The sequence below is a fragment of the Podarcis erhardii genome, assembly GCF_964252035.2.
Source record: "Podarcis erhardii genome assembly, chromosome: 5".
NCBI classification, from domain to species: domain Eukaryota; kingdom Metazoa; phylum Chordata; class Lepidosauria; order Squamata; family Lacertidae; genus Podarcis; species Podarcis erhardii.
In genome coordinates this window covers 9876835-10021013 of record NC_138509.1, presented here as the reverse complement: position 1 = coordinate 10021013, position 144179 = coordinate 9876835, and the positions used below count along the sequence as shown (strand labels likewise).

General features: G+C 43.2%; 2 protein-coding genes and 1 long non-coding RNA gene across 4 annotated transcripts; 2 read left to right on the top strand and 1 right to left on the bottom strand.

The window, feature by feature from the left end:
• The first annotated feature begins 13003 nt into the window (after positions 1-13003).
• On the top strand, positions 13004-14634 carry LOC309342041. Its single transcript, XR_014156684.1, has 3 exons — positions 13004-13076; positions 13676-13796; positions 14498-14634. It is a non-coding gene; the product is annotated as an uncharacterized lncRNA (long non-coding RNA).
• Positions 14635-20960: 6326 nt separating this feature from the next.
• On the top strand, positions 20961-28178 carry NKX1-1 (NK1 homeobox 1; the record flags this gene model as incomplete). Its single annotated transcript, XM_081862021.1, has 2 exons — positions 20961-21465; positions 26811-28178. 2 exons carry the CDS (start codon positions 20961-20963, stop codon positions 27638-27640), a joined length of 1335 nt encoding a protein of 444 aa, XP_081718147.1. The 3' UTR covers positions 27641-28178.
• Positions 28179-47041: 18863 nt separating this feature from the next.
• Positions 47042-97797, bottom strand: UVSSA (UV stimulated scaffold protein A). 2 transcript variants are annotated; one of them, XM_081864292.1, is made up of 13 exons: positions 97660-97797; positions 95671-96001; positions 94935-95055; positions 93970-94386; positions 92892-93001; positions 90607-90735; positions 74421-74523; positions 61345-61510; positions 58857-58982; positions 58116-58299; positions 55593-55704; positions 52006-52189; positions 47042-47363 (listed from the first exon to the last, which is right to left on the bottom strand). In XM_081864292.1, exons 1-13 carry the CDS (start codon positions 97755-97757, stop codon positions 47270-47272), a joined length of 2175 nt encoding a protein of 724 aa, XP_081720418.1. In that variant the 5' UTR covers positions 97758-97797; the 3' UTR covers positions 47042-47269. The 2 variants fall into 2 exon arrangements, with proteins under 2 accessions (XP_081720418.1, XP_081720419.1); XM_081864293.1 differs by having other exon boundaries at positions 58857-58984; positions 61350-61510.
• Between the last annotated feature and the right edge of the window lie 46382 nt (positions 97798-144179).

Below are 144179 nucleotides of genomic sequence, written 5' to 3'. Positions count from 1 at the left end.
ACCTTAAAAGGTGTAAAATGCTGCAAGTTTTTAAAACGACCATAAATTCTGAATCCCGTGTAGCTTTGAAAAGACACACACAATCTGTGCATGAGTTGGAGAGGAAACAACACAAATGTCATTTAATTTACATGACAAAGTGCTGCCATTATTTCAGTATGACAGAATGCCACTAAGGGCAATTTCTGAAAATTATTTAAACAATGTAATGAGCTAAATGTCAGCATTAGCTAATTATGTTTATGCTAATTGTTAATTAGTTCTATAATGGAGACAGTCTTAATTAACAATAGTTCCATGTGTATATATGCAGGAAAAGAATGTGTGCGAAGTGGGAGGGGAGGAGGGGGGGCTGCTGCTACAAAAAATGTTGAAAGTAATTTAATTCCTTGTAATCTTAAGTGTTTCATTTTAGGCATCAACATGAAAGTTCTCTACGTACTTTGGGGGGGGGGATTTTTATGTTACCCAATCTTTGTCAGAATTATAAGGCTCCTTTTTATTATTATGTTTGGTTATTATGTTTGATTTGCAAAGCATATTTGTGTGTGTGTGTAGGATCCTGTCAACATTACTGCATCAAAGATTGCTAATACTCCAGATAAGAGAATATGGTTAGTATATATGACAGAAAATGGAAATTTATTTGTTTTGCTTGCAGTTGCATGTTGAGACCTTTCAACATCCCCCTTAAATAAATTCAGACAAGACTCAAATTTTGGTTTGGTTTTTGGAAATATTTAGGCCACAACTTTATTGATTACAGAAAGTGAGTGGTTGCCTAGGCTCTGGTTCGACTAGCTCCCTGCACCGTTGCAGGTAGCACTGACCCAGGGCACCAGCATAGGTCAGCCAAGGGTGAACACCTGGATAAGCGGAAAGCCGGGAACAGGCTATCTCTACCACCCAAATGCCCCCCTGGACTCAGGCACGGGCACAACCCCCTCTCGGGTTGACCAAACCATCGAGTCCCTGAATTCTTTTAACAGAATACCCTTCACATAGGGATGGCAAGAGCGTTCTCCCATCCCTATCACCTGAACCAGAGCCTATCCGCAACCTTCCAAGTTGTGACGATTTGCTACGCGGCAGGCGAAACCCAAATGGCAACAGCCAATCGGCCAAGTGGGGGAAATTCCTGCCGTGCCCCTGTCCAAATGACACACGACAGCATAGCAAGGTCAATCGCAAAATGCCCTAAATATAGGGAGAAGTGGGTGGGTGTTCCGAATGCACGCGCCGAAAGAGGAAGCTCTGGGTCACGTGCATGGGTATAAATAGGTCCCTTGATCCATTTAGCCTGCATCCCATTGGCCTAATTGAACCCTGCATCAAGGGACCTACCAATCGGGTGTTGTGGCTATCCAAACGTACCCACCCACAACACAGGGTTAGGTTGCCAGGTCCCACCGCAACATGTGCCCTCTTTAAGGGAGGACCCGATTACCCAAGCAGACAACCCTCACTTGCAGATATCTGTGTCTGCAAGCTAATGTTGTTCCTCAATCCAGTTTTTGACCTGAAGGACTTCAGTATTTGAGATGAGGTCCCACAAACAGGAACAGCCAGCATGATAGCCATGGGGTGTTCAATGTTATCATTTCCCCTTAACTTTATTTTTCAGTTTCTGAAAATAAATATAACAAACAATCCCCATATGTTGTTGTTTAGTCGTTTAGTCATGTCCGACTCTTCGTGACCCCATGGACCAGAGCATGCCAGGCACTCCTGTCTTCCGCTGCCTCCCGCAGTTTGGTCAAACTCATGTTTGTAGCTTTGAGAACACTGTCCAACCATCTCGTCCTCTGTCGTCCCCTTCTCCTTGTGGCCTCCATCTTTCCCAACATCAGGGTCTTTTCCAGGGAGTCTTCTCTTCTCACAAGGTGGCCAAAGTATTGGAGCCTCAGCTTCACGATCTGTCCTTCCAGTGAGCACTCAGGGCTGATTTCCTTAAGAATGGAGAGGTTTGATCTTCTTGCAGTCCATGGGACTCTCAAGAGTCTCCTCCAGCACCATAATTCAAAAGCATCAGTTCTTCGAACATACAATGTAAATAATACAAGTTTGTAGCTTGACCACAACACATGGAGCAGTTTTTTGGTATTTGCACTGGAATGGTGTGGGAATGTTATTCAACCATTTCCTTGTGATTGTCAGATCATTCAAACAAACAAAGTTTAGCCCCCTATTAAGCTTTGCCTGGCTGGAGAACCAGTTTGGTAGCCTACCTCTGCTCCAGCTGGTGGACGTATGAAGACTGGATCGAATGTGAAAATGGGGTGAAGAAGAAAATGGGAATACAAAGGGAACCGCACACCAGGAGAGTGGCTTAAGAATTAAAGCTTGGTAGATGTAATATGTGGGAGGTGAAAGATCCAGAAAATTATGGCGTGGGCAGGGGAAGTTGGTGGCAGAAAAGGAGGGGGACAGGGAAGAAATGGGGGTGCAAAGGGGGACTGCAGAATAAAAGAGAGAAGCAGCTTCAGAAATGGGTTTGGGAAGGTGAAAAGCATAGCTGTCAACCATCCCTTATTTGGTGGGAAAGTCCCTTATCCCAGCGCCGTGTCCCGCTGCTGTCCCTTATTGATGATGTCCCTTAAATTTCCCGGGTTTCAAAGGAAGCAGCTCCTCTCCCTCCCTCCCTGCCGGCCAGGGAGGAGGGAGGCTCCAACTGTGCTGCTTGGCTGCGTTGCTCACCCAATAAGGAGTCTAAGAACAACTGGGGGGTGGAGCTTGCATGCCTTGTGCCAATCAAACCGGCCGTGTTGCCTGGGGACTCGCCTTTGCTCAGCGCTTCCCAGCGGAGAGGTGACGGTGGTTTTCCTTGCTGCATCCCCTTTGCCGGGTTGCTGCACTGTGGGAACCACCATTTGAGGCTTCGTTTGGCTGCTGGCTGGGCTTTCTGCTTTTGGCCCAGAGGGGCTCAGAAGTTGAACATAGCTGTGCTCTGAAAATCCCTTATTTTGGCTGCTGATCCCTTATTTTCGAGGCTACTGGTCCCTTATTTTCAAATCTGTAAGTTGACAGCTATGGTGAAAAGGGGGCATAGTACTTGAATGAGGTGGGAAGGGGAGTTGCCAAGCAAAGCAAGCAAGGGGGAAAAGCCCTCCCCCCAGTATGTGTGTGTGTGTGTGTGTGTGTGTGTGTGTGTGTGTATATATATATATATATATATATATATATATATATATATATATAAAGACCATGTAGAGAACTAGTATATGATTCTCATCAGTTGTTGGTCTTTCCTTTTCCCTTCTCTTTCATTCCCTCCACAGTTTAGACATGTATGTGTTTTCTGATAAGAACTTGATAAGATCAGAGAGAGAGAGGTTGCCTTGTGTTTTATGGCTCAGGTTGCGATCCTGTGAACGTTTAATGGGAAATAAGCCACACTGAACACAATGAAAGTGTCTTCTGGGTAAATAAAATCCAGCTGGAAGACTCTTTGCTTCAGCTGTCAGCCCTGCTGCCTTTCCTTCCACGGTTGTTATTTCTGTTCATCGATAGAGGTGCTGCTTTCCCCCCATTGTTGCCAATAGCTTTAAAATAAGAATTAAGCTAAAATAACTATTTACCCCCAATAGCTTAATGCCTCCGGCACATGGCTGCAACACACATCCACCCTAAGGTGATTTGGAAAATTTCTTCTCATGCCTTACAAGTGTGGCACATATAAAACTGCCACCAGCTGCTCTCCCTCTTCAGTTCTTTAAGGCTCACCCTGTCTTTGGTGGAAAGATGCTTGACTCCTAGCTTGTGAAAACAAGATGCCTGGTTATGCTGAAGGCTGCTGGTAGCTTTAGGCAACCAGCTTGTTCATTCTGCTCAAAGGACAACCCCTTTCAGCAGGTGGGCTAAGATGCAATGAAGGTTCTGAAACTCCCAACTGGGCTGAAGTTATCTCCTTTTTTTAGTTTGTTTTTTCTCCTAGCACTAGCAATCTGTGGACGACAGGAGATTATTCTGAGGTTGCACCTACAATACAGGATTCCTGCAGGATTCCTGCAGACTTGATACGGGCAAATGTTGTCCCCATCTTCAAAAACAGGAAAAGAAGAAGAAGAAGAGAAGAGTTTGGATTTGATATCCCGCCTTTCACTCCCTTTAAGGAGTCTCAAAGCGGCTAACATTCTCCTTTCCCTTCCTCCCCCACAATAAACACTCTGTGAGGAGAGTGGGGCTGAGAGACTTCAGAGAAGTGTGACTAGCCCAAGGTCACCCAGCAGCTGCATGTGGAGGAGTGGAGATGCGAACACAGTTCCCCAGATTACGAGACTACCGCTCTTAACCACTACACCACACTGGCTCTCAAAAAGAAGACCTAGGTAATTACTGACTGGTGAGCTTGACATCAATACCAGGAAAGGTCTTAGAACAGATAAACAGTCAGTCTGTGAGCATTTTAGAAAAAGAATGCTGCAATTACTAAGGCCCAGCATGGGTTTCTCAAAAACAAACCATGCCAGGTGAATCTCATTTCTTTCTTTGATGGAGTTACAAGCTTGGTGGATCAGGGGGATGCTGTGGACATAGTGTATCTTGATTTCAATAAGGCTTTTGAAAAAGGTCCCCATGATATTCTTTCAGAGAAGCTGGTAAAGTGTGGGGTGGACAGGGTAACTGTTAGGTGGATTTGTAGCTAGCTGACTGACCAAACCCAAAGAGTGCTCATTAATGGTTCCTCAACATTCTTGAAAAAATGACAAGTAGGGTGCTGCAGGGCTCTGTCCTGGGCCCGTTGTTGTTCAACATCTTCATAAATGGTTTGGTTGAAGGTATTGAGGGATTGCCCATCAAATTTGCAGATGACACCAAACTGGGACAGGGTAGCTAATGGATTCAGCTTCTTCTGTGTACTATATGCACATCCTACTTGTAAAAACATTCCACTGGTGCTTAATTTTGAACAGGAAAATCAAATTAAGCAGCAAGTTCCCCTGGGCAAGATCCTGAAATAAATTTGTTGTTGTTTAGTCGTTTAGTTGTGTCCAGCTCTTCGAGACCCCGTGGACCAGAGCACGCCAGGCACTCCTGTCTTCCACTGCCTCCCACAGTTTGGTCAAACTCATGCTGGTAGCTTCGAGAACACTGTCCAACCATCTCGTCCTCTGTCTTCTCCTTGTGCCCTCCATCTTTCCCAACATCAGGGTCTCTTCCAGGGAGTCTTCTCTTCTCATGAGGTGGCCAAAGTATTGGAGCCTCAGCTTCATGATCTGTCCTTCCAGTGAGCACTCAGGGCTGATTTCCTTAAGAATGGATAGGTTTGTTCTTCTTGCAGTCCATGGGACTCTCAAGAGTCCCCTCCAGCACCATAATTCAAAAGCACCAATTCTTCGGCGATCAGCCTTCTTTATGGTCCAGCTTTCACTTCCATACATCACTACTGGGAAAACCATGGCTTTAACTATATGGACCTTTGTTGAAATAAATAGAGATGCACAAAAACAAAGTTGTATTCTGATGCAGCTCCCATTCATTTCAATGGAGCATTCCCCCCCCCCAAATAATATCCTGATGGATTGTACCCGCTACGACTATCTGTGACGACTGAAGACATGCAATATAGCTACTGCATGAACAAATGAACAAACTGCATTCAGGAAATCCTTGTGTGTTGCAGCTTGCCCAGCGCAATATTGATACTCTATTCTTCTTACACTTAAATGTTTATACCTTAACAAATATATTCTCCGCTGAAAAGACTGCCTGATATAATAGCAAGAAATCTGTACTGAACCGAAGCATCAACAGATTACTGGGGTTGCCTGAATTACTGTATGCTATTACAGTATTTTAGGAACCTGTAATACCCACCATTACTTTCCCATGTGAGAGCCCTCAGACTGACTTGCAGTTGCCATTTCTTCTTCTTTGGCAAATAAATATTGCAGTGTATCCAATACAATCAGCAGAGTGTAACCGGAGCATATGAGTTTTAGCACAGATAATTAAAGCCCAGCGTTCTCCTTTGTAACAATTACGAGTACTTGTGGAAACAATGACAAGGTCAACTTGTGAATGAAAGCATCAATCAGAGATTGTGGTGCCTTAATAAAACAATAACCGAACACTTTGGAGAGGGGCGGGCAACAGACAACAAATTGTTCCCTGAGACGTATCTTTTCTTAATGATGTAAATGTGGAGCAATAGCACATTTAGTAGGTTTACCTAATTAAGACCAATTTGGCCCATTTGGCCCACTTTGCGGGACCCTTTACGCTGAGTGATGAGGACCATGGACTTCTCAAGCAGAAGCTTATTTTTCTATCTAAACTTCAAAAGCAGAGGCGTACCTAGGCCCCTTTACATCCTTGGCAAGGAGATATGTTGGCACCTCCAAATCCAGGATAGACCATGGACCAGAAACTGAAAAAGTTTGTACTTTTGTGCTCCACCAGTGACTTCCTCCATGGGCACCAGGGTCAGGTCTGCTATCCTCCTCCTCTGTTGGTCCATCTAGCTGCCTGCCTTCCAGAGTGAAGAGGTGTGATTTTGGCGCTCCACTGAGCCTGTGCCCTTGGCAGGGGCCAACCTAACCAGCTCCTAGGGTTGCCCCTGTTCAGAAGTCTTTCTAGGATCTTTGTGCTCAAGGGAGTGTGAAGGTACGTTGGGTTGACGTCATAAAATAATCTGAAACAGCAGAAAACTAAATGCAAGAAGTTTAATGCCTCTAAGGAGAAGGGTTTTCTTAAAAATGCTGAATAACATACAAATTATCTCATGCACGTCTACTCAGAAGTAGTGTGAGTGTCTGGAAGCGGTTGGAGGATGGATGGCGGCTAACAGATTGAGGTTGAATCCTGACAAGACAGAAGTACTGTTTTTGGGGGACAGGAGGCGGGCAGGTGTGGAGGATTCCCTGGTCCTGAATGGGGTAACTGTGCCCCTGAAGGACCAGGTGCGCAGCCTGGGAGTCATTTTGGACTCACAGCTGTCCATGGAGGCACAGGTCAAATCTGTATCCAGGGCAGCCGTTTACCAGCTCCATCTGGTACGTAGGCTGAGACCCTATCTGCCTGCGGACTGTCTCGCCAGAGTGGTACATGCTCTGGTTATCTCCCGCTTGGACTACTGCAATGCGCTCTACGTGGGGCTACCTTTGAAGGTGACCCGGAAACTACAACTAATACAGAATGCGGCAGCTAGACTGGTGACTGGGAGCGGCCGCCGAGACCATATAACACCGGTCTTGAAAGACCTACATTGGCTCCCAGTACGTTTCCGAGCACAATTCAAAGTGTTGGTGCTGACCTTTAAAGCCCTAAATGGCCTCGGTCCAGTATATCTGAAGGAGCGTCTCCTCCCCCATCGTTCTGCCCGGACACTGAGGTCCAGCTCCGAGGGCCTTCTGGCGGTTCCCTCACTGCGAGAGGCCAAGTTGCAGGGAACCAGGCAGAGGGCCTTCTCGGTGGTGGCGCCCGCCCTGTGGAATGCCCTCCCATCGGATGTCAAGGCGATGGACAACTACCTGACATTCAGAAGACATCTGAAGGCAGCCCTGTTCAGGGAAGTTTTTAATATGTGACATTTTAGTGTATTTTTTATCTCTGTTGGAAGCCGCCCAGAGTGGCTGGGGAAACCCAGCCAGATGGGCGGGGTACAAATAATAAATTATTATTATTATTATTATTATTATTATTATTATTATTATTATTATTATACGCCCCACCAAATTGGCTTACTCTGAGGTAGGGATTTAGCTTCCTTCCTTCCAAGGCATGCTGGGGCAAGCAATGGATTTTGTTCAACAGGGGATGCTGCGCACCTTGCAACTTGTTTTGTAAAACCTGGAGTGGAGCTACTCTAGGCTCTGGAAATGGGACACGAAAAACACTGAGTGGATTCCCATGACATTGCAGTGATTACTGTCTATTGGTACCACAGCCACTAACTGCTTCTGAGTTTTTTCTTGGCACTCTGATAAAAGAATAGCCATGGTTCTGTCAGGGACTGGACTGAGGAGGAATGGTGGAGACCCAGAGAAGAAGACGACAGCATAGATTTAGAACAGTGGTTTGCAGAAGGTCACAGTTCACAGGCTGCAGTGGGGAGAAGCTGGGAAATATTGGGAGAGGAGCAGGAAGAAGAAGCACCACTGGGGAGAGACAGCTAACAGACTCAATGTCTTTAGAAAGCATGCCAGACCCCCCCCCCTTTCTGGGTCCCGGCGGGCATTGAGAGTAGGAGAACAGAAAGCTCAGAGGCCGAAAGCTCAGATCAGCCGATGTGGGGATGACTTATAATAGGAGAGATGGAGGGGGTGGGACTTATTCAGAGCAACGCCATTATCCAATAGGCAACACCCTACGTCCCTCTCTGTGAATATTGAATAAAATACCTTGGTAAGAAAGTCTTGTTTTCCTATTTCTGGCAGTCACCCGTTAGGGAGGGGGATTGCATTCCCTGAAGCCTGACAGGTTCCATGTAACATGTGACTGATAGGCAATGATGGGTTGTATCCAGTGCTCAAAATCACAGATGGGCAAAGTGCTGTATTGCTCATGACCAATTTGCAAGCTTCCTACAGGCATCTGATCAGCCACTGTGAGGACAGGATGATGTGTTGTTGTTGTTGTTGTTGTTGTTGTTGTTGTTGTTGTTGTTGTTGTTTCTATTCGACTTTATATTTTAAAGGGGGGCGAATCTCAAAGCTGTTTACAACACATTAAATAAAACAATCCAGAATAAAGCGAAGTCAGGCTTCAAGGAAAATATTTCAGACCCTTCTCTGACATTTTGCTTTCCCCGTATTTATCGGCCTACTTAATTTATAGAGCTGTCCCATAGCAGAAGTACCAGACAGGCTCAGTTTGTGATGTTATGCTAGCCCTGCTCATTAAAATTAATGGGCCTAAGTTGCTAGTGTTTCTTAATTGTAAAGGGTCTACTCTGAGTAGGATTCACATTGAATACAAGATGTTCTGCAAGAGTCTCTGCCATTTTTTGCATTGAAAGAAATTTACGATGAAATAGAAGCACTTTTAAAAACAGAATATACTGTCAATCCCAATGATGACTCGAATGAGAATCATTTAAGGCAGAGGGGAACTTTTATTATGAAGCTGATGACAAGAAACCTATTTTAGAAGGTGGGGGGATAGTTATACAACACGGACAGCAGGGAGATTCTAAGAAATCAGTTTTGGACTTAAATTCAGCAAGAAAGGCGTGTCCCCCAAAGCAAACTATCTTATCTCTTGAAAGGTGTGGGTAAAGAGGTGAGTCTTAGATATATATATATTTGGGTTCTTACTGGGGGGAGGGCATCCCCTTAGGATAACTGAAAATGCATCTGCCCCCAGCTTCACTTTCAATTTCAGAGACTGGGGAAAAGACAAACACGAAGCGTAAAGCCAAGAACCAAAAGTACAGTGGTACCTCGGTTTAAGTACTTAATTCGTTCTGGAGGTCCATTCTTAACCTGAAACTGTTCTTAACCTGAAGACCACTTTAGCTAATGGGGCCACCGCGCTGCCAGAGCCCGATTTCTGTTCTTATACTGAAGCAAAGTTCTTAACCTGAAGCACTATTTCTGGGTTAACGGAGTATGTAACCTGAAGTGTATGTAACCCGAGGTACCACTGTAGTCTCTTCCCTCAAAGGAATGTAAACAGTGATTTTGTGAGGTCCAACAGAACACCGCACCAGAACAAAGAGATAGAAAGAGAAAGTGACCCAGACTCCTCCTGGCCTGACTATTATAGTCAGCATAACCTTGACAGAAAGGATAACAGAACCAGTTTAAACCAGCTGTACTCAGCTTCCCAGAAGGAATAACCCAAACATCAGAAACCTTCTGCCTGCTTCTTCCACATGGAAAGAAACCTTCCAGAACACTCTTGAATTAAGTAGAATAGGAAAGATCTCTACACATCAGATCAATACTTTCTGTACTGACAGTATTTGCATTCCCACCTACTAACTCTCTCACACTTGTCCTGGGTTTCTTGGAATCTGCTTCATGTGATGATGGCTTCCTTCTGTTTTCAGTCAGGGTTGAGCCCTACGAAACAAGTATCTAAGATTGATAACCCTTGGAGAGGGGGGACTGCCCAGGGCTGCAATTGTGACTAGTTACAATGTTGGGCAGAACCCAGCACACTTAGATGTGTCTGTGGTGGATTTTGGTTTTCATTGTAATTGTTCATTTAGAGATACATTGAATTTGATGGTGCTGTGGTCACGGTTCTGATGGGAAGTTTTGCTTCTACACATGACTCTGGCTAAACCATTTTAAGCTGAGACATTCCTTCATCACCCTAGAATGTTCAGTCCACATTGAGTTCATGAGACATTGCATCCTGACCTGTTCTTAGTGTTTGGTTGACCACATCTACGGATGAATGCTATATATCAATCATTAGTAATAGTTTAATAAGGAGGTTTTCACCTGAGACATTCCTTCATCACCCTAGAATGTTCAGTCCACATTGAGTTCATGAGACATTGCATCCTGACCTGTTCTTAGTGTTTGGTTGACCACATCTACGGATGAATGCTATATATCAATCATTAGTAATAGTTTAATAAGGAGGTTTTCACGCCTGTCCAATTCTGTGTTCCCTTTCCCAACCTTTAATCTATTGATGATTAATGCCTATATGCAACCCTTGCATTGTATTTGTGTTAACCAATCAGTTACAAGCACATATGTCGCAATGCTGTAATATTCAATAAAAGGGACTCCCCGAGACATGCTCGGGAGATGCCTCCCATATGACACTTGTCATTCGTCTGTCATTTATTTCAACCCAACACAGTTCCATATTGGTTCAACTACAATTACACCAGGTCCTGGGCACCATCCCTCTCCTCACTCCCATCTGTTCTAGGACACAGTCATTTGTGGTATATAACACTGGCAATAAGAGAGTGTTCTGTGCACCCCATAAAGTTGGGGCTGAAAGACACCCTCCCAATGCTACTTTCTGGACTCTGTCCCAGAGGTACGATTGGAACTACTGTAACACAATGCGCCCAATTCCCATTCCTTAGAGCTGGTCCAAGAGGATGCTATGGTCAATAATAAGCTCTATGAATGATATTTGAAAACTGCGGTGGATAAGCAAGTTTCCTTACTGGATTCCTCCATCCAGGTATTGCCAGTTTTGACAACATCCATCACATGTTCTGGGGTGACTGAACCCAGTCCATCTTGCTCAACAAATGGTCAGTCTTGTCAAAACTGACAGTGTCAATTATCTGTTTGAGAGTGCACGGGAGAGCATGCATGCTCTTATGTGTAAAGCCGTGCCCTCTTTGCACATTTCCGAGCACAATTCAAAGTGTTGGTGCTGACCTTTAAAGCCCTAAACGGCCTCAAAGACCCACTATATCTGAAGTAGCGTCTCCACCCCCATCGTTCTGCCCAGACACTGAGGTCCAGCTCCGAGGGCCTTCTGGAGGTTCCCTCACTGAGAGAAGCCAAGTTACAGGGAACCAGGCAGAGGGCCTTCTCGGTAGTGGCACCCTCCCTGTGGAACGCCCTCCCACCAGATGTCAAAGAGAACAACAACTACCAGACTTTTAGAAGACATCTGAAGGCAGCCCTGTTGAGGGAAGCTTTTAATGTTTGATGTATTACAGTATTTTAATATTTTTTTGGAAGCTGCCCAGAGTGGCTGGGGAAGCCCAGCCAGATGGGCAGGGTCTAAATAATAAATTGTTGTTGTTGTTGTTGTTGTTGTTGTTGTTGTTGTTGTTGTTATGAATCTGTGGATCCTGATCTTCGTTCTTCTGGGTGCCAGAAGACATGACCCAAAGCACACACAGCGCCCAAAGAAGAAAAACTGTTTGAAACAGGGCTGTGCTGAAACCCATCCTCCAATTTGTCACAACTTTTATTCCCCCTGCAAAGAGGCTTCAGTGTTTCTGTCTCATTCTCAGAGCATTTTAGAATTTCTTCCTTAAAAGGTTTGACTTAAGGTAATAATGAACAGCTGTCAGGCACACATGAGGCTTGCAGGAGAATGCAGTTTAAGATGTTATAGTGTTTTCAGAAAGCACTTGCATCCATGTGGACTGCAGGGTGCTGAAAAGATGATTTGCAGAACGAAAGAAAGGACACTCACAAAGTAAGCTAAGTGCAATTTTTAAAAACCCCATGAGAATCTCAGCATGGTAATTTCATATGCAATTTATTTTGGCATTAATTGCTGGAGAAAATAAAATGAAAGGCTTTTTGGCACAGCACTAATTTAAAATGAAAAGTTAGATCATCACTGCAATGTGAAAAGGTTGAACATGCCGCTATTTTTCTAAAATGGCACCTTTAAATAAATGAAGCCAATGCTTCAATAAAAAGTGGCCATTTCTCCCTTTCCCTTGTTTCATTTCTGTTAACAGCAAAATGCCTTTTTACTGGGTATCTGAAGAAGTGTGCATGCACACGAAAGCTCATACCAAGAACTAACTTAGTTGGTCTTTAAGGTGCTACTGGAAGGAATTTTTTTATTTTGTTTTGACTATGGCAGATCAACACGGCTACCTATCTGTAACAAAATGCCTGTTTCCTGTGCCTTGTTTCATTATTCCCTTCCCTTTTGTTTCATCAAATGAAAATATTATTTATGTGAGAGTTGAACAACATGTTTTATTGTACTATTTTTCTCGTGGTTTTATTGGAAAAGATAGCATGATTTTATGTGTTAAACAGTGGTGGTGACTAATTTCCCTAAACTGAAAAATGAGAGGTTCAAAGTTTAAGTCTTTACACACAGTAGGTTTTGATGGTTTGTATTGGGTGGGAATAGGTGGTTATGGACAAGAAGCAGCTTGTATAAAATTCAAGTTGTCCAGTGCATAATAAAAATGAACTTCTGCCAATTGCCCAAATGTTCTTCCAAAACAAGACCTTTGGCCCTTCAGAGGTTGCTAAACTGGATCAGCTGTAACAAGTGTGGCCAATGGCAAAGGATGATGGGAGTTGTAGTTCAGCAACAACAGGAGTACCAAAGGGCCACCCATTATAAAGTCACAAAGAGTAAAGGACAGGTTCACACAACATAAGCTCTCATGTTGGTGAGGACAAAGGTTTCCAAGATTTCACAAACTCCTTTGCTAGCCATTCATGGTACGTATAACAATGGAAATTAAGAAAATGTGTATCCAGGCTTTAGATTAAAAAAAAAACAAAGTAAGAAAACCATGAAAACTTATGAAAAAATAAATCAAATGTATTAGACAGCATATATTTTGACTGTTTCCTAAATATATATCTATTTATCTATGGATTTTTTTTTAAAGTAGCAAAACTCTAGTTCGCCTGATGGAAAATTTTGATATATTTATTGCCTTGTTTCAAAGTGATGGAGTACATAATGGCAGAATATATATGATAAGTAACCTCCTTTTGGATAGGAATGTCCTCTCTGCTTTCAGAATCTATGTAAAATAATAGCAACGGTTAGCAAACCTAGAGATACACAGGAAGCAGAAGACTTAAATTATACTGATACAGTTTAACGTGAGATTTTCCAAAACTGCAGATAAAATAATTTTGGGGGGTTGTATTTATAGAAAAGTCATGGGTGTATAAGCAAAACACAAATAATTTGGCTGGCATATTTATGAGGTGATTTTAAAACCCCGCACCTAACAACCTTGAAGCAAGCCAGCTGTATTTAGTCCAATCTTTATTAATATGTATTTTAATAAATTCACTGTACAAAGGCTGGAACTGCGGTATCCAAGACAAGAACATAGAAAATTTATTAGAATCTGGTGAAGAGTGGATAAACATCCGGCCAGCCGGGTCCCGTTCAGAGGCTGTCACGTGACGGTGTCTTTCAGGGTGAGCGCGCACAGACACGTGTCCAAAAAAAGAACCTCTGTGGGAATGCGCCCTTCTAGTCTGTTTGTTCTTTAATGGGCTTGTGAAATGCCCATCTTCTTTGCAGTGCAAGAATACTAGACATCTTTAATGTTCAGAAAGGAAAAGGGCCCCCAGCAGGCTTTTGGGGAGCCGGGGGGTGCCCTGACCGTCCAAAATGCTGCTTCTGCCCGGGTCTCTGCCCCTCCTCGTTTTAGTGAGACACCTACCAAGGGATGGGGCGGGGGTTGTTTTGCATTTTTTTTTTAATGTTTTAATGTCTCTTTAAGCAGAATGTTCTCCCGTTGCACAGGAGGACTCTGAGCACTTTTTAGGCAAAAGCAGCCGGAGCTGCGGCGTCCCCGGCGGGCGCAGGGCGCTTCTGGTCCAAGCAGCCGCGCGCTCCGGGTCTGCGCCATCCCATCTCTCCCGCTCTGTCTAGCTGAAGTCGGTTGTCTATTTGTTCCTTCACGGCTCCTCGTCCTTAGATTAGATTTCTCCTTTCTCATTACCAACCTTAATAGACCTTTCAGACCTAATTCCAGCCCCAGATATTATCTGACCCGTATAATTAATTAATTATAGCCCAAATATTATAGATTATTAAAAATAGCATAACTAATAGTGTAATATCTCAAGCTGTCGACTTTAATAGTCAACATTGTCTTGGTCTCTCTTATCAGGCTGGGACACCCGGTGAGAATATTGATTCCTGGTAATTTTAACCATCATCTGCCATCCTGATGGGTAATTGTCAGATTTTCACCCGAGTCAACGCTCATTTGAAATCGTTAAACCGTCGGCAGAGCTCCCGGTTGATCTTAATGTTTCCTTTTTCTCCCCCTTCAATATGTTGCAGCAACCGAGAGGAAAATAAATAGAGGGGGAGAAAAGAGATAGTTGTGGCAGGGATGAGCCATCTGATTCTCCCCTCGCGCTCGCTCTCCGACAAAAGGCGAGCGTTACGAATGGTCCCGGCGGCTAATTTTGGCCTCTTTTGTTTTATTTCGAGATCGGCCCGGTTTTATTTAAAGCAAGAAGAGGGGGAACCTCCCTCTCGCTCCCCGAAGGGAGGCGGCAGCCAGGCAGCGGCTCTCGCCGTCCCCTGCGCGGCCGCCGGCTGCCGGGCAAGCGCGCACGCGAGTCCGCTCGGGGCTCCCGGCTGCGCGGCGCCTCCCCTCGGGCTCAGCCGGTCACTTCGGCGGGCTGGGGGGCTTCTGTTTGCGCGGGCTCCCTTTGAGTTTAGGATCTGGGCCTTGGAGAGGAAGAAACTCCAGCAACGAAGCGGGGCTGGCGCACCTCTAACTGCACAACTCCTGTTTTCGTTTCATTTGGAAAGGCAAAACGCGCAGTTCCGCTACCGAGGCCCTTGGGGGGCTTTGGGTTTCTTCAGATTCGGGGAGGGGGGGTCGTTATGCAGAGTCAGAGCAGACTCCGAGCTGAGCCCCCGAGGACTCCACCGGGCCGAGGCGAGCTGCTGCTCCTTGGGGGAAGGCTGCGCCCCAGCAGGGACAGATTTTGGAGAGGCAGCCTGGCCTTTCTGATGGATCTACCCGGGTCGAGATGAGTTACGAGGGGAGGGGACCCTACAGAAGTCAGGGGGGCAGGAGACGAAATCATTCCGACGGCATCAATGCATGGCAACAACATTTATATTAATAGTCTGTTTCAGCTCCGGGGACTGGAGAGATCAGGTGTGAGGTCCGATCAACAGAGGAGGGGTGACGTTAAGCAGGATTCTGGTTGATTCTGGTACAGGGGTGATCAACCACGTAAGAGGAGCTGAGCCGAGACGTCATGGGAGAAGCAGGCACTAGCAGGGTCCGCGAGGGTGGGCTGGCGGGGAAGAGATCCTTCTGCGCGCGCGCGAGGTTCCCAGGCCCCCATCCCCGAGCGCAGCACCCCTGGATCCTGCAAGCCCAGCTGCCAGTGCGCGCCTCTTTCCCCGGGAAACCAGCGAGAAGGGGGGGGGGGATACCCCCGTTTTAATAGGCCCTCGGAGGATTTCCCGGAGCATTATTTAAACTTCTAATTATGATTCATGCGTGTGATAATATTAATTTAATAATCAAGGAGATGTGCAGGAAGCATTAACCTCAATTAAGCTCATTACTAGCCTAACCTGAAAATCCCCTGAGCTTTTAAATCTTCCAGGATGAAGAGCTGACAATGTATTGATAGAGGGCAAGATCAGCTCCGTAGCCTCCTTCCCTCCCACCTACCCCCCATTCCATTTGTTGGGGAGAATTAATGTCTCTTTGACTGGGGCTTGATTAGCAATTTAAATAATTTTTAACCTTTATCGTGAAAACAATCTCTGCTCGCGTCATTTCAGGAAGTGGCAGAAACCCAAACAACATGGAGCTCATCTCGTTGTGTGCCAAGTTAATATATATATTATGTCCGGAGCGAAGGCCTGTGCCCTAATGCGCGGGGGCAAAAGTGGGGACCAGGAGAATCAGCTCGTTTTGCCACTGCTGAGAGTTTTATAAGAACCTGCAAGCAATTAAAAAGACCTCCAGTAGCCAGACCTCATTCTCTATCTTGAGCCACAAATGAATGAATTTATTAATATGGTCACAGATACAAAGTGTCTGGGACTCAGCGAGGTGGGGACTCCTCCCCTCTCCAGAATGGAAAAGTACCCACGAGAAGTTTAACTCCTTGCACGCGCAGAGGTTTGCCTGTGGTGTCCCGGGACGGTGCTGCTTTTCAAAGGGACTCGATCCTCCCCAAACGGACAAGAGCAAGAAGTCCTTTCCAACCCAGCCTATTTAGAGACTGCCTAGGGGCCGGGCTAGCTTGCGTATTTAGGAAAGGGGGGGGGGAGTGTAGAACCACGAGGCAAGCAGAAACCAAACGGACGCAGCTAAATTTTTTGCTGCCAATTCCCGACGCGTTTCCAACACGAAATTCCTTCCTCGGGGGAAGTGAATCAGCAGCAAAGCCAGTGGAAGAACAATATTCAGGTTTGCGATTAGCCTGCTGTTTTTTCATTCGCTTCGTTCCAGATTCGTTTTCCCCGAGGAAAGACTCTCAGGATTGAAACGTTGTTTAACCGTAAGTCTTGGATCTGGCCCAAGCAATCATGGTTACGTCACTGTGCCTGGAGATTTTCAAAGTGCCCCAAAAATGGTCCTTGCCCCCTAGGAGCTACCAGTCTATTATAACTCAGCACAATGACGCCCGAAAGGGACTGAAAGTCAGGGATAAAGAAAGCAAGGCTGTGTCCTTCTCTCAGCTGCAGATACTTCGAGCAGTTCGACAGTGGAGCGAAGGTTGTGGACTCTCCTTCCTTGCAGTGGCGTAGCGTGGGGGGTGCAGGGGGGCGGCCGCACAGGGCGCAACATCTGGGGGTTAGGGTTAGGGGGCGCAAATCCACGGGTTAGGGGGTGCAAATTACTTGCCTTGCCCCGGGTGCTGACAACCCACGCTACGCCACTGCTTCCTTGGAGGTTTTTGCGCACAGGTTGGATGGCCATATCTCATGGGTGCTTTAGCTGAGATTCCTGCGCTGAAGGGGGTTGGGCTAGATGACCCTCAGGGTCCCACCCAACTCTCCAATTCTATGAGTCTAAGACTTAATTGCAGCACGGGAGTTGTACCAAAGAACTGACAAGCTCAGCTCCGCGTTGCAACCGGGCGCTCCTCCGGTTGAAGCTACCCCGAGTGAGTAGCGAGAATAAAAATGGGGCAGCCCCCGCGTGCCATAGGGTGCAAGCGATGCTCTTTAAGCAAAACCTGGCCGTCGTGCTGTTGGTGTAAAAGCTGCTTGTCTTTCTGCTTTCACCAGTGGAAATGTCTCTGCCTTTTGCAAAGTGTGTGTTGGGGGCGGGGGGGGGGTTCAAGCAGAACTGAAAGCGTCTGGTGGTTCCTCTGGGGCAAAATGACCTGCCTGGCTGTGCTCCTCTTGGCAGTACACAGTCCTCACCATATTGGCGGTCGCTGCGCTCTCGGGAAATGATGGCGGCCTCGAGGAAGAAAGAGAATCGTTTCTTTACGCGGCGCTCCAAATAAGTGCAGCCGAGACAGGACAAAGGGCCAACGCGCGACGGGTGCTCTTGTCTTTTCCCGTCGGAAATGTTACAGGCGTTGAAGGCACGGGTTTAAATTCATTCATTAATTAATTGCCCGGTTTGGGAAGAGACGCCTTCCCTCCTCGCCCGCGTCTCCCATCCTCTGAGCACCTTGGGGTGCAGGGCGCGCAGGACAGACCCGCCCCCCCGGCCGGAGCCTGGCTTCTCGGTACCCCCAGCCCAGAGCCTGGGCGCCTTTCTCCTTCCCCCGCGATGACCTTTCCGTGCTCTCGGCACACGTTTCTGATCAATGCTCGCGGCTCGGAGGAGGGGGGATGAGCACCCCCCCTCCTGCCCAGTTTCCCCCCACCCAGTGTAAATCCATCAAAGTGACCTTCCCAATATAACAAGGGCTGCTAAACTGTTTTACCACCACGATAAATGTCCTTAATTACCCTGAGATCTGCCTGCGCCGCTACAGGGCGATGATGAATGGAGGAAAAGAAAAGGTTCATTTGTTGACTGGACTTGGGAAGATCTAATTAAAAAGGAAGTTTGGCGCTGAAACTCCGGAGCGGGACGCGGAACCGGCAGCGGGGAGGGGGAGGGGGTCGGCGGAAGGGGCATGGAAAGACTTTCGGTCTCCCGTCGCTTGGGCAGCCCTCGGGGCAGAGAACCAAGCGGGCGTCGAGGGCCCGGTGGCCGGCTGGACGCACGGCTGGGCCTCGCTTGAAAAGCCCCGGGGCACCCGCGAGTCCCACGAGCTCGGCCAAGAGCCCCCTCGGTTGGCCGCAGTTTCTTTTCCCCGGAGGTGCCGAGGTGTCTCCTGCCCGTCCACCTGCCTTCCAACGCGGCGCCCCCCGAGGTCATCGCTCATAAGGCAGCTCAGGGACAAGACATGCTGCTGCCTCGCCCAAGAGGCCGAGGGGGGGGGGCAGTTGGGGTTGCCTTCCGGGGCCAGCAGGGCCCAGACGGGCCTGCGGGAAAGGGATGTCCGAGAGGAGCGCCCCCAAGCCAGGGACCCTCTGATCCGGTCCCACCTGCGACCGCCCATACCGGGCAAGCGGGAGGAGAGCAGGAGAGTATTGTCCCTGCTTCGGGCTGCCTCCGAGAAACGGAAAGGAAGAGGTTGTGGCCGCCTGGCTCCTGCCCCGCCTGTGGCCGGGGATGAGGCTGAGACCCGGCCCGAGCGAGAACGGAGATATTATTGCCTGCCACAGCTCGTCGAGGCCCCCAGAATCAGCGCCAACTTTCCCGAGAACAGATAACCGGAGATGGCAGATGGATGGAGATTGCGCAAATGAGCCTCTAATTGACAATCAATTGTGATTAGGAGCAATGGAAGGCCTTCCTTGCGCGCGCCCGGCTCCTTCCTCCTGCCAGGCTGGGGGGGGAGGTGGAGGCAGGAGGCCCGGGAGGCGGCTCCCCGCTTCGAGAAGGTCCCTTTGGGGCCTGTCAGCAAAGACAGAAATCCGGCGTTGGTTCTTCCCCTGGGGGGCTTTGCGTCGGATTAATGCGCAATTAATTGCTGGCCCAAAGTGGCCAAGATGTGTAAGACGGGGTGGACGTAGATCATGCGGGAAGAGTTTCCCCCACGCGTCCTAAATATTACTAAGTCCTAAAGGACCCTTCCTGAGCCGGGGTGGGGGCTCCAAGTAAAAAAGAAGAAAGGCCTCCCTCGGATACCCGGCGAGGAAGGTGTCCAGAAAGAGCCGCGCGGCGCTGGCTCTCCCGCCTGCAGGGACTCCCCTGGGCCCGGCCCACTGATGGGCTAATCATGTCCGAGCCCGACCAAAATTACAGCTGATTGCTTTACCCATTATTCCTTCCAAGTTTTAATTTCTGCTTTCCAAAGGATCATTGCTCGCGGTAATTGCAAAAGACCTGCCCTTGTATGTGTCACTAGACTCAAAGGCAAAAAAGAAAAAAAAAGAAAAGGGGGGGAAACCACCCCCCTAATTTTTCGTTTATTCTGTCTCTAGTCCCGGCCTTTCTTTTGGCAGGTAATTCAAGCCGCCCTGATCTAGACATCCAAAACAAGAACAGAATTAACGCCCTCAAAGAAGCAAATTGCAGAAATTTTCATATAGCAAAGGAAATTGCATTTTCCCCTACCCCCCCCCCCCATGGGCTGAAAAGTCCTGTTCTTTTTATTGTATGTTCCAGATGAAGTGCAAATTATTGGGTGGGGAGTTCTAATCCCGCCGCCCTCCCCACACTGCTCAGCAGGAGGTCTTGGCATCCCCAGGTCTATCTGGCTCCGGCTCTCTGCTCCTGGGCAAATTCCTCTCCCACTAATTCCAGAACAGGGTCAGGAGGGGAACCTGAATGTGGAATTCGAGGGGTTTCCTTGCGCTAAGAGGGCCTCCTCCCTCGTGTGAAAAGGTCCCGAGCTTCCCACGTATCTGTGGTTCTTCTGAACGTCAGTGTGTCCTTGTTCGTGAGTAAGTGCTGCTACTTATGGGCGGATCTGGAGGGCGGCGATGGTAAAGACCCACCGTGAGACTGGGGGCGAGTGACTTTTGCGCGCAATTTGCGCTTCGGGGTGGAAAGCAGCCTCTCCGGTCGCTGAGCCCAAGCGCGGCGTTTCGGTGGATCCCGCAATTATTTCAAAGCGAGCGCCTCTTTCTCCTCCCACCTCGCCAAATAAGGCTATTTAGATGCTTTCCAGATGAGTGGAGGGCGCTGAAACCGAGCTGACAGCGAAGTATATCTCCGGCAGCCCCGCTATCCTTCACCCTCCCGGCCGCCCCCTCTCCACCCTCCTGCGCGCTCCTCTGGGACGAAGGTTGCTGGCCGTTCTGGGCAAGGGATTAATTTGCAGCCAATTACCACCGGGTGCTAAATATGAATGCATAACGAAGCCGCCCCCCTCCTGCTGGAAAGGAGGGTGGGATAAATGTCTAGGCTGCCCCCCAGAGAGGAGGGGCGGGGGTCAGAAGCCGCAGCAGCGCAGGGACCTTTTGGAGCGGAGCGCACAGACGCGCGCACACACTCTCCGCGCGTCGCTTTCCCTGCCAAGTTCCTCCTCCTCCTCCTCCGGAGGGGGTGTTTCCAGGCGAAGTTTGCAGGAGGAAGTCATCCGGAGGGGGAGGGCGGTGGAGGGGGGAGGGCTGCTCTGTGAGGAGTCATGAACGTGAGGCGAGACAAGGCTCAGGTGGGTGACGTCTCTATTCCGGCTGCAGCGGCGGCGGCGGTGGCGGCGGCGGCAGCGAGCCCTCCGGAGTGCCTCTTGGGGGAGCCCGGGTCGTGCAGCTGGCCGAGGGGGGACAGCATGGACGGGCCGGCGGAGCAGCGCCTGACGCCCAGCAGCGACCTGCCGCCGGTCTACTCGTGCCCCGTCAGCAGGGACAGGCAGGGCAGCGAGAACGCCAACAACACGGCCGGGCCCGAAGGGGCGGGCGGCGCCTTGCCCGTGGTGCACAGAACCACCTCCTTCTCGGTGCTGGACATCCTGGACCCCAACAAATTCAACAGCAAGAGCCGCAGGCACTGCGCCGTGCTCTACAAAGCCGCGGCCGGCGGAGAATACACGCTGGTGAGCGAGGAGAAGCTGGACGAGGCGGGCGCGGATGCCAAGGCTCTGGCTGACGACTTCCAGGCAGCCAGGAGAAAGTCCGCGGCCGACCTGCGCAGTAAGTACCACGGGCCGCCCTCGCCGCCTTCCTGGCAACCCCCACCCGCAGCAGCAGCAGCAGCCAGGGAGGACCCCGGTGGGTCCCGTCTAGTCGCCTGCATTGGCCGGCTCGTCCGCCACTTCTGTCTCCTCTGTTGTTGCGGGCCAGCCAAGGGGAGCAGAGGCAGGCACTCAGGAGAGCGAGCAAGCCCCCGAGGCCCTCTGCAGAGAGGAGAAGGGAGGGCTTGGCGGAACTCTTCCCGGTCAGTCGCGCCCAAAGTTTTGTGCCAGGCAATGCCACCAAGTGGGGAACTCGCCCTCCAGGTTCCCATGCTAGGCAGAGGGAGAGGGAGCCTGGGAAAGGAGGAAGAAGATTCTCGGCCTGGAGAATCTCTCTTGCCGGAGAGGAAGGGGCCCGGGCCGGCGCTCCAGCGCTGCAAGATGCCTGCTTTGTGCGCTCCTCAGCTTTAAGGCCAGGGCAGACTCTGTGCGCTGCTTTCTTGGACTCAGGCTGAAGGGAACGGACAAGCCAGGCGGCATCCTGCAACTCCAGGTGGCCGGCTAGGTTCCCAAGAGATGGCACCGTGCAGCCAAGTCCCCTTTTGAGGGGGAGGCAGCCGCGACAACCGCCTGGGCCATTGGAGAGCGGCTGGCGTTAGCGGGAAGCCGGCCAGAGCCCCCCAATTGCTTCAGAACCGCAACCGCCGCGGTTCCTGCGCGGGTTCTGGTCCCCCAGGTTAACCTTTTTCGGGGTAAAATGTGCCTTTAAGGTCCAGGGATGTTCTTTTTTTAAAAAAAATACACACACACACACACACAAGCACAGACCTGGCTTTTTGCTCCCGGCGACAGATTCAATTTTCTCTCTCTCCCACCCTCTTTAGCTTTTTTTAAGGACAAATCAGACTAATTGTGACAAAATGCTGGTTATCTCTGGAAAAACAATTAAATTCCTTCGATTACATTTAAAGTAAAATGTGCTTAGCAGCGTAAAGAGGCTGCATAATGGGGGAAATCGCCCCAGAGTGGCGCGTAGGACTGAGCGGGTCGATATCCTATTATCGAATTGTGCATATCTCTTTCAAGCACCTTGCAAACTCTCGCCTAACATCTAAATTATAGGGTCAAAATTCGGATAATTACTCGATTAAAACCTATTACACTTATTAGGGCTGCCTATCGACCGGGAAGGGCGTTCGACCCGGGCGCCAGATTGCTTTTGCCTCCCCGGGTCCCTCCTAGGCACCCGACGCCCCCTCCCTCGCCCTTGCTCCCCTCCGGTTCCTTGGCTGGGACACCCCTGCGTGGGACCGGGGGGCCCCGGGGTGCTGGAAGAAGCTCCGCTCCGAAGCCGGGCTGGTCTCTGCCGCCAGCAGAGCCGGCCACATCCCCGGGAAGCGCGAGCCGCCGGAGGCCTGCGCAAAGTCAGCAGGCGCGCAACTCCATGCCCCGCGGTTCGCATCCAGTCTCCAAGGCCCCAGTCTACTCTTGAGCCCCGCGCTCCGGGACACTCCGGCTTCCAGCCACTTGGCCAGAGAGCCCAGAGGGGTCCTCGGGTTGATCGGGGCCGCGGGTGTCCCAAACACTCCTGGCCAGGAGGCGCGGAGGCCCAGCTCTCCTACTCCCAGTGCCAGGGCCCGCCTGGACCCCACTCCTGGAGCCAGTTCCTAAGGGCGTGGTGGGGCAGGAGAGGGACTTCGAGGAGTTTGGGGACCTCGATCGGCGAGACTGCTGAGCTCGCACTTTTCTTCTAGGCTAAACTTTGGGGCGCAGTCGGAAAGCCTCCTACCGAAGCGCCCCGAAAGGATACAGTTTTGTGGCAAGAAAAGCCCCCGCGCAAAAAATGCAGCGCTCATCCAGAGGTTTTGCAAAACCAAACCATTTTGCCTAAACTTTCACTGAGCTTTAAATTTCCCGATCGCGCGCCGGAGTTTCTGCACCTTTCCCCGGGGAGGCGACAAGCCAAGCTTTGGAGAGCTCGATTGTCCGACAGCTCCCCACTTCAGAAATGAGGTTGCGGTTTCTTTTGTCCGGCGAGGATCCAGCAACAGTCCGCGTTAAAACAATTTCTCTATAAATTCGTTTACACCGAGCCAAATTTGAGATCCGCTGTACAATTAGTTCTGGTTTAAAGGAGGTCGATATTGCACAGGAGGGAAATCTGTATATTTTACGCCCAAGCCTTGTATCCTGGATTTCATGTTTCCTCCAATAATTTAAGTGCGCGAACTTCCCTGAGAAGTTTGGGGGGTCTTGGCGATTTAAGGCTTTTAAAACCAAACAAACAAACCATCCCCAGGCCACGTTTTACCACCCGGGAGCTGCTCGCTTTCGAAAAGTGAGATTTTCTTCTTCGCTCATTTGCCTCGTCGGCGAAAGCAAAACACTGGGGAGGTCTGGGGGCACCCGCAAGAGCCCGACTCTCGCCCGAGTCCCATTAATTGGCGATTAATATATAACCCCAAACAAATTAAGTGACCGCTAACTGCTTTGTACATTACACAGAATTGGTTTAATTAAGTTTGGATCTGCTCTAGCAATCGATACAAGTATTTGGTCCAATTAAATCCTTCTTCCAGGGGATAACCAAAAAAACAAAAACAAAAAAAGGAATAAGCAAATAACGGACAGACAAAGCTTTGATGGGAAGTGAGCGACGTACTGCTTGCTTCTCCGGCTCCATTCGGATCAAGGGCACTTTCTGATCTTTTTTTTAAAAAAATAAAGAACAACAACCAGCTTTTTAAAAATCAGGCCATAAACTGCATGTGTTCTGCCTGTCTTCAACAAGTCCTTTGCAGTAGGGAATGAGGGGGCCATTATTTCCACGAAATCTGGGTGTTGCGGGATCGAGTGCCGGCCATTCGCCCAGCTCAGTTGGCTGGAGAGAAGCCTTTCTCAGGGCTTCCCCGCGGTCCGCTCCCGGCTTCTCCGGCTTCGATTTGCGCAGGCTGCAAGGCAGCAAGCGAAGGGCACCGATCCTTTGACCAATGAGATCGTGCTTATTATTTTTTTCATCATTAAGCTTTTTTTAAAAAAATAATTATTATTATTATTTAGTTGGAGTTTTGTCCCCCAAGTTGAATCCGCGCGTTCCTGGCAGTACAGTACTTTTAGGAAGCCAAAACAACGTCTTCTTTCCGTCGACTGATAATCTTCTGGGCTGAGGGGAACAGGACCTGAAGTCTATAGTGCAGGGTACCAGCAGCCTAGGAAGTCACCCCAGGCGTCCCATCTCCAAGCCATGCCAGGGAACGCGCGCTTTGGGTACTTAAGGGGGACCCGGAGTTTTGTGGTCTGGCGGTTCAAAGCAGGGGAGTGAAACCTCCCCCTGGGCCTGGGCTCCCCTTCTGGGGGTCCTCTGGGCGCTTCCCAGCGCGACTCGCAGGCCCCCGCTCCCGGACCCCCTGGATGGCTCTGGACGCGCACGATGAGACCCCCAAAACAACAGAGGCGACCATCGCCTGGCGGCCTGCCGCGAAGGAGGAAACTCCTGGTGTCGCCCCCCCCCCCGCCAGCCCCCTCTCTCTCCCCGCCAGCATTATCCTAAATTGCAGCGGCAGAGCATTCAACAAACAGGTCCCGGGGCTCAAAGGCGACGCCACCCACCTTCAGGCCGCGTCCCAAGGCCTCTGCCGCGCTCAAGTTTCGCCTTTCCAAACAGAGACTCCGGCCAGCGGGCCTCCCCGGTTGCCCCTCCGATAGCTTGGACGAGCTGACCTCACACCCGGGCCCGCTTCTGCTTCTTCTTCATCTGCCACTCCCCGAACTTCCAAAGCCGCAAGTTGAGGACAAGGAGTGGGAGTAAGGCGTGCGGAGGGTGGGACTAATAATAATAATAATAATAATAATAATAATAATAATAATAATAATTTTGAAGTAGTTTTATCTTGCCCAAGGTAACCCAAAGTGACTTACAACCAACCAACCGACCATTCCTTGCTTTGCGTAAAGGGGGCATTCACAGTGATTTTTCTGAGGGGGGGCGAAGGAAGTAAAAACTAAAAATAAATAGACAAAGCTAACTTGCATCAGAGAGCAGGTCTTCAGCGGTGAGGCCTGGACAGACCTGGTCTCTGAGAAACTGGTTCTCCAGGTCTGCTGCCCACCTACAGGTGGACATGGCGTCCAGACCACTCTCTGTCCGTTTTCACCACTGACCACCTGAATTATTTCCCTGACTCCATTGACTTCATCCCAGCCTTTATTAATTGCATTGCTCTGACAATCAACTTCACAGCCCACTGCATTTATCTTTAAAACAAAACACAACAAAAGCACACGACCCAAATACCAGGTTAACAACATTGAGCTATACTTTAGGGCTGTCCTAAAGTACTTCAGCAAAATGGGTATAACGACACGAGGTTACTTTGCAGCGCTGGCGAGACCCCTCAATTTCTTAGGCACCCTCCTGTCCCCTGCAATATGGCAGAAACATGGAGGATTTTATGCGCATTGGTATTAACAGAATGAAGAAAATCACATATTTTTTTGGTATGAAATAAGACCCAAGTTAGAAACATTATAAGCTCCCGTCTTGGCTGTTACCTTGGCTGACACGCTTTTATTATGAATAAATTTATCGGTAAACAATACTACCCCAGTCAAAGCTAAACCAAAACTCCAGACCCCCGAATTGTTTTCCTGTGGGGCAGCAATCATTTTTCCCCCCTACCAGGGAAGATCAGCAGAAAAGGTTTTATAAAAGACCAAGAGTCTCGCCTTCTGTTTGTTTCATTGGCTAGCTCTGCTTTTCTAAATCTCGGTCCCTGATACAACTTAATTCTTAAAGCACCGAGAGCAGAGCGGGCAGGGAGGCAAGTTTCTCACGAAACAAATGAGAATGGCTACTAGAAACTTTCTCTTTTAAATGAAAAGTGGGAATCTGGAGTATTAAGGCGGGGGAAAGAGAGACGGCCCCCTCCCCGGTGCGGACACCAATGCCCACCATCAGGATCACGAATAATAGAAAAGTGGCTAAGTAGACGCGCCTCGCTTTTGAACAACACATTTCTGACCCCTAATAGGGCAGAACCGCAGATCCACGTATGTTTGCAGAACTGTAGTCTGAGGAACTTATGGGGGGAGGCATAGGGTGAGCAAACTAGAGCCGAGAGACTTCGGTTGTGCGGGTGGCGAAATGTGCCCAAGACGGAATGGCTGGCAAAGGAATGTCTCCTCCTTTCCCGTTTTCGACGGGCTGCGCCTGGCGTGTTGTCCTGGGGGCGAGGACCCGGCCGGGCTCTGCGCCGGCCACCCCGGGCCCGGCCGGGCTGTATGTGTGCTTTGCGCGTGGAGGGGTGGGGGCGAGGACGGCCGCAGGAGCCCGCCCGGCTCACTCTCTTTCGCTTGTATGTGCAGAGACCGGCGAGCTGTACCGGAGCGAGGAGGCCGAGCTGGATCCGAGCAAGCGGAGGAGCCCCTGCGCGGGCAGCGAAGCCCCCGACGAGGAGGAGGACGAGGAGGAAGAGGACGAGGAGGAAGAGGAGCTGTGCAGCGAGGAGAGCAGCAGCCACAGCGAGGGGGGCGCCCTCGAGGCGGGAGGCGGCGGCAGCCTCGCAGCGGACGACCTCGGGGCTCACCCGCCGCCCCAACAGCCCGGAGGCGCCTCCGGAGGGCAGCCGCCGCAGCCTCAGGCCCAGGCGCAGGGCCAGCAAGCAGCGGCGGCGGCGTCCGCGCCTTCGGGCAAAGCCAAGCGCAAGCGCCCGGGCTCGGATTCCAAGTCCGGAAAGCCCCGCAGGGCGCGGACAGCGTTCACGTACGAGCAGTTGGTGGCTCTGGAGAACAAGTTCAAGGCTACGCGGTACCTGTCGGTGTGCGAGCGACTCAACTTGGCGCTGTCCCTCAGCCTCACCGAGACGCAGGTCAAGATCTGGTTCCAGAACCGGCGCACCAAGTGGAAGAAGCAGAACCCCGGCGCAGACACCAGCGCCCCGACGGGCGGCGGCGGTGGCGTGGGGGGCGGCGGTGGGGGGCTGCCCGGAGCGCTCAGCCCGCTCAGCCATTCGCCCCCCATGGGGGGCCACGGCCTGGCCATGCACGGCCCGCCGGGCGCCTACGGCAGCCACCCGGCCGGCGGGCTGGTGTGCGCAGCCCAGCTGCCCTTCCTGCCCAGCCCCGCCGTCCTCTCGCCCTTCGTGCTGGGCTCGCAAACCTACGGCGCGCCCGCCTTCTACACGCCGCATCTCTGAGGGACCGACGGGGCCCCCGCCGCTGCCACCAGCCCTTGCGGAGCAGGAGACTTGTGCGGGGCCGGGCCAAGGCAGCCTCGCTCCCCGGCCTACGGTCCCCGCGTCCACCCGACGGAGCGAAAAGGATAGGTGCCCTGGCGCCTGGTCTACGGACGATTCTCGCCTGCGGACAGCCGTCGCGTTGCTCTGAGTTGCGGGACAAACTGAGCAGAGGCCCAAGGAGGCCGCCTCGGTCTCTCCATGTAAATAATGCTCGCTGCCCCGTCTTTGCCCGGGTCCCCTTTCTCCTCCTCCACCGCCCCTTGTCCGAGATGCCTCTGCCCCGCAGACTCTCAGGGTGAATCGGGGCGCGGCGTCCCTTCCAGGCGCCGTCGAAGAAATGAGGCGCTCTCCGCCCTCGGGACGCCGCGCTTTTACGCACTTCAGCGTCGCTGTTTTTAAAAAAGGACGAGGAACTGGGAGGAGGGAGTTTAAAAATTGAAAACCAAGGGGGGCTGTCTTACCGGAAATGCGCTTAAAAAAAAAAAACGAGGGAGAAAGAGACAAGCTTTTTTGTAACATCAGTCAACTATGTATATTTCTGGATGTTATACAAATTTTAACTTTATAATTTGTGTATAAAGTGCGCAGGAAACATTGATCCAAAAGGTATAGAAAGCACTTTGCTGGAAATCTAAATCAATAAAGAATTGATTTAGTCGACTTTGTTCTGCCTGAGCGACTGTTTTTAACCTTTTTTAAAAAAAAGAAAGAAAAAGAGAAAAAACACTGCAGTCATCGCCAGAGTTAGTTGGCGCTGACAGAAGAAGCAAATAATCTAGGGCACTCACGATCCAGCCAAAGTTAAGCAGTTCTTAGTCCCCCGCCCCTTGTGATTGCCGGAAGATTTCAAGGCGCGCGCTCCGCTTTCCCATTGCAACTGTGCAGGCCACTTGACCGTACATGGATCCGGCTGCCTTTAATGTTTCTAGTTTTCAAATAAGCCCAAAGCCACCGAGAAGGCTGCCGCGTCTTCCCCAACACCTCCAGCGTTTCTGATTTGGAGAAAAACATATTCCGCATGTAGACTTTTTTCTGTGTGGACGTTATTTCCCATCGTTTATTCCCTGGCCCCTCTCCAATAATTCGTGTGTGCGTGTAAAGGTTCTTCTCTTGGTAGTTTCCAAAGACAGCGAATATAATGTGTTGGGATTAAATAAGTGTAATAAACCGGTCGTGGTTGTATTTTGGCTGTTTTTTTAAAATGTACCAATACTGCCATTATTTGTGTACATAAAATATGTAATCAGTTTCTTAGCCAATATTTGGTTTTTCCCCTCCTTAAAACAAGCTGCGTTTCTGGAGCTTTTTCATTTCCCATTCCTACCCCCACCACGCCAAAAACAAAAACAAAAAAACTCCGCTTTCCCTCTCAGTAGCCGGTGTAATTTAGAAGTCAAACGAGATGATGCATATTATCAATAATAATGATTTGTCATTTAAGCTATTTATTAAAAGCCAGAAATGTTTGGCTTATCTTCCGCAGCTCTGTGGCGCGTCGGGAGGCGTGCAGGACGGAGTTCAACCCAGGTCAGTAGGTTTTGCCTCCAGGCGGAGGGGAGCACTTCGCATTCCCTTCCCGATCCTCACAGTTTGGCAATGTTAGCCTTTGGACTTGCGAGGTGCGGTTGTTTTTGGATTGCAGTGGGGGGGAACTTCTATCGCGGGCTGCATTCCTGCTCCCTCCAGCTGCCAGCGCGTTTTCGACGGCGCGCAAGATTCCGGCTGGCTAGGCGCAAAACCCCGCCGCGTTTTGCAGGGGGCCGGCTAGGCAGCGTTAGTCCTGCTGGCCCCGGGGCCGGAGGGGGCGGGCGAGGGGTCCCCGCTGGCTCCTGGCGTTCAGGTGACAGGGCCTTCCTTTGGAGACGGACGGTCCTTCCTTGGCGCGCGGTGACAGAATTAAACGACTTCTTTCTAATCCCATTAGCCCCTTCCTCTCGTTTGCTTCCTCCGCTGAGCATTTTTGACAGCCTCTTGCTGCCACTGCTGACACTTGAGGAGCGAGGAAGTTATAATTTCTGACAGAGAAATTACAGCTTGGCGCAGACGGCCTCGACGGCTGGGAATGGAAACGGAGCGAGAGGGAGAAGAAGGAGGGGCGCGCAGCGGGCTGGGTCTGCGCTGGGCGCGCTCGGCCGCCAGAGGGAGCAGGAGGAGCGCGTGACGGGGCTAGGGGACCAAGAGGGCTAAGGCAGAAGGAAGGCAAAGTATTCCGCTAATAAAACGCAGAATTCTGCTACTGACATATCCAGACGCCGCTGGCTAGGGAACAAAAAACTATATACGAAGTTGCATCGGCCCCAGGCCGGTCAGCGTGTCCACTGGTTAGGGAGGATGGCAACAGGACTGGATAATGGGAGGAGGAATTCCACCAAGGGCTATGTCGTCAGCGCTGGGTGCGAACTGTTTGTTTGTGACTTTAAAGGTAAAGGTAAAGGGACCCCTGACCATCAAGTCCAGTCGTGACCGACTCTGGGGTTGCAGCGCTCATCTCGCTTTATTGGCCGAGGGAGCCGGCGTACAGCTTCTGGGTCACGTGGCCAGCATGACTAAGCCACTTCTGGCGAACCAGAGCAGCACGGAAATGTCCTTTACCTTCCCACCAGAGCGGTACCTATTTATCTACTTGCACTTTGAAGTGCTTTCGAACTGCTAGGTTGGCAGGAGCAGGGACCGAGCAACGGGAGCTCACCCCCTCGCGGGGATTCGAACCGCCAACCTTCTGATCGGCAAGTCCTAGGCTCTGTGGTTTAACCCACGGCGCCACCCGCGTTTATATTGCCCCAAACAAGCCAAAGCGACCTACAAACAAACGGACGCATCAATGCATTGAAACCAAGGGGGCATGCCTTGAAATTTTATTATTTATTAAATTTCTTAGCCGCTTTATCTTGCCCAAGGCAATAATAATAATAATACCCCTCCCCCTTGCACTGTTCTGGGGTTCTCCCACCCCCCTGCAGACAATTTGGGGGGGGCTTGGGAAAGGAGAGGGGGCGCTGCTGCCCCAGCAGGACCCGTTGAGCAGCTGACAGGACTCCTTAGCTGAATCCCACCCTTTATGTGGCTACTCAGAAGTAAGCCCCCCCCCCCGAGTTCAAGTGTGTGCGCACGCGTATTTGTATCCTCAGCAACTCCTAGGCCCAAACTGACTGCCCCCCTCTCTCCGCCCTCCCCCGACCCATGAGCACTAAAACACATTTCAGCAGAGCCAGTACTTTCCCCTGTAGCAGCTCTGAGAGCCAAGGCAGAAAAGAGGGGCTGGTAAATGTTCTTCATCTGCTCATAATACCAGCACCCAAATGTTTTTATTTATTATGTTTCTATACCACCCTTTATCTGAGGATCCCAAGTCCCATAGAAGAAAGAGCTTTAGAGGGATAGATTTGGGCTGGGTTCTTATGATTTGACTTGCTGCACAGTGTCCCCATCTGCTGCTTGGTCCGGGAAAAGGATTCTACCGGGAATTTAAACCTCCTTTCTGGTGTTACCTTATCTGTGGGCAAGCGCCTGCAACACGTGCAAGCCCCAGAGGATCTGCAACACCGAGGGGATCCCTGCCAGGCTACCACCTCCAATCCTAGATCTGCAGTGGCTCCTTTCCTACTAAGGCTCAGATCTCATCAAGATTAGAGGGTTTTGTTGTTGTTGTTGTTTGTTTTTTGCAGTAATGCTACTTATTGGTTGCTCCTGCTTCTGCCCTTTTATTTTAGGATTTTATTTTAGGAATTTCCTCATTTTATTATTCCCCTGCACTCTTTTGGTTACTCTTGCGACAGATTTCCATGTGAACCAACTACTATTCACTATTGTTGGGGCTGGTGCCTTTCCACCGCAGAACCGGTTTGCCACTTTCCTCTCACCTGTATTAAACCTTCAACCTCGGATAGGTGGAATGGAATCCTTAGGAAGGAAGAGCTACCTTCTTTTTTACTCCCCAAAACTGACAGAACCATATTTATTTTATATTATTTATTTTAATGCTTGTTTTCAATACACACTTTCCCCAAAACCTTCACTTTTCACTGCAGGGGAGATAAAAGTTTGTGGTTATCCTACATTTCCCTGCACCTTTTGCAGAAGTGTGTGTGTGTGTGTGTGTGTGTGTGTGTGTTTTCTCAATGGACCTTTGCAATGCTGTGCAACAGTTATCCGCAGCCACACACCCCTAATAGAAAACATTGCCAGTGCCACAGAAAATGTAGCTGGTGAGTGCCCATCAAAGTGCAACTGTAAAGTGTGGGAATGTTCAGGGAGGCAAGAGAGAATATATTGTTTAATTATATCCTTCCCAACTTGTGTTAACAAGTTCTACAATTTAGCAGAGTAACATTCCCCTTTTTAAACTTGTACAGTGGATAACGTCTTGCCAGGCTTGTTTAAGCCTCTAAAATAAGTTTCCTGGTAATTCCCCTTTATTCCGTCTTAAAAAGATTAGACATGACACCTTGTATAAAAGTATAAAAGAGTTTACTCACACACATTCTGTTCACAGATGGATCCCAGAAGGCAGACTTGGGTTCAAAATATATACACCTGGAATCTATCCCATAAGGAGATAGTTCCTTTTTCCTCTCTTGGCTGGAAGCCTCTCAGACTAAGAAGATGTTGCTTCTTCGAGGAATGGAGTCAGAGAGAGAGTTGGCTGCATCCCCTGTGTTCTTTTGTTACCTGCGTAGGTGAGGTCATGCCCACCTGGGCAGAGGAGGAAACAGGAAGTTCCAACTGGCTGGTCCAGACCCCCCCTTTTACTGTATGTCCACTCTAGGAATGTTGTATTTGACTGCTCTGTGTTTCACATCCCACATAACACACCCTTTCAGCTGTACATCTTAACTTGGTAATCTTAGTGTGTTCAGGGTGTTGATGACTTGTGAGAATCAGCTGATACTTCACCACACCTCAACCAGTGTGATGCGTCAGCAAAGGATGCGGAGCCCCAGCAGAGACTTCAGAGATTTCCTGCTCCCGGCAGACAGCTTCTTCCAGAGTCCCCAGTTAAGGGGAAAACTGCTCTCCCACACAGTTCAAAGTGACGAAGTAACAAAGTGTTTATTGCCTCCAGACACAAGGCAAAAACTAAACATGATATACAGTTCCTCAGGACTTTGAAGCAAAGATACATATGTACAGAGAGATCTGCTAACACTGTCACTCTGCTAGTTAATGCTGCTGTGTAAAACCCACAGCCTCGTCCTCTGACTCTCACAGATTCAGAGTCGGACCCTGACAAGCCAACAGTGCAGCATCAGGACATAGACATGCAACAGGACATAATAAAAGATTATTATACCTGTCTCTACATTCCTGAACCAATGGGGATGTTAATGATTCGGCGAGTCATGCCTTGCTCTGTTGCTATAGTAACCCAGTGGACCTGGTACCCTTATCTCAGAACATCCAGACTTGGGGGAGGTGCTACTCCAGACACGAGACCAAGCACTGTGTAATTCAACCCATTGCTCACATTGCACCAACAAGGGGGACTTGCTCTTGAATAAGTGTGCCTAAAGTTCTAGCCACGGTGTTCTTTTAGTCAGCTGACCTTGAAAATGTGCAGTAGTGATAAAAGGGTAAGTAACAACATTTAGCAAAAGCAGTTACTAATCATGATTCCCCCCCCCCCTGATTTCCAGGTAACCAAAGGGCAACAGACGCCAATCTTTTTGTTAGTTGTGCAAAGAGGGCATTTTAGCAGGTACAACTTTTATTACTCCAGCATGAAAACATGTACCGTATTTTTCGCTCTATAAGATGCACCAGACCACAAGACGCACCTAGTTTTTGGAGAAGGAAAACAAGAAAAAAAAAATTCTGAATCGCAGAAGCCAGAAGGGCAAGAGGGATCGCTGTGCAGTGAAAGCAGCTATCCCTCTTGCTGTTCTGGCTTCTGGGATAGCTGTGCAGCCTGTATTCTCTCCATAAGACGCACACACATTTCCCCTTACTTTTTAGGAGGGAAAAAGTGAGTCTTATGGAGCAAAAAATACGGTACTTGCCCGAAGCCCCTTCATTATCCACATGAGGCCTCCCCCCCCCTTTCTGGATACTATATTAGATTTAGATATATAGTCAATTGATCCCGTTTATGGAGAATTCTGTTGGCTTGCTCAGTATTGACTTCTGCTTCCTGCCAAATCCCCTCCCATGAAGATGTCCACTATTGGATAGTTTGAGTGACAAGAGCCTGGTGCTCCCTGCTATTGATTCATAGCCTATAATCTGAACTATTAAGAAAGTAGCAAAATTCATAGTGTGCAGGGAGAGAAGGCTAATACATGGAGTTTCCTGTGCGTGGTAAGTTAGGCTGCTGGTAAGTTCAAATGAAATAAAAAATAGCTATAACAACAGCCCACATCAGCTAGAACCCATGGTTTGCATGCACCTTAGGTTCTTAAATCCCAAGCATCTTACATTAGCAGCGGGTGCTAAAAACCTGGAGAGCTGTTGCCAGTCAGAATTGGCAATAGCGCAACACAATATATGGCAGCTTCACATCCTTTCTTTTTCTTTTTTAAATTAATTTATATTTTATTAAGTACAAATTAGAAAGCATACATACTTACAACAAAAGAAAATAGAAAGGAAAAAGAAAATACATATAACCAAGGAAAAAAATTAGAGAATACTTTGCCTCTTTTCAAATTTACAGTTATTTATACCTCTATAAAATGTTATTCACAATAAAGGAGTGAAATGAAAGATAAGATATCAGAAAAAATAAAAAAGAACAAAGAAAAAAGAAAGAAGTAAAAGAAAAGGACCATAGGTGAAAATTTTAAAAAGTAGATAAGTATTCACTATACATAGCCGTTTCCCATCCTTATCTACCTTAAAAAGTGTTGTTGTTTTTTAAAAGACTTCCACCATTTGCCTCACACGTTTTTAATAATCCGTTCATCAAATCCTCTGTTCTTCATATTTTCCCTTTGGATTTCCTTAATGTCTCACTTTGTATTTTTTATATTATGCACAAGATTATTCTAAACACAACCAGATTTTTATAGTTGAGTCCTGGATTTGTAAATAATCATTTAAGAACTCCCATTGCTTCATAACCATGGTTTTGGATTTTCTCCTTATTATATCCGTCAGTTTTGCTAGTTCCAGGTACTCGCAAAGTTTCCCCAATCATTCTTCTTTCCAATAGCTAGCAATCAAAATTCTTGCCGCTGTTGTCGCGTATAGAAATAAGTTACTTTTATCTTTTGGCAACTTCACATCCTTACAGAATCCCCCAGAAAACGACCATAGCAACTTTTGAAAAAATGAATTGAGAATAGACAGGCATTTGGAACCCTGGGTTTTGCTACAGGGAACCATATTGTCATACCCCACCCCAGTCTCCAAGCGGTGTGAGATTGCAGGGGTTCCAGGCACTTACCCAAGATTTGATTTCTTTGGAATGTGGGACAGCAGAGACTGTGGTGTCTTTAGGATACATGGTTTATTTACACTGTGTACATTACAACCTGAGCCTAGGATGGAGCGGCTCACAGCATTAACTCCTGAAAAGGTCTTGCTTCTCCCATTGCCATGGCTTTGAATTCCAACATCACTTCCAGCTTCTGCCTGCTTTTGGCTCAGCTCACACACACTCCGCCTTTTGTCTTCAAAGTCTTCTTTCTTCTTTGGCGGTCACTCGTAGCTGAGTAATATTGTTTTCCATTAACGTGGTCTTAACAGTGAGTTCGTAGGTGACTGTGGAAGCTAATTCTGGATCCACACATCATTCCATAGTGGGGACATAGGTTTCCAGGCAGGAGTTGATCACAGTGTGGATTTGCCAAGCGTGTCTTCCTCTTAGCACGTTTCTCCCTTGCGTCCTGAGTTCGAGTGTCTTCAAAGCCCATGACACCTTTGGTAAAGGCTGTTCTCCAACTGGAGCGCTCGCAGGCCAGTGTTTCGCAGTTGTCAGTGTTTATACTACATTTTTAAAGATTTGCCTTGAGACAGTCTTTAAACCTCCTTTGTTGACCACCAGCATTACATTTTCCATTTTTAAGTTTGGAATACAGTGGTACCTCTGGTTACCTTGTTCCGGAGGTCCGTTCTTAACCTGAAACTGTTCTTAACCTGAAGCACCACTTTAGCTAATGGGGCCTCCCGCTGCCGCCGCACCACCGCCGTACGATTTCTGTTCTCATCCTGAAGCAAAGTTCTTAACCCGAGGTACTATTTCTGGGTTAGTGAAGTCTGTAACCTGAAGCATATGTAACCTGAAGCGTATGTAACCCAAGGTACCACTGTAGAGTAGTTGCTTTGGAAGACAATCATCAGGCATCCACACAACATGGCCAGTCCAACGAAGTTGATGTTGAAAAACCATTGCTTCGACACTGGTGCTCTTTGCTTCTTCCAGTACACTGACATTAGTTCACCTGTCTTCCCAAATGATGTGTAAATTTTTTCAGAGACACCCTTGTTGGAATCTTTTGAGGAGTTGGAGATGGCATTTATAAGTACCACCCAGGTGAGGGTGCCAGCCCACCCAATTGCACTTTGGCACAGATCAACTTCTATAGTTATACTAACAACAGTACTTAGGCCATTGTCTCACAAAGAAATTGGGCTGACTAGTTTAATAATGGGATCCTCTTGCTGAATCCAGGAGTCCAGGAATGAGAAGGGACTCGGGTATCGTGCAGACGAACTCCTCAACTCCTCAAGCAAATGATTTCTGTCTTTTGCTTTTCTTTTTATGACAGTTATGGCATCAACAGTTATACTAGCTATTGATGTGTTCAGAAATGAAGTTGCAATACAGGAACAACCAATTACCAAATGTGGTCCTGCAAGAATTTGAGGTGTGTGTGTGTGTGTGTAGATTAGTTCAAACTGGAACCTTGGAATGTGCTTGGAAAATTTTAATATTTCTGTTATATAATATCCCTAGTGGCCCCCAAAATCCATTGTGCAAACGGCATAAAACTAGGCTACAAAACATTTCCAATAATATATATATATATATATATATAGAGAGAGAGAGAGAGAGAGAGAGAGAGAGAGAGAGAGAGAGAGAGAGACTCTGTGGGAATGTTGTGGGTAGCAGGAGAGGATATATTGATTATATACTATCCTTCCTAACTCATACTAGTGGGTTTATTCATACAGCAGAGTACATTCCCCCTTTTACGCAGCAGGAAGCTAGTTGCAGATTCGTTACAATCTCTAAAGTTATATTATTCCCGGTAAGACCCCTTTGATTCCCTCCTAAAAGAATAAAGACACAACAGTCTTGTTCATTAGTAACAATAAAAAGTTTACTCACCATCAGAGCACAGTGTGATCCCTGAAGGCGGGCTTTAGGCTTGAAGTTACAAGTAAGTAGAAGGAGTGGATTTACCCCATGTGGGTATATCCCTGTACTGCTGTCCAAGAGAAGAAAAGGCATCAAGAGAGGGAGATGGCTGTGTGACTGGACCTTCTGTGGGGTCTGAAAGGGTCACGCCCACCTACCTGGTCACATGCAAAGGAAGGATGCTCCAGACCAGGTGTAAATTCAACTGGCTGGACCAACATTCTCCTGCATGTCCACTCTAGGCAAACAGGAAATGTTGTATTTGACTGCTTATGTTACATCCCACAGAGACAACTCCCCACTAGCACACCTGTGCGCGACTGCACACATGCGCGGCGCTGGGAACCCAGAAGCAGGGAGCACCCCCCTGGCTCATGAGGAGACTCTATCAACAGCCCAGAGAAGACATCCTCACTGAGCTCCAGGGAGGGTTTCCTTGCAAGCCAGAGGCACTTTATTTGGCATGGTTCATCTTGGGACAATCTTGAGATGGACAGTAGGAGACACCTAGCCGATGAAATTAATTCTAAACAATTTACCAAATTGCTGTATGTTTGACTGTATTCTTCACTGTTATGTACTGAAGTTCTCACCCTGGGCCAGCAGGGGGATACCGGAGATAGTTCAGGTCCACATATGCAAATAAGGGATTGAAAGTGACGTTCAGTGATTGGATAGTTACAGAAAATGGTTACTGTTGGTTTTTTTGTTTTCGTTTGAGTAAGTCAATGTAGTTGAGGAAGTTTTAGCCATTTCAAGAAAGATAATGGAAAAGAGGACTAGTAAAGAAAGCGAGAGGCTTCTGGGAAATGATACATAATGAATTTAAAAGGATTCCCCAGATGCCTGAAGCTTTTCTTTGGGGGATTATAAGGGCAGAGGTCCTAAAAAAAATGGTTGAATTGTTTATGCATGCCAGAATCATGCCAGCTTATGCAGCCAGAATCCCATATACGCAGAAGTGGAAAGAAGAAGTTCAAACTAAAGAAGAATGGATTTTAAAGTTATCGAACTATGCAGAGATGGAGAAGCTGACAGCAAAAATAAGAGATCCAAAAGATGAACACTTTGTCGAAGAGTGATGATTCTTTTCAGGCTGTTTAAGAAAAAATTACAGTCCAATGAAATTGCGACCAGGATTCGAACTATAGGCAAGGGAAGGAGCATAAATAAATGATTGTTATGTAAGTCACAATATAATAGAAAATAAATGGTAGTGATGGCAGCAGATAAAGGATTACAACAGGAGCGTCACAGACATAAGGATGGAAGTCACAATGGAAGAAATGATTATATTGAAGGTGAATTGAACAATGTTAAACTGTGTGTAAAAAAAACCTAATAAAAATTATTATAAAAAAAGAAATATATGGAAAAGTCGGAGGGAAGGGATGTAGTTTGGGCAGGCTAATCAAACTGCTACCCCGTTTCTCTGCCAGAACCTGGTATCTCCAATCTGGGGACCTTGGTTGGTTGTGTCTGCACTCCTCTCCCTCTCAGACCATATTGCTTTATAGATTTGCCAGTTCAGCTGCTCTAATGTCACAGCCTGCAACATTAGGAAGGCTACACAGGCTACGCTGACTGACAACTTTCACTCCATTGAACAGCTGTGGTATATTTGCGCCAAGGGCTTGCAAGCAGCACCTTCATGGCTGGTGGAGATAGGATGAGCGTTCTTAAAGGCTCTTGGTGAAGAGGGACCAATTTCCCTAGTGGCTAGTGATTATAAGGTAGGATTCACAGTAAATGAGCTTTTTCCCAGCGACAGCAGGTGAAGAAGGGCTGATGACGGCTGATGAACTGATGAGCTCAAGGGGATTAGTAATGAGACCCGGAGACTTTCAGCTTAGTTTTCACTGGTGTGAACATCACTTGTTCCAGCAGCGACTTGAGGTCATTACCAGTTGATAGCTGTTTAGGGAAGTCTCAGAGAGACACTGGTAATACTTTAATCCCTTTATTAAATGACACCGTCAAAATGCAAGGGGAAGACCAAACAGTTAAATATTGAACTAATTATGGAAGCCAGGTGGACTGAAATATTAGTGCAGGGCAGTATATTAAGTCCATTGGGACAAGATGGTTCACACAGCCCAGCAAAGAAATATCTGCACAAGTGAGGAAAAAACCCTCAACCTGATAAAAGTGATGTTAGCAGTTTAAACCCAGATGTCTGGGGCTTTAAGTCAACTGCTGTGAACACTGTAGGGCCTTATCCACACTTAACATTTCCTCCACTCTTTCAAAGCACTTTAAAGCTCTGTTTCCAAGTGCCTCCATTTTAAAAAATTATGATTCCGGAGCTTTCCCTGCAAAAAGGAGCAGGTTTCATGGGGAAAACTCAGGGCAAACACCAGACATGGAGCTTTTAAGTGCAGAACCATGCCTGGGAAGAGGAGGGCAAATAAAGAAAGAACCTATACACGTGATGCTGACACAAAGACTCTGCACATACACTATGCAAAAGAATGAAAGATCATTATCCCTGGCTCCTCTCTCCCCACTTCTCTCTCCGAGGGCCTTCTGGTGGTTCCCTCCCTGCGAGAAGTGAGGTTACAGGGAACGAGGCAGAGGGCCTTCTCAGCAGTGGCACCCTCCCATCAGATGTCAAGGAAATAAATAGCTATCTGACTTTTAGAAGACATCTGAAGGCAGCTCTGTTTAGGGAAGTTTTTAATGTTTGATGTTTTATCGTGTTTTTAATATTCTGTTGGAAGCCGCCCAGAGTGGCTGCAGTATCTATGTATGTATAATAATCCAACCTCCAACCTCACAATGCCTTCCACAAAAGTGTCTCACACTGAATGTAATTGACCTGTAGAAAGGACTCTTACGAATTGAAAACAGAGGTGTTATATGCACTTTTGTTATCCATGAAAATGTTTCAATAACATTTTTTTTTAAAAGAAAGTTAAGTGTGTATAAGCCCTTAGACTGCTGTTGTTGCAGCTAAGCATCAGATGAACAGGAAGAAAACCTGCTCAGAAAGTCATTTATTGCCTGCCATCTTAGAACTATTTTTTCTCCATTAATTTAGATGGCCAATAGCATCCCTCCATGTCTTTGGGTTTAAGTTTGAGTTGTGGGGTGGGTGCAGTCCTACTTGGACAGACGTTTTCAGAGGGCGCTATTTGGGGAATGTTCTTCAGCCCCGTGGAGCCTTCAACGTGGGGTTCCTCAGGATTCAGTTTTAGCCCCTGTGCTGTTAGCATCTACATGAAACCACTGAGTGGAGTTATCCAAAGGTTTGGAGTACGTAGTCAGCAATATGCTGATGACACTCAGCTCTATTTCTCCTTTACATCTGCAGGTGAGGCAGTGGGAGTACTGGAACGTTGTCTTGCCTCAGTGGACTGGATGAGAGCCAATGAACTGAAGCTCAATCCAGATAAGACTGTGAGCGGTACCCTAGACCAGATGGATGGGACGTTGCCTGCTCTTTATGTGGTTACACACCCTCTGAAGGAACGGCTTTGTAGCTTATTTGAGGCTCAGGTGGCTTCAGTGGTGCAGAGTGCCTTCCATCAGCTTTGACTGGTGGCCCAGCCATGACCCTATCTGGAGAAAGCCTAACTTCTGTCATTCATGTTGTGACAAACTTTTAAATTAGATTACTCCAACGCATTAGATATGAGGGTGCCTCTGAAGGCAGCAAAGTTGGCTGGTGCAGAATTCAGTGGCCAGGCTGTTCACCAGGGCAAGTCAGTTTGAACATACATACAAACTGTGGGACAAGGACAGCCGTGACTTTAAGGAAGAATGGGAACTTTTTACAAATTATCTAAAAAGACAACAAAATGAACGAGACTCCTTGGCAGGCTTTCAATAAACATACACAAATTTATTGGTTGATAACATGATAGATAGACAATGTAAGGATATGTATAATTTTATAACATGCAGAGAATAATATGTGCAGAGAAATCAGAGAGAAGGAGCTGAGGGAAGCCCCTGGTGGGAGGGGGAGGGAGGGATGGAAGGGGGGTGGGGAAAAAGGGGGCGGGATAATGTATGTGATTATATGATTTGATAATTTGTTATATTGAAATTCCTTAAGAAAAAATGAAATGTATCCATAAGACAGTTTGAGCATAAAATAACAGCATTTGTACCCCATCCATCTCATTGGGTTGCCCCAATGACTCTAGGCATCTGACACTTATCCTGGCCCAGCTGCACTAGGTAAAGGTAAAGGGACCCCTGACCATTAGGTCCAGTCGTGACCGACTCTGGGGTTGCGGTGCTCATCTCGCTTTATTGGCCGAGGGAGCTGGCGTACAGCTTCCGGGTCATGTGGCCAGCATGACTAAGCCGCTTCTGGCGAACCAGAGCAGCACACGGAAACACCATTTACCTTCCTGCCGGAGCGGTACCTATTTATCTACTTGCACTTTGATGTGCTTTCAAACTGCTAGGTTGGCAGGAGCAGGGACCGAGCAACCCGTCGTGGGGATTCAAACCACCGACCTTTTGATCAGCAAGTCCTAGGCTCTGTGGTTTAACCCACAGCGCCAACCGCACTGCACTGGCTGCCAATTAATTTCCGGGCCCAATTAAAAGTGCTGCTTTTGACCTATAAATAAAGCCTTAAAACAGCTCAGGACCGCAATACCTCAAACGCTGCTTCTCCCCATATGAACCAACACAGACCCTGGCCTGTGATCATAATCTGAAGCTTTTATTCAAGTGCCTCCTCCATGAGAGGTCAGGCTTCTTAAATGTGTTTGTGGGAGGGGGGGCTATAGGTTTTTCTTTGTTTTTATTATGTTATGTATTCCGCGGTTTCATTTTATATTTTTGTGCTACAAACCACCCTTGGATCTTCAGATCAAGAGTGGCATATAAAATAAAGATATAAATAAGCACCTTTTAATCTTGCAGTTCCTTCGAGGATCTCAGGGTAATAAACAAGATCTCTCCTTCCCCCATTTAATCCTCTTAATAGTCTCTGTGAGCCATGTCTGTCTGAGAGAATGCAACCGGCTCAAGGTCACTCACCTGATAAATACTGAAATTACTGAGAATTGCATGTACATGTTACTGTCTTCTCCAACCAGGGGAGCAACGCACTCAAGGCAAAAAGCAGTTTTTGCCCATAGCTCTCTGCTGCCATATTCCAGGATTTGTAACTTACTATGCTATGTCTATTTCCCCAAAGCCTTTGACTGTGTCGAACACAGCAAACTATGGCAAGTTCTTAAAGAAATGGGAGTGCCTGATCACCTCATCTGTCTCCTGAGAAATCTCTATGTGGGACAAGAAGCTACAGTTAGAACTGGATATGGAACAACTGATTGGTTCAAAATTGGGAAAGGAGTACGACAAAGGCTGTATATTGTCTCCCTGCTTATTTAACTTATATGCAGAATGCATCATGCGAAAGGCTGGGCTGGGTGAATCTCATGCCGGAATTAAGATTGCCGGAAGAAATATCAACAACCTCAGATATGCAGATGACACAACATTGATGGCAGAAAGTGAGGAAGAATTAAAGATCCTTTTAATGAGGGTGGAAGAGGAGAGCGCAAAATATGGTTTGAAGCTCAACATAAAAAAAACGAAGATCATGGCCACTGGTCCCATCACCTCCTGGCAAATAGAAGGGGAAGAAATGGAGGCAGTGAGAGATTTTACTTTCTTGGGCTGCATGATCACTGCAGATGGTGACAGCAGCCACAAAATTAAAAGACGCCTGCTTCTTGGGAGAAAAGCAATGACAAACCTAGACAGCATCTTAAAAAGCAAGAGACATCACCTTGCCAACAAAGGTCCATATAGTAAAAGCTATTGTTTTCCCAGTAGTGATATATGGAAGTGAGAGCTGGACCATAAAGAAGGCTGATCGTCGAAGAATTTATGCTTTTGAATTATGGTGCTGGAGGAGACTCTTGAGAGTCCCATGGACTGCAAGAAGATCAAACCTCTCCATTCTTCAGGAAACCAGCCCTGAGTGCTCACTGGAAGGACAGATCCTGAAGCTGAGGCTCCAATACTTTGGCTACCTCATGAGAAGACTCCCTGGAAAAGACCCTGATGTTGGGAAAGATGGAGGGCACAAGGAGAAGGGAACGACAGAGGACGAGATGGTTGGACAGTGTTCTCGAAGCTACTAACATGAGTTTGACCAAACTGCGGGAGGCAGTGGAAGACAGGAGTGCCTGGCGTGCTCTGGTCCTTGGGGTCACAAAGAGTCGGAAACGACTCAACAACTAAACAACAAACATGTCTATTTACTTCTGAAGCTTCCAGCAGATGAAAGCTCCTAAAAAAACCCCATAGTGTGAGACTGATGCTTTCTATATAACATTTAACAGTTTGCAAGGATGTGAGCTCTACAGCAGCATTAGAAATAAAGGAAATGGATGGAGGTTGCATTAGCATCATCACATCCCCATGAATATTGAGACTGGGGCAGGAATGGTTGTTAAAGCAGCAGATGAAGTGGGCACCTAGCATCGTTTGCTGTCTCGAGGCGTTGTTAACTCAAAATTTAAACAATCTTAACAACCCTGGAGTACTCCGATTTTTCAAGCTCACACTGGGAGTGTATTAGTCCTGGGAACTGACTTGCAGCCTTTTAATAAAGCAGTTGCGAAAGAGATACTTCCAGAGGAAAGAGGACCTGCTGTGTTGAAAAGCTGGTCCCGCATCAAGCTCCAGTCTCCGTAGGCAGAGTTGCTCATCTGAATGCCTTCTCCTCCTGCTTACCGTATTTTTTGCTCCATAAGATGCACCTGACCATAAGACACACCTAGTTTTTATAGGAGGAAAACAAGAAAAAAAATATTCTGAACGAAACAGTGGATGTATGCTTTTTGTGGTTCATGCTGTGGCCACAGACATGTGATTTGACAGTGAGTTTGGGGCAGCCCATTGCAAAAATCCTGAGGATCCGTGCTTTGTAAACACGTTTTTGCACCATTGCAGCCCCACGAAACAGTGGAAACGTGATATTTTTGGTGCAGGCTGCAGCCATGGACATGCTATGTAAGCTGATAGTGAATTTGGGGTGACCCACTGCAAAAATCCTGAGGATTCATGTGCTTTTACCTCCCCCCTCCCAGGCAGCCTCCTTTATCTCTAGCGTCCCTTCTCTCTCTCCCCAATCGGCAAACGATCAGTGACTTTGTTTCAACACCCACTTCCCTCTTTCAAAAAAAAAAAAAAAAAAAAAGCATGATCTGCTTTTTGCCCCTGGGCAATTCGGCTCCAGGGACCACACATTTGCTCCATAAGACGCACAGACATTTGCCCTTACTTTTTAGGAAGAAAAAAGTATGTCTTATGGAGCGAAAAATACGGTAAGTGGAGCAGGGGGGGTCCTGAATCACGAAAGAGTTGCATGGAATCCTGCCAAACTGTGCAGGGCTTAACCCCCAACCCCCAACTAACAAGCAGGGGGCGGATCCTGCTCTTATGGTTGAATGCCTATTTCCTGCTGGAAACACAAGATTTAACCCCAGCCTCTTGTGCATCAGAATACAAGTGATGTCAGCTGATGGGCAAGTGGGCGTAGTTTTGGGAAAATGGGTCTTGTGGGGCAACTTGGACTCCCTGTTGGGCCAAGACTAATTCATGAGACTGAAGTTCCCCCCATCCCCACTCCAAGGAAATGCAGCTCTTTCTGAGAAAAAAAAACCTGTTCTATTCCTGATAGATGTGCTTTGCATTTTTAAAAAGTCATTCACCAAGATAATCAAAATTTTCAGCTGTCTTCTGAATTTTCAGCACCTTGCTTCTGAAGACATTCATGAACTGAACACTCAGTATAGAATTATGTGCCACTTCTCAACTTATGCAGCACAGATAGGCAGCCCTACTCCACACTCAGCTGCCCTCAGGCTGGTTAGATAGCTATGTTTTAGCCATTCCCCCTCCTGATCAGCGTCCTGAATAAATCAGCCTTACCCAGAGTGTTGGGGGGCGGGGAGAGAGAAAGGGGACCCACTTTGGAAAATAAAACAGCAAAAAATGCTACCAGAAAAGAGTAAGAAAAAAGTATACACCCACACTACGTAGAATAGAAGCATAACCACCCGACCCCATCCCTCTCACCATTCCCCTCCCTCTTTCTTTTTCCCTTTCTTTCTTTCTTTCTTTTTCTTCTATCTAAACTAATTCATGAACCAAGAACCTGTACATTGACCGCTAATAATGAAACACATGTTGTAGATATTTCCCCACATTTATTATCCTTTTTTTGTGATACACAAATGACATGAGAAAACTTGGTATACTTGTTTGTATAACTTTATTCTTGTTTATAAAACCCAATCATAATTTTTTAAAAAAAACTAAGAAAAAAGTATCCAAAGCAAAATAAACTATTTATAAGTGCAATATCCATAAACATTTTCGCAGTCTTTTTTTTTTGTTACCAGGCCCTCCTTCTCCTACAATAAATACATATTTTGATTTTAAATGTTCATTTTCATTTTATATATTATTTCCTTTATATAAGCTCTTCAACTCTTTTGTCATTACAAGGCCTTTTATTAATATCATTTAAAAGAGAATTTACACAGTATGGTGCTGCCTGCTGTGTTGACCCTACCACTCTCCCTCCTGCGAAGGTGCACTTCAGTGTGCTGTAGTGGTTAAGAGTGGTGGACTTGTAATCTGGGGAACCGGGTTCGCGTCTCCGCTCCTCCACATGCAGCTGCTGGGTGACCTTGGGCTGGTCACACTTCTCTGAAGTCTCTCAGCCCCACTCACCTCACAGAGTGTTTCTTGTGGGGGAGGAAGGGAAAGGAGAATGTTAGCCGCTTTGAGACTCCTTAAAGGGAGTGAAAGGCGGGATATCAAATCCAAACTCTTCTTCTTCTGCACTCGCCCGGCCGTGGGTCAGGTGTGCTTGTGGTGAATGGGAACAAACTCAGCCAATGCATTTTCCGAACTGGCAGTGTAAGTGAGGAGCGAACAGTGAGCTTTCTGCTGAACACAAGCCTTTCACTCTGCTGATTTTCATGCTCAGATCTTGCACCCAGCACCTCAGTAGTCTTGAGCTTTCTTTCAACAGTCTTGCACTAGTGCTCTGCCCTCAGCGGCCACTGTCCTTTCCATGTGCCCATAGATATTTTTTTCTCCTTTTTTTGCAGGTGGAATGGGGGAGGGTTTAACTTCAAAAAACCAAGAATTATTGTTTATTTCAGTGTCCACTCATGCTCTCTCCACTGGGCCCATTTTGCAAGTCTGCAGATCCCCAGGCAGGAATTAACTTTATTGTTGTTGTTGTTGTTGTTTAGTCATTTAGTCGTGTCCGACTCTTCGTAACCCCATGGACCAGAGCACGCCAGGCACTCCTGTCTTCCACTGCCTCCTGCAGTTTGGTCAAACACATGCTGGTAGCTTCAAGAACACTGTCCAACCATCTCGTCCTCTGCCGTCCCCTTCTCCTTGTGCCCTCCATCTTTCCCAACATCAGGGTCTTTTTTATTTTTATTTTTTTTATTATTATTATTATTATTATTATTATTATTATTATTATTATTATTATTATACCACCCTATAAGCGGAGGTCTTAGGGCGGTTCACAGAACATAGTTGTTCCTCTTTAGGAGTTATTAACAAATTTACATGCAAATTATTACAAAGGCTGCCTACAAGAAAAATGAAGAGCTCTGACAACCATCATGAACAAGAGCATTTAAAATGGTACACAAGTAATACATTTCTCGTTCATGTGATGCTAGTCCATAAGGCATGACTCTCCCGTGAAATGAAAATTGTGAGCAAGGCTGACCTCATCCACAAAACCTAGACAATGACTGTGTGATCATGTGCCCCCAAGGGCCAAGGCATACTTTTAAAAGGAAGCTGTTTCAGCAAAACCTTATGCCCCCAGTTACAGCCACAGAGAATGTTTCTGGCAAACCGCTGCAAAGCACTTGTATTCTCAGTTAGTCACAAGTGTGCTGACTACAGAAGAACACCTTCTCACCTAAAGACAACTGGACAATTGCCAAATCACAGGAATGAACTTACACATTCAGATTGACACAAAAGCTGCTCAAGGGGAGTTTGTCCTTTGTCTAGAGTGGTGTTAGAATATCTAGAATATCTAGAGTGGTGTTAGAATATATACAAACCACAAGTCTTCTGTTTAAAATGAGAACAGAACAGTTATCAATATAAGCACAGACAAAATTATGTGTACAATTCATGTTCATTGTAAAATGTATTAGATTATGCAAGTTGATACTAAGTAAACTAGTCCAATAAAATGCTTTCCTCTATAGAGTGGCAGTACTGGCAAAGGTCCTTGCAGTTTTGCCATTCACGGCAACTCAGTTTAGTGCATAGTTAAACTGGTTTGCAAACTTTTCGTGTTTTCTTTGATCCATTTGATTCATCGCTTTCACCACCCGCTTCATGGCTGTTCTGTAAGAAGAAAACAAGACAAGATGAAAAGGAGAGAACGAAACTGAGGTTACGCACAAATGTGAGCAGCATTTATGAACATGTGAGCAAATATAAGGAAGTGGGATGTGATTAATTGCTAATCAAACCTCCACAACGCTGCGCTGATGACGAAGCAGAGCAAATTTATAATCTTAATTAAATTAGCTACAGAAATAAGTTTTAATTTAGCAATGGGCTCATTAAGAGAAATAAACAAAGCAAAGTCCTTCACTGTAATGATCGCACACCACACCTTTTATGGCCACATTCATTTTACACAATTGATTTGGTGAAATTTTAAACACCTAAGTGGGAATATACGGAACATGTACCTCTAGGGGGCAATGTTTATGATTTTCTGCAGTAAGCAGAAAGCATTTTGCACATTAAAAAGGAATTAACCAGAGCAATATAAACAAACAGCAACTATTTGGAAACTATCAAATTAGTTTAATGGGGCCCCTAAACCACAAAGTCTTAACAACAGGCACTGTGCATGCATGCGTCCATTCAATTCATCCCACAAACCTGCAAATAGCTGTTTTTAACAGAACTCAAAGCATCTGCATAAAATCATTTCTGGAAACAAATTTTGTTTCACCCCCCCCCCCGCCCCAAAGCATAAACTGAGTTGCTCAGATCAGAGGGAAGGGCTTTAGCAGCCCTGAGCCCGACTCCGGCCAGGGTACAAATAAAAAATTATTATTTATTATTATTATTATTCTACAGACCACACAAAGGGATCTCAATCCATTTCAATAAACTGAAGCCACTGACTCTTATTTCCATACTTATTCTATATGTGTTAAACTACACAAATTACAGACCGGGTGTGGTCTAGCGGTTAAGAGGGACAAAAATCCCACTCTGTCCTAAAGCTCACTTGATGAACTTGGGCAAATCACACTCTCTCAAATTGACTTCACAAAACTCCTGCCTCCTACATTTCTTGTGTTTTTTCCAAGTATAGGCTCGAGGATAAAAATTACTGTATATATGTCAACCCTTCACCAAGTCAGATTTAGAATTTCTGGAAATCTCTGTTTTTGAGACAGGTGCCTAGTTTTCCTACTTGCCTGAAACAGGATGCCCCTAAAGTTTAGCTTCTCCAATCTGCAAATAAGGGAACTGAGACAAATTTTCTATGAACCTGTATTGTAATATTCCAGCACAACCATCGCCTCCAGTTGCAAGATGACTGGCAGCTGTATGGGCATAGACACCATATGCCCATGTGTGCTGTTCACATGCATATTGGCTGAATTCTCACACCCAACTAACTGATGGTACTAACATCAGCCAGTCAATCTGCAGATGCCCCAAACCTTGCAGACTTCGTTATTCATAGAATCACAGAACTGTAGAGTTTGAAGTGATCCCGAGGGTGATCTAGTCCAATCCCCTGCAATGCAGGAATCTCAACTAAAGCATCACTGATAGATGGCCATCCAGCCTCTGCTTAAAAACCTCCCTGTTAGATACCACCAGCTACTGAGCTTGCCATCACATTTCCTGGAAACTAGGACAACAATGGAGATAGCTTTGGGCATGTTTTTGCTTTTGCTTTAAACCTTTTAAAGTTGTCTAAGGGCAAAGGAGACATGGAGCAAATACAACAGATTAAAAGAGGTGGCCCTTTAAGCGAAACTCCTCTGGCTTGAGGAGTTTACAGGAGGCATTGCTATAAAAGAACGACAACTATGTGGTCATGGTTTTGGAGCGGGAATGATATTTAATTGGCAGGAGAAAAGTGAGTCTTTAGCACGGCACAATGGCCTTGGCACTTTCATGTCATGTAGGTTTTACATTAGCAGCACTAGCTTGTGAGATACTGTAAATGAAATGAGATCCCACTCTGATGATCTGTGTGCAATTTCACTTAACTTTATTGGCAGACTAGAGCCTGGGTTTATCACCTGTACATTTCAAGTAATTTGGGACTGTTATATAAAGCCAAGGTTATCATCTTGTTTAGTGCTGCAAACTATGAAACCTATTAAAACATGACAGATTGAATTCCCACGCCTGGCACTAACACACATTCAAAATCATTAGCACGAAGCACAGTAAACTAAAAACAACTTTTAAAATTTATTTTCTAAAGCTGATGTGAAATTCTGCTTATTAGAACTTTATGGCTTATTGACTCCTCAAAATAAGACCAGATAATACAAGATTGTCATGGACAATGTGTTGTTCTGCGAGGAGAAGAAAAGCAAGGCGAGTTTTCATTACTCATAACAACCATTACATCAAGACAAGGAAAGCAACACCATTTTAAAATAATGAACATCCCTCAAAACTGGCTCATTCGGGCTTTTGAGGTTATATAATATTGTAAACACTAGTATGTTTGTTGCAAACAAAAAGTGTTTTGCTTCTCGATTTAATAGCATTTGTTTTGCTCCACTTGGATTGATCACACTTGCTGTTGTTCTGTCACACGGAGGTTGGCTTCAAACAGTCACTGTGGCACAGCTGGCACATGCACTGGTTGCAACATGCAACTAAGGCAGATCTGTACGTCTGGGAATGAAGCTTTCATGTCACCAGCCCACATTTGTGGTAGTGGCTGGCACAGCTGTGGAATGAGCTGTGGCTACTCAGGCACAGACCCACAGCCACAGGGATGTCATTTCAAGTCACAGACACTGTGGATGTCTGTATTATTTGAAAACAGCCGCTGTTTACATATTGGTGCTACTTTAATGTTTGTTGCGCTGGACTCCTTTTAGGAATAAGAGCGGGATAAATAATAATAATAAGATCCTGAAACATTAGCAATACATTTTGAATGTATGAATAAATTGTGTTAAAACATCAGGTCAGACAAATGATACATTGTGCATCAGAGCTTCGTTGCAGAAAATGCAATGCCAGATTCCTTGAACAAGAGTGAGCTGGAGAAGAGGGAAATCCCATTTGAGAAAATGTCTGGTGTGCACTGCTCATGCAACTAGATTTTTCACACATAACTGACCCAATTCAAAGGGTATAAAAAGTTTCCTAACTTTTTTACTCTGAAGAAAGATGGGTAGAATGCCTTTCCTTACTCCAACTCATGTGCAGAGCACTCGGTTCTTGGCTTTGGCCTGTGAATTCCCAAAATATAGGGAAGAAGCAAGAATGGGAAGAAATGGGAAATGAGCAAAGTCCCAACTAAAGAAGAATGGCAATTCAAACTGATGGAATATGCACAGCTTGCAGACCTATAATATAGAATAAGAGAACAAGAAGAACAGATGTTTAAAGAAGATTGGAAAATGTTTGCTGAATATATGGAGGGAAATATTTGAAAACGTGGGCAGCATTAAGATGAAATTCAACAGTGTAAATAAGTTTTGATAGATGTAATAATGGAATACTGAATGGTTTAGTTTATATAAAATAAGCAGGGATTTATGTTATGCAAAATGAAGCATGGAAAGGGGTCACTGATATTTTAAGGTTGTTTAAATGAATATTCTAAAATATAAAACAGAAAATTTAGTAAAAATTATAGAAAACAAAACAAAAAAGGAGAAAGAATTCTTGTTTAGTGACAGACACAAAGCATATATTTTCTGCACAAACATGCTACAGTTTCAGACTTGTTGCTGCCTATTTCTTGGGACCAGATTTCTAAATGATCAGCACCCAGGCACTAAGCAGGTAGTTGCCCTTGTGTATAGTCAGATTTGTAGAGGGGTTCAACATACTGGCTTGCACAGGATTACAGTTTTGAATTGGGAGCGCTTAGCTATTTCGTAAGCATGGATTCCTGTGATCTAAAGAACAGACTCCTCACACAAAGAATCAATCTATACAACCAGCAAAGCTGTTAGCTGACCAGTTTGGGAATAAGGAAGAGAGGGTGGAATCCAACCCTAACACTTAATAGCTCTGTTGGGTATAAATGAAAATAGAAATATGAGCATGTGCCATATTATTCTTAATATCACTTATGCTCCATCCCATTTTCCTTTAAAAAAGTAGCATGTTTTATGTAATCAACACATGCTATTGTATTTGTTATGTATCATATGCAATCGAATATCAGATGTATGCATAAGCTGCTACTTTCTTCTGTAACATTGTCAAGGAAACCCAGCACTTCCACTGTCTTTTGTAGTAGAAATAATGCTTGATAAAAATGTGTATTAAAAACAGATATCCATTACTTTAAGGCAAACACAATGCACAGAGATATGGAATACAAACAATGTGCAATAAAGTCCAATCACTACTGTTCAAATGATGACAATGATGTTACCAGTAACATACTTAATAGGGACAGCACAAAAACTAGCTGTTCTTATGTAGCAATATTCTATGAATCAACACAGATAATTTTGAAATAAATCTTATTGTTAACAGTTTTAATACTGTGTGTAACTTCATATTTTTGACTCAAGTGACATAATTTCAGATTTCCAGCAACAGCGTTTCTGGTACCAAAACCTATATTTTCCTTGAGCTTGTATATAAAAGGCAGCCTCTAAAGAAGTAAGGCAATGTTCCTGCATTGCAGGGGGTGTGGACTAGGTGACCCTTGGTGTCCCTTCCAATTCTATGATAAAAACAAAACTAAATTAGCAGAGCAACAAACAAGATAGGCATTATAAGCAAAGTAGCCTCTTACTTATCAAAAACTTTCTTTTCCAGGCGGGAGCGAGAAGTGTTTGCCTGCTGCTTCAGGTCTGTAAGGTTTGCATATTTCTTTTTCTTCCCTTTCTTTTTCCCTCCTTTTCCACTGTACCGAGAGGATCCAAGATCAGCCCCAGTGGCTTCTTCAACTTCTCTCATGAACTCTGGGTCTTGCCACTCTAGACAAAGGCAAAAACACCAACAAGCGTTTTATTGCTGAATTTTCAGAATGCCAGAACCGAATTAAAAATGGAGGCCGAGTCAGAAAAAAATCAAACCATTCCACACTGAAGAGATATCATCTAGAGCAGCTTCCCTCAACTTGTTGCCCTCCAGGTGTTTTTGGTGAATGATTTCCATCAGCGCAGCTGGTGTGAGCTGCATCCCAAACATCTGGAGGGCACCAGGTTGGGGAGCGCTGATGAACCTTTGCGTTAAGCGCAAATGGAGCTCTAGAAAAATTCCAAGGCAAGAAGCCTAGAAGGGCAAAATTAAAGCACTCACTTGCAGCAGACGAATGACACAGTTTACTTTTTTTGAAGTAAAGGAATACAAAGCAGAACAATTCAGATACGGGAACTATTAATCCAAGATTAACAAAAACTAAACAGTTTATCTCCCAGTAAATAAGAAGGCAGCACAGACACACAGTTTAGGAACCCTGTGAATGGAGCGATTGTTTAAACACAACAAAAAAACGCTGGCGTTCAGTAGAGATGAAATGAGCATTTGAGTAAAATGAAGGAGCAATTTAAAAGCCTTTGAGAAAAATCGATAGCGTGCCAGGAAGAGCAGCCTTTTTGAGCACTGATGGGCCCCTAAAGCTCTTCATACATTGTTACTGGTTTAGCAGCAGGGAAAAGAAAATTACACAGTTTGCAAGGGGTAGGGCGGAATCAATACTGTAGTTAGTAAAGAGATACTATTTCACATCTGACTGGCCAGGGGCTGCCTTCACTACCTTGTCCTGATACCTGTTTGTTAACAAGTCACTAAGGGTTGGAAAACCAGATATTCTTCAGGGCTGACACAAAAAATAGGCACTTAATTTGCTCCTCTGTGTGAACTATTGTAAAAGGATGAACACTGCAGATTAGCAGGTCAGCCTAATCCCTCATGATTCGTCGTTTCAGGAGAGCCTGAAGCTGCGAGGACACTTGGGCTAGGATGTAATATTTTTAAAGAGTCAAGAAACAGAAATCAAGGCTTCATCACTATTAGACTGCAGCATGAGAATCGCTCAACCTTTTGCTTTCAGTTACCTGGAGGGGAAGATATAAAGGGCACAAGAGGGGCCTCAGAATGCTTCGCCTTTTACTTTGCCTCACGTCCCAGCTCTCTATTTCTAGTACTGCAAACATGGTAGATGCCATTATTTTCAGGGGACCCAGATTGTGAAAAAAGGCGATACGCTTTCTGAACCCTTGAGGCCAGTCTCCATTTGAGGGAGGGTCAGGTGTCTTAACAGGTGAAGCAGAGCCAACTGATTCTATTTTCCTAGACATTCTCCTCCCTTGCAAAGACACCAAGGACCACGTAGAACAATTGCTGCCTTATTCTTGCCAAACCATCCCTTTAATTGGCCCAATTGCACTGGCTGCCAATTAGTTTCAGGGGCCCAATTCCAAGCGTTGGTTTTGACCGATAAAGCCTCAAGGGGCTCATGACCGCAAAACTTCAAGGACTGCCACTCAATCAATCGACGTATGAACTGACCTGGCCCCTGAGATCCATCTTCAGAGGCCCTTCTTTGTGTGCCCTCGCCACAAAGAGGTCCGGAGGGTGGCAATACGATGATGGGCCTTTTTTTGCAGCGGCTCCACATTTGTGAAATTCTCTCCCCAGGGAGGCTTGCCTGGCCCCTTCCTTACACACCTTCAGGAACCAGGCGAAAACATTCCTCTTCAACCGGGCCTTGGGCTGACTAACATCCTATATCCTTCTAAATGTGTTTGTCGGAGGGGTTTGATTTTGTTCTTGCTTTTATAATGCATTTTGGGTTTTTATCTTTACTCTCAGCTTTTCATGTGTGCTAAAACTCAGTCTAAGTTTTTGGTTTTTTTTTAAAGTTAACCACATCAGTTAATAAACATGGATACATATGACATAATTTTATTGCTTTAGCTAAATAAATTGTTTAAACTGTTACTAAGGAAATGGTTGTTTTTTCTCCTTCCAATAAAGTACAGCAGAAAAGTTGTCCAAATATAAACAGTTAACTTATTAAACCTCACAATAATTTCATAATTATCTGTCTATGTATTTCTAATGGTATAAGCAAATCAGTAATTTTTGATATAACTGTAAAAACTGCTCTGAAAATTTATTATTCCAAAAATGAAACTATCATCTGGTTGTAAATATTAAGATTATAGAGCAAGAATGAATCTTTCTGTAAAAAAAAATAAAAAATTATTTAAATCAAGTCTTACTGACTAGTGATTTAAATCCAGTCTTACTGACTAGTGATTTAAATCAATTTGATTTAAATCAAATCCACCCTGCTGGGTAGCGAAGGTTTCCTGCTAGGTTTGGGGGTGTGACCAAGCTCTCTGAAGAGAGCTCTCTTGCGCACCTGGACCAAACAGGATTGATCTCCTGCAATATCACTCAGTGGGAAGAGGGAAGAGAACCTGCTTTGTGCTTGAAGCAGTTTGCAAGTGTTTTTGGAAACAGCTTGTATTTCTCCTTGAAGTGACTGGGTGGCCAGAGGCAGGGGGGTGCTGAGGGAGAAGCGTGAGCTGCTTCAAGCTGTGCTTTTGCTAAGGAGCATGTGTTAAATCCTGCTGGGAACAAGGTGTACAAGCCAATGCAGGATTAAACCCTCTCCTCCCGCCCATCAGCTAACACAGGCATAGGCAAACTCAGCCCTCCAGATGTTTTGGGACTACAACTCCCTTGATCCCTGGCTAACAGGACCAGTGGTCAGGGATGATGGGAATTGTAGTCCCAAAAAAATATCTGGAGGGCCAAGTTTGAGGATGCCTGAGCTAATGTCACTAGCGATGAGAAGTTGGGTGTGGTTTGGGGGAAATGGCCTCATGGGCCAAACTAGACCTTCTGGCAGGCCAAGACTGGCATTTGTGTTGCAAGGCCTCAGGCACAGGGACCTTTTCAGTTGTGCTACTGAGGATCTGATAATTTAGCTTCTTTCTTCTTCCAATTATGACTTTGACTGTAGCTATACTTAGGCTATGAAGTGTAGGAATGTAACATTTCACCCGAAATTAATTTGTTGACGTTTGTGCACTATTATCTGAAAGCAGCAAAATAGTCATTTCCTTTGGAATTTAGAAAATGGCTTATGCTACACAAAATACAGAGCTTTCATTTATGAAAAGCATTTTTGGTACATCCAAAATGCTGTCAAAAAAGGTATTAGTAAAGATGACTTGTCCTTTCTAGCACCAGGAATAATCTATTTTTTCTCTAAATTTCCACCAAGGATAAATTCATGTTTTAATTTATAAATTAATATTGTCTGGCTTCTTCTCCTCACTCCCCATGGTTATAGTCATATTCAAAGGTAACTTTGCACATATTTTAAACTCAATAATCACAGATTTCATTAAACATACAAACCTGGTTGCTTTTCTTTTTTCTCAAACTGCTGCTTTGCTTCTCTCTCTCTGTCTTCTTGATCAATAGGAGTCCCGGAATCATCCCGGGGGATTATTTTTCCGTGAAATGGGCACTTCAGAAAGAAACAATGATATTTGTGCTGTTACACACACATTCTCTCTCTCTATATATATATTTATAACAAGTTAGGCCTGATTAGGAACATTTTTTGTAGCTTATGGATAGAACAGAGAAGCTACAAGTGGGTTTATTTTAGATACATGGCTGTGCTGACTGATTCATATCATTCTGGATATGGGAATATCCCAACAGCAGGTGGTCATGAAATCCAGGGAACTTTACTCTGCTATCACTGGAACCACAGTTCACCTCAGTTCTGAAAACTCCTATTTGTAGTTCCCTGAAATGTTTATTTGAGCCAAGGTTTGGTACAAATTCTCCGCACTCAACATACATGTAATGCACTCCAAGCTTTTTTATCCACCTGCAAATTCCCAATATACAAAAACCACTGAGAAAGTGATAGTGAAATGAAAGATGTTTTTTTAAGTATCTTTAGAAGATAGAGAGGTAGCTTTGAGAGATATGAATTTGTGGATTCACTTAATCACCTTCCTTCCTTCCTTCCTTCCTTCCTTCCTTCCTTCCTTTTTCTTTCTTTCTTTCTTTCTTTCTTTCTTTCTTTCTTTCTTTCTTTCTCTTACTCAAATGTGCATTTTCTTTGTATGGAGTATGTTGCCTGCCTTAACACAAAGTACTTTCTGCTTGAAAATGTAAGAATGGTCTTAGTGGATCAGGCCAAATATCCAACCTACAACCTATAAATGTGTCTGTTCCTTCTGGGGAAAAAATCTGGTCATCCCGACTTGAAAGGCTAGCCTAAAGCATTTGCTCTACAAAGAAAGGCCTTAAATTATTTGTGTTCTTAGTTTTGGGGTGGGGGAAAGGATGTTTAAAATGAGATTATACTGCAATGAACATCAATGTGGAAAATCTGAATACAAACTATTATCACAGTAAATGTGCAATCATGTGCATGCCTACTCAGAAGAAAGTTCAACCAAGTTCAATAGGATTTAGTCCCAGGCAAACAAGTACAGGATTGCAGCTGTAGTCTTTAAGAAGTGATCAGACCCTTCATTGTTTTGCTGCTGCAGAGCATAGCTATCCTCCCAGAATAGTTTTTTATTTTAAAAAACTACAGTGGTGCCCCGCAAGACGAATGCCTCGCAAGACGGAAAACTCGCTAGACGAAAGAGTTTTCCGTTTTGGAGGTGCTTCGCAAAACGAATTTCCTATGGGCTTGCTTCGCAAGACGAAAATGTCTTGCGAGTTCCTGCGGGTTTTTTCCCCTACCCCCCCCTTTTTCTAAGCCGCTAAGCCACTTATCCGCTTATCCGCTAAGCGGATAAGCAGCTAAAAGCCGCTAAACCGCTAATAGCGCTAATCCGCTAAACCGTCAATGGGCTTGCTTCGCAAGACGAAAAAACCACTAGACGAAGAGACTCGCAGAACGGATTCTTTTCGTCTTGCGAGGCACCACTGTACCTTGCTTTTCCTTCTGCAAGAATGCTAAAAGTACCTATTTTAAAAAAACAAAAACCCCACAAAACCTACACTCATCAACAAAATGCAACCCCAAACTCCAAGATTAAAACAACTAATGGAATTCCTTCACTTTTTCAGAGCAGTAGAACTTGAGGTCATTCCCTCTTTTAGGAAAACAGAGAAGCATTTCTTCAAACAGTTCTTTTATGGCTGGATTTAAGTTTAATATACCAAATTGAGGACTTGAAATTCTTCATATTCAAAGTCCATTTTGGCATTTTCAGTGATCTTACACCACAAATCTTATGGTCAGAAATATCCTGAGTAGACATTATACTGGTACTGAATTATTCAGCATCAAACTGTTAAAACGCTGTGCCCAGGCCCCAGTCCTTTCCATTCTGCAAGTCTAATTTTGCTCCATGTTGGTGTGTCAGCAACAAGATTATTTTCCATCATTTAATCATGAAATACAAAGGCAGGCTTTTAGAGAAAGGAGAAAGGAGATCTATTTTTCGCTCTATAAGACGCACCAGACCATAAGACACACCTAGTTTTTGGAGGAGGAAAAGAAGAAAAAAAATATCCCAGAAGCCAGAACAGCAAGAGGGATCACTGCGCAGCGAAAGAAGCAATCCCTCTTGCTGTTCTGGCTTCTGGGATAGCTGCGCAGCCTGCATTCGCCCCCATAAGACGCACACACATTTCCCCTTACTTTTTAGGAGGGAAAAAGTGAGTATTATAGAGCAAAATATATAGTAATTCAATTCCAAGTAATGTAACAGATGTACTATGTGGGGCTCCAAGCAGAACACACAGGACTTCATTTTGGATTACATTCAATTCTTCCCTTCTAGAGTTTCCCTCAAACTGCTGCCTCATATCTCTGGCCAAGCACATTACAGTATTAATATTTTAAAGAAATGGCAAAATAGGATCAAGTGGAATGCTCTAGAGGTGTTATTAAGCACCCACCTTAAATCTATCCTGCCTTTCACAAAGTCCTCCATTAGGCATTGGTGCCCGGCATTTGTGTTTCACTGGCTCAAACTTGCCAGCAAATGTTATACATCTGCTCTTCAGCATCTCTGCAACTTCTTTGTTTTCCACTTCCTCTTCCATTTCGCTGGGTGCCCAGAAGCGATGCTGAGAAGAACATCTAGAAAACAGAACAGTTACGTCAGTGTTTTGTCATGAATATAAACATAAATTCTAGAGAGACATTTTAACACCTTCTCCTGATATATGACATATGCTTTTAAAATATCTAAACACTGCTTGGGCTACATGCCCAAATTCCTAAACAACTCTGATTTTTTAAAATATTGAATATATTTAATTCAGCTGCAAACAAAAAATATATATAATGAAACTACTATCTCAAGAGGATTGCAAGTTATTCACTTCTCCATAAGCAGCTTCATCACATATTTTGTAAGGTCAATTTATCATTTTGTGTTTTTGCATTGTAAATGGCCTTGTGATCTTTGGATGAAGCGTGGCATATAAATTAAATAAAATGAATTCTAGAAATGGATCAGGTTATGTCAGAAACGCTGTCTGTCATCAGACGGCTCATAAAATTTGCAAGTGTGCAGAAAGTTTTTACATTTCAAGGTTACAGTAAAAATGAGCAGATAAGGCTTGATGCGTCACAATTTAAGAGAGGATTTTTTTTTTTTACATATTTTAAAAGAAAACGTGCAGTATATTTACTTAATAATCTTCCCAGAACCTGGTTGCTCTTGGCCCCAGTAGAAAAGATCTAACCCAAACGGTACGACCGGGGCCTTGGCTTTTTCTTCTTCAGACTTATTGTTGGGTGCCGCTGGTTCAGAATTTCTAGATTTGTAGGATAAAATACAAATGATGAAGAGACATCAGTTACTATGCAGAACGACAAGAAACATTCAACAATTGGCATCCACTTCACTTTAAACCTACTTCAACTTTTAGCAGGTCAAAATGCTGTGAAAAGCAAATACTTTACTATGACAAGGAATTAGCAATTCACGAGAAGATGTGCATAACTATTAGATGATTTTCCAAGGTACTTGAACAAGAAAGGCTAAGAGCAATACAACACAAACCAAGCAAGAACCGCGATGCTGATTAAATACTGCCTTTGTCTTTAGAAGTCTAAAACAGTATTATACCACTTTAAGCAGCCATGAGTTCCTCCAAAGAGTTATGGGAACTGTAGTTTGGGCTGGGAGTTGTTCCGAGACTCCTACTCCCCTCATGGAGCTACAATGCCCAGAGTTCCTTGGAAAGAAACTGAGATATGAAAGCTAGCTGAATGGCACCTTAAACCTGGGTTATGGGCACAACAATGGAATGTCAAGGTCTTGTCCAAGTCTTGTCCAAATGAAGAGAACAAAAAGGAACATAACCTTTGGCAAAAAGAAAAGTGGAAGCAGACAGTAAAGGTAAAGGGACCCCTGACATTAGGTCCAGTCGTGGCCGACTCTGGGGTTGCGGCGCTCATCTCCCTTTACTGGCCGAGGGAGCCGGTGTACAGCTTCTGGGTTATGTGACCAGCATGGCTAAGCCGCTTCTGGCGAACCAGAGCAGTGCATGGAAACGCCGTTTACCTTCCCGCTGGAGCAGTACCTATTTATCTACTTGCACTTTGACGTGCTTTCGAACTGCTAGGTTGGCAGGAGCAGGGACCGAGCAATGGGAGCTCACCCCGTCGCGGGATTTGAACCGCTGACCTTCTGATCGGCAAGTCCTAGGCTCTGTGGTTTAACCCACAGAACCACCCACGTCCCTTAGACAGTAAGGGATGCTAAAGAATAATTTGAGGAACAAATTGCTAAAAACATTGAGACCATCAACAATAAGTTCTTTAAATATACAGTGGTACCTCAGGTTAAGTACTTAATTCATTCCGGAGGTCCATACTTAACAGTTAACACATAGTAAAACCATTGAACTTGCTCCAAAAAGAGGCAGTAAAGAATACATTACTGGAAACCAGAGGAGGGGCAGAGTGCTCTCGTGCTCAGCCTTTGCTCAAGGGTTTCCCACAAGCATATGGGTGGACCCTTTGAGAACAGCATGCTGGACTAGGTAGGCCACAGGCCTGATCCAGAAGGCTCTTATGTTTTTATAATACAGCTAAGGGTATGTGTGATGCCGTACAAGGACTGCAAACTTAAACAGAAAGTTGTATGTGCTACTCAGACTGTATGGCATGAGGCCTCGAAGGGGGCGGGAGATTCAACAGCGTATGAATTCCATGCTGGAAATTGCGGCAGAGCTGAGGGGAACTGGGGAGGAACCCAAAGACAAACATGTTGCAGCCCTACTGCTGTGCTGCCTCTATGAATCATGCAATGAGCTAAACGGCCTCGTACCTGAAGGAGCGTCTCCACCCCCATCGTTCTTCCTTGGACACTGAGGTCCAGCTCCAAGGGCCTTCTGGCGGTTCCCTCACTGCGAGAAGCAAAGCTACAGGGAAACAGGCAGAGGGCCTTCTCGGGAGTGGCACCCGCTCTGTGGAACGCCCTCATCAGATGTCAAAGAGATAAACAACTATCTGACATTTAGAAGACATCTGAAGGCAGCCCTGTTCAGGGAAGTTTTTAATGTGTGACATTTTAATGTATTTTTAATCTTTGTTGGAAGCCGCCCAGAGAGGCTGGGGAAACCCAGCCAGATGGGCGGGGTACATATAAATTATTATTATTATTATTATTATTATTATTATTATTATTATTATTATTATTATTATTATTATTATAATACCTGTGAAACCAGACCTGACCCAAGAATATGTCCAAGGCAGGCTGATTGATGACTACAGTCACAGGAGGGAAAACAGGGCAGGCAAGAAGACTGAGAGACTAGAGACAGTTCAGAGGATCCCCTTCCCCTCAAAAAAGGGAGACAGACAGGACTGCCTCCTCTTGCATCAACAGCATCTTCTCCACAGCTTTACCCAAAGTCTCCTCCTCTGCCACGAGGGTGAGCTTGGTTTAGCAGTTCAAACTTGGTCTTGCCCTTTCGGTGGTGGCAATCACTAGCTCCTGGAGGCATCGTGGTTGGTGGGGGCAACCAGGGCAAAAGTCCCAAACACTAAATAAAACCTCTTCTCTGCAGGAGAGAAGCAAGGTTAATGCTCTGTAAGTATTAAGGCCTTTGTTTTGCACGTGAAATGCAAAGGGTAAGATTGCCAACGGAATATTGGTCTCCTTACAATCTGGCACCTGGAAGATGTAATCTAGGCAGTTTATCTTGGATCATTTTCCATGTTGCAGCTGCACAGGTTGGATCAAGTTCCTCATCGTTTCTTTTAGGTTGGTAGGTTTCTGCAGATGCTCTTCCTGTCGCAAAGGGTTTTGAAGGTGATACTGATTCCAACCCTACAAAAGAAAAGCAAAGTTGGGGTAAGCAAACATTTGCTGACACATACTGTATGAAGGAAACCTATGTCTCTGAAAAGTAACAGCTGGTCAGTTTGTACAGCACGTTTCAAAAATGGAATATTGATCTGAGGCAAAATTCTGGTCTTCACCAAAATACTAACTCTAGCTGTATAGGACAAAATTTCGTTTGTACCCATATTTCTTTAGAAAGTCCAAGAAAAAGCACCACTGCCCAATTTAGACTCCACATTAACAAATGTCTCGAACCAAATACTTTTCCCTGTCAACAGCAGAAAAAGTTTTGTACTCTTTCAGAAATACAGCGTCTGATCTAGCATATCTGAGAACTTGTGACACTGTAAGAGGAATGGAAAGAGAATTGGAAGAGGCCAAGCCAGGGGACAGTCCTAACAGAACCCTCTTGTTTTACAGTGATGGGACAACAATTAGTGTTCCAAGACCTGTATTTGCCACTGTGATTGCAGCTCCAATAATAAGGAAGCTAAATGACAGCCCCAAGGAGTCCTGAACTTTGTTTTATGCCAGTTATGGAGCTGGTCTGGCCACCCTTTTATGTTGGCTATTGTTAGTAGATTAAGCATTTTGTGATTTTCTATCCCAGGCATAGGCAAACTCGGCCCTCCAGATGTTCTGGGACTACCACACCCATCATCCCTGACCACTGGTCCTGTTAGCTAGGGATGATGGGAGTTCTAGTCCCTACACATCTGGAGGGCCAAGTTTGCCTATGCCTGTTCTATCAAATCCTTGTTTCACTGCATATAGTGAGACTGCCCATGACAATATCCCTTTTGTTGCTTTGGTAGGAGAGTCCCATGCAAGAAGATCAAACCTATCCATTCTGAAGGAATTCAGCCCTGAGTGCTCACTGGAAGGACAGATCCTGAAGCTGAGGCTCCAATACTTTGGCCACCTCAGGAGAAGAGAAGACTCCCTGGAAAAGACCCTGATGTTGGGAAAGATGGAGGGCACAAGGAGAAGGGGACGACAGAGGATGAGATGGTTGGATAGTGTTCTTGAAGCTACCAACATGAGTCTGACCAAACTGCGGGAGGCAGTGGAAGACAGGAGTGCCTGGCGTGCTCTGGTCCATGGGGTCACGAAGAGTCGGACACGACTAAAAGACTAAACAACAACAAACCAAACTCTCTTCAAAACAATAGGCTCTTCTTTGCTACCTACTATCATTTCCCCGCCCCCCAACTTTTCAACTTCTGCTAAGTTTGAAAGTGTTGTTTACTTTATGCAATGAGATGGGGTGGGAGACCTTGACATGCAACTCTTTTCTCTCCAAGGATGAATCTACAGGTAATACTGACCCACCCACCCCCAACCACCTGCTACTGTTCAGGACACACTACAATCCCACATATGGGATCTACTCATGAGTAGGTCAAGTCACTGGATCTTCTAGAGCTTGGAGCCCCCCTCCCTTTAACTGATGATGGCTTTGGTATCAGAGACCTCAGCTGAAGGGCCAGGTCACCACCCCACAGACACCACGAAGGTCAATTTCAAATGAGAGAAGCCTCTATGGGGAAGAAGTCAAATGGGCTGCAGAAAGACTTTCAAAGACCAGCAAGTTGCATGTAAGTGCAATAATTTTCTCTGTCATGGGCTTTGGCAGACTCATTTTTTGGGGGGGTGGGGGGAGACTAGAGAACTTTTAGCTAATGGAGGGGTAGAGGCTCGGTCAGTTGAAGAGAATCTGTTTCCAGTAAATTAAACCAAATTCATTCTAATAATCAGGCCTCAAATTAATTTTGATTACATAGAGTAAAAACAAATACTCAAAGAAAAATACTCTTTTGGGGTAGAAAGCATGTCTGTACCAGAAACAGAACAAAGCTCGATAGCTAAAGCTAATCCCCCATCCAAACCCCTCCGTTTTCAAATATCCTTTATATTATCACTACTACAATACCTTGGTTCAAATTTATTGCAATACTTGGTTTTAGGAAGATTTTTTTTTTAAAGTCCAATCTCCTGGTGGTGTTTGTTGTTGTTTAAATTGACCAAATGGCACCTATTTGCCTGAAGCAATAAAGTAGACAGCGTTAAAGAGATAAATCAATAGTAGGAAATAGAGAGGCTGGGATTTCAGCTGAAAGTTAGGCTGCTGAATGCTGACATTATTGATTTTAGCTAGTTCAGCTGGCCTTGTAATTAAAATGTAAATTTGAGAAAGAGATTGTGTCCTGACAGAAATGGTGGGATTAAGGGGAGATAAAAGCTCCTCAATGAAAATTCAGAGAAAGTAAAAGAACAGGTTTCATCAGCCATTTGGACTTAGGAGAATCAGAAGTGGGTAGCAGTATATATTTAATTGAAAAGGGGGGGGGGGAATCCCACCGAACTAGAATGTAAATAATATGAACAAAAAGATTTGAAGAACAGGGTTTGCTCCCTTTCCTCCATTCTGTTCTGCGCATAGCCCTTTCTAATCCAAAATACATGTCTATCAACACATGGCACACAAATGACTACTTCAGGCATGCCGAAGGGCAAGTGTGTGCTGAAGAGAATTTTCATTACCTTTTTCCTTTTAACATAAACATGTATGCACATACATTCACACACACTCCTTACCAGAAATGGATTTTCATACTTCCCATGAAGCTAGTTACATTTTTGTTTGGCTCGTGCCCACAGTTGTCATTTTACCATTTATCCTAAACGATTTGGGTGCTGAGTTATGATGACTGTGTAACCAAAACAGGGCTACTGAGGCAAGAAAGGGATATCACTATGGTCAGGGAAGTCCCAATACATTACTACTACTACTACTTTGTTGTTTAGTCGTTTAGTTGTGTCCGACTCTTCGTGACCCCCTGGACCAGAGCACGCCAGGCACTCCTGTCTTCCACTGCCTCCCGCAGTTTGGTCAAACACATGCTGGTAGCTTCAAGAACACTGTACAACCATCTCGTCCTCCATCGTCCCCTTCTCCTTGTGCCCTTCATCTTTCCCAACATCAGGGTCTTTTCCAGGGAGTCTTCTCTTCTCCTGAGGTGGTCAAAGTATTGGAGTCTCAGCTTGAGGATCTGTCCTTCCAGTGAGCACTCAGGGCTGATTTCCTTAAGAATGGATAGGTTTGATCTTCTTGCAGTCCGTGGGACTCTCAAGGGTCTCCTCCAGCACCAGAATTCAAAAGCATCAATTCTTCGGCGATCAGCCTTTTTTATGGTCCAGCTCTCACTTCCATACATCACTACTGGGAAAACCATAGCTTTAACTATACAGACCTTTGTTGGCAAGGTGATGTCTCTGCTTTTTAAGATGCTGTCTAGGTTTGTCATTGCTTTTCTCCCAAGAAGCAGGCATCTTTTAATTTCGTGGCTGCTGCCACCATCTGCAGTGATCATGGAGCCCAAGAAAGTAAAATCTCTCACTGCCTCCATTTCTTCCCCTTCTATTTGCCAGGAGGTGATGGGCCCAGTGGCCATGATCTACTACTACTAATAATAATAATGCTTGCCGAAATAGGGGGAAAATAGGAAGAATAAAACTAAAGGAGGAAACCAGCCACCTGCAACCCCCCCCCACACACAAAATAATCCCTGTATAATGGTGATTGGGTATTCTGTGGCCACAGAATGCTGAGTATCTGGTGAGGGACAGGAGGAACAGAACAGAGTGGACTTTCTCCAAAAAGGCATGGGTGGCCGGCTGACGCTCTCAACAGAAGCACTCCACACTGTAACTGTTCCTTGCAGCTCCTGCAATAGTTTGGCTTAAAATGTTCTGTTGGAGAAATCTTGTTTGTATGTGCATGCATGAACACACCATGTGCTATTATATTCACTGAAATCATCATTCCTAGTGAGGGCAAATGGGGCTCGACCACCTGGGAAGGTGGCCCATCTTGGAGAAGGAAAATTGTGATCCTAAACCTCTGCTATGAGGGAGGCAGGTGGCACTGTGGTCTAAACCACTGAGCCTAGGGCTTGCCGATCAGGTCAGCGGTTCGAATCCCCATGACGGGGTGAGCTCCCATTGCTCGGTCCCTGCTCCTGCCCACCTAGCAGTTCGAAAGCATGTCAAAGTGCAAGTAGATAAATAGGTACCACTCCGACGGGAAGGTTAACGGTGTTTTATGCACTGCTCTGGTTTCGCCAGAAATGGCTTAGTCATGCTGGCCACATGACCCGGAAAAACTGTCTGCGGACAAATGCCGGCTCCCTTGGCCTATAGAGCGAGATGAACGCGCAACCCCGGAGTCGTCCACGACTGGACCTAACGGTCAGGGGTACCTTTACCTTTTTCAACCTCTGCTGTCTTGCATGATATCTTCAGGAGAAGGAAAGGCTAAGGTAAGGGTAGGCAACCTAAGGCCTGTGGGCTGGATGCGGCCCAATCGCCTTCTCAATCCGACCCGTGGACAGTCCAGGAATCAGAGTGTTTTTACATGAGTAGAATGTGTCTTTTTATTTAAAATGCATCTCTGAGTTACTTGTGGGGCCTGCCTGGTGTTTTTACATGAGTAGAATGTGTGCTTTTCTTTAAATTGCATCTCTGGGTTATCTGTGGGGCATAGGAATTAATTCATTTCCCCCCAAAAAATATAGTCCGGCCCACCACATAGACTGAGGGACAGTGGACCTGAAAAAGGTTGCTGACCCTTGGGCTAAGAAGTAAGCCCTACACAAATCCAGAGTGGAGTCCCTAAGAGGGTTGGGTGGCACCTTGTATGCCTCCTTCCAGCAATTCCTGAAGCCAAGCTGGTGCCAAATGTCTTGTTCTGCTTTACTTTGGACCATATCAATGAGGCAGAGGGGGATCTTGTTGTCTTGACAGCTCAGGACCCCCATATACACTGCCCAGGCTTATGGCCTGAGGAGGCCACTTCACTGCTGCTAACACAGTGGTCTGCCTTCACCCCCAGAGGTGCACTCCATTGTCTCTCAAGACAGACGGATGCCAAGAATCATAATCTATTAATAACTGGAAAGTGGCCAGTGTAACACCAATTTTAAAAAGGGATCTGGTGAGCGGCAAGGTCCTGGAAATTACAACCAGGAAGCTTAAAGTTTCTTCTGGGATAATTCGTGGTAAGCCTTCTTAAAGGTAGAATTACCACGCATATAGAAGAACAAGTCTCACTGAAGCAGCACCAGTATGGCTCCTGTCTTACCAACCTATTTGAGGTATTTGTCAAGAAGCAGTTAGATAGAGGTGATCAGGCTGATAAAGTATACTTGGACTTTTAAAAAGCATTTGACAAAATACATTACCATATATTTCATCCGACTCCTGAATAAGCTTAGTAGTAATGGAATAAGAGGAGAGAGTTTCTTGTCTATCAGTGAAGAACCAGGAAACAGAGAGTATGAATAAATAGACGAGTCTCCCATTGGTGGGATGCAGAAAGTTGAGTTCCTCAAGCAGGGCCAGATTTAGGTTTGATGAGGCCCTAAGCTGCTGAAGGTAATGGGGCCCTTTATATGTCCAGCTGTCCTTTGTCAACAACAAATTGTCGCTGTTTTTGTGTGTTGAACATATGCTATATAGTAATTTATGGACCTAATAGGATCTAAAGCCATTTGCACATAACAAAATATGTATTTTATCAAAGTAATTTGCTTTTTTATCTTATATTTTGGAAATGTACATCCAGTTTTTGTTTTCCTTTGAATTTTTTGGGGGGCCCCAAGAGAGTGGGGGCCCTAAGCTATAGCTTGTTTAGCTCCAACACTGCCCTCAAGGATTCATATTGGGACCTGTGCTTTTACATAAATGTTCTAGTTAAAGGTGCCAAGGCACTCAAATTTGCAGCTAATAATGCATTGTTCAGGGTGGTTAAAAGAAAAAGGGGTTATGAGGGGCTCCAAACAGATCCCTCCAAACGGGGTGAATGGGAAGTAACACTCAATACAAGCAAGTGTAAAATGACGTACACTGTGACATAAAATCCTATTGTCACATACCGTATATACACTAATGGCGCCTGAAATAGAAGTAACTGACCAGGAAACAGATGTGGTGATTGTATTGGATAGCTTTGATGAAAATGCCAATCCAGTGTGTGGCAGCTGTAAAAGAGGTGCAGCACTGACATCAGGGTTCTACTCCATACAAACAGTTTTTGGCAACAATTCATGTTTAATGGATAGTGCACTCTGGGCACGCAATTGGTCCACCATGCAGAAATTATTTCTCAAGTAGCACCTGAATGAGTCCCGTCCCCCCTTATACGTGGTTCTCTTGTAATTTCCAGCCTATTTGTTTTAATTACTTTGACAGAAGTTTTATTCTTTATACAATGTCCTTAATCATATGTTCTCCTTTGTATGACTACAAAACCATGTATGTACATCACATTGTTTTGTAGCTATAAAAGGTAAAGGGACCCCTGACCATTAGGTCCGGTCATGGCCGACTCTGGGGTTGCAGTGCTCATCTCGCTTTATTGGCCGAGGGAGCCGGCGTACAGCTTCTGGGTTATGTGGCCAGCATGACTAAGCCGCTTCTGGCGAACCGGAGCAGCGCATGGAAACGCTGTTTACCTTCCCGCCAGAGCGGTACCTATTTATCTACTTGCACTTTGTGCTTTCGAACTGCTAGGATGGCAGGAGCAGGGACTGAGCAATGGGCGCTCACCCCGTCGCAGGGATTCGAACCGCCGACCTTCTGATCAGCAAGTCCTAGGCTATGTGGTTTAACCCACAGCACCAGAATAAAACTTTTGCTAATGTAATTAAAGCAAATAGGCTGGAAATTACAATTCCAAGAGAACCACATGTGGGGGGGGGGAGTGGGATCTGCAAGAAAATGTTGCAATGGATCTTCCCCTCTCATAGGAATATGAGGGAGTTGCCCTGCTAGGTTTATTATTTAGTGTATTTCTGCAACCCTAGAAATTTCTCCACGCATTCTGACCTTTCAGTCTTGCTTATCAGTAGCCCCTTTTTGGTTCCATTTCTGCCTTCACCTGTCACATGAGTTTGCTATTAAGAAGAAGCGATAGTCTGCACCCTGGAAAATTATTGATCTATTATTGCATATTCAGTATCGCATTACATGCGGAGGTACTTTTTTTTTTTTTACACACAACAGTTTTTTGCCTGAGAACATATCCATCTATTGTTGTTACAACTGTTGCCTGCATGCTCTTTAAAACCACTCTTTCACAAGTCAAATCTCTCTTGGTGTCCATTTACGTATGCATTCCAGACAGAGGAAGACTTGGGGTGTCAGCTCATTTGATACAGGCATACAAAATAACAAGCAAACTGCAACACTTCAAAATGGTTGCCATCCTGAGAGATCAGGTGCAAGAGTAAATAAGGATTATACAAATGAGAGGTCATTAAAAACCCTGGTAATGTTAATTTGGCATGACACCCCTTAATGGGTTATGTCTTCACACTTCAGTTGTCTAATCACCTAAATTCTTTTACAAATTTACATTTTATCTTGCACATGGAAACTCAAACCGACTCACTCCTCCTCTCTCTCTTATTATAATATCTATTCAAACTCTCAATTCTTGCCTTAATTTGCAGTTAGAATATACTTTTTGACATATTAAGAACTATTTAATGTAACTTTTTACCTTAGTGGGGGAAAAACCCCAGTGCAAAGCAAAAAATAACCAACTCAAAACATATGTTTTGTCCATTAAATTAAGACTCTGACTTGGCGTATTTGAACACTGACTCATCAAAAAAGTATTGTATAGGTCTGTGGGTTTGTGCATGTGTGAATCGGGATTGGTTAGTACAAGGATTGTGAACTGATGGCTTTAGACACCAACACAACCCCCCATCCACTGATTGCAAAGAGCCCAACCATTTTTAATTCATTTATTTTTTAAATGGTTTAAGTTGTAAATAAAACTTGCCTACTTGGTATCTCATCTTGAGTCTTTTCTAATGCTTGGGCAACAGTAAGTATTTGAAGCAGGGGGGCTAGCCTGTCTCTGCTCCATACGTTGCTGGGTTGCAACTCCCATTAGTCCCGAGCACTGACCAGGCTGGGTGGCGATGGTGGGAGCTTCAGTCCAGCAGGGATGGAGGGCCATCCCTTATTTAACGTACTGAGCCAATAACTCTATATTCCCTGGCTAATAAAACTTGTTTCCCCATGGTTCAGGAGCCCTGCCCAATTAAGTTAAGGTAAAGGTAAAGGGACCCCTGACCATTAGGTCCAGTCGTGGCTGACTCTGGGGTTGTGGCTTTATTGGCCGAGGGAGCCGGTGTACAGCTTCCGGGTTATGTGACCAGCATGACTAAGCCGCTTTTGGTGAACCAGAGCAGCGCATGGAAACGCTGTTTACCTTCCCACCGGAGCGGTACCTATTTATCTACTTGCACTTTGACGTGTTTCGAACTGCTAGGTTGGCAGGAGCAGGGACCGAGCAACGGGAGTTCACCCCATCGCGGGGACTCGAACTGCCAATCTTCTGACTGGCAAGCCCTAGGCTCTGTGGTTTAACCCACAGCGCCACCCGCATCCCCAAGCGCCACCTGCGTCCCCTTCCCTCTTATTTGTGTTCCCTTAAAGAAGTCCTAAGCACATTCTTTCTTAAAATATTCCATGTTCTAATCAAGGATAAAATTTCGAAGAATCCTGTTTCAATATAGATTGTGGTCATATATTGCTAGTCCTTGGAATCATAATACAGTGGTATCTCGGGTTAATTACAAAATTCATTCCGGAGGTCCATTCTTAACCTAAAACTGTTCTTAACCTGAAACACCACTTTAGCTAATGGGGCCTCCTGCCACTGGAGCACAATTTGTGTTCTCATCCTGAAGCAAAGTTCTTAACCTGAGGTACTATTTCTAGGTTAGCGGAGTCTGTAACCTGAAGCGTATGTAACCTGAAGCGTATGTAACCTGAGGTACCACTGTACATGTACTTTAATATTCTATCTTTTATTGTAATTTGGGACATCACCTTCTTCTGATCAGTTTACTGGGGTATTCAGATGAGAGTTTGATTATGAACTGTTTACCATACAAGGTCCTATATGTTACTGAGCAAATGGCTTTTTTATTATTGCTATGTGTATTGAGCTCATTTTCTTTGGATAAACTGCAGGGTCCACTTGCCTACTTTGTTGTTGTTTATTTGCATTATGTGTTCCAATCTGAATACATCATAAGACCATGATGAAGATAATTTCATTCATTTAGAAAATAGTCCATACTTTATTGTACATGTCACATGTCTTGTTTATAACTCTCATGTGCGTACACAGTGTGCAATGCTGTGCATGACTACATTCGGTCCTAATTAATGCTTGATGGCGGTAACTTTATTAAAACAGTCAGTTTGCGCAACACATTTCCAACACCCATACCAATGAAAACTCAATATATCTCAATGGAGGGTGTAACTGAAAAACGAGAGAGAGAGAGAGAGAGAGAGAGAGAGAGAGAAATCAACATATCAGCCATCTAGACAGGAAGCAGAATTCACTGATTGAAAAATCACAATGAAACAAAGACTAACACTGATTTAAATCAAGTTTCCTATTATTATTGTTTACTGAATTTATATACCGCCCTATACCCGGAGGTCTCAGGGCAGTTCCTATAGGGTGGTATTCACTGTGAGTAGAAGCCCTTCACAAGAACTACCTGAGCTTTGCCCCCTTTCCCCCACGCTCCCTGAAATTGGCTCGAGGGGGTGGGGGTTGAAGAACCCCCAGATCACTGTTGGGAGGGGGTGTGAAGGACAGGGAGACAGTTTCATCTGGTAAAGTGGTAAAGTCTGCTTTTGATGAACAAATTCCTATTCCCCACAAATAACCCAGAGATGCATTTTAAATAAAAGCACACATTCTACACATGTAAAAACACCAGGCAGGCCCCACAAATAACCCAGCAATGTATTTTAAATAAAAGGACACATTCTACACATGTAAAAACACCAGGCAGGCCCCACAAATAACCCAGCAATGTATTTTAAATAAAAGGACACTTACTACTCGTGTAAAAACACGCTGATTCCTGGACCATCCGCGGGCTGGATTTAGAAGGCGATTGGGCCGGATCTGGCCCCTGGGCCTTAGTTTGCCTACCCATGGTCCACTTGATGGAGTTTAGAGTACTCTAGGAATAATCACTGTCACTTGAAGTCCAGGTGATCTCAATGGCTAGGAGTGCCTACATCTGCTTTGGTTGGTGAGTCACCTATGGTCCTTTCTGAACACAGATAGCCTAGCTACACATCCATTATTTATTATTTATTTATTTCATAAAATTTAGGGAAGCTTTTAATGTTTAATAGGTTATTGTATTTTAGTGTTCTGTTGGAAGCCGCCCAGAGTGACTGGGGAAAACCCACCCAGATGGGCGGGGTATAAATTATTATTTATTATTTATTATTTATTATTTATTATTTATTATTATTATTATACACCGCTTGATTGGAAGAAACCTCTATGTGGTTTACAAAAGCAGTTTCTACTGAACTGCTTTCAACAGAAGTACAAAAACCAAGACTATCGTGATTTCATGTATGTGTGCATATGTTTCAGTCACTATCATGTGCCACTTCAACGCACAAACCACTTGTTAAAAATCAGCACACATAAGTGAATAGAAGTCTTATTTTGGTTAATGTGCCCTTGGAAAACAGCCCTATTTCTTCAAATGGGTTTCTAAGCTTAGACTGCCAGATATATAAAGCACAGGGGATGTCAGCCAGAATCTTGACTAAGCTCTAAGAACAGGAAAGGGCTGATGAGTGTGAAAGCAAAGATTTCATGGAGGTAGAAAGCTCTAAATGTCATTGTTAAATTAGGGCTGCAGGCTTTAATTGATTAATTGGTGTCATCAATCAATGAAAGCCTTAAGCACACCTTAAAAGTGTCCTCAGATTAATCAGTGAAGCTGAGAATAAAGATTATGGACTCTTCAAGGGCCTGCCATATTGCTGTCTTCCTCATACCAGTACCAAATTTGATGAAAGAAAATAAGTTAATTAAAAGCAGCCTTTTTCTTCAAGTCTGTATCCAAAGTAATCGGGAATATTATCCAATTAAGTATTAAATATCACCTTTAATCCTAACAAGCTTTTGCGGAATACACTGCAAGTTTTCACCCTTAAGAGAAATCTCAATTTCTTCTAGAATCTTCAAAACAAACCTTAATTGAAAAAAAATCTCAGTGTGTATACTCATTTAAATGTGATTCATTAATCAATCAACTGGTTGGAAGCAAAGGCAAGAAAGCATTTAAAAGTTGTTTATGCAGCTGATATCCACATATTAAATACGAACACTTATCAGAACAAGAATATTGGAGCTTAACTCCAATATTGGCGCTTACTCCAATCCTATGCGCACTTACCTGGAATTAAGTATCACTGAATAGAGTGGGAATTACTTCTGAGTAAATATGCACAAAAATGTGCTCTGAAGATTCCACAAGGGAACAATAAGAAAGATTGAAATTTTACAAAGAAGAGTAGCAAACATTCCAGAGAGCAGAGAGAGCTGGCTAGGCTTTGGAACGAGTTTATCATTTTTACTATACTAAAATTGCAGTCACAAAAACTGAATGGCATGTGATTAATAGAACTCAGGTCACTAAGAAGCTTTTCGAGACCATATAGTTGGAATAAAGACAGAGGTGTTAAGGTTATTTTGGTAGTTAATTTTAGACAGATAAAGAATCAAGTATATAGAATTTTAAGGATCATTAATAAACATGCACATCTTAATGGCAATTCCATTCTGACTGGAATCTGAAGACATGCATGAGAGCCAAAGAAGCTGTATTAACTCACATTTCACATTGGGGTGGGATAATTAACTCCTTGGGTTTGGGGGGCTACGACATCTAGAGATTTTCCTGAGCCAAATAATTTGAGCAAATGTGGTGCCAAACTCTGGCACATTAAAGATTGACAAAACATGGCTTGCTTATGCATGACCAGTCTCGAGATCACTCTGAATAGATGCTTAGATGACAAACAGTCAAAGATTGCTGCTGCTCACAATGTCACTATGAAATCTTGCAACCTGTCCTTTCTGCAGTTATGTTACAAACATCCCTGAAAAAAACACTAGTTACTGGAAGAAGTTGTTTCAGTTTATCATAGCATTGTTTCTTCAGTTATGTTACAAACATCCCTGAAAAAAACACTAGTTACTGGAAGAAGTTGTTTCAGTTTATCATAGCATTGTTTCTTCAGCATGTCCCACAGTATTCTAAAATATGAACCAAAAACATGCTCAGCAGTCAAAGCTCTGTTTCCAGATTAAAACATTTTCTTCCTCTGTGATATACCGAAAGCTGCTAAGCTTTGAATAGCCACAGACCCACAGAAAAAGAAGATTACAAATAACTGGGGATAAACACAAACAGTGGCCTTATACAATGAGGGATGTGATCTCAAATGCATGTGACTTTAAAAAAATGAGGCTTTAAAATAAAAGCCAGGAGAATATTTTTTCTTCTCAACCTTTGTATGAAGTTTTGTACAGACACCCTGGTTTATTGGTCCCCTGAAAAAGTGGATTGACCTGCAACAATTAATACAAATTCTACACTGCTCAATCAGATGGTCGTATCCTGTTCTGTGCACCTGAGTAAACAATTATCCTGTGCATGGACACACACACACACACACACACACACACACACACACAGGTGCACACACGTACGTACGCTGCAATTCTTGGTTCAAAGCTACAGTGAAATATGAGTGAATAAAATAAGCCTCCTGGCCTGACCAAAGTTGACTCCTAGAGGATTTCTGTTTTTATAAAGTCGGTCTTGCTCCCCCTATCTATGTACTGATTTCCTCACGGCAGTCGGAAAGATTACCCACCGCACTGATCGCTTTATTACCTTGTAATGGCTGTTTATTTGCTTTACCGCAGTAGTAACATGCAGTGATGAAGCTTTTCACAGCTGAGCAAACTCACCGTATTCATTACGAAGGTGGTCTGGAATGTAGGGCTCATAGCCCTCCTTTTCAGGCACGTCGACAAACTCATCCTCCTCGTCACTGTCATCTGTTGCTTTCATCTATGAAGAAGAGTCAAAAGCACTGAAGAAACACGGAAAACACCCAGCAGCCACCCCATGTGAACATCCCTCACATAAACGCTTCAGCTACAACAGGCACCTCTGAAGATCTGCCATCCGGTTTTATTTTCAGCGTTAACCAGAACACTGTATGGAACATACAAAGCACTGTTAAAAAGAACATTTCAAGTACAGTATTTACTGCCTTCTCCTGGAAGGGGTTGAAATCTTCCATCCTACTTACGCATGAACTTTACTGCTGCTTCGTGTTTTGTCAGGAACTGGGTTTCCTCAATAAGCAATGTAACATAAACAAAGCCTGAGGTGAAGGTACCCCATACCGTTTGGTCCAGTCGCGGACGACTCTGAGGTTGCGTGCTTATCTCGCTCTATAGGCCGAGGGAGCCGACGTTTGTCCGCAGACAGCTTCTGAGTCATGTGGCCAGCATGACTAAGATGCTTCTGATGAAACCAGAGCAGCGCATGGAAACGCCGTTTACCTTCCCGCTGGAGTGGTACCTATTTATCTACCTGCACTTTGACGTGCTTTCGAACTGCTAGGTGGGCAGGAGCTGGGACCGAACAATGGGAGCTCACCCCGTCGCGGGGATTTGAACCGCCGACCTTCTGATCGCCAAGCTCTAGGCTCTGTGGTTTAGACCACAGCGCCACCCGCGTCCCTCAAACAAAGCCTGAACCATCCGTTTGATTGTGTGGGGCTTTGTGCACCTACCTTGCAAAAGCAGCCTTAGGAAATCATTTACAAGCAACATTTTACTCCGGTGTATTCCCATTACATCTTTTAACTACAAAAAATTACTTAAGCACTGCCCAGGACGCATGCCTGCAAGGAGTCTCTGACTCTGAGATTTCATTTTTTTAAAAGTCTGTCTATTGGCTTCCTAGAAATAAAGTGAGGAAGAAGCAGGTAAATTAGCTTGGCTGCCTCCTGTTTTTAGCCAATGAGAGAAGTCAAAGTTGTGATTGACAAGTTAGCTGTTTCAGTATCAGGCGATAGAAAACCCCAATTTCTGTAGAGCTGCTGTTTCCCCCTCCTTTTTTGTGCAATTTCTATCTCTGTTTTTGGCACATGGAATCTCTGTAGTTTGCCCAAGCCCAGCACAGCTGTCAGCCAGGTCAGAGAAAACTATGTACATTTGTAATTAATATAGTACAACTTTATTTATCCTAAAGGTTTTGGGTATCACTCCACAGAAAAGCAATATAATAAATGGGGAGAAAGTTTGGAGGTGGGAGAACAGGAAGTGATTTTGAGTATTCTGGGCAAGCAAAGTTTAAGAGTTTGGCTAAGTATAATCTGGACAGAGTTAAGCTTTGCCTCTTAAGTTTGTATTGGGCTTCTAAGAAAAGTGATAAAAGTGAGAAGTGATAGAAAACAGAGGGTTATTTCTAAAACATTTAAGGTTTTCATTATTGATTATGATTTTCTTGTGACTAATCTCTGGAAGCCTTTTCTGGCTGAAGAGTGGTATAAAAATGTTTTATTTTTCTGCTAGTTGTGTAGTATGCCAAAAATATTGCTGCTTGAGCACAGTGGAGTTTGCTTGGATTCTTGAGGCAATGAGATGTATTCACAGGTTCGTAAAAAATTGGACTCAAGAAACCAAAAACAATAAATATTATTTAAAAAAAAAAAAAAAAGCGGGGCAGCGCTGGGAAAGTCTCCCTTTGAATAATATAAGAGCAACCTAACTGGAGGAGACTCTTGAGAGTCCCATGGACTGCAAGAAGATCCAACGTCTCCATTCTTAAGGAAATCAGCCCTGAGTGCTCACTGGAAGGACAGATTGTGAAGCTGAGGCTCCAATACTTTGGAACCCGAAGTTTACGTTACCCAAGCGTAACATAAGCCGAGGTGATACTGTAATTGTGTTTGGAATGTACGGTTGAATCTGGATAGTTTGAAGGATATCAACACAAATTCAGCACAATCAATGGATCAATACAAGTTCACAGTTTTGTATACACTTTGGTTCAAGCCCCACTAATACTTGATTAACAAAAACCTAGAGCTGCCTCCAAGTTTTCCCCTCCTTTCATCCTAGCAGCCATGAGGCATCTTTCCTGTGGTGGGTTCACCTGATATCAGGTACTCCCTCCAACTTATTTTCTGCAAACTATTACATAAATTTAAAAAATTAAAACATTGTCCAGTAGCACCTTAGAGACCAACTAAATTTGTTCTGGGTATAAGCTTTCACACTTCTTCAGATACTCTCTTATTACACAATAAGTGCAAATACAAAATGTGAAAGCTTTCCAAAAAGGCACAGGCATGTCTCTTGCTGTGTAGGAACTAAAGTCCAGGCACTCATTAAGAATTTACTGTATAGTTAACTTAAAGTACAACTCTATACATTTTTACTCAAAAGTAAGTCCCTTTGTGTTTAATAGAGCTTACTCTCAGGTAAGTGGGTACAAGATTGCAGCCTTGACTTTCTTGTGAGGAAGAAGAAGAACTTAAAATACTGGCAGTCCACCGCGTTTAATGTCATTTTATAACAGAGGGGTATAAAACCCAAAAGTTAACACAGTAAATTAAATTATTATCATTAAAATAAAATATATTTTATAACATTTTAAAACCCTGTTAATATAATTCAGTGATTTTGCTGCTGGGGCAGAAACTGGAAAGTGGCAGTAAGCTTTATTATTTTACTGAGCTATTAAGGAAAATACTAACTGTATGTTTTTCCTTACTACTTTATCTGTAAAAGTAAAAAAGTAAAACACGAATAAATAAAACTTAAGCAATTTTAAAAATGAAAACAAGTCTTTCTGCTTTCTGCAGTCCCTCACCCCCAGTGGTAACAGGCCTAAAGTAACTCCTTAAGAATTCCCAACCACCATAGTACAGTCTTGCATGAAGAATATATACAAGAGGCATACTGTACATTGATTAAACTGAATTGGAAAAAAACGTAGCTGATAGGTAAATCTTATATCCACTAGTTATCACTTTGTGAACTCACTGCGTCTCATTGGGAAACATCCAGTGCAAAAACAGAAAGGAACATACAGTAGTGCCTTTTAAGTCTCTAACCCAGAGAATTCTAAGCTACATGCAAGTTCAGGAATTATGCAATTTAAAAAATATATAAAACTTGGGGCAGCCTCCCATCCTCTGCCAAGTCCCCACCTCTCCCTTAACACTTCACCTAAGTCCACATTCCTTCATAGCTCCTCTGTATCCCTCAACCCATGACTTACTCCAACTTTTGCTGTCGTTTAAAACCTGCCTTCTCTTTTGCTCCCCCGCCCCCTAGTAAATAGTAGGCTGCTAAACTCTCAGGCTAACATTCATGCCAACTGTTAGTCCTTAAATTGCAAGAGGAAGACGGGATTTCCCACTGCTGCAGGGTCTGAGACCACTGAGGCTGAACTATGATACCTAGTCAATGTGGGACTGCCCTTAAAGAATATTTGGAAACAACAGTTGGTTCCGATGGTTGCTGCTGGGCTGTTGATAAGGGCCTGTTATTTCATCGTTATTTGATATGCATTTACTCCCAGTAGGTTTCCAAGTCCGTATCAAAGCTCGAGTTAACACTTTTATCCTCTCCCTCCCCCCATAATTTTTTTTTAAAAAAACCCAACCTAAATTCTGACAATATAAACAACAAACAGTGTTCAGTTATGTTTATTTGACTTACAGCATACAAGGAAATCTAGAAACTGCATATGGAAGCTTAAGCCCTTGCTCTGAGGCCCTTTTAGACTTGGCTTACAGTTGTAGAGGACTCTTTACTTCTGTATCTAATAAAGGCAAAGGGACCCCTGACCATTAGGTCCAGTCAGGGACGACTGTGGGGTTGCGGTGCTCATCTCGCTTTACTGGCCGAGGGAGCCGGCGTTTGTCCGCAGACAGTTTTCCCGGGACATGTAGCCAGCATGACTAAGCCACTTCACGCAAAACAGAGCAGCGAAAGGAAACGCAGTTTACATTCCCGCCGGAGCGGTACCTATTTATCTACTTGCACTGGCGTGCTTTCAAACTGCTAGGTTGGCAGGAGCAGGGACCAAGCAACGGGAACTCACCCCATCGTGGGGATTCGAACCGCTGACCTTCTGATCAGCAAGCCTTATGCTCTGTGGTTTAGACCACAGAGCCACCCACGTCCCTTCCGTATCTAATAAATGGTAGTAATTGATTGTGACTAGTCTCTCTTCTGCATAGACTCTGGTGCAGAGTTCATTTTTCAGACAGCTATCTGCCATATTCCAGCTGTCCAGCCTAGGAATGCATCTAATTGTGCATGCAGAGGCAGCCTTACTTACACACTTACACATACATGCACCTACCTTTCATTTCCTACACTGGATCAAGCCCCTGGGCTGCTGTGTTACTCATGAACCAACAACTACCCACACTTTTATAAAACATACTGTGCTTTGAGAGAGAGAGAGAGAGAGAGAGAGAGAGAGAGAGAGAGAGAGAGAGATATGAAGATTTTTGGAAAGAGGATGTTTGGAGACTTTTATATAACAGTAACTTAAGACAAAAAGTAAGGCGTGGTTTAACACTAGATTCAGAAGGCATTCTTTCCTACTCTCTTTTAAACATTTTAACTTTTACCTGGTGATGAGAGAAAGGCAATTCACCTATAACAGTTATCAAAGTTTCTCCTAGCTTAACTAATTATAGGGTCGACATTAAACTCCAGTACTGAGTACATTACTTTTTCCAAACTAGCTGAGAAGACTATATATCAAGATGTAACAGCTTCTGTCAAATAAATTAGAAAATAGAACTCTGAGGGACATAATTACTAGGCAATTCTTTTATAGGGAAATTTTTTTTTAGTGTATTTCATAGGAAAAGTTTTAACTCAGAAGTATAAAAAACCCCTTTCAAACCAAAAGCAAAAACAGTCAAATTCTCCTTTATTAAGGACCACTGACAAGCAAAGCATCCATGTATGATGGCAGAATACAAATAATTTAAATTGTGTACGGTTTTGGGGAATACGGCAAATGTCTTTTTTAAGGTTGCCTGTTCTGTAATCGGTGGGCAAATGTGAAAAAGTCAACACAACGTTTCTAAAGACATTCCCAGATTTTATTTCACATGGACACACAGAGAAGCCAGGCTAAAGAGGCCTCGGCCAAATTCCTAATGCAAGAACCTGATCGGAAACCAGAGGGGTCAACACTGCTGCACACTTGCAGGTTCCCAAACTTTGAGACTCTCGCAGAGCTCTGCTGAGAAGAGAAATAATAAGATGCAAAGTCACTTTGTTTAGGCACAATCCATGAGCAGTGCATTTAGGCACTATAGGAAGCATTAATCATAGGAAACTGTAATTTTTGTTATCAGTCCAACACTAATCAAAAGGGAAACCTGTCACTAGCACTGACCTGTGAAACGTCCCAATTATACTCTTTGGAAATGACAGGAGCACTTAACTTCCTCACTGAGTAAATGACGACAATCAATCACGTTTGAATAACAATGAGCCACGGAGCTGAAAATTATTTTTTGTATAGAATCTACCCAGGAATTTATGAAAGGTGAAAAGCAACCCAAGGTTTTAGGGCCATTATAGCTTTCAGCTAGTGCAGTGCATATCAAACACTAAACAGAATTTATGTGTTTTAATTTTCTAAAAGGTAGATGTGGACTTGGTGCTACAATGCATAACATATAATGCCAGGTTTTAAATATGAGGGTCATTTTCATAAAATATTATGCTTATTGTCTGCACCCTTGAATTCACTGAGGAATTTATTAAATTCATATTTCCTCTAAAAAATATTTAACTGCTTAGCTAACTATGAGAAATTAAGCCTCAGCTCCTAGATAGGAAAAGATTCATTTTTGTATCATTTTAAAACAAGTCACATTTTTCTTCATTTGTGAGTAAGCAAAGATAAGTGCTTAAAAGAGGCATGTAAAAGGATGTAGTAATGAACTTTACTATTTCAGTTTGCAGTATCGAGTTCCCTTTCTTTCCATAAAAATCTGCTTACCTGATGCAAAATCCTGTACTGTGTAGCCAGAAAAACCTTATGCCTAGGATTCCACCCCTAAACAGCAGGTTTGTGTGAACAAACACTCATAGGGCTTCAGTTTCCCTCTGCTAACTCAATGTACTTCAGCCAGCCCAGCACTCCAGTTCTGACTCTCTCCACCAAAAGCACACACTTGGCAGCCACCCTTGAGGGCCAGTAAATCCTTAGCAATAGTCCCTTAAAAAGACCCCCAACTCCATTAAGAAGCACTAAGTAATGAAGTAAGTAAAGCTCACACTCCATCCAGCTAAGATGAATAAGCAGGATTTAGCTGGTGCATCCCTTGCGGTACAACAAACATGGCTGGAGCTCATCCAATGCACATCAGAATCCACATCCAGCTGTCAATTCTGCCAATCCACACAGCATTCTTTTCAGGAGGAAGTGCATCCCCACCTTGAGGCAACTAGTTAACACATAAATGCCTGTAACCTCGGGTTACAGACGCTTCAGGTTACAGACTCCGCTAACCCAGAAATAGTACCTCAGCGTTAAGAGCTTTGCTTCAGAATGAGAACAGAAATCGCACAGCGGCGGCGTGGAAGGCCCCATTAGCTAAAGTGGTGCTTCAGGTTAAGAACAGTTTCAGGTTAAGAATGGACCTCCAGAACGAATTAAGTTCTTAACCCAAGGTACTACTGTATTGTGGAGCACTGGGACAGTCACTTTAAAATGCCCCTTTTGTACATTTACTTTCAAATATAAACCAATAAAAATGATGGTTCAGGTGACACTCATTTAGTTTCAAACCATTATGCTTGCCAGTATAAGGTTCAATTTGGCCACTGGCAATTTTCAGCTTTTACAAACAACTTTGTGTGTGGGTGTGGGTGTGGGTGTGGGTGTGGGTGTGGGTGTGGGTGTGGGTGTGGGTGTGAGCGCGTGCACACGCAAGCACACATATCTCCTGGGTTTTGTCCTACTCCTAGAAAAACACAACTGTTTAAGGAATTATTTCCACTCCTTAAAACCCCTATCCAGAATGAGGATGGAAAGCAAATCACAACTCATATAGAGACTAAACTGGTTGTTCTCATCATATTACTGTGTGAACAAAACAAGCAGCGGGGATCCAACGAAATAGTTCAGTTACTGCATGGACTTCTGGCTGTGCAATAGAAGTCGCCCCAGGTCTCTTCTGGGGTTTTCCCCAACCTCCCAAATCAGATTTGGAGAGGGCCTGGTGGCAGGTGGTAAAAGAGAGAGAGAGAAATTTCAGAATGGTACTGTCAGAATTCCTTGCACTAATGGAACTGCTTCGTCGAATACAGCCCTTTGTAATTTTTAGTGGAGAGCTATTTAAATATGAAATGCATTTCTGCTATATATTTAGCAACATTTCTTTTCAAATATCCACAACCTAGCTCAAACCTTACTGTTTTCTGCTAATCAAGCTTCGGAGGTTTTTTAGCCCACCAACTTATTATTGTATCCTCCTTTGGAATCTTAATAATATTTCCCCAAATGTTAATATAATCTCATTATGTGTTCTTCCCACTGAATAACCAGGCACCTCCTACAATTATTTCCTGTGATCTTCCCGCACCATCCACGCCAGCTGGTACTACTGGGGGACACGGCCAATGAGAGGTGGCAGGGCTGTGGCCACGTTCTTCTGGTTTTCTCCTCATCCTCCTTTGCAAAGATACTGTGGACACAACATTGCAGTTTTGCAAACAGCAGTTAACTGAACTACAGGGTTTTACTTTGCTTCAGAAGAGGGTCTCCGATGACACAATCTTCCAGTGTGGTATCATGCCACAATAACTGCACACTGCTCAGAAGTAAGCCACACTGAATTCAATGGGGACCGCTCATAAGTATGTAAAAGATTGCCGCCTGAATTGCTTAGTCTTAATGGCGCTACACAAGATGGTTAACAAGGGGCCTAATAAATTTCTAGACTTATGGGGGCAATATTATGCCCCTTCCCTAGCTTATTAACTTTTTCCATAATGTGAAATAAAATGGAGAGGTATTAAGTACACTAGAACCTGGAACACCACGGTTAAAATCAGCTATGCCCCCAAGCACAGCTGAAACCAACCACCGCCTGATGGCAGTGTCTCTCTCCCCTCCTTCGTTCTTCCTCTGAAAACAGCTCCCTCATGAAGAGACTAGGGCTAGAGGGTGGAGCCTATGATCAATCTTTTGATCAATGTGCAGTGGCCATATTGCCACAGACACTGCATTTCTATATTCACTTTTCTTTCTACTGCTTCTGGAGCTGTCTCTTGAAAAAACTGTATTATACAAGCAAAAGCAAGGGCCAAGAATTCACAGATCTGGTGAGGTGCATGTGTACATAACAAGAAGCTACAGCTAATTGTTCACTGCATCTGGGCTCATTAACATTTTGCTGCCAGATTTCTTGTTCTGCCTTTCTGAACACTTTTCATTCCTTTCCCCCAGCTCAGGAAATCTCTTTCTTTCAGGTATGGTAATGTGGCAGGCTTGGTTTTCCTTCCTCTAACATGATGTAAGGCCTCCTCAGATAAGTGAACTCTAAACTTCATTTGTCTTTCAGCAGGCTTGATGACTATGCATTTAAAAACCCATTTTATCTTATAAACTAAAAATTAAATGTACTCAGCTGTGATGGTCATCATTGCATCTGCTATTTATATGCTAATACCCTCACTGGAAGATCTTGCAAATTATTCCACCTACCAATATTTCATGTGCATCTACTCACAGTCAACTAAATATTTTTTCCAAGAGGAGAGAGGATTTTTTTTTGGCCAAGGAATTAATACTTACTGCAGTGGAACCAATTTATATGGGCAACTTTATGTGAATGCATTTTGAATTCAGCCATGATGTAAAATATAGTCAAGTCATCTTAAATGAAGGAAAACTACAATTTGTGTAACCAAATCACGTAGTGTTCATTAGCAGAGTATAAAAGCCTTTTGGAATGACTGACAATATAGGGCAAAACAAGGTACCTTACTGGAAATGAGATTTTTACAACTTCTACACCTGTTAAATCATAAATGTAAATGTCACATTAACCAATCTGTAAACAATTTGCTTTTCTCTTTCTTAAAACTGCAGTAAAACACTGGGCTAGGAGCACCTTAAAGACCAACTAAGTCAGTTCTTGGTATGAGCTTTCGTGTGCATGCACACTTCTTCAGATACACTGAAACAGAAGTTTCCAGACCCTTCCAATTGGAGGCACGTATATCTGTTGTTGCCTGTAGTATATATCAACAATGTATGGAGAAGGGTGGTGATGGTGGCAGAACTTCCAGGTCGGCTTTATGGTACTAGAGCTTGTTCCTCTCAATGGGCAATCAGTGTCTGACCATTACAGTGGTACCTCCGGTTGCGGATGGGATCCGTTCCGGACATCCAGCCGGATCCTGATGTTTTCGCAACCGGAGAGACCGCTTCTGCGCACGCGGTAGCAGAGCGCTCCTGCACATGCGCGTGTGGCAAAAACCCGGAAATATACTTCTCGGTTTGCTGCTTACGTATCCTGAAGTTTACGTAACCGGAGGGCTACATAAGCAGAGGTATGACAGTATTTCCCTTTCTTTCCCTATTAAGCCTATTAAGTAGCTCCAAATTTGTCCAACAAGATCCTGTTGGGAACAATTTTATTGCTTACTGAGATAAAGGAGTATTGTATGCACTACCCTGCTTAAACACAAAGTGCTAAAAAGTATTGTTACTCCTCCTCCTTTTTGCTATAAGTTAGTTCTATGGTGGGGTTCTAATTTTTATCAGACAAAAAAAATATAACTTTCTTGATCATCCATGTAACCAGGAAAAATGAGGTTGTATCCAATTAAGTTCTACTCAAGAGAAGGCCCACTGAAATTAATGAACCTAAGTCAGTCATGCCCATTAATTTCAATAGGTCTATTTTGAGTAGGACTAGCATGGAAGACCGGGCACGATCCAGCAAAAAGTGACCCACCTATACCCATGTTGAGATGAGCAAGACGTTTAAGCAACATCCTGAAATTCTGTTTCACACAAATGTTGCTTTGCCTAATTATTTCCCTAGGCATGTTATGTTGCATAAGTGTTTTGATTTGGCAAGCTTTAATTACCAACAACATCGTTTAAGTCAGAAAGAGAAGACTGCCCAGAACTGGAATGCAGGCAACTTTGGTTAATGTGAAACAGACAAGAGGCTGGTTTTGAGATCTGAGCTAGAAGAAGGATAGGAATGTTGGGACCTCTATAATGTACTTTAAATTATTCCCATAGTCAACCCCTGCCGTTTACTCCTATGAAAAAAAGTGTAGCAGTTGAGGACACCACTGTAATAGGCAAGATCTCTTCCCTTATCTCTAACAGGGAAAGAAGGGTGGTCTCTACTGAGAACATACCTGGACTGTTTCTTTAATCTATCCATCACAGAGACAAGCATCTTGCTAATTTTCTTTAAAAGTAGGCTGCAGTGGGAATCATCTGCTGTAAAAGGCAGTTAAGGCTATGATCTGCACCCTGAATATTAGTTCCCTAAAATGGACCGCGAAGTTGAGCAGTGTAATGGGGTACTGTAAGTTCTCCCATCCAAACAACTTGATTCAGGTTGCCCAAGATGGCAACTCCTCCCTGGGCCAACACTCTCCTCACTGAAGAAAAACCACCTGCAGCCAAAAGAAAAAGGAAGGGGGGGGCAGTCAAAATGAACCTGTTTCCTTCACAGAGGAGGAGCTTCTAGAGACTGTTAGGTAGAGAGAAACAGGTTTCAGCAGCGACCCAAGAAAGGAGGAAAGTCATCAGCCCGAGAAAGCTATGGGCTGAGATGGCACCAAGATGCAAGTCTCCATTTTTTGGGAAAGAGAGCCAGACCACAAGGCGAAAGGGCAGGGGGAGCAAGACTCTAACCTAGGAATGAAGAAACTTCCATTCCTCCCCCTCCCAAATTAAAAAAAAAATGCTTTATTTTTCTTGCCTTTGCCTACCCTCTAGTGGACACTGCCACAGTAACTCCAAGTTCTTTTATAGCCAAGGCTTATTTTTTTGGATTAAACAGCCTTTGCCTGCTGCCCCCTTTCTCTGGAGAATGAGGGAAGACCACCCCTTGTTTTTCTCTTGCTGCATTATTAAATGCTGTGCACCACTGGCTTAAGAGTCAAACAAAGGCTAGCCCTCTGGAGCCAAGCGCCCAGCAGAGCCCCACAGAGCTATCTGCTCTGGCCCTTCCTGTGACCTCTGACCCTTCAGAGGTAGCATGCTACGTGGAAAATGGGTGGAGAATGTCAGCAAAACCACACAACCAGTTCACGGAAACGAAGGTGCAAGGCACACCTAGAACCATCCTCTACCACAAATGCAAACCCATTCACATGACGCAATTATTCACCGGCAAAATACAAGCCATGATGTGCTACAAGCAGACAAATAATTCTAGTTCACTGATACAACACAACCAAATCACACATACAGACACACACATACAGACAGTCTAAACTTGCCAAGCGCTTAGACAAGCTTTGAAGACAGATGCTTCTTAGGAACTACAAACCTTGGGCAGAATGCCACCTTCATGCATCTATTTAGCTGTGCCACACTTTCTTCCAAGGAAAAGCTTTTATGCTCAGAACATCTTAAACCTCTTTCCAGTATGGATGTAGGCGAGTATTACTTACTAACCAAATACCCCTATGTGATTCAACGCAGCTACATAGCAGTAGCCATGTAGAGCCAGTGTGGTGTAGTGGTTAAGAGCCGTGGATTCGTAATCTGGGGAACCGGGTTTGCGTCTCCGCTCCTCCACCTGCAGCTGCTGGGTGACCTTGGGCCAGTCCCACTTCTCTGAAGTCTCTCAGCCCCACTCACCTCACAGAGTGTTTGTTGTGGGGGAGGAAGGGAAAGGAGAATGTTAGCCGCTTTGAGACTCCTTAAAGGGAGTGAAAGGCGGGATATCAAATCCAAACTCCTCTTCTTCTTCTTCTTCTTCTTCTTCTTCTTCTTCTTCTTCTTCAGTGAAATTGTATTTCACCTGGCCATTCTAGAGTCAGGGTGGCATAATGGTTAGAGTGTTGGACTAGGACCTGGGAGACCAGGGTTCAAATCCCCCCTCAGCCATGAAACTCACCGGGTGACCTTGGGCCAGTCACCATCTCTTAGCCTAACCTACCTCACAGGATTGCTGTAGGGATAAAATGGGGAGGAGAACCACCTTGAGCTCCTTGGAAGAAGAGGTGGTATATAAATAATAAATGATAATGATATAAATAAATAATAATGATAATGATTCCATAGCAATGATATAAAGCCTGATCTGCAATCTAGCAAGCCAGATTTTAATAGAATAATAGCATCACTTATTTTGAGCATATAACAGAAAACTGGCCTATAAAAGCAATATTCAAAGCAACTTACAAAAGATAAAACAAAAAATCTAAAAAAAAGTAAACCAAAAGACCATTTTTTCCTCTGGGAATTATAATAATGCTATTATTCCTCTGCTGTACCTGATGCAATATGCTAGCAAGTTACATGGTGCCTTCAGAACCGTGTAGTTAAAAAAAATAAAATGCTTTGAAATCTGAGAAAATCTTAGCAATCTTAGTTCTATGCATGTTTTGTGGGGGAAGGACTGTAATTTATCCATATGAGTATTACAAAATAAGTGAGGGGTAACTATTAAGGGATATACTTTTGCCAAATTATTAAGTAACACAACCTCATCTCTAATCACCCCAAGACAATCCCCCCCTCTATGTATTAAAATGCCTTTTAATTTCATTTCCAGCCCTGATTGCACTCATTCTTGTACCATCATATTTCTGACCTGTACTGTACTAAGACTGCCAATATTCCTTAGAGCCAGTTTGCACATTACACAGGAGTGGGGAGAAGAGACGTCTCATTGGTTCACCCTTTGCCTTGCTCCACCTTTGCTGGGACTGATGAGGACAGCTGGACCAGTCACACCTGCACTGAAAGCATCTTTGAAATTTAGAGATTACATTTCACTCCAAGGTCAGAGAAAGAGCTGCCCAAGAACCCTGAAACTCTCATGTTATAGCCTATGTTATGCAGAGAATTCACAGAAAATAGGTGGCACCCCTTTTATGTACTAAACCAACAGCAACCAGTTTGGTCAAATGAACATTAACTGATACCTTGACCAAGGAAAAAGTTGCCATTTCCCCTAAGTTTATACTACATGTGTGAGTGGATATGGAGGAAAAATGTAAAAATATGCATTTCTTTGCAGATCTTTCATGTAACATTAAAACATAGTTTAATAAACTATAGGAAATAAACCATGGGTGGAATTCAACATCCAGCTCTACTGAATATCAGCTTGCCAGATGAAACAAATCTTCCACTTCTGCCAATTGGCAGATTAATATTCTACAGTCTTTTAAATGAGGCTGTGGGAAGAAGGGGGGAGGGGTCATTGCTTTGTTTTAATTATTTACTTGTGTTTTTATGTTGCATTTTATTCTGAGAACCACCCTGAGATCTTTCGATGAAGGGTGGTATGTAAATTTAAATAAGAACAGCAATTATTACAGTCAGCACGGGGGGGGGGGGGGAGCTTCTGCATATGGGTTTTTTTGGACTAGGACTTGCCAATCATAAGGTCGGCGGTTCAAATCCCCGCGACGGGGTGAGCTCCTGTTGCTCGGTCCCTGCTCCTGCCAACCTAGCAGTTTGAAAGCATGTCAAAGTGCAAGTAGATAAATAGGTACCGCTCCGGCGGGAAGGTAAACGGCGTTTCCGTGCGCTGCTCTGGTTCGCCAGAAGCGGCTTAGTCATGCTAGCCACATGACCCGGAAGCTGTACGCTGGCTCCCTTGGCCAGTAAAGCGAGATGAGCGCCGCAACCCCAGAGTCGGCCACGACTGGACCTAATGGTCAGGGGTCCCTTTACCTTTACCACATGCTTAACATTATGTGTACACCAGGTCAGTTCCATGTGACAGCTTTTTACGTGTGCCTTCATTTGTAAACTACCGTAAATTTCGCTCTATAACACGCAGATTTTTTCTCCTAAAAAGTAAGGGGAAATGTCTGTGCGTGTTATTGAGCGAATGTGTGGTCCCTGGAGCTGACTCGCCGGAGCGCAGGGGCAAAAATAGGCAAAAATCAGATCGGGCGGGCGGGCGGAGGGAAGGCGGAAGCTGCTGCTTTCCTGCATTCTGCCTCAGGGTCTTACTGCCCACCCGCTTCTGTTGCTGCGTTTGCTCAAACTCAACAAAGAGCAGGGAATCCCCTGCCCTCCTGGCAAGCAGAGGGTTAAGGAAAGGATCGAGTCCTTCCTTCTAATTCTTTCCTAGTCACACTGCGTGCAGGCTCCAGCCCACCTCCTCCTCCTCTCCGTGCTCTAGGGACTCGCAGGCAGCCGATAAACATGCAGGTGGGGGAGAGAGAGAGAGGGCTGGCTTGGGGGGGGGACTTTTGCCTTCCTTTCCTCCCCCCCCCCGTTAAACTCCTCCCCTGCATTCTTAGCCAGCTGCTTCTCCGCACACCCCTCTTGTGCTTCTTGTCCCTTCTGTGTTTTTCCTTCCCTCCCCATTTAAAACGTGGTGACAAAGCACGGATCCACATGGATCCTCAGGATTTTTGCATTGGGTCACCCCAAATTCACCATCAGATCACATTACATGTCCATGGCTACAGTCTGTACCAAAAAAATCACGCACCCACTGTTGCCTGGGGCTGCAATGGTGCAAAAACGTGGTTACAAAGCATGGATCCACAGGATCTTTGCCCTGGGTCACCCCAAATTCACCATCAGATAACATAGCATGTCCATGGCTACAGCCTGCACCAAAAAAATCACGCACCCACTGTTGCCTGGAGCTGCAATGGTGCAAAAACGTGGTTACAAAGCATGGATCCACAGGGATTCTCAGGATCTTTGCATTGGGTCACCCCAAATTCACCATCAGATCACATAGCATGTCCATGGCTACAGCCTGCACCAAAAAAATCACACACCCACTGTTGCCTGGGGCTGCAATGGTGCAAAAACGTGGTTACAAAGCATGGATCCACAGGAATTCTCAGGATTTTTGCATTGGGTCACCCCAAATTCACCATCAGATCACATGTCTGTGGCCACAGCATGAAGCCCAAAAATGATACATCCACTGTTTCATTCAGAATGTTTTTTCCCTTGTTTTCCTCCTCTAAAAACGATGTGCGTGTTATGGTCAGGTGCGTGTTATAGAGAGAAAAATTCGGTATTCTTCACCTCTTATTTACAGAATTTGTGGATTATCAATGCTTCATAACACAATTTTTGATAAGATTACTCTTAACAATATCCTTCACAAAACTAAAGCTGGGGAAGAGAAATACTGCTATTTTTATTTTAAGCTACAAAAGCCGATTTATTTTTGTGTTGATAAGTAAGCATAACTACCGAGAAATGTAGCACAGGTAAAAAATACTAGGCAGTTATGAGATATTTTGCATTTAACACTTTAGCCTTATGAAGATCTTTGGGGAAAGATTCATGCCATACATACAGATAAAAACATTAGTTAAGAACAGCTAATTTAAGGTACTGTCTAGAAATGAGTGCATTTTCAATTTAAATATTGATGGGAGCTATAATATTCTATTCACCACAAACAAACACATTCAAATCATGTGGGCAGAAGCAGCTCCCAGCATGCTGGATGTGCTCCCTCTACTGGCCCCCTGAAATAATTTTAGCTACATCCTGAACCTAAAAAATATTCAGATAGAAGCTGCTTTGATTTCAACAGGATCTACTGCCAAATTAAGTGTGCTCTGAATTGCCTTAGTAGCAAACGAAAACAAAAATCCAGTTCCCAGAAAAATTGAGAGGGAGAAAAAAGCACAATGTAGCTTTGGGGTGGGGGAAGGATTCAAGTCTAATTTAAAACATCTTCAAAAATACAGCATTAGTCCTAGTCAACAGTTCAAGACAATGAAAGATCCTGGTCTCTAGAAAGGAAACCCGCCCCCCCCCCCCATAACCAAGGTATATATACAAGACTACGATATGCCATATTGAGGCCATATTGTGACATTATGTTCTAAATTCAGGTCACGTATTCCTCAAACTATACCAGAAATATTTAACTTAACTCACCATTGTCATCTTCCTGTCTTTAAAACCAATATTCATTTCCTTACATTTCTCTGTGGCACGCTCCAATTTGTTTTTAAGATCAATGGCTTGTCTTAGATGTTCATCATTTATTCCAGCCCTTGTGAACAACTATAAAATAAACACCGCAACATTAGCTGACTTGGCACTCACATACATGCCAAGATTTCATGCACATTTGGCATGCCACGGGAATTTGTAATACAGATAACTCGCAACTTATGCACATTTAATTTGTATGCCATTCAGCTTCACACACCGGTGGTTAATAAAAAGTAAAGGTAGCCGCCGCCACCACCAAACTCATATTAAGGAAATACATTTATTAGATGAGATGGTAAATAATGTGGGGGGGGGTAGGATCTGGTTGTTTATAATGTTGTGAGCTTAGATGAAAATATTGGCGGGATGCTCATCCAATGTGCAGATGACTCCTAACTGGGAGGGGTAGCTAATGCTGCAGAAGACAGAACTGGGATTCAAGATGACCTTAACTGATTGGTGAACTAGGCCCAAACTCACAAAATGAATTTCAGTAGGGACAAATGTAAGGTTCTGCACTTAGGCAGGAAGAACCAGCTGCAGAAATATAGGATGGGGGACACCTGGCTTGCCAGTAGTACATGTGAAAAGGATCTAGGGGTCTTAATAGACCACAAGTTGAATGTAAGTCAACAGTGTGATGCAGCAGGGGGAAAGCTAATGTTATTCTAGGCTGCGTCAACAGAAGTCTAGTGTCCAGGTCAAGGGACGTAATAGTACCACTCTATTCTGTTTTGGTCAAACCACACCTGGAGTCCTGTGTCCAGTGCTGGGCACCACAATTTAAGAAGGATATTGACAAGTTTGAACATGTGTAGAAGAGAGTGATCAAGATGATAAAGGGTCTGAAAACTAAGTCTTATGAGGAACGGCTGAGGACGCCGCTGCAGTAGAGACTGAGATGTGATATAACAGCCACCTTCAAATACAGTGGTGCCCCGCAAGACGAATGCCTCGCAAGACGAAAAACCCGCTAGACGAAAGGGTTTTCCGTTTTTCGTGGCGCTTCGCAAGACGAATTTCCCTATGGGCTTGCTTCGCAAGACGAATTTCCCTATGGGCTTGCTTCGCAAGACGAAAACGTCTTGCGAGTCTTGCAAGTTTTTCCCCTTTTTTCTAAGCCGCTAAGCCGCTAATAGCGCTAATCCGCTAAGCCGCTAATAGGGATGCTTCGCAAGACGAAAAAACCGCTAGACGAAGAGACTCGCGGAACGGATTATTTTCGTCTTGCGAGGCACCACTGTATCTAAAGTGCTGCAGATGAAAAAACAAACCAATGTCTTCAAGTTACAAGAAATGAGATTCCAGTTAAACATCAGGAAGTACTTTATGACAGTAAGAGCTGTTCACCAGCGGAACAGACTCCCACAAGAGGTTGTGTATTCTCCTTCATTGGAGGTTTTTTATGCAGAAGTTAGATGGCCATATGTCATCTATGATCTAGTTGGGATTCTTGTATTGCAGGGGGTTGGACTAAATGACCCCTGAGGTCCCTTCCAACTCTGCAGTTCTGATTCTATGTAATGCCAGTCCTCCAACTGCGATTTCCAAAGCAGAAGTATTCTGATATCAAGAATTTCTAGAAAGGAAAGGCTTACCTAAGATTAACTATATTAGAAGCATCCTGGAAATCACCCAAACCCTATTCTCTTCAATCAAAATATAGCAGAGTAGGGGCCAAGTAACTCTTTCTTACCACCAGTGCTTACTTTTCCCAATCCAAAAGAATAATGACTGGCTAGATTTTCCTGTTGCATCTGATTAAGATCCTAGTACCAAGGATTACAATAAATGTCCATTTTCTGCCTTAACTAGCGTTACTGTACTTGTCAGTGAAACTATAACGCTGAGTGCACCATTAAGAAAGCACACACACAGAATCTTCTCTCCACTAGGTTAACTTTTTGAATAGAAATTTATGAAAGCTTTTTAAAGCATGAGATTATGAAAGTTTTGGTTGAAATCAGAGGAGCTGGAAATAAAGGAATGTGTGACACCTCCCTCAAATACCGAACACAGCTCAGAAATAAAACATCAGTATAAGTTTGAAAGGCTCCAAGTTCACAAAAAACAATGCTAAATGTGCTTTCAATTCAAGAATGCTGAAGTTAGTGTAGAGCCCAGGGGAACTAAAACACCACGTGAGCGTATTCGCATTTTGACACACAGAGAATAAACAAAATACAGAATTTATTTTTATTTTCAATGGAAGAGTTTTTCTTCACCTGAATCCAAGACTGTACAGAAGGCATGAATTTGTTTCTGATGAGCTTATAAGCGTCTGTAGCGTTATTTATTATAGCTGTATTGTCTTCATTCTCCTGCAATTTCACATCTAGCAGGGGGGAAACAGACAATGAGAAAATGCATATCAGATTCACAGAATGTTTTGGTACAGTATTAATTTATTTACTTATTTATTACATTTATATCTCACCTATCCTCTAACCTCAAGGTGATATACATGGTTCTCTTCTCTTAGCAGCCTCCAACTTAGTAGGTTCGCCTAAAAGCAAGATGATATTTCTCCATACAATCTCTCCTCCCACCAATCTGGTTTTATAATTCAGTGGCTGCCACCACAAGTGTTTGGTGAGTAACTAGACACTTAAATAACTATTAGTAATACTAATACATCACCTTCCACACATTTCTCAAGGCAATGTACAAAGTATAGTAAACAACAAAGAAAACAGCAGCAGATATTTTTTTAAAAAAACAATATGAAGTAGACACCCATGGCAGAGCCCTATTCTGCTATGACTAGACACTTGAAATAAGGAAGATACTGAAAAACAGTAGAAAAAAGGCCGGAGGATCTCTCGATAGGTCTTAATTTGAAATCTGTGACTTCCAACCTTTTTTTCAAGCCCTACTTGCAAAAATCAACAGTCAGAGGAAAGCAGGCCAGGACAAATATATTTTCCACCCAGGAACGGCAACATACAGTGGTACCTCTGGATACGAATGGGATCCGTTCCGGAGCCCCGTTTGCATCCTGAAGTAAATGTAACACGCTACTGTGCATCTGCGCATGTCGCATTTCCACGCATGATGTCATTTTGAGCGTCTGCGCATGTGCGAGCGGCGAAACCCAGAAGTAACGCGCTCCGTTACTTCCGGGTCACCATGGAGCACAAACCAAAAATACTTAACTTGAAGCTACTTCAACCCGAGGTATGACTGTACTTATAACAGATTCTAAATACTTGTTTATTAGCTGACCAGTGAAGATGATCATTTAACCTGTAATTAAAAGGAGTGTGTTGTAATTAATGATTACATTCCACAGAATCCCAATACCTGTGGCTATTTCAAGATTGAGACTGTATTTATGAGATCCAAGACCATGGCTCCGAACAAAGGTGGCATAGTCATCTTCTCCACTGGCGGCAGCAGAAGTCAATTCAGAATTTAAAGAGTCTTCCATGCCTCCATTCTCTTCTATTTCGCTATTCAAGTCTTTTTTGTTGCCAGCTTTCGGAACCAGAGAGATGGAAGGAAGGTCCTTGCTGCAGCAAGGCTGCTCATTATCGTCAAGGAAATGTGCCTGTTGAGCTGCTCTCTCCACAGAAGAGCAGGAAACAGTTTTGTCCAGTTCAGCCGTCCTCCAATTGACGGTTTCAGTGTCATTTGCCATGAAGTCAAAGGGATCTGGCATCAGAAGCTGAAAACAATTCTCCATCTCGGTCAGCACAGCTTCGATTTCTTGTGACATATCTGTCAAGTGGTGGTAGTTTTAAAATACTGCCATAAAAATACAGAAATATCACATACACTAAAATAAGTTTGTTCCCACAGAAGTTATTTTGGGACAGAGTTTAGCCTACTTTTTGCCTATGAAACTCTTTCATAATGATAGCACTATATAAATGTTTTCATATGTATTTTTTTTTATCTTGTATTTTTATTATGTGAACCACCCTGATATCTACGGATGAGGGGCAATATACCAATTTAATACATAATAATAATATAAACAAATAACTACTTTCCTTATTAAAATTACTAGTACAGTCGAACCTCGAATGTCGAACGCCTTGCGAGACGAACATTTTGGCTCCCGAACATCACAAACCTGGAAGTGATTGTTCCAGGTTCTGCTTCCTGCAGCCAATCGGAAGCCGCACCTTGGTTCCCGAACATTTTAGAAGTCGAATAGACTTCCGGAATGGATTGCGTTCGACTTCCAAGGTACGACTGTATTGACATCTTCAAATGAAATTAGGACTAATGAACCACCCATTAAGGCACTAAACCCCACTCACCTGCCATTTCCCTCTCAGCTTTTTTGGCTTTTTCCTTGTAAATATTATCCAACCTTTTTTGTTTCTCTTCATCCCTCTTCCTTTCTGCTAGAGTTCTGGCATTTGTATCTTGAAAATCTACCTACAGAATTGTAGAATATATTTTATTATTTTTTCTGCTGCTGAAAACGTATCGTGCATGTCAAGACAAATTTTCTTTGGTAGTCAACATCTGAAAGGAACAGACTGCACAAAATAATACTTTCAGATATTTCTAAAGAATCTGTTTTTGAGCTAACAATAAAAGCTTCTTCTCAGAAGCTTAGGGCAAATCTCACAGCAAGTCCTTACTAGAAGTAGCACAAGGTGATACTAATACAGATTGTGTTCTATGTGCATGGGAAGGCACACAGAATTTCTTAAGCCGTTCCGGTTTAAGAATACTTACCTTTTTTTGTTTCAAATACTTGAACGATGCAAACTTTACCAGTAGAAACACACATCTGATGCAGGAAATCCATTTTTCAGTGTCGTCTTTGTTAAATAATAAGTATTTTAGTATTACCAATCAGTCTATGCGCAACAGCACTTTAAAGTAATATAATACGGGTCTTTTGTCTACTTATTTATAAAGAACCATATTTTTTTTGTTCACATTTAATATATTCACGTCTGCTAGCAATGAACTAAACATTTCCAACACTTTATTCGTATAAAGCCACTAAGCATTCAATCACGAAAGTGAGTATTTAAGTACCTTCTTATTCTGTTTTAGGAAATGGAATCCTAGTGAAAGTTTCTTGTAGGCCTCTCCATATTTCTCATGCCACTCCTGTACAGATTTAATGGCAGCTCTTTTTAGCTTTTGTGCCACTTCAACTGGTGGGGGAAGTGGCTGATCATAGTCTGTTCCCACTGTGAGCTCCAAGAACTCTTGGAAGTTTGAAATGATTAAAGTCCTAAACTGATGGGAACGGGTGAAGAGTTCATCCACAACTTGAAATGCTGACAGCCGTATCTCTGCGTGCTCTTGATTCAGCTGTGTCATCAGCAAGTGATAAACATGAGTAATATGCTCATCCGAGGACCTTTGGAAAAGTAACCAGCATGATTAGCAAGAAAGCAAATACAGTACCGTCAACAGTGAAGTTTTTGGGTTTTTTTAAGTAACATCCAGCACAAGAAGAAAACTAATTCTCCCCAATTGTTACTCCACACTTAACTTACTTCTGAACAAGAATGCACAGGATTGCACCCCCCGCTCCAAATAATAATATAAAGAACAGCGGACATCCACCGTGGAAACATTTGCTTTTAAAAGAAAGATTCCCATATTTGCTTTCTAACAGATTCTTTTTTAAAGAAAGGTTCCCAAATTTGCTTTTTACAGCAGCTGGGATAATCTTTATGCACAAAAACGGAAAGATGAAGAAGTTCCCACCAAAGGAGGATGGATAAGTAAAGAGAAGGACTATGTGGAATCGGCAAATTTAACAGCTAAAATAAGAGAACTCAACGACAATTGCTTTATGAAAGAACGGAAGCCCTTTTTGGACCATTTAAAGAAATATTACAGTATGATGAATTGGGGAGAAGGGTTTGAACTATAAGCAACAGAACTGGATGAGAGATTGTTGCGTTATTGTGACGATAATAAAAGCGGGGAGACAAAGTGCAGTAAAAGGGGGGAATAAAACACACCATGGGAAAATGGCATGGGAAGCGGACAAGAAGAACTTTTTGGAAATTTAATAAAAATATATCCAAAAAGGAAAAAAGAAAAATGAGGACGGAAAGGTTCCCAGATGAAGATGATGGACTTTGCAGAACTGGCCAAGCTGACAGGAAAAATCCCAAACCAGCATGATCAAGTATTCCAAAAAGACTGGAGTAAATTGTAATTAACCATTGTAAGCAATTAACATCGCTAGTAGGGGTTGTCTGAAGGTTTGTAATGAGGAGTTTTCTACCATGCTATATTTATTTAAATTTTGAGTTATTCTGCAATGCGTGCAATTAGAATTGGGAAACGTACAAAAGGCAAGGATTATACAGTAAAGGTTAATTTTCTTTCTATAAAGAAATTTTTTTAATTTGGGGAACTAGTGTAAAATTAACGAATATTAGGGAAAATGTTGGAATGAAACTGTCTGGCTTTCGTAGAAATGATATAAGGAGTTATGTATAAATAAGCATTAAGTTTTAAGTTTCAAGGTGTTTTACGGTAAGATAAGGTTAAATAAAGTAACGCAAATTTTTAGCAGTAATGTTATAGAATTAGGTAAAATTGGATTATGAATAGGTGAGAATGTAAAGTTACAATATATTAAGATAAATTATTAAGATAAAAGCAAAAATGGAAAGGATTTGCTGAAACTGCTAATTGAATTAGAATACAAAAAAGGGAGGTGTGAGGAGGTCAGGGAAACAAGTAAATGAAAGACAAGATATAGAAAGGTTGAAATGCTTTTAATTCTCTGTATTTTGTATTTTTTCTTATCTTCTTTTTCTTTTTTGTAACATTTTCGAAACTTTAATAAATATTATTTAATAATAATAATAATAATAATAATAATAATAATAATAATAATAATAATTTTGAGAGCCATGAGGCGGGAGGGAGATAGGCTCTCAAGAGCCAGGGAAGTAAATGATGTGAATGTATATTATTAAATGGAAATATAAAACAAAAATAAATAAAATAAAAGGGGCGGGGGGGGGATATTCTACATGAAGAGGTTCCTACTTGCACATCTTCTTCAGCTCCTTGAGCTTGGCGGGGTCGAGGCGCGGCTCCCCCGAAGTCGTCAGCTCCTCCACCAGCTGAGGCAGCTGGCCGTCCATTTCCGAAGGGGAAACCCGGCGGGACGCGGGCGACGAGAGGGGCGCCTCGGCTAAGGAGACGAAGCCGCGGCTCTCCGCTGCCCTGCGTCGCCGGCGCCTCGCCCGGAGGCCATTCTCCTCCCAAGGCCGCTTTCGGCGGGGGGAGACGCAGGCCGCGGAAGGAGCCGCAGGAAGGCCTCGGCCTCTCCCAGGCGCCGAGCCCGCCCCCTTCGCTCGCCTGCCCGCTGGGGCGGATTCCGCCAGAGGAAGGCGGGGAGGAGTCCGGAGGGGAAGGGAAGAAGGGAAGGGCTCCCCCCGCCTCCTGTCGGCCGCAAAGCAGCCGGGCTTCTGGGAGCTGCTGGAGGGCCAGCGCCGGGAAGGAGCGCCGGGGGCTCCTTCTTCTTCTTCTTCTTCTTCTTCTTCTTCTTCTTCTTCTTCTTCTTCTTCTGTTCGGGCTGCTCTTGGTGCAGAAATTCCAGTTCCAGGAAGGTGGAAGCGAAGGCTGGTGCCCCACCATCCATAATTTTGTTGCTAAGGCTGATGCCCCACAATCCATAATTCTGTTGCTAAGGCTGATGCCCCCACATCCATAATTCTATTGCTAAGGCTGATGCCCCCCTAATCAATAATTCTGTTGCTAAGGCTGATGCCCCCCTAATCAATAATTCTGTTGCTAAGGCTGATGCCCCTAATCAATAACTCTATTGCTAAGGCTGATGCCCCCCTAATCAATAATTCTGTTGCTAAGGCTGATGTCCCACAATCCATAATTCTGTTGCTAAGGCTGACGCCCCCCTAATCAATAATTCTATTGCTAAGGCTGGTGCCCCACAATCCATAATTCTGTTGCTAAGGCTGATGCCCCCCTAATCAATAATTCTTTTGCTAAGGCTGATGCCCCACAATCCATAATTCTGTTGCTAAGGCAGATGCCCCCCTAATCAATAATTCTGTTGCTAAGGCTGGTTCCCCACAATCAATAATTCTATTGCTAAGGCTGATGCCCCACAATCCATGATTCTGTTGCTAAGGCTGATGCCCCCCTAATCAATAATTCTGTTGCTAAGGCTGATGCCCCCACTAATCAATAATTCTGTTGCTTAGGCTGATGCCCCCCTAATCAATAATTCTGTTGCTAAGGCTGATGCCCCACAATCCATAATACTGTTCCTAAGGCTGATGTCCCCACTAATCAATAATTCTGTTGCTAAGGCTGATGCCCCACAATCCATAATTCTGTTCCTAAGGCTGATGCCCCCACTAATCAATAATTCTCGTGCTAAGCTGATGCCCCGAATCAATAATTCTATTGCTAAGGCTGGTGCCCCACAATCAATAATTCTGTTGCTAAGGCTGATGCCCCCCTAATCAATAATTCTGTTGCTAAGGCTGATGCCCCCCAATCAATAATTCTGTTGCTAAGGCTGATGCCCCTAATCAATAACTCTATTGCTAAGGCTGATGCCCCTAATCAATAATTCTATTGCTAAGGCGGATGCCCCTAATCAATAACTCTATTGCTAAGGCTGATGCCCCCCTAATCAATTATTCTGTTTGCTAAGTCTGATGCCCCCCTAATCAATAATTCTATTGCTAAGGCTGATGCCCCTAATCAATAATTCTATTGCTAAGGCTGATGCCCCTAATCAATAATTCTGTTGCTAAGGCTGATGTCCCCTAATCTATAATTCTGTTGCTAAGGCTGATGCCCCTAATCAATAATTCTATTGCTAAGGCTGATGCCCCTAATCAATAATTCTATTGCTAAGGCTGATGCCCCTAATCAATAATTCTATTGCTAAGGCTGATGACCCTAATCAATAATTCTATTGCTAAGGCTGGTGCCCCACAATCCATAATTCTGTTGCTAAGGCTGATGCCCCCCTAATCAATAATTCTTTTGCTAAGGCTGATGCCCCACAATCCATAATTCTGTTGCTAAGGCAGATGCCCCCTAATCAATAATTCTGTTGCTAAGGCTGGTTCCCCACAATCAATAATTCTATTGCTAAGGCTGATGCCCCACAATCCATGATTCTGTTGCTAAGGCTGATGCCCCCCTAATCAATAATTCTGTTGCTAAGGCTGATGCCCCCACTAATCAATAATTCTGTTGCTTAGGCTGATGCCCCCCTAATCAATAATTCTGTTGCTAAGGCTGATGCCCCACAATCCATAATACTGTTCCTAAGGCTGATGTCCCCACTAATCAATAATTCTGTTGCTAAGGCTGATGCCCCACAATCCATAATTCTGTTCCTAAGGCTGATGCCCCCACTAATCAATAATTCTCGTGCTAAGCTGATGCCCCGAATCAATAATTCTATTGCTAAGGCTGGTGCCCCACAATCAATAATTCTGTTGCTAAGGCTGATGCCCCCCTAATCAATAATTCTGTTGCTAAGGCTGATGCCCCCCAATCAATAATTCTGTTGCTAAGGCTGATGCCCCTAATCAATAACTCTATTGCTAAGGCTGATGCCCCTAATCAATAATTCTATTGCTAAGGCTGATGCCCCTAATCAATAACTCTATTGCTAAGGCTGATGCCCCCCTAATCAATTATTCTGTTTGCTAAGTCTGATGCCCCCCTAATCAATAATTCTATTGCTAAGGCTGATGCCCCTAATCAATAATTCTATTGCTAAGGCTGATGCCCCTAATCAATAATTCTGTTGCTAAGGCTGATGTCCCCTAATCTATAATTCTGTTGCTAAGGCTGATGCCCCTAATCAATAATTCTATTGCTAAGGCTGATGCCCCTAATCAATAATTCTATTGCTAAGGCTGATGTCCCTAATCAATAATTCTCCTGCTAAGGCTGATGCCCCTAATCAATAATTCTGTTGCTAAGGCTGATGCCCCACAATCCATAATTCTATTGCTAAGGCTGATGCCCCCCTAATCAATAATTCTGTTGCTAAGGCTGATGTCCCACAATCCATAATTCTGTTGCAAAGACTGATGCCCCGTCACAGTTTCATCAAAAATATGACTTTCGGAAGTTGACAAAAAAATGGTGCCAAACGGTTGCAAATTCTCCCCTGAAAGGTTTGGCGGTCGAAACAGAAGGCTTCTTATCACATGAAAAGACATCAGCCCTCGACAACTTAACCTGCAGAAAAAGATTTTTTTGCAAAAATCCCTAAGCCCCGGGGTCACCATTTCATCAAAAATCTGACTTTCAATAATTCACTCAAAAATGGTGCCAAACGGTTGCAAATGCTCCCCTGAGAGGTTTTGCAGTCAAAACAGAAGACTTTTTATCACAGGTGAAAAAAAATCAGCCCTCAACAACTTAACCGGAAGAATTTTTTTTTTTGAAAAAATCCCTAAGGCCCAGGGTCACAATTTCATCAAAATTCTGACTTTCGGCAATTCACTCAAAAATGGTGCCAAACGGTTGCAAATGCTCCCCTGAGAGGTTTTGCAGTCGAAACAGAAGGCTTTTTATCACAGGAAAAGAAGCTCTCAACAACTTAACCGGCAGAAAAAGATTTTCTTTTTTTTAAAAAAATTCTTTTTATTGATTTTCACTTAAATAACCAAAAAGAAAAAAGAAAACAAATCAACCGTTACAACAGTTACCTAAAACACAGAAACACAAAAAGAAAAATAAATATATATCTAAACATAACATAGAAATAGCGTCGATTTCCATTACAGATCTTTGTCTTCTCAATTAAATCTTTATATCTTTAAATACTTAAATCATTCCTCTGCACTCCTATTGACTTCCATCCCTCCCGATTTCAGGCTTCTTAATATAAGTAGTTTATTTCTCTTGCAGCCAATAATTACAATGGTTTACACATCGTAAGATCTATATCAGTCCTGCTGTAGTTTTTAGGTTCTTATAATTCCCTTCAATGTATGTCATAAATTTGTTCCAATCGTTAATAAACTTTGTATTTTTCTGGTTTCTAATTTCTTGTGTCATTTTTGCAAGTTCTACAAATTCAAATAACTTTATTTGCCAATCTCTAATTGCTGGGGTGCTTTGACTTTTCCAATTTTGGGCAATTAATAATCAAGCGGCAGCTGTAGCATACTGGAATAATGTCCTATCTTCTTTTGTAATTTCGTCCCCAATTACTCCTAGTAGAAAGGCCTCTGGTTTGGAGGTTTGGCGGTCGAAACAGAAGGCTTTTTATCACAAAAAAAGAAATCAGCCCTCAACAACATAACCGGCAGAAAAAGGTTTTTTTGAAAAAATCCCTAAGCCCCGGGGTCACAATTTCATCAAAAATCTGACTTTCGGCAATTCACTCAAAAATGGTGCCAAACGGTTGCAAATGCTCCCCTGAGAGGTTTTGCAGTCGAAACAGAAGGCTTTTTATCACAGGAAAAGAAATCAGCCCTCAACAACTTAACCTGCAGAAAAAGATTTTTTTGAAGAAATCCCTAAGCCCCGGGGTCACAATTTCCTCAAAAATCTGACTTTCGGCAATGCACTCAAAAATGGTGCCAAACGGTTGCAAATGCTCCCCTGAGAGGTTTTGCAGTCGAAACAGAAGGCTTTTTATCACAGGAAAAGAAATCAGCCCTCAACAACTGGACCGGCAGAAAAAGATTTTTTGCAAAAATCCCTAAGCCCCGGGGTCAGAATTTCCTCAAAAATCTGACTTTCGGCAATTCACTCAAAAATGGTGCCAAACGGTTGCAAATTCTCCCCTGAGAGGTTTTGCAGTCAAAACAGAAGGCTTTTTATCACAGGAAAAGAAATCAGCCCTCAACAACTTAACCGGCAGAAAAAGATTTTTTTGAAAAAATCCCTAAGCCCGGGGTCACAATTTCCTCAAAAATCTGACTTTCGGCAATTCACTCAAAAATGCTGCCAAACGGTTGCAAATGCTCCCCTGAGAGGTTTGGCGGGCGAAACAGAAGGCTTTTTATCACAGGAAAAGAAATCAGCCCTCAACAACATAACCGGCAGAAAAAGATTTTCTTGAAAAAATCCCTAAGCCCCGGGGTCACATTGTCATCAAAAATCTGACTTTCGGCAATTCTCTCAAAAATGGTGCCAAACGTTTGCAAATACTCCCCTGAGAGGTTTTGCAGTCGAAACGGAAGGCTTTTATATCACAGGAAAAGAAATCAGCCCTCAACAACTGGACCGGCAGAAAAATATTTTTTTGAAAAAATCCCTAAGCCCCGGGGTCACAATTTCATCAAAAATCTGACTTTCGGCAATTCACTCAAAAATGGTGCCAAACGGTTGCAAATTCTCCCCTGAGAGGTTATGCAGTCAAAACAGAAGGCTTTTTATCACAGGAAAAGAAATCAGCCAACAACAACTTAACCGGCAGAAAAAGATTTTTTTTGAAAAAATCCCTAAGCCCGGGGTCACAATTTCCTCAAAAATCTGACTTTCGGCAATTCACTCAAAAATGCTGCCAAACGGTTGCAAATGCTCCCCTGAGAGGTTTGGCGGGCGAAACAGAAGGCTTTTTATCACAGGAAAAGAAATCAGCCCTCAACAACATAACCGGCAGAAAAAGATTTTCTTGAAAAAATCCCTAAGCCCCGGGGTCACATTGTCATCAAAAATCTGACTTTCGGCAATTCTCTCAAAAATGGTGCCAAACGTTTGCAAATACTCCCCTGAGAGGTTTTGCAGTCGAAACGGAAGGCTTTTATATCACAGGAAAAGAAATCAGCCCTCAACAACTGGACCGGCAGAAAAATATTTTTTTGAAAAAATCCCTAAGCCCCGGGGTCACAATTTCATCAAAAATCTGACTTTCGGCAATTCACTCAAAAATGGTGCCAAACGGTTGTAAATGCTCCCCTGAGAGGTTTTGCAGTCTAAACAGAAGGCTTTTTATCACAGGAAAAGAAATCAGACCTCAACAAGTTAACCGGAAGAAAAAGGGTTTTTTGCAAAAATCCCTAAGCCCCGGCGTCACAATTTCATCCAAAATCTGACTTTCGGCAATTCACTCAAAAATGGTGCCAATCGGTTGCAAATGCTCCCCTGAGTTGTTTTGCGGTCGAAACAGAAGGCTTTTTATCACAGGAAAAGAAATCAGCCCTCAACAACTTAACCGGCAGAAAAATATTTTTTTGAAAAGATCCCTAAGCCCCGGGGTCACAATTTCATCTAAAATCTGACTTTCGGCAATTCACTCAAAAATGGGGCCAAACGGTTGCAAATGCTCCCCTGAGAGGTTTTGCAGTCGAAACAGAAGGCTTTTTATCACAGGAAAAGAAATCAGCCCTCAACAACTGGACCGGCAGAAAAAGATTTTTTTGAAAAAATCCCTAAGCCCCGGGGTCACAATTTCATGAAAAATCTGACTTTCGGCAATTCACTCAAAAATGGGACCAATCGGTTGCAAATGCTCCCCTGAGAGGTTTTGCAGTCGAAACAGAAGGCTTTTTATCACAGGAAAAGAAATCAGACCTCAACAACATAACCGGCAGAAAAAGATTTTTTTGAAAAAATCCCTAAGCCCCGGGGTCACAATTTCATGAAAAATCTGACTTTCGGTAATTCACTCAAAAATGGTACCAAACGGTTGCAAATGCTCCCCTGAGAGGTTTTGCAGTCGAAACAGAAGGCTTTTTATCACAGGAAACGAAATCAGCCCTCAACAACTGGACCGGCAGAAAAAGATTTTTTTTAATTTTTTAAAAAATATTTTATTAAGGGTTTTCTTGTTTTACAGTGTAAGTTTAATGCCTCGTATTTCCCCCCCCCATGTAACATTTTTACAAATCCATTTCATTTGTTGAGGCATTAGGGGGAGAAGAAAAAGAAAAAAGGGGGGGAAGAAAGGGGGGTGGAGGGAGGGGAGATGGATGGGGGTGGGGTCGGGTAGCGGTGTTTCTGTTATGCTTAATGTATGTAGAGTTTGGTGTCAGCGTGCTTGTGTTGTTCACCTGTGTTCCTTTGGTGGTGAGAGAGGTTGGGGTTGGCCTAGGATGTGATTGTTTGTGATTCGCTGTGGTGTTCTTTGTTTTCGTGTGTGAGTGTGTGTGTTAACAGGCAGAAAAAGATTTTTTTGCAAAAATCCCTAAGCCTCAGGGTCAGAATTTCCTCAAAAATCTGACTTTCGGCAATTCACTCAAAAACGGTGCCAAACGGTTGCAAATGCTCCCCTGAGAGGTTTGGCGGGCGAAACAGAATGCTTTTTATCACAGGAAAATAAATCAGCCCTCAACAACATAACCGGCAGAAAAAGATTTTTTTGAAAAAATCCTTAAGCCCCGGGGTCACAATTTCATGAAAAATCTGACTTTCGGCAATTCACTCAAAAATGTTGCCAAACGGTTGCAAATGCTCCCCTGAGAGGTTTTGCAGTCGAAACAGAAGGCTTTTTATCACGGGAAAAGAATCAGCCCTCAACAACATAACCGACAGAAAAAGGTTTTTTTGAAAAAATCCCTAAGCCCCGGGGTCACAATTTCCTCATAAATCTGACTTTCGGCAATTCACTCAAAAATGGTGCCAAACGGTTGCAAATGCTCCCCTGAGAGGTTTTGCAGTCAAAACAGAAGGCTTTTTATCACAGGAAAAGAAATCAGCCCTCAACAAGTTAACCGGCAGAAAAAGATTTTTTTGAAAAAATCCCTAAGCCCCGGGGTCACAATTTTCTCAAAAATCTGACTTTCGGCAATTCACTCAAAAATGGTGCCAAACGGTTGCAAATGCTCCCCTGAGAGGTTTTGCAGTCGAAACAGAAGGCTTTTTATCACGGGAAAAGAATCAGCCCTCAACAACATAACCGACAGAAAAAGGTTTTTTTGAAAAAATCCCTAAGCCCCGGGGTCACAATTTCATCCAAAATCTGACTTTCGGCAATTCACTCAAAAATGGTGCCAAACGGTTGCAAATGCTCCCCTGAGAGGTTTTGCAGTCGAAACAGAAGGCTTTTATATCACAGTAAAAGAAGCTCTCAACAACTTAACCGGCAGAAAAAGATTTTCTTTTTTTAAAAAAAATCTTTTTATTGATTTTCACTTAAATAACCAAAAAGAAAAAAGAAAACAAATCAACCGTTACAACAGTTACCTAAAACACAGAAACACAAAAAGAAAAATAAATATATATCTAAACATAACATAGAAATAGCGTCGATTTCCATTACAGATCTTTGTCTTCTCAATTACATCTTTATATCTTTAAATACTTAAATCATTCCTCTGCACTCCTATTGACTTCCATCCCTCCCGGTTTCAGGCTTCTTAATATAAGTAGTTTATTTCTCTTGCAGCTAATAATTACAATGGTTTACACATCGTAAGATCTATATCAGTCCTGCTGTAGTTTTTAGGTTCTTATAATTCCCTTCAATGTATGTCATAAATTTGTTCCAATCGTTAATAAACTTTGTATTTTTCTGGTTTCTAATTTCTTGTGTCATTTTTGCAAGTTCTACAAATTCAAATAACTTTATTTGCCAATCTCTAATTGCTGGGGTGCTTAGACTTTTCCAATTTTGGGCAATTAATAATCTAGCGGCAGCTGTAGCATACTGGAATAATGTCCTATCTTCTTTTTTAATTTCGTCCCCAATTATTCCTAGCAGAAAGACCTCTAGTTTGGAGGTTTGGCGGTCGAAACAGAAGGCTTTTTATCACAAGAAAAGAAATCAGCTCTCAACAACTTAACCGGCAGAAAAAGATTTTTTTGAAAAAATCCCTAAGCCCCGAGGTCACAATTTCATCAAAAATCTGACTTTTGGCAACTCACTCAGAAATGGTGTAAACGGTTGCAAATGCTCCCCTGAGAGGTTTGGCGGGCGAAACAGAAGGCTTTTTATCACAGGAAAAGAAATCAGACCCCGACAACTTAAATGGCAGAAAAACATTTTTTTGAAAAAATCCCCAAGCCCCGGGGTCACAATTTCATCAAAAATCTGACTTTCGGCAACTCACTCAAAAATGGTGCCAAACGGTTGCAAATGCTCCCCTGAGAGGTTTGGCGGTCGAAACAGAAGGCTTTTTATCACAGGAAACAAAATCAGCCCTCAACAAGTTAACCGGAGGAAAAAGATTTTTTTGCAAAAATCCCTAAGCCCCGGGGTCACAATTTCATCTAAAATCTGACTTTCGGCAACTCACTCAAAAATGGTGCCAAACGCTTGCAAATTCTCCCCTGAGAGGTTTGGCGGGCGAAACAGAAGGCTTTTTATCACAGGAAAAGAAATCAGCCCTCAACAACATAACCGGCAGAAAAAGATTTTCTTGAAAAAATCCCTAAGCCCCGGGGTCACATTGTCATCAAAAATCTGACTTTCGGCAATTCTCTCAAAAATGGTGCCAAACGTTTGCAAATACTCCCCTGAGAGGTTTTGCAGTCGAAACGGAAGGCTTTTATATCACAGGAAAAGAAATCAGCCCTCAACAACTGGACCGGCAGAAAAATATTTTTTTGAAAAAATCCCTAAGCCCCGGGGTCACAATTTCATCAAAAATCTGACTTTCGGCAATTCACTCAAAAATGGTGCCAAACGGTTGCAAATTCTCCCCTGAGAGGTTTTGCAGTCAAAACAGAAGGCTTTTTATCACAGGAAAAGAAATCAGCCCTCAACAACTTAACTGGCAGAAAAAGATTTTTTTTGAAAAAATCCCTAAGCCCGGGGTCACAATTTCCTCAAAAATCTGACTTTCGGCAATTCACTCAAAAATGGTGCCAAACGGTTGCAAATTCTCCCCTGAGAGGTTTTGCAGTCAAAACAGAAGGCTTTTTATCACAGGAAAAGAAATCAGCCCTCAACAACTTAACTGGCAGAAAAAGATTTTTTTTGAAAAAATCCCTAAGCCCGGGGTCACAATTTCCTCAAAAATCTGACTTTCGGCAATTCACTCAAAAATGCTGCCAAACGGTTGCAAATGCTCCCCTGAGAGGTTTGGCGGGCGAAACAGAAGGCTTTTTATCACAGGAAAAGAAATCAGCCCTCAACAACATAACCGGCAGAAAAAGATTTTCTTGAAAAAATCCCTAAGCCCCGGGGTCACAATTTCATCCAAAATCTGACTTTCGGCAATTCACTCAAAAATGGGGCCAAACGGTTGCAAATGCTCCCCTGAGAGGTTTTGCAGTCGAAACAGAAGGCTTTTTATCACAGGAAAAGAAATCAGCCCTCAACAACTGGACCGGCAGAAAAAGATTTTTTTGAAAAAATCCCTAAGCCCCGGGGTCACAATTTCATGAAAAATCTGACTTTCGGCAATTCACTCAAAAATGGGACCAATCGGTTGCAAATGCTCCCCTGAGAGGTTTTGCAGTCGAAACAGAAGGCTTTTTATCACAGGAAAAGAAATCAGACCTCAACAACATAACCGGCAGAAAAAGATTTTTTTGAAAAAATCCCTAAGCCCCGGGGTCACAATTTCATGAAAAATCTGACTTTCGGTAATTCACTCAAAAATGGTACCAAACGGTTGCAAATGCTCCCCTGAGAGGTTTTGCAGTCGAAACAGAAGGCTTTTTATCACAGGAAACGAAATCAGCCCTCAACAACTGGACCGGCAGAAAAAGATTTTTTTTAATTTTTTAAAAAATATTTTATTAAGGGTTTTCTTGTTTTACAGTGTAAGTTTAATGCCTCGTATTTCCCCCCCCCCCATGTAACATTTTTACAAATCCATTTCATTTGTTGAGGCATTAGGGGGAGAAGAAAAAGAAAAAAGGGGGGGAAGAAAGGGGGGTGGAGGGAGGGGAGATGGATGGGGGTGGGGTCGGGTAGCGGTGTTTCTGTTATGCTTAATGTATGTAGAGTTTGGTGTCAGCGTGCTTGTGTTGTTCACCTGTGTTCCTTTGGTGGTGAGAGAGGTTGGGGTTGGCCTAGGATGTGATTGTTTGTGATTCGCTGTGGTGTTCTTTGTTTTCGTGTGTGAGTGTGTGTGTTAACAGGCAGAAAAAGATTTTTTTGCAAAAATCCCTAAGCCCCAGGGTCAGAATTTCCTCAAAAATCTGACTTTCGGCAATTCACTCAAAAACGGTGCCAAACGGTTGCAAATGCTCCCCTGAGAGGTTTGGCGGGCGAAACAGAATGCTTTTTATCACAGGAAAATAAATCAGCCCTCAACAACATAACCGGCAGAAAAAGATTTTTTTGAAAAAATCCTTAAGCCCCGGGGTCACAATTTCATGAAAAATCTGACTTTCGGCAATTCACTCAAAAATGTTGCCAAACGGTTGCAAATGCTCCCCTGAGAGGTTTTGCAGTCGAAACAGAAGGCTTTTTATCACAGGAAAAGAAATTAGACCTCAAAAAGTTAACCGGAAGAAAAAGATTTTTTTGAAAAAATCCCTAAGCCCCGGGGTCACAATTTCCTCATAAATCTGACTTTCGGCAATTCACTCAAAAATGGTGCCAAACGGTTGCAAATGCTCCCCTGAGAGGTTTTGCAGTCAAAACAGAAGGCTTTTTATCACAGGAAAAGAAATCAGCCCTCAACAAGTTAACCGGCAGAAAAAGATTTTTTTGAAAAAATCCCTAAGCCCCGGGGTCACAATTTTCTCAAAAATCTGACTTTCGGCAATTCACTCAAAAATGGTGCCAAACGGTTGCAAATGCTCCCCTGAGAGGTTTTGCAGTCGAAACAGAAGGCTTTTTATCACGGGAAAAGAATCAGCCCTCAACAACATAACCGACAGAAAAAGGTTTTTTTGAAAAAATCCCTAAGCCCCGGGGTCACAATTTCATCCAAAATCTGACTTTCGGCAATTCACTCAAAAATGGTGCCAAACGGTTGCAAATGCTCCCCTGAGAGGTTTTGCAGTCGAAACAGAAGGCTTTTATATCACAGTAAAAGAAGCTCTCAACAACTTAACCGGCAGAAAAAGATTTTCTTTTTTTAAAAAAAATCTTTTTATTGATTTTCACTTAAATAACCAAAAAGAAAAAAGAAAACAAATCAACCGTTACAACAGTTACCTAAAACACAGAAACACAAAAAGAAAAATAAATATATATCTAAACATAACATAGAAATAGCGTCGATTTCCATTACAGATCTTTGTCTTCTCAATTACATCTTTATATCTTTAAATACTTAAATCATTCCTCTGCACTCCTATTGACTTCCATCCCTCCCGGTTTCAGGCTTCTTAATATAAGTAGTTTATTTCTCTTGCAGCTAATAATTACAATGGTTTACACATCGTAAGATCTATATCAGTCCTGCTGTAGTTTTTAGGTTCTTATAATTCCCTTCAATGTATGTCATAAATTTGTTCCAATCGTTAATAAACTTTGTATTTTTCTGGTTTCTAATTTCTTGTGTCATTTTTGCAAGTTCTACAAATTCAAATAACTTTATTTGCCAATCTCTAATTGCTGGGGTGCTTAGACTTTTCCAATTTTGGGCAATTAATAATCTAGCGGCAGCTGTAGCATACTGGAATAATGTCCTATCTTCTTTTTTAATTTCGTCCCCAATTATTCCTAGCAGAAAGACCTCTAGTTTGGAGGTTTGGCGGTCGAAACAGAAGGCTTTTTATCACAGGAAAAGAAATCAGCCCTCAACAACTTAACCGGCAGAAAAAGATTTTTTTGAAAAAATCCCTAAGCCCGGGGTCACAATTTCCTCAAAAATCTGACTTTCGGCAATTCACTCAAAAATGCTGCCAAACGGTTGCAAATGCTCCCCTGAGAGGTTTGGCGGGCGAAACAGAAGGCTTTTTATCACAGGAAAAGAAATCAGCCCTCAACAACATAACCGGCAGAAAAAGATTTTCTTGAAAAAATCCCTAAGCCCCGGGGTCACATTGTCATCAAAAATCTGACTTTCGGCAATTCTCTCAAAAATGGTGCCAAACGTTTGCAAATACTCCCCTGAGAGGTTTTGCAGTCGAAACGGAAGGCTTTTATATCACAGGAAAAGAAATCAGCCCTCAACAACTGGACCGGCAGAAAAATATTTTTTTGAAAAAATCCCTAAGCCCCGGGGTCACAATTTCATCAAAAATCTGACTTTCGGCAATTCACTCAAAAATGGTGCCAAACGGTTGCAAATTCTCCCCTGAGAGGTTTTGCAGTCAAAACAGAAGGCTTTTTATCACAGGAAAAGAAATCAGCCCTCAACAACTTAACTGGCAGAAAAAGATTTTTTTTGAAAAAATCCCTAAGCCCGGGGTCACAATTTCCTCAAAAATCTGACTTTCGGCAATTCACTCAAAAATGCTGCCAAACGGTTGCAAATGCTCCCCTGAGAGGTTTGGCGGGCGAAACAGAAGGCTTTTTATCACAGGAAAAGAAATCAGCCCTCAACAACATAACCGGCAGAAAAAGATTTTCTTGAAAAAATCCCTAAGCCCCGGGGTCACATTGTCATCAAAAATCTGACTTTCGGCAATTCTCTCAAAAATGGTGCCAAACGTTTGCAAATACTCCCCTGAGAGGTTTTGCAGTCGAAACGGAAGGCTTTTATATCACAGGAAAAGAAATCAGCCCTCAACAACTGGACCGGCAGAAAAATATTTTTTTGAAAAAATCCCTAAGCCCCGGGGTCACAATTTCAGCAAAAATCTGACTTTCGGCAATTCACTCAAAAATGGTGCCAAACGGTTGTAAATGCTCCCCTGAGAGGTTTTGCAGTCTAAACAGAAGGCTTTTTATCACAGGAAAAGAAATCAGACCTCAACAAGTTAACCGGAAGAAAAAGGGTTTTTTGCAAAAATCCCTAAGCCCCGGCGTCACAATTTCATCCAAAATCTGACTTTCGGCAATTCACTCAAAAATGGTGCCAATCGGTTGCAAATGCTCCCCTGAGTTGTTTTGCGGTCGAAACAGAAGGCTTTTTATCACAGGAAAAGAAATCAGCCCTCAACAACTTAACCGGCAGAAAAATATTTTTTTGAAAAGATCCCTAAGCCCCGGGGTCACAATTTCATCCAAAATCTGACTTTCGGCAATTCACTCAAAAATGGGGCCAAACGGTTGCAAATGCTCCCCTGAGAGGTTTTGCAGTCGAAACAGAAGGCTTTTTATCACAGGAAAAGAAATCAGCCCTCAACAACTGGACCGGCAGAAAAAGATTTTTTTGAAAAAATCCCTAAGCCCCGGGGTCACAATTTCATGAAAAATCTGACTTTCGGCAATTCACTCAAAAATGGGACCAATCGGTTGCAAATGCTCCCCTGAGAGGTTTTGCAGTCGAAACAGAAGGCTTTTTATCACAGGAAAAGAAATCAGACCTCAACAACATAACCGGCAGAAAAAGATTTTTTTGAAAAAATCCCTAAGCCCCGGGGTCACAATTTCATGAAAAATCTGACTTTCGGTAATTCACTCAAAAATGGTACCAAACGGTTGCAAATGCTCCCCTGAGAGGTTTTGCAGTCGAAACAGAAGGCTTTTTATCACAGGAAACGAAATCAGCCCTCAACAACTGGACCGGCAGAAAAAGATTTTTTTTAATTTTTTAAAAAATATTTTATTAAGGGTTTTCTTGTTTTACAGTGTAAGTTTAATGCCTCGTATTTCCCCCCCCCCCATGTAACATTTTTACAAATCCATTTCATTTGTTGAGGCATTAGGGGGAGAAGAAAAAGAAAAAAGGGGGGGAAGAAAGGGGGGTGGAGGGAGGGGAGATGGATGGGGGTGGGGTCGGGTAGCGGTGTTTCTGTTATGCTTAATGTATGTAGAGTTTGGTGTCAGCGTGCTTGTGTTGTTCACCTGTGTTCCTTTGGTGGTGAGAGAGGTTGGGGTTGGCCTAGGATGTGATTGTTTTTGATTCGCTGTGGTGTTCTTTGTTTTCGTGTGTGAGTGTGTGTGTTAACAGGCAGAAAAAGATTTTTTTGCAAAAATCCCTAAGCCCCAGGGTCAGAATTTCCTCAAAAATCTGACTTTCGGCAATTCACTCAAAAACGGTGCGAAACGGTTGCAAATGCTCCCCTGAGAGGTTTGGCGGGCGAAACAGAATGCTTTTTATCACAGGAAAATAAATCAGCCCTCAACAACATAACCGGCAGAAAAAGATTTTTTTGAAAAAATCCTTAAGCCCCGGGGTCACAATTTTCTCAAAAATCTGACTTTCGGCAATTCACTCAAAAATGGTGCCAAACGGTTGCAAATGCTCCCCTGAGAGGTTTTGCAGTCGAAACAGAAGGCTTTTTATCACGGGAAAAGAATCAGCCCTCAACAACATAACCGACAGAAAAAGATTTTTTTGAAAAAATCCCTAAGCCCCGGGGTCACAATTTCCTCATAAATCTGACTTTCGGCAATTCACTCAAAAATGGTGCCAAACGGTTGCAAATGCTCCCCTGAGAGGTTTTGCAGTCAAAACAGAAGGCTTTTTATCACAGGAAAAGAAATCAGCCCTCAACAAGTTAACCGGCAGAAAAAGATTTTTTTGAAAAAATCCCTAAGCCCCGGGGTCACAATTTTCTCAAAAATCTGACTTTCGGCAATTCACTCAAAAATGGTGCCAAACGGTTGCAAATGCTCCCCTGAGAGGTTTTGCAGTCGAAACAGAAGGCTTTTTATCACGGGAAAAGAATCAGCCCTCAACAACATAACCGACAGAAAAAGGTTTTTTTGAAAAAATCCCTAAGCCCCGGGGTCACAATTTCATCCAAAATCTGACTTTCGGCAATTCACTCAAAAATGGTGCCAAACGGTTGCAAATGCTCCCCTGAGAGGTTTTGCAGTCGAAACAGAAGGCTTTTATATCACAGTAAAAGAAGCTCTCAACAACTTAACCGGCAGAAAAAGATTTTCTTTTTTTAAAAAAAATCTTTTTATTGATTTTCACTTAAATAACCAAAAAGAAAAAAGAAAACAAATCAACCGTTACAACAGTTACCTAAAACACAGAAACACAAAAAGAAAAATAAATATATATCTAAACATAACATAGAAATAGCGTCGATTTCCATTACAGATCTTTGTCTTCTCAATTACATCTTTATATCTTTAAATACTTAAATCATTCCTCTGCACTCCTATTGACTTCCATCCCTCCCGGTTTCAGGCTTCTTAATATAAGTAGTTTATTTCTCTTGCAGCTAATAATTACAATGGTTTACACATCGTAAGATCTATATCAGTCCTGCTGTAGTTTTTAGGTTCTTATAATTCCCTTCAATGTATGTCATAAATTTGTTCCAATCGTTAATAAACTTTGTATTTTTCTGGTTTCTAATTTCTTGTGTCATTTTTGCAAGTTCTACAAATTCAAATAACTTTATTTGCCAATCTCTAATTGCTGGGGTGCTTAGACTTTTCCAATTTTGGGCAATTAATAATCTAGCGGCAGCTGTAGCATACTGGAATAATGTCCTATCTTCTTTTTTAATTTCGTCCCCAATTATTCCTAGCAGAAAGACCTCTAGTTTGGAGGTTTGGCGGTCGAAACAGAAGGCTTTTTATCACAGGAAAAGAAATCAGCCCTCAACAACTTAACCGGCAGAAAAAGATTTTTTTGAAAAAATCCCTAAGCCCGGGGTCACAATTTCCTCAAAAATCTGACTTTCGGCAATTCACTCAAAAATGCTGCCAAACGGTTGCAAATGCTCCCCTGAGAGGTTTGGCGGGCGAAACAGAAGGCTTTTTATCACAGGAAAAGAAATCAGCCCTCAACAACATAACCGGCAGAAAAAGATTTTCTTGAAAAAATCCCTAAGCCCCGGGGTCACATTGTCATCAAAAATCTGACTTTCGGCAATTCTCTCAAAAATGGTGCCAAACGTTTGCAAATACTCCCCTGAGAGGTTTTGCAGTCGAAACGGAAGGCTTTTATATCACAGGAAAAGAAATCAGCCCTCAACAACTGGACCGGCAGAAAAATATTTTTTTGAAAAAATCCCTAAGCCCCGGGGTCACAATTTCATCAAAAATCTGACTTTCGGCAATTCACTCAAAAATGGTGCCAAACGGTTGCAAATTCTCCCCTGAGAGGTTTTGCAGTCAAAACAGAAGGCTTTTTATCACAGGAAAAGAAATCAGCCCTCAACAACTTAACTGGCAGAAAAAGATTTTTTTTGAAAAAATCCCTAAGCCCGGGGTCACAATTTCCTCAAAAATCTGACTTTCGGCAATTCACTCAAAAATGCTGCCAAACGGTTGCAAATGCTCCCCTGAGAGGTTTGGCGGGCGAAACAGAAGGCTTTTTATCACAGGAAAAGAAATCAGCCCTCAACAACATAACCGGCAGAAAAAGATTTTCTTGAAAAAATCCCTAAGCCCCGGGGTCACATTGTCATCAAAAATCTGACTTTCGGCAATTCTCTCAAAAATGGTGCCAAACGTTTGCAAATACTCCCCTGAGAGGTTTTGCAGTCGAAACGGAAGGCTTTTATATCACAGGAAAAGAAATCAGCCCTCAACAACTGGACCGGCAGAAAAATATTTTTTTGAAAAAATCCCTAAGCCCCGGGGTCACAATTTCAGCAAAAATCTGACTTTCGGCAATTCACTCAAAAATGGTGCCAAACGGTTGTAAATGCTCCCCTGAGAGGTTTTGCAGTCTAAACAGAAGGCTTTTTATCACAGGAAAAGAAATCAGACCTCAACAAGTTAACCGGAAGAAAAAGGGTTTTTTGCAAAAATCCCTAAGCCCCGGCGTCACAATTTCATCCAAAATCTGACTTTCGGCAATTCACTCAAAAATGGTGCCAATCGGTTGCAAATGCTCCCCTGAGTTGTTTTGCGGTCGAAACAGAAGGCTTTTTATCACAGGAAAAGAAATCAGCCCTCAACAACTTAACCGGCAGAAAAATATTTTTTTGAAAAGATCCCTAAGCCCCGGGGTCACAATTTCATCCAAAATCTGACTTTCGGCAATTCACTCAAAAATGGGGCCAAACGGTTGCAAATGCTCCCCTGAGAGGTTTTGCAGTCGAAACAGAAGGCTTTTTATCACAGGAAAAGAAATCAGCCCTCAACAACTGGACCGGCAGAAAAAGATTTTTTTGAAAAAATCCCTAAGCCCCGGGGTCACAATTTCATGAAAAATCTGACTTTCGGCAATTCACTCAAAAATGGGACCAATCGGTTGCAAATGCTCCCCTGAGAGGTTTTGCAGTCGAAACAGAAGGCTTTTTATCACAGGAAAAGAAATCAGACCTCAACAACATAACCGGCAGAAAAAGATTTTTTTGAAAAAATCCCTAAGCCCCGGGGTCACAATTTCATGAAAAATCTGACTTTCGGTAATTCACTCAAAAATGGTACCAAACGGTTGCAAATGCTCCCCTGAGAGGTTTTGCAGTCGAAACAGAAGGCTTTTTATCACAGGAAACGAAATCAGCCCTCAACAACTGGACCGGCAGAAAAAGATTTTTTTTAATTTTTTAAAAAATATTTTATTAAGGGTTTTCTTGTTTTACAGTGTAAGTTTAATGCCTCGTATTTCCCCCCCCCCCATGTAACATTTTTACAAATCCATTTCATTTGTTGAGGCATTAGGGGGAGAAGAAAAAGAAAAAAGGGGGGGAAGAAAGGGGGGTGGAGGGAGGGGAGATGGATGGGGGTGGGGTCGGGTAGCGGTGTTTCTGTTATGCTTAATGTATGTAGAGTTTGGTGTCAGCGTGCTTGTGTTGTTCACCTGTGTTCCTTTGGTGGTGAGAGAGGTTGGGGTTGGCCTAGGATGTGATTGTTTTTGATTCGCTGTGGTGTTCTTTGTTTTCGTGTGTGAGTGTGTGTGTTAACAGGCAGAAAAAGATTTTTTTGCAAAAATCCCTAAGCCCCAGGGTCAGAATTTCCTCAAAAATCTGACTTTCGGCAATTCACTCAAAAACGGTGCGAAACGGTTGCAAATGCTCCCCTGAGAGGTTTGGCGGGCGAAACAGAATGCTTTTTATCACAGGAAAATAAATCAGCCCTCAACAACATAACCGGCAGAAAAAGATTTTTTTGAAAAAATCCTTAAGCCCCGGGGTCACAATTTTCTCAAAAATCTGACTTTCGGCAATTCACTCAAAAATGGTGCCAAACGGTTGCAAATGCTCCCCTGAGAGGTTTTGCAGTCGAAACAGAAGGCTTTTTATCACGGGAAAAGAATCAGCCCTCAACAACATAACCGACAGAAAAAGGTTTTTTTGAAAAAATCCCTAAGCCCCGGGGTCACAATTTCCTCATAAATCTGACTTTCGGCAATTCACTCAAAAATGGTGCCAAACGGTTGCAAATGCTCCCCTGAGAGGTTTTGCAGTCAAAACAGAAGGCTTTTTATCACAGGAAAAGAAATCAGCCCTCAACAAGTTAACCGGCAGAAAAAGATTTTTTTGAAAAAATCCCTAAGCCCCGGGGTCACAATTTTCTCAAAAATCTGACTTTCGGCAATTCACTCAAAAATGGTGCCAAACGGTTGCAAATGCTCCCCTGAGAGGTTTTGCAGTCGAAACAGAAGGCTTTTTATCACGGGAGAAGAATCAGCCCTCAACAACATAACCGACAGAAAAAGGTTTTTTTGAAAAAATCCCTAAGCCCCGGGGTCACAATTTCATCCAAAATCTGACTTTCGGCAATTCACTCAAAAATGGTGCCAAACGGTTGCAAATGCTCCCCTGAGAGGTTTTGCAGTCGAAACAGAAGGCTTTTATATCACAGTAAAAGAAGCTCTCAACAACTTAACCGGCAGAAAAAGATTTTCTTTTTTTTAAAAAAATCTTTTTATTGATTTTCACTTAAATAACCAAAAAGAAAAAAGAAAACAAATCAACCGTTACAACAGTTACCTAAAACACAGAAACACAAAAAGAAAAATAAATATATATCTAAACATAACATAGAAATAGCGTCGATTTCCATTACAGATCTTTGTCTTCTCAATTACATCTTTATATCTTTAAATACTTAAATCATTCCTCTGCACTCCTATTGACTTCCATCCCTCCTGGTTTCAGGCTTCTTAATATAAGTAGTTTATTTCTCTTGCAGCTAATAATTACAATGGTTTACACATCGTAAGATCTATATCAGTCCTGCTGTAGTTTTTAGGTTCTTATAATTCCCTTCAATGTATGTCATAAATTTGTTCCAATCGTTAATAAACTTTGTATTTTTCTGGTTTCTAATTTCTTGTGTCATTTTTGCAAGTTCTACAAATTCAAATAACTTTATTTGCCAATCTCTAATTGCTGGGGTGCTTAGACTTTTCCAATTTTGGGCAATTAATAATCTAGCGGCAGCTGTAGCATACTGGAATAATGTCCTATCTTCTTTTTTAATTTCGTCCCCAATTATTCCTAGTAGAAAGACCTCTAGTTTGGAGGTTTGGCGGTCGAAACAGAAGGCTTTTTATCACGGGAAAAGAAATCAGCCCTCAACAACATAACCGGCAGAAAAAGATTTTTTTGAAAAAATCCCTAAGCCCCGGGGTCACAATTTCATAAAAAATCTGACTTTCGGCAATTCACTCAAAAATGGTGCCAAACGCTTGCAAATGCTCCCCTGAGAGGTTTTGCAGTCGAAACGGAAGGCTTTTATATCACAGGAAAAGAAATCAGCCCTCAACAACTTAACCTGCAGAAAAAGATTTTTTTGAAAAAATCCCTAAGCCCCGGGGTCACAATTTCATCAAAATTCTGACTTTTGGCAATTCACTCAAAAATGGTGCCAAACGGTTGCAAATGCTCCCCTGAGAGGTTTTGCAGTCGAAACAGAAGGCTTTTTATCACAGGAAAAGAAATCAGCCCTCAACAAGTTAACCGGAAGAAAAAGATTTTTTTGCAAAAATCCCTAAGCCCCGGGGTCACAATTTCATCATAAATCTGACTTTCGGCAATTCACTCAAAAATGGTGCCAAACGGTTGCAAATGCTCCCCTGAGAGGTTTTGCAGTCGAAACAGAAGGCTTTTTATCACTGGAAAAGAAATCAGCCCTCGACAACTTAACTGGCAGAAAAAGATTTTTTTGAAAAAATCCCTAAGCCCCGGGGTCACAATTTCATCAAAAATCTGACTTTCGGCAATTCACTCAAAAATGGTGCCAAACGGTTGCAAATGCTCCCCTGAGAGGTTAGTCGGGCTAAACAGAAGGCTTTTTATCACAGGAAAAGAAATCAGCCATCAACAACTTAACCTGCAGAAAAAGATTTTTTTGAAAATATCCCTAAGCCCCGGCGTCACAATGTCATCAAAAATCTGACTTTCGGCAATGCACTCAAAAATGGTGCCAAACGGTTGCAAATGCTCACCTGAGAGGTTTTGCAGTCGAAACAGAAGGCTTTTTATCACAGGAAAAGAAATCAGCCCTTAACAACATAACCGGCAGAAAAAGATTTTTTTGAAAAAATCCCTAAGCCCCGGAGTCACAATTTCATCCAAAATCTGACTTTCGGCAATTGACTCAAAAATGGGGCCAAACGGTTGCAAATGCTCCCCTGAGAGGTTAGTCGGGCGAAACAGAAGGCTTTTTATCACAGGAAAAGAAATCAGCCCTCAACAACTTAACGTGCAGAAAAAGATTTTTTTGAAAAAATCCCTCAGCCCCGGGGTCACAATTTCATCAAAAATCTGACTTTCGGCAATTCACTCAAAAATGGAGCTAAACGGTTGCAAATGCTCCCCTGAGAGGTTTGGCGGGCGAAACAGAAGGCTTTTTATCACAGGAAAAGAAATCAGCCCTCAACAACATAACCGCCAGAAAATGTTTTTTTTTGAAAAAAAAATCCCTAAGCCCAAACGGTTGCAATTGCTCCCCTGAGAGTTTTTGCAGTCGAAAGAGAAGGCTTCTTATCACAGGAAATAAAATCAGCCCTCAACAACATAACCGGCAGAAAAATTTTTTTTTGAAAAAATCCCTAAGCCCCGGGGTCACAATGTCATCAAAAATCTGACTTTCGGCAATTCACTCAAAAATGGTGCCAAACGGTTGCAAATGCTCACCTGAGAGCTTTTGCAGTCGAATCGGAAGGCTTTTTATCACAGGAAAAGAAATCAGCCCTCAACAACATAACCGGCAGAAAAAGATTTTTTTGAAAAAATCCCTAAGCCCCGGCGTCACAATTTCATAAAAAATCTGACTTTCGGCAATTCACTCAAAAATGGTGCCAAACGCTTGCAAATGCTCCCCTGAGAGCTTTTGCAGTCGAAACAGAAGGCTTTTTATCACAGGAAAAGAAATCAGCCCTCAACAACTTAACCTGCAGAAAAAGATTTTTTTGAATAAATCCCTGCAGAAAAAGATTTTTTTGAATAAATCCCAGAATTTCATCAAAATTCTGACTTTCGGCAATTCACTCAAAAATGGTGCCAAACGGTTGCAAATGCTCCCCTGAGAGCTTTTGCAGTCGAAACAGAAGGCTTTTTATCACGGGAAAAGAAATCAGTCCTCAACAACATAACCGGCAGAAAAAGATTTTTTTGAAAAAATCCCTAAGCCCCGGGGTCACAATTTCATCCAAAATCTGACTTTCGGCAATTCACTAAAAAATGGGGCCAAACGGTTGCAACTGTTCCCCTGAGAGGTTTTGCAGTCGAAACAGAAGGCTTTTTATAACAGGAAAAGAAATCAGCCCTCAACAACTTAAACAGGAGAAAAAGATTTTTTTGAAAAAATCCCTAAGCCCCGGGGTCACAATTTCATCAAAAATCTGACTTTCGGCAATTCACTCAAAAATGGTGCCATACGTTTGAAAATGCTCCCCTGAGAGGTTTTGCAGTCTTAACAGAAGGCTTTTTATCACAGGAAAAGAAATCAGCCCTCGACAACTTTACCAGCAGAATTTTTTTTTTTTGAAAAAATCCCTAAGCCCCGGGGTCACAATTTCATCAAAAATCTGACTTTCGGCAATACACTCAAAATTGGTGACAAACGGTTGCAAATGCTCCCCTGAGAGGTTTTGCAGTCGAAACAGAAGGCTTTTTATCACAGGAAAAGAAATCAGCCCCCAACAACTTAACCGGCAGAAAAAGATTTTTTTGAAAAAATCCCTAAGCCCCGGGGTCACAATTTCATCAAAAATCTGACTTTCGGCAATTCACTCAAAAATGGTGCCAAACGGTTGCAAATGCTCCCCTGAGAGGTTTTGCAGTCTTAACAGAAGGCTTTTTATCACAGGAAAAGAAATCAGCCCTCAACAACTGGACCGGCAGAAAAAGATTTTTTTGAAAAAATCCCTAAGCCCCGGGGTCACAATTTCCTAAAAAATCTGACTTTTGGCAAATCACTCAAAAATGGTGCCAAACGTTTGCAAATGCTCCCCTGAGAGGTTTTGCAGTCAAAACAGAAGATTTTTACCACCGGAAAAGAATTCAGCCCTCAACAAGTTAACCGGCAGAAAAAGATTTTTTTGCAAAAATCCCTAAGCCCCGGGGTCACAATTTCATCCAAAATCTGACTTTCGGCAATTCACTAAAAAATGGGGCCAAACGGTTGCAACTGTTCCCCTGAGAGGTTTTGCAGTCGAAACAGAAGGCTTTTTATAACAGGAAAAGAAATCAGCCCTCAACAACTTAAACAGGAGAAAAAGATTTTTTTGAAAAAATCCCTAAGCCCCAGGGTCACAATTTCATCAAAAATCTGACTTTCGGCAATTCACTCAAAAATGGTGCCATACGTTTGAAAATGCTCCCCTGAGAGGTTTTGCAGTCTTAACAGAAGGCTTTTTATCACAGGAAAAGAAATCAGCCCTCGACAACTTTACCAGCAGAATTATTTTTTTTTGAAAAAATCCCTAAGCCCCGGGGTCACAATTTCATCAAAAATCTGACTTTCGGCAATACACTCAAAATTGGTGACAAACGGTTGCAAATGCTCCCCTGAAAGGTTTTGCAGTCGAAACAGAAGGCTTTTTATCACAGGAAAAGAAATCAGCCCCCAACAACTTAACCGGCAGAAAAAGATTTTTTTGAAAAAATCCCTAAGCCCCGGGGTCACAATTTCATCAAAAATCTGACTTTCGGCAATTCACTCAAAAATGGTGCCAAACGGTTGCAAATGCTCCCCTGAGAGGTTTTGCAGTCTTAACAGAAGGCTTTTTATCACAGGAAAAGAAATCAGCCCTCAACAACTGGACCGGCAGAAAAAGATTTTTTTGAAAAAATCCCTAAGCCCCGGGGTCACAATTTCCTAAAAAATCTGACTTTTGGCAATTCACTCAAAAATGGTGCCAAACGGTTGCAAATGCTCCCCTGAGAGGTTTTGCAGTCAAAACAGAAGATTTTTACCACCGGAAAAGAATTCAGCCCTCAACAAGTTAACCGGCAGAAAAAGATTTTTTTGCAAAAATCCCTAAGCCCCGGGGTCAAAATTTCATCCAAAATCTGACTTTCGGCAATTCACTAAAAAATGGGGCCAAACGGTTGCAACTGTTCCCCTGAGAGGTTTTGCAGTCAAAACAGAAGGCTTTTTATAACAGGAAAAGAAATCAGCCCTCAACAACTTAAACAGGAGAAAAAGATTTTTTTGAAAAAATCCCTAAGCCCCGGGGTCACAATTTCATCAAAAATCTGACTTTCGGCAATTCACTCAAAAATGGTGCCATACGTTTGAAAATGCTCCCCTGAGAGGTTTTGCAGTCTTAACAGAAGGCTTTTTATCACAGGAAAAGAAATCAGCCCTCGACAACTTTACCAGCAGAATTTTTTTTTTTTGAAAAAATCCCTAAGCCCCGGGGTCACAATTTCATCAAAAATCTGACTTTCGGCAATACACTCAAAATTGGTGACAAACGGTTGCAAATGCTCCCCTGAGAGGTTTTGCAGTCGAAACAGAAGGCTTTTTATCACAGGAAAAGAAATCAGCCCCCAACAACTTAACCGGCAGAAAAAGATTTTTTTGCAAAAATCCCTAAGCCCCGGGGTCACAATTTCATCCAAAATCTGACTTTCGGCAATTCACTAAAAAATGGGGCCAAACGGTTGCAACTGTTCCCCTGAGAGGTTTTGCAGTCGAAACAGAAGGCTTTTTATAACAGGAAAAGAAATCAGCCCTCAACAACTTAAACAGGAGAAAAAGATTTTTTTGAAAAAATCCCTAAGCCCCGGGGTCACAATTTAATAAAAAATCTGACTTTCGGCAATTAACTAAAAAATGGTGCCCAACGGTTGCAAATGCTCCCCTGAGAGGTTTTGCAATCTTAACAGAAGGCTTTTTATCACAGGAAAAGAAATCAGCCCTCAACAACATAACCTGCAGAAAAAGATTTTTTTGAAAAAATCCCTAAGCCCCGGGGTCACAATTTCCTCAAAAATCTGACTTTTGGCAATTCACTCAAAAATGGTGCCAAACGTTTGCAAATGCTCCCCTGAGAGGTTTTGCAGTCTTAACAGAAGGCTTTTTATCACAGGAAAAGAAATCAGCCCTCGACAACTTAACCAGCAGAAAAAGATTTTTTTGAAAAAATCCCTAAGCCCCGGGGTCACAATTTCATCATAAATCTGACTTTCGGCAATTCACTAAAAAATGGTGCTGCCAAACGGTTGCAAATGCTCCCCTGAGAGGTTTTGCAGTCGAAACAGAAGGCTTTTTATCACAGGAAAAGAAATTAGCCCTCAACAACTGGACCGGCAGAAAAAGATTTTTTTGAAAAAATCCCTAAGCCCCGGGGTCACAATTTCATCATAAATCTGACTTTCGGCAATTCACTGAAAAATGGTGCCAAACGGTTGCAAATGCTCCCCTGAGAGGTTTTGCAGTCGAAACAGAAGGCTTTTTATCACAGGAAAAGAAATTAGCCCTCAACAACTGGAATGGCAGAATTTTTTTTTTTGAAAAAATCCCTAAGCCCCGGGGTCACAATTTCATCATAAATCTGACTTTCGGCAATTCACTCAAAAAAGGTGCCAAACGGTTGCAAATGCTCCCCTGTGAGGTTTGGCGCGCGAAACAGAAGGCTTTTTATCACAGGAAAAGAATTCAGCCCTCAACAACTGGACCGGCAGAAAAAGATTTTTTTGAAAAAATCCCTAAGCCCCGGGGTCACAATTTCCTCAAAAATCTGACTTTCGGCAAGTCACTCAAAAATAGTGCCAAATGGTTGCAAATGCTCCCCTGAGAGGTTTTGCAGTCGAAACAGAAGGCTTTTTATCACAGGAAAAGAAATTAGCCCTCAACAACTGGACCGGCAGAAAAAGATTTTTTTGAAAAAATCCCTAAGCCCCGGGGTCACAATTTCATCATAAATCTGACTTTCGGCAATTCACTGAAAAATGGTGCCAAACGGTTGCAAATGCTCCCCTGAGAGGTTTTGCAGTCGAAACAGAAGGCTTTTTATCACAGGAAAAGAATTCAGCCCTCAACAACTGGACCGGCAGAAAAAGATTGTTTTGCAAAAATCCCTAAGCCCCGGGGTCACAATTTCCTCAAAAATCTGACTTTCGGCAATTCACTAAAAAATGGTGTTGCCAAACTGTTGCAAATGCTCCCCTGAGAGGTTTTGCAGTCGAAACAGAAGGCTTTTTATCACAGGAAAAGAAATCAGCCCTCAACAACTGGACCGGCAGAAAAAGATTTTTTTGAAAAAATCCCTAAGCCCCGGGGTCACAATTTCATCATAAATCTGACTTTCGGCAATTCACTCAAAAATGGTGCCATACGTTTGAAAATGCTCCCCTAAGAGGTTTTGCAGTCTTAACAGAAGGCTTTTTATCACAGGAAAAGAAATCAGCCCTCGACAACTTTACCAGCCGAATTTTTTTTTTTGGAAAAAATCCCTAAGCCCCGGGGTCACAATTTCCTCAAAAATCGGACTTTCGGCAATTCACTCAAAAATGGTGCCAAACGGTTGCAAATGCTCCCCTGAGAGGTTTTGCAGTCGAAACAGAAGGCATTTTATCACAGGAAAAGAAATCAGCCCTCAACAACTGGACCGGCAGAAAAAGATTTTTTTGAAAAAATCCCTAAGCCCCTGGGTCACAATTTCATCATAAATCTGACTTTCGGCAATTCACTGAAAAATGGTACCAAACGTTTGCAAATGCTCCCCTGAGAGGTTTTGCAGTCAAAACAGAAAGATTTTTACCACGGGAAAAGAATTCAGCCCTCAACAAGTTAACCGGCAGAAAAAGATTTTTTTGCAAAAATCCCTAAGCCCCGGGGTCACAATTTCATCCAAAATCTGACTTTCGGCAATTCACTAAAAAATGGGGCCAAACGGTTGCAACTGTTCCCCTGAGAGGTTTTGCAGTCGAAACAGAAGGCTTTTTATAACAGGAAAAGAAATCAGCCCTCAACAACTTAAACAGGAGAAAAAGATTTTTTTGAAAAAATCCCTAAGCCCCGGGGTCACAATTTAATAAAAAATCTGACTTTCGGCAATTAACTAAAAAATGGTGCCAAACGGTTGCAAATGCTCCCCTGAGAGGTTTTGCAATCTTAACAGAAGGCTTTTTATCACAGGAAAAGAAATCAGCCCTCAACAACATAACCTGCAGAAAAAGATTTTTTTGAAAAAATCCCTAAGCCCCGGGGTCACAATTTCATCTAAAATCTGACTTTTGGCAATTCACTCAAAAATGGTGCCAAACGTTTGCAAATGCTCCCCTGAGAGGTTTTGCAGTCTTAACAGAAGGCTTTTTATCACAGGAAAAGAAATCAGCCCTTGACAACTTAACCAGCAGAAAAAGATTTTTTTGAAAAAATCCCTAAGCCCCGGGGTCACAATTTCCTCAAAAATCTGACTTTTGGCAATTCACTAAAAAATGGAGCTGCCAAACGGTTGCAAATGCTCCCCTGAGAGGTTTTGCAGTCGAAACAGAAGGCTTTTTATCACAGGAAAAGAAATTAGCCCTCAACAACTGGACCGGCAGAAAAAGATTTTTTTGAAAAAATCCCTAAGCCCCGGGGTCACAATTTCATCATAAATCTGACTTTCGGCAATTCACTGAAAAATGGTGCCAAACGGTTGCAAATGCTCCCCTGAGAGGTTTTGCAGTCGAAACAGAAGGCTTTTTATCACAGGAAAAGAAATTAGCCCTCAACAACTGGAATGGCAGAAATTTTTTTTTTGAAAAAATCCCTAAGCCCCGGGGTCACAATTTCATCATAAATCTGACTTTCGGCAATTCACTCAAAAAAGGTGCCAAACGGTTGCAAATGCTCCCCTGTGAGGTTTGGCGCGCGAAACAGAAGGCTTTTTATCACAGGAAAAGAATTCAGCCCTCAACAACTGGACCGGCAGAAAAAGATTTTTTTGAAAAAATCCCTAAGCCCCGGGGTCACAATTTCCTCAAAAATCTGACTTTCGGCAAGTCACTCAAAAATAGTGCCAAATGGTTGCAAATGCTCCCCTGAGAGGTTTTGCAGTCGAAACAGAAGGCTTTTTATCACAGGAAAAGAAATTAGCCCTCAACAACTGGACCGGCAGAAAAAGATTTTTTTGAAAAAATCCCTAAGCCCCGGGGTCACAATTTCATCATAAATCTGACTTTCGGCAATTCACTGAAAAATGGTGCCAAACGGTTGCAAATGCTCCCCTGAGAGGTTTTGCAGTCGAAACAGAAGGCTTTTTATCACAGGAAAAGAATTCAGCCCTCAACAACTGGACCGGCAGAAAAAGATTGTTTTGCAAAAATCCCTAAGCCCCGGGGTCACAATTTCCTCAAAAATCTGACTTTCGGCAATTCACTAAAAAATGGTGCTGCCAAACTGTTGCAAATGCTCCCCTGAGAGTTTTTGCAGTCGAAACAGAAGGCTTTTTATCACAGGAAAAGAAATCAGCCCTCAACAACTTAAACAGGAGAAAAAGATTTTTTTGAAAAAATCCCTAAGCCCCGGGGTCACAATTTCATCAAAAATCTGACTTTCGACAATTCACTCAAAAATGGTGCCATACGTTTGAAAATGCTCCCCTGAGAGGTTTTGCAGTCTTAACAGAAGGCTTTTTATCACAGGAAAAGAAATCAGCCCTCAACAACTTTACCAGCAGAATTTTTTTTTTTTGAAAAAATCCCTAAGCCCCGGGGTCACAATTTCATCAAAAATCTGACTTTCGGCAATTCACTCAGAAATGGTGCCAAACGGTTGCAAATGCTCCCCTGAGAGGTTTTGCAGTCGAAACAGAAGGCTTTTTATCACAGGAAAAGAAATCAGCCCCCAACAACTTAACCGGCAGAAAAAGATTTTTTTGAAAAAATCCCTAAGCCCCGGGGTCACAATTTCATCAAAAATCTGACTTTCGGCAATTCACTCAAAAATGGTGCCCAACGGTTGCAAATGCTCCCCTGAGAGGTTTTGCAATCTTAACAGAAGGCTTTTTATCACAGGAAAGGAAATCAGCCCTCAACAACATAACCTGCAGAAAAAGATTTTTTTGAAAAAATCCCTAAGCCCCGGGGTCACAATTTCCTAAAAAATCTGACTTTTGGCAATTCACTCAAAAATGGTGCCAAACGGTTGCAAATGCTCCCCTGAGAGGTTTTGCAGTCTTAACAGAAGGCTTTTTATCACAGGAAAAGAAATCAGCCCTCGACAACTTAAACAGCAGAAAAAGATTTTTTTGAAAAAATAACTAAGCCCCGGGGTCACAATTTCCTCAAAAATCTGACTTTCGGCAATTCACTCAAAAATGGTGCCAAACGGTTGCAAATGCTCCTCTGAGAGGTTTTGCAGTCAAAACAGAAGATTTTTAGCACCGGAAAAGAATTCAGCCCTCAACAAGTTAACCGGCAGAAAAAGATTTTTTTGCAAAAATCCCTAAGCCCCGGGGTCACAATTTCATCATAAATCTGACTTTCGGCAATTCACTGAAAAATGGTACCAAACGTTTGCAAATGCTCCCCTGAGAGGTTTTGCAGTCTTAACAGAAGGCTTTTTATCACAGGAAAAGAAATCAGCCCTCGACAACTTAAACAGCAGAAAAAGATTTTTTTGAAAAAATAACTAAGCCCCGGGGTCACAATTTCCTCAAAAATCTGACTTTCGGCAATTCACTCAAAAATGGTGCCAAACGGTTGCAAATGCTCCTCTGAGAGGTTTTGCAGTCAAAACAGAAGATTTTTAGCACCGGAAAAGAATTCAGCCCTCAACAAGTTAACCGGCAGAAAAAGATTTTTTTGCAAAAATCCCTAAGCCCCGGGGTCACAATTTCATTAAAAATCTGACTTTCGGCAATTCACTCAAAAATGGTGCCAAACGCTTGCAAATGCTCCCGTGAGAGGTTTTGTAGTCGAAACAGAAAGATTTTTAACACAGGAAAAGAATTCAGCCCTCAACAACTGGACCGGCAGAAAAAGATTTTTTTGAAAAAATCCCTAAGCCCTGGGGTCACAATTTCCTCAAAAATCTGACTTTCGGCAATTCACTCAAAAATGGTGCTGCCAAACGGTTGCAAATGCTCCCCTGAGAGGTTTTGCAGTCGAAACAGAAGGCTTTTTATCACAGGAAAAGAAATCAGCCCTCAACAACTGGACCGGCAGAAAAAGATTTTTTTGAAAAAATCCCTAAGCCCCGGGGTCACAATTTCATCATAAATCTGACTTTTGGCAATTCACTGAAAAATGGTGCCAAACGGTTGCAAATGCTCCCCTGTGAGGTTTGGCGGGCGAAACAGAAGGCTTTTTATCACAGGAAAAGAATTCATACCTCAACAACTGGACCGGCAGAAAAAGATTTTTTTGAAAAAATCCCTAAGCCCCGGGGTCACAATTTCCTCAAAAATCTGACTTTTGGCAATTCACTCAAAAATGGTGCCAAACAGTTGCAAATGCTCCCCTGAGAGGTTTTGCAGTCTTAACAGAAGGCTTTTTATAACAGGAAAAGAAATCAGCCCTCAACAACTTAAACAGGAGAAAAAGATTTTTTTGAAAAAATCCCTAAGCCCCGGGGTCACAATTTCATCAAAAATCTGACTTTCGGCAATTCACTCAAAAATGGTGCCATACGTTTGAAAATGCTCCCCTGAGAGGTTTTGCAGTCTTAACAGAAGGCTTTTTATCACAGGAAAAGAAATCAGCCCTCAACAACTTTACCAGCAGAAATTTTTTTTTTTGAAAAAATCCCTAAGCCCCGGGGTCACAATTTCATCAAAAATCTGACTTTCGGCAATTCACTCAGAAATGGTGCCAAACGGTTGCAAATGCTCCCCTGAGAGGTTTTGCAGTCGAAACAGAAGGCTTTTTATCACAGGAAAAGAAATCAGCCCCCAACAACTTAACCGGCAGAAAAAGATTTTTTTGAAAAAATCCCTCCCGGGGTCACAATTTCATCAAAAATCTGACTTTCGGCAATTCACTCAAAAATGGTGCCCAACGGTTGCAAATGCTCCCCTGAGAGGTTTTGCAATCTTAACAGAAGGCTTTTTATCAGAGGAAAGGAAATCAGCCCTCAACAACATAACCTGCAGAAAAAGATTTTTTTGAAAAAATCCCTAAGCCCCGGGGTCACAATTTCCTAAAAAATCTGACTTTTGGCAATTCACTCAAAAATGGTGCCAAACGGTTGCAAATGCTCCCCTGAGAGGTTTTGCAGTCGAAACAGAAGGCTTTTTATCACAGGAAAAGAAAGCAGCCCTCAACAACTGGACCGGCAGAAAAAGATTTTTTTGAAAAAATCCCTAAGCCCCGTGGTCACAATTTCATCATAAATCTGACTTTCGGCAATTCACTGAAAAATGGTACCAAACGTTTGCAAATGCTCCCCTGAGAGGTTTTGCAGTCTTAACAGAAGGCTTTTTATCACAGGAAAAGAAATCAGCCCTCGACAACTTAAACAGCAGAAAAAGATTTTTTTGAAAAAATCCCTAAGCCCCGGGGTCACAATTTCCTCAAAAATCTGACTTTCGGCAATTCACTCAAAAATGGTGCCAAACGGTTGCAAATGCTCCTCTGAGAGGTTTTGCAGTCAAAACAGAAGATTTTTACCACCGGAAAAGAATTCAGCCCTCAACAAGTTAACCGGCAGAAAAAGATTTTTTTGCAAAAATCCCTAAGCCCCGGGGTCACAATTTCATCAAAAATCTGACTTTCGGCAATTCACTCAAAAATGGTGCCAAACGCTTGCAAATGCTTCCGTGAGAGGTTTTGTAGTCGAAACAGAAAGATTTTTAACACAGGAAAAGAATTCAGCCCTCAACAACTGGACCGGCAGAAAAAGATTTTTTTGAAAAAATCCCTAAGCCCTGGGGTCACAATTTCCTCAAAAATCTGACTTTCGGCAATTCACTCAAAAATGGTGCTGCCAAACGGTTGCAAATGCTCCCCTGAGAGGTTTTGCAGTCGAAACAGAAGGCTTTTTATCACAGGAAAAGAAATTAGCCCTCAACAACTGGACCGGCAGAAAAAGATTTTTTTGAAAAAATCCCTAAGCCCCGGGGTCACAATTTCATCATAAATCTGACTTTCGGCAATTCACTCAAAAATGGTGCCAAACAGTTGCAAATGCTCCCCTGAGAGGTTTTGCAGTCTTAACAGAAGGCTTTTTATCACAGGAAAAGAAATCAGCCCTCGCCAACTTAACCAGCAGAAAAAGATTTTTTTGAAAAAATCCCTAAGCCCCGGGGTCACAATTTCCTTAAAAATCTGACTTTCGGCAAGTCACTCAAAAATAGTGCCAAATGGTTGCAAATGCTCCTCTGAGAGGTTTTGCAGTCAAAACAGAAGGCTTTTTATCACAGGAAAAGAAATCAGCCCTCAACAACTGGACCGGCAGAAAAAGATTTTTTTGAAAAAATCCCTAAGTCCCGGGGTCACAATTTCCTCAAAAATCTGACTTTCGGCAATACACTCAAAAATGGTGCCAAACGGTTGCAAATGCTCCCCTGAGAGGTTTTGCAGTCGAAACAGAAGGCTTTTTATCACAGGAAAAGAAATCAGCCCTCAACAACTGGACCGGCAGAAAAAGATTTTTTTGAAAAAATCCCTAAGCCCCGGGGTCACAATTTCCTCAAAAATCTGACTTTCGGCAATTCACTCAAAAATGGTGCCAAACGGTTGCAAATGCTCCCCTGAGAGGTTTTGCAGTCGAAACAGAAGGCTTTTTATCACAGGAAAAGAAATCAGCCCTCAACAACTGGACCGGCAGAAAAAGATTTTTTTGAAAAAATCCCTCAGCCCCGGCCGGGGTCACAATTTCCTCAAAAATCTGACTTTTGGCAATTCACTCAAAAATGGTGCCAAACGGTTGCAAATGCTCCTCTGAGAGGTTTTGCAGTCAAAACAGAAAGATTTTTACCACAGGAAAAGAATTCAGCCCCCAACAAGTTAACCGGCAGAAAAAGATTTTTTTGCAAAAATCCCTCAGCCCCGGCCGGGGTCACAATTTCATTCAAAATCTGACTTTCGGCAATTCACTGAAAAATGGTGCCAAACGGTTGCAAATGCTCCCCTGTAAGGTTTGGCGGGCGAAACAGAAGGCTTTTTATAACAGGAAAAGAAATCAGCCCTCCACAACTTAAACAGGAGAAAAAGATTTTTTTGAAAAAATCCCTAAGCCCTGGGGTCACAATTTCATCAAAAATCTGACTTTCGGCAATTCACTAAAAAATGGTGCCAAACGGTTGCAAATGCTCCCCTGAGAGGTTTTGCAGTCGAGACAGAAGGCTTTTTATCACAGGAAAAGAAATCAGCCCTCAACAACTGGACCGGCAGAAAAAGATTTTTTTGAAAAAATCCCTAAGCCCTGGGGTCACAATTTCCTCAAAAATCTGACTTTCGGCAATTCACTGAAAAATGGTGCCAAACGTTTGCAAATGCTCCCGTGAGAGGTTTTGCAGTGGACACAGAAGGCTTTTTACCACAGGAAAAGAAATCAGCCCTCAACAACTGGACCGGCAGAAAAAGATTTTTTTGAAAAAATCCCTAAGCCCCAGGGTCACAATTCCATTAAAAATCTGACTTTCGGCAATTCACTCAAAAATGGTGCCAAACGGTTGCAAATGCTCCCCTGAGAGGTTTTGCAGTCGAAACAGAAGGCTTTTTATCACAGGAAAAGAAATCAGCCCTCAACAATATAACCGGCAGAAAATTTTTTTTTTGAAAAAATCCCTAAGCCCCGGGGTCAGAATTTCCTCAAAAATCTGACTTTCAGCAATTCACTCAAAAATGGTGCCAAATGGTTGCAAATGCGCCCCTGAGAGGTTTTGCAGTCGAAACACAATGCTTTTTATCACAGGGAAAGAAATCAGCCCTCAACAACTGGACCGGCAGAAAAAGATTTTTTTGAAAAAATCCCTAAGCCCCGGGGTCAGAATTTGCTCAAAAATCTGACTTTCCTCAATTCACTCAAAAATGGTGCCAAACGGTTGCAAATGCTCCCCTGAGAGGTTTTGCAGTCGAAACAGAAGGCTTTTTATCACAGGAAAAGAAATCAGCCCTCAACAACTTAACATGCAGAAAAAGATTTTTTTGAAAAAATCCCTAAGCCCCAGGGTCACAATTCCATTAAAAATCTGACTTTCGGCAATTCACTCAAAAATGGTGCCAAACGGTTGCAAATGCTCCCCTGAGAGGTTTTGCAGTCGAAACAGAAGGCTTTTTATCACAGGAAAAGAAATCAGCCCTCAACAATATAACCGGCAGAAAATTTTTTTTTTGAAAAAATCCCTAAGCCCCGGGGTCAGAATTTCCTCAAAAATCTGACTTTCAGCAATTCACTCAAAAATGGTGCCAAATGGTTGCAAATGCGCCCCTGAGAGGTTTTGCAGTCGAAACACAATGCTTTTTATCACAGGGAAAGAAATCAGCCCTCAACAACTGGACCGGCAGAAAAAGATTTTTTTGAAAAAATCCCTAAGCCCCGGGGTCAGAATTTGCTCAAAAATCTGACTTTCCTCAATTCACTCAAAAATGGTGCCAAACGGTTGCAAATGCTCCCCTGAGAGGTTTTGCAGTCGAAACAGAAGGCTTTTTATCACAGGGAAAGAAATCAGCCCTCAACAGCTTAACCTGCAGAAAAAGATTTTTTTTAAAAAAATCCCTAAGCCCCGGGGTCAGAATTTCATCAAAAATCTGACTTTCGGCAATTCACTCAAAAATGGTGCCAAACGTTTGCAAATGCTCCCCTGAGAGGTTTTGCAGTCTGAAGAGAAGGCTTTTTATCACAGGAAAAGAAATCAGCCCTCAACAACTTAACCTGCAGAAAAAGATTTTTTTAAAAAATCCCTAAGCCCCGGGGTCACAATTCCATAAAAAATCTGACTTTCGGCAATTCACTGAAAAATAGTGCCAAACGGTTGCAAATGCGCCCCTGAGAGGTTTTGCAGTCGAAACAGAATGCTTTTTATCACGGGGAAAGAAATCAGCCCTCAACAACTGGACCGGCAGAAAAAGATTTTTTTGAAAAAATCCCTAAGCCCCGGGGTCAGAATTTCATAAAAAATCTGACTTTCGGCAATTCACTCAAAAATGGTGCCAAACGTTTGCAAATGTTCCCCTGAGAGGTTTTGCAGTCTGAACAGAAGGCTTTTTATCACAGGAAAAGAAATCAGCCCTCAACAACATAACCGGCAGAAAAAGATTTTTTTGAAAAAATCCCTAAGCCCCGGGGTCACAATTCCATTAAAAATCTGACTTTCGGCAATTCACTCAAAAATGGTGCCAAACGGTTGCAAATGCTCCCCTGAGAGGTTTTGCAGTCGAAACACAATGCTTTTTATCACAGGGAAAGAAATCAGCCCTCAACAACTGGACCGGCAGAAAAATATTTTTTTGAAAAAATCCCTAAGCCCCGGGGTCACAATTTCCTCAAAAATCTGACTTTCGGCAATTCACTCAAAAATGGTGCCAAACGGTTGCAAATACTCCCCTGAGAGGTTTTGCAGTTGAAACAGAAGGCTTTTTATAACAGGAAAAGAAATCAGCCCTCAACAACATAACCGGCAGAAAAAAATTTTTTTAAAAAAATCCCTAAGCGCCGGGGTCAGAATTTCATCAAAAATCTGACTTTCGGCAATTCACTCAAAAATGGTGCCAAACGTTTGCAAATGCTCCCCTGAGAGGTTTTGCAGTGGACACAGAAGGCTTTTTACCACAGGAAAAGAAATCAGCCCTCAACAACTGGACCGGCAGAAAAAGATATTTTTGAAAAAATCCCTAAGCCCCGGGGTCAGAATTTTATCAAAAATCTGACTTTAGGCAATTCACTCAAAAATGGTGCCAAACGGTTGCAAATGCTCCCCTGAGAGGTTTTGCAGTCGAAACAGAAGGCTTTTTATCACAGGAAAAGAAATCAGCCCTCAACAACTGGACCGGCAGAAAAAGATATTTTTGAAAAAATCCCTAAGCCCCGGGGTCACAATTTCCTCAAAAATCTGACTTTCCGCAATTCACTCAAAAATGGTGCCAAACGGTTGCAAATGCTCCCCTGAGAGGTTTTGCAGTCGAAACAGAAGGCTTTTTATCACAGGGAAAGAAATCAGCCCTCAACAGCTTAACCTGCAGAAAAAGATTTTTTTTAAAAAAATCCCTAAGCGCCGGGGTCAGAATTTCATCAAAAATCTGACTTTCGGCAATTCACTCAAAAAAGGTGCCAAACGGTTGCAAATGCTCCGCTGAGAGGTTTTGCAGTCGAAACAGAAGGCTTTTTATCACAGGAAAAGAAATCAGCCCTCAACAACTTAACATGCAGAAAAAGATTTTTTTGAAAAAATCCCTAAGCCCCAGGGTCACAATTCCATTAAAAATCTGACTTTCGGCAATTCACTCAAAAATGGTGCCAAACGGTTGCAAATGCTCCCCTGAGAGGTTTTGCAGTCGAAACAGAAGGCTTTTTATCACAGGAAAAGAAATCAGCCCTCAACAATATAACCGGCAGAAAATTTTTTTTTTGAAAAAATCCCTAAGCCCCGGGGTCAGAATTTCCTCAAAAATCTGACTTTCAGCAATTCACTCAAAAATGGTGCCAAACGGTTGCAAATGCGCCCCTGAGAGGTTTTGCAGTCGAAACACAATGCTTTTTATCACAGGGAAAGAAATCAGCCCTCAACAACTGGACCGGCAGAAAAAGATTTTTTTGAAAAAATTCCTAAGCCCCGGGGTCAGAATTTGCTCAAAAATCTGACTTTCCTCAATTCACTCAAAAATGGTGCCAAACGGTTGCAAATGCTCCCCTGAGAGGTTTTGCAGTCGAAACAGAAGGCTTTTTATCACAGGGAAAGAAATCAGCCCTCAACAGCTTAACCTGCAGAAAAAGATTTTTTTTAAAAAAATCCCGAAGCCCCGGGGTCAGAATTTCATCAAAAATCTGACTTTCGGCAATTCACTCAAAAATGGTGCCAAACGTTTGCAAATGCTCCCCTGAGAGGTTTTGCAGTCTGAAGAGAAGGCTTTTTATCACAGGAAAAGAAATCAGCCCTCAACAACTTAACATGCAGAAAAAGATTTTTTTGAAAAAATCCCTAAGCCCCAGGGTCACAATTCCATTAAAAATCTGACTTTCGGCAATTCACTCAAAAATGGTGCCAAACGGTTGCAAATGCTCCCCTGAGAGGTTTTGCAGTCGAAACAGAAGGCTTTTTATCACAGGAAAAGAAATCAGCCCTCAACAACTTAACATGCAGAAAAAGATTTTTTTGAAAAAATCACTAAGCCCCAGGGTCACAATTCCATTAAAAATCTGACTTTCGGCAATTCACTCAAAAATGGTGCCAAATGGTTGCAAATGCTCCCCTGAGAGGTTTTGCAGTCGAAACAGAAGGCTTTTTATCACAGGAAAAGAAATCAGCCCTCAACAATATAACCGGCAGAAAAATTTTTTTTTGAAAAAATCCCTAAGCCCCGGGGTCAGAATTTCCTCAAAAATCTGACTTTCAGCAATTCACTCAAAAATGGTGCCAAACGGTTGCAAATGCGCCCCTGAGAGGTTTTGGAGTCGAAACACAATGCTTTTTATCACAGGGAAAGAAATCAGCCCTCAACAACTGGACCGGCAGAAAAAGATTTTTTTGAAAAAATCCCTAAGCCCCGGGGTCAGAATTTGCTCAAAAATCTGACTTTCCTCAATTCACTCAAAAATGGTGCCAAACGGTTGCAAATGCTCCCCTGAGAGGTTTTGCAGTCGAAACAGAAGGCTTTTTATCACAGGGAAAGAAATCAGCCCTCAACAACTGGACCGGCAGAAAAATATTTTTTTGAAAAAATCCCTAAGCCCCGGGGTCACAATTTCCTCAAAAATCTGACTTTCGGCAATTCACTCAAAAATGGTGCCAAACGGTTGCAAATACTCCCCTGAGAGGTTTTGCAGTTGAAACAGAAGGCTTTTTATAACAGGAAAAGAAATCAGCCCTCAACAACATAACCGGCAGAAATTTTTTTTTTAAAAAAAATCCCTAAGCGCCGGGGTCAGAATTTCATCAAAAATCTGACTTTCGGCAATTCACTCAAAAATGGTGCCAAACGTTTGCAAATGCTCCCCTGAGAGGTTTTGCAGTCTGAACAGAAGGCTTTTTATCACAGGAAAAGAAATCAGCCCTCAACAACTTAACATGCAGAAAAAGATTTTTTTGAAAAAATCCCTAAGCCCCAGGGTCACAATTCCATTAAAAATCTGACTTTCGGCAATTCACTCAAAAATGGTGCCAAACGGTTGCAAATGCTCCCCTGAGAGGTTTTGCAGTCGAAACAGAAGGCTTTTTATCACAGGAAAAGAAATCAGCCCTCAACAACATAACCGGCAGAAAATTTTTTTTTTGAAAAAATCCCTAAGCCCCGGGGTCAGAATTTCCTCAAAAATCTGACTTTCAGCAATTCACTCAAAAATGGTGCCAAACGGTTGCAAATGCGCCCCTGAGAGGTTTTGCAGTCGAAACACAATGCTTTTTATCACAGGGAAAGAAATCAGCCCTCAACAACTGGACCGGCAGAAAAAGATTTTTTTGAAAAAATCCCTAAGCCCCGGGGTCACAATTTCATCAAAAATCTGACTTTGGCAATTCACTCAAAAATGGTGCCAAACGTTTGCAAATGCTCCCCTGAGAGGTTTTGCAGTCGAAACAGAAGGCTTTTTATCACAGGGAAAGAAATCAGCCCTCAACAGCTTAACCTGCAGAAAAAGATTTTTTTTAAAAAAATCCCTAAGCCCCGGGGTCAGAATTTCATCAAAAATCTGACTTTGGCAATTCACTCAAAAATGGTGCCAAACGTTTGCAAATGCTCCCCTGAGAGGTTTTGCAGTCGAAACAGAAGGCTTTTTATCACAGGAAAAGAAATCAGCCCTCAACAACTTAACCTGCAGAAAAAGATTTTTTTGAAAAAATCCCTAAGCCCCGGGGTCACAATTCCATAAAAAATCTGACTTTCGGCAATTCACTGAAAAATAGTGCCAAACGGTTGCAAATGCGCCCCTGAGAGGTTTTGCAGTCGAAACAGAATGCTTTTTATCACGGGGAAAGAAATCAGCCCTCAACAACTGGACCGGCAGAAAAAGATTTTTTTGAAAAAATCCCTAAGCCCCGGGGTCACAATTTCATCAAAAATCTGACTTTGGCAATTCACTCAAAAATGGTGCCAAACGTTTGCAAATGCTCCCCTGAGAGGTTTTGCAGTCGAAACAGAAGGCTTTTTATCACAGGGAAAGAAATCAGCCCTCAACAGCTTAACCTGCAGAAAAAGATTTTTTTTTTAAAAATCCCTAAGCCCCGGGGTCAGAATTTCATCAAAAATCTGACTTTGGCAATTCACTCAAAAATGGTGCCAAACGTTTGCAAATGCTCCCCTGAGAGGTTTTGCAGTCTGAAGAGAAGGCTTTTTATCACAGGAAAAGAAATCAGCCCTCAACAACTGGACCGGCAGAAAAAGATTTTTTTGAAAAAATCCCTAAGCCCCGGGGTCAGAATTTCATCAAAAATCTGACTTTCGGCAATTGACTCAAAAATGGTGCCAAACGTTTGCAAATGTTCCCCTGAGAGGTTTTGCAGTCTGAACAGAAGGCTTTTTATCACAGGAAAAGAAATCAGCCCTCAACAACATAACCGGCAGAAAAAGATTTTTTTGAAAAAATCCCTAAGCCCCGGGGTCACAATTCCATTAAAAATCTGACTTTCGGCAATTCACTCAAAAATGGTGCCAAACGGTTGCAAATGCTCCCCTGAGAGGTTTTGCAGTCGAAACAGAAGGCTTTTTATCACAGGAAAAGAAATCAGCACTCAACAACTGGACCGGCAGAAAAATTTTTTTTTGAAAAAATCCCTCAGCCCCGGGGGTCACAATTTCCTCAAAAATCTAACTTTCGGCAATTCACTCAAAAATGGTGCCAAACGGTTGCAAATGCTCCCCTGAGAGGTTTTGCAGTCGAAACACAATGCTTTTTATCACAGGGAAAGAAATCAGCCCTCAACAACTGGACCGGCAGAAAAATATTTTTTTGAAAAAATCCCTAAGCCCCGGGGTCACAATTTCCTCAAAAATCTGACTTTCGGCAATTCACTCAAAAATGGTGCCAAACGGTTGCAAATACTCCCCTGAGAGGTTTTGCAGTTGAAACAGAAGGCTTTTTATAACAGGAAAAGAAATCAGCCCTCAACAACATAACCGGCAGAAAAAGATTTTTTTGAAAAAATCCCTAAGCCCCGGGGTCACAATTCCATAAAAAATCTGACTTTCAGCAATTGACTCAAACATGGTGCCAAACGGTTGCAAATGCTCCCCTGAGAGGTTTTGCAGTCCAAACAGAAGGTTTTTAATCACAGGAAAAGAAATCAGCCGTCAACAACATAACCGGCAGAAAAAGATTTTTTTGAAAAAATCCCTAAGCCCCGGGGACAGAATTTTATCAAAAATCTGACTTTCGGAAATTCACTCAAAAATGGTGCCAAACGGTTGCAAATGCTCCCCAAATCTGACTTTCGGCAATTCACTCAAAAATGGTGCCATACGTTTGAAAATGCTCCTCTGAGAGGTTTTGCAGTCGAAACAGAATGCTTTTTATCACGGGGAAAGAAATCAGCCCTCAACAACTGGACCGGCAGAAAAAGATTTTTTTGAAAAAATCCCTAAGCCCCGGGTTCAAAATTTCCTCAAAAATCTGACTTTCCGCAATTCACACAAAAATGGTGCCAAACGGTTGCAAATGCTCCCCTGAGAGGTTTTGCAGTCGAAACAGAAGGCTTTTTATCACAGGGAAAGAAATCAGCCCTCAACAGCTTAACCTGCAGAAAAAGATTTTTTTTAAAAAAATCCCTAAGCGCCGGGGTCAGAATTTCATCAAAAATCTGACTTTCGGCAATTCACTCAAAAATGGTGCCAAACGTTTGCAAATGTTCCCCTGAGAGGTTTTGCAGTCTGAACAGAAGGCTTTTTATCACAGGAAAAGAAATCAGCCCTCAACAACATAACCGGCAGAAAAAGATTTTTTTAAAAAAAATCCCTAAGCGCCGGGGTCACAATTCCATTAAAAATCTGACTTTCGGCAATTCACTCAAAAATGGTGCCAAACGGTTGCAAATGCTCCCCTGAGAGGTTTTGCAGTCGAAACAGAAGGCTTTTTATCACAGGAAAAGAAATCAGCACTCAACAACTGGACCGGCAGAAAAATTTTTTTTTGAAAAAATCCCTCAGCCCCGGGGTCACAATTTCCTCAAAAATCTGACTTTCGGCAATTCACTCAGAAATGGTGCCAAACGGTTGCAAATGCTCCCCTGAGAGGTTTTGCAGTCGAAACACAATGCTTTTTATCACAGGGAAAGAAATCAGCCCTCAACAACTGGACCGGCAGAAAAAGATTTTTTTGAAAAAATCCCTAAGCCCCGGGGTCACAATTTCCTCAAAAATCTGACTTTCGGCAATTCATTAAAAAATGGTGCCAAACGGTTGCAAATACTCCCCTGAGAGGTTTTGCAGTTGAAACAGAAGGCTTTTTATAACAGGAAAAGAAATCAGCCCTCAACAACATAACCGGCAGAAAAATTTTTTTTTGAAAAAATCCCTAAGCCCCGGGGTCAGAATTTCCTCAAAAATCTGACTTTCAGCAATTCACTCAAAAATGGTGCCAAACGGTTGCAAATGCGCCCCTGAGAGGTTTTGCAGTCGAAACACAATGCTTTTTATCACAGGGAAAGAAATCAGCCCTCAACAACTGGACCGGCAGGAAAAGATTTTTTTGAAAAAATCCCTAAGCCCCGGGGTCAGAATTTCCTCAAAAATCTGACTTTCGGCAATTCACTCAAAAATGGTGCCAAACGGTTGCAAATGCTCCCCTGAAAGGTTTTGCAGTCGAAACAGAAGGCTTTTTATCACAGGAAAAGAAATCAGCCCTCAACAACATAACCGGCAGAAAAAGATTTTTTTGAAAAAATCCCTAAGCCCTGGGGTCACAATTTCATAAAAAATCTGACTTTCGGCAATTCACTCAAAAATGGTGCCAAACGTTTGCAAATGTTCCCCTGAGAGGTTCTGCAGTCGAAACAGAATGCTTTTTATCACAGGGAAAGAAATCAGCCCTCAACAACTGGACCGGCAGAAAAAGATTTTTTTGAAAAAATCCCTAAGCACCGGGGTCACAATTTCCTCAAAAATCTGACTTTCAGCAATTGACTCAAACATGGTGCCAAACGGTTGCAAATGCTCCCCTGAGAGGTTTTGCAGTTGAAACAGAAGGCTTTTTCTCACAGGAAAAGAAATCAGCCCTCAACAACATAACCGGCAGAAAAAGATTTTTTTGAAAAAATCCCTAAGCCCCGGGGTCACAATTTCATCAAAAATCTGACTTTCGGCAATACACTCAAAAATGGTGCCAAACGGTTGCAAATACTCCCCAAATCTGACTTTCGGCAATTCACTCAAAAATGGTTCCAAACGGTTGCAAATGCTCCCCTGAGAGGTTTTGCAGTCGAAACAGAAGGCTTTTTATCACAGGAAAAGAAATCAGCCCTCAACAACTGGACCGGCAGAAAAAGATTTTTTTGAAAAAATCCCTAAGCCCCGGGGTCACAATTTCATCAAAAATCTGACTTTCGGCAATTCACTCAAAAATGGTGCCAAACGTTTGCAAAAGCTCCCCGGAGAGGTATTGCAGTCGAAACAGAAGACTTTTTATCACAGGAAAAGAAATCAGCCCTCAACAACTTAACCAGGAGAAGAAGATTTTTTTGAAAAAATCCATAAGCCCCGGGGTCACAATTTCATAAAAAATCTGACTTTCGGCAATTTACTAAAAAATGGTGCCATACGTTTGAAAATGCTCCTCTGAGAGGTTTTGCAGTCAAAACAGAAGGCTTTTTATCACAGGAAAAGAAATCAGCCCTCAACAACATAACCGGCAGAATAAGATTTTTTTGAAAAAATCCCTAAGGCCCAGGGTCACAATTTCATCCAAAATCTGACTTTCAGCAATTCACTCAAAAATGTTGCCAAACGGTTGCAAAAGCAACCCTGAGAAGTATTGCAGTCGAAACAGAAGACTTTTTATCACAGGAAAAGAAATCAGCCCTCAACAACTTAACCAGGAGAAAAAGATTTTTTTGAAAAAATCCCTAAGCCCCGGGGTCAGAATTTCCTCAAAAATCTGACTTTCCGCAATTCACTCAAAAATGGTGCCAAACGGTTGCAAATGCTCCCCTGAGAGGTTTTGCAGTTAAAACAGAAGGCTTTTTATCACAGGGAAAGAAATCAGCCCTCAACAACATAACCGGCAGAAAAATATTTTTTTGAAAAAATCCCTAAGCCCCGGGGTCAGAATTTTATCTAAAATCTGACTTTCGGCAGTTCACTCAAAAATGGTGCCAAACGGTTGCAAATGCTCCCCTGAGAGGTTTTGCAGTCGAAACAGAAGGCTTTTTATCACAGGAAAAGAAATCAGCCCTCAACAACATAAGCGGCAGAATAAGATTTTTTTGAAAAAATCCCTAAGCTCCAGGGTCACAATTTCATCCAAAATCTGACTTTCAGCAATTCACTCAAAAATGTTGCCAAACGGTTGCAAAAGCTCCCCTGAGAAGTATTGCAGTCGAAACAGAAAACTTTTTATCACAGGAAAAGCAATCAGCCCTCATCAACTTAACCAGGAGAAAAAGATTTTTTTGAAAAAATCCCTAAGCCCCGGGGTCAGAATTTCCTCAAAAATCTGACTTTCCGCAATTCACTCAAAAATGGTGCCAAACGGTTGCAAATGCTCCCCTGAGAGGTTTTGCAGTTGAAACAGAAGGCTTTTTATCACAGGAAAAGACATCAGCCCTCAACAACTAGACCGGCAGAAAAAGATTTTTTAGAAAAAATCCCTAAGCCCCGGGGTCAGAATTTTATCTAAAATCTGACTTTCGGCAATTCACTCAAAAATGGTGCCAAACGGTTGCAAATGCTCCCCAAATCTGACTTTCGGCAATTCACTCAAAAATGGTGCCAAACGGTTGCAAATGCTCCCCTGAGAGGTTTTGCAGTCGAAACAGAAGGCTTTTTATCACAGGAAAAGAAATCAGCCCTCAACAACATAACCGGCAGAAAAAGATTTTTTTAAAAAAATCCCTAAGCGCCGGGGTCAGAATTTCATCCAAAATCTGACTTTCGGCAATTCACTTAAAAATGGTGCCAAACGTTTGCAAATGCTCCCCTGAGAGGTTTTGCAGTCTGAACAGAAGGCTTTTTATCACAGGAAAGGAATCAGCCCTCAACAACTTAACCTGCAGAAAAAGATTTTTTTGAAAAAATCCCTAAGCTCCGGGGTCACAATTCCATTAAAAATCTGACTTTCGGCAATTCACTCAAAAATGGTGCCAAACGGTTGCAAATGCTCCCCTGAGGGGTTTTGCAGTCGAAACAGAAGGCTTTTTATCACAGAAAAAGAAATCAGCCCTCAACAACTGGACCGGCAGAAAAAGATTTTTTTGAAAAAATCCCTAAGCCCCGGGGTCACAATTTCATCAAAAATCTGACTTTCGGCAATTCACTCAAAAATGGTCCCAATCGGTTGCAAATGCTCCCCTGAGAGTTTTTGCAGTCGAAACACAATGCTTTTTATCACAGGGAAAGAAATCAGCACTCAACAACTGGACCGGCAGAAAAAGATTTTTTTGAAAAAATCCCTAAGCCCCGGGGCCACAATTTCCTCAAAAATCTGACTTTCCGCAATTCACTCAAAAATGGTGCCAAACGGTTGCAAATGCTCCCCTGAGAGGTTTTGCAGTTGAAACAGAAGGCTTTTTATGACAGGAAAAGAAATCAGCCCTCAACAACTGGACCGGCAGAAAAAGATTTTTTTGAAAAAATCCCTAAGCCCCGGGGTCAGAATTTCCTCAAAAATCTGACTTTCCGCAATTCACTCAAAAATGGTGCCAAACGGTTGCAAATGCTCCCCAAATCTGACTTTCGGCAATTCACTCAAAAATGGTGCCAAACGGTTGCAAATGCTCCCCTGAGAGGTTTGGCGAGAGAAACAGAATGCTTTTTATCACAGGAAAAGAAATCAGCCCTTGACAACTTATCCGGCAGAAAAAGATTTTTTTGAAAAAATCGCTAAGCCCCGGGGTCACAATTTCATCAAAAATCTGACTTTCGGCAATTCACTCAAAAATGGTGCCAAACGGTTGCAAATGCTCCCCTGAGAGGTTTTGCAGTTGAAACAGAAGGCTTTTTATCACAGGAAAAGAAATCAGCCCTCAACAACTGGACCGGCAGAAAAAGATTTTTTTGAAAAAATCCCTAAGCCCCAGGGTCACAATTTCATCAAAAATCTGAGTTTCGGCAATTCACTCAAAAATGGTGCCAAACGGTTGCACATGCTCCACTGAGAGGTTTTGCAGTCGAAACAGAAGGCTTTTTATCACAGGAAAAGAAATCAGCCCTCGACAACTTATCCGACAGAAAAAGATTTTTTTAAAAAAATCCCTAAGCCCCGGGGTCACAATTTCATCAAAAATCTGAGTTTCAGCAATTCACTCAAAAATGTTGCCAAACGGTTGCAAAAGCTCCCCTGAGAAGTATTGCAGTTGAAACAGAAGACTTTTTATCACAGGAAAAGCAATCAGCCCTCAACAACTTAACCAGGAGAAAAAGATTTTTTTGAAAAAATCCCTAAGCCCCAGGGTCACAATTTCATCCAAAATCTGACTTTCAGCAATTCACTCAAAAATGTTGCCAAACGGTTGCAAAAGCAACCCTGAGAAGTATTGCAGTCGAAACAGAAGACTTTTTATCACAGGAAAAGAAATCAGCCCTCAACAACTTAACCAGGAGAAAAAGATTTTTTTGAAAAAATCCCTAAGCCCCGGGGTCAGAATTTCCTCAAAAATCTGACTTTCCGCAATTCACTCAAAAATGGTGCCAAACGTTTGCAAATGCTCCCCTGAGAGGTTTTGCAGTGGACACAGAAGGCTTTTTACCACAGGAAAAGAAATCAGCCCTCAACAACTGGACCGGCCTTAAAAGATATTTTTGAAAAAATCCCTAACCCCGGGGTCAGAATTTTATCAAAAATCTGACTTTAGGCAATGCACTCAAAAATGGTGCCAAACGGTTGCAAATGCTCCCCTGAGAGGTTTTGCAGTCGAAACAGAAGGCTTTTTATCACAGGAAAAGAAATCAGCCCTCAACAACTGGACCGGCAGAAAAAGATTTTTTTGAAAAAATCCCTAAGCCCCGGGTCAGAATTTTATCTAAAATCTGACTTTCAGCAGTTCACTAAAAATGGTGCCAAACGGTTGCAAATGCTCCCCTGAGAGGTTTTGCAGTCGAAACAG

Coding starts and splice junctions, on each gene's coding strand:
- UVSSA (XM_081864292.1), bottom strand. CDS start 97,757: ATGGACGGCCAGCTGCCTCAGCTGGTGGAGGAGCTGACGACTTCGGGG. Junction 74,524..90,606: donor AAGACAGGAAGATGACAATG/GTGAGTTAAGTT, acceptor TCTTCTTCATAG/ATGAAAGCAACAGATGACAG. Junction 47,364..52,005: donor GAAAAGAAAGTTTTTGATAA/GTAAGAGGCTAC, acceptor TTCTTCTTACAG/AACAGCCATGAAGCGGGTGG.